Raw genomic sequence first — 144,179 nt, 5'->3', positions numbered from 1 at the left:
ACGTGCAGGGGAGAATAAGGCACCGCGGTGCAGAGATTTTTTATAAACGATTAGTAGGCTCCCAAAGAGCGATGGAGATGCAGCGACATCTCGGCACCAAGCTAGGCATTGTGCAGCGCCGAGTTTCATTTTATGAACAGAAGACGGCAGCACCAAGCCACCCCATTCATTCTGTCTGTGGCGCGTTGTGGTGTGGTTTCGTGGTTTTGTCGGTTTCGAGTAAACCTTGCTCGCAAAGCTCACAACCCACAAGCTCAATTCATGCAGTAGCTTTATCGCTTTCAGGCATGATGGTCAGGTTTGTTGCTTTGTGCTGTTCTGAATCTGCACTTGGGTGACTCCGGGTCAATTGAGGGCGCTTGAGGTTTCCATACGCACAGATACCGCACATCACAATGACATTTTTTTTCTTTTCACCTTCACAGTCTCCTTCGTGCGCGATTCGATCAGGTGACCATTGATGCAGTAAATGACCACTGCCGCTGGGGGTGTATATTCTGCCGAGCACGATACTTATGCTAATAAAAACACTTTTACAGTTCGTTCTGGAGGGGCACTGCATACTTCGCTTCAGGTAGGCTAGCGCAAAACTGTTAGCCCGTAATAAAGGCTTGGAAGTGGGATATCATGAGCGAGTAAAGTATAAAGCAAAAGCTCATTAGGCCGTATTTGTTTATTGTTTTGGTTTCGTTCGAAACTGGTGTGTGCTGATGGGGAGGGGGAGGCGAGGTAATGTAACTTATAATAGATTGTAGCTTGGTACAATCTAGTGTGTTGTTCAAAGCGACGTTTCATAATTACATTTTTCTGCTTATCATTGCCAGTATAGCCCTAGTTTTGAGCAGAACATGGGAATCTATGTTCTTGCCTTTCACGAGTTTCTCGTTTGATTGCTTCTGACAGAAGATCATTATTTATTTTTATTTTTTATTTTTTTTGCTGATACTTTGTTGCGTACCATCGCATCCATGCGTGCAGAACGTCCACGTTGCACTAGGCTATAGTCCAGAGCCAAAGCATTCAATGCCACAACCAAATAACCAAGGCCGCCTTTCACGAGGCCGTGAATAGCGTTAGTAGAGCTCTTATGTGATGGTGTCATACCCAAAAAATACTAAATCTCCCCAAAAATTTCCAAAAATAACCCTTCGCGACATTTGTAATCTCCGAAGGAAATGCTCATTCTAACGGAAAACAGCAAACAGCAGTACGGGTCCGAACAGTCGTGCATTCCATGAACGGTCACAAAACTGCAGCATCTCAGCTCTGGTCCGACGCATTGCGCTCGTTTTTGGTTCTAAAAGCACTAGGTGATTGCGTCGGTCATGTGCACGACATTTCCTGCTTTCCGCACAAAAGTATCGCTATAGTGTTCTCAAAATATGTTGTTTGATGAAATAAAGACAAGTAGCAGACAAATTTACGTAACATTTAATACAATTTTGTGCTACAACATTGGCATACAAGGACGGCCACATCATGCTAATACGGCAGTTTTTCTATACCAATGGTAAATCAGTATAATGCAGGAACACATTTTAGGCTGAAAGTAGTTTGGGACACCCAGGGCAAACATTCTAAAGGCTATAAGTGCGTCTATAGACAAAGGTAAACACATGTAAATAGAAACTTGGTAGAACAAGGCACCGGTATAGTACCGTATCATGGGACGGGAGTATAGGGCAAGCGATTCCACAAAATGGGGCTTTTGCAAGTTGGAACCTCGCACCCGCGTAAATTCTCGCACAAGTCTCAGAGCAAGCATCAGCGTCGTACAATAAAGAAGAGAAATGCTTTCAAATGTGCTAAGAGGATTTAAAATGTTTTTAATCTATCTCTATCTATCTCTATCTATCTCTAATGCGTTGCCGACGAAAAGGCAGGCGGGAAATAAGAGGCTGTGATCATAATTTGCACATTTCCGTCTGTCCTGTGCGCCATCTGACATCGCAGAGAACGCTCAAATATTCATGTTACGTACTTGTAACTGTCATTCGAGTGTTCGTTATCTCGTAACTAAGGGGATAAGAAACGTTCTGCCAGAATCGTTCAGATTCTGCTTAAGTTGTGGGGCCCCCACAACCTTCAAGGTAGGTTGCTTTAGAAAAAAATTTAAATCTCCTTAGAACAATAGAAAGCATTTCTCTTCTTCATTGTACGACGCTGATGCTTGCTCTGAGACTTTAGCGAGTCTTTACGTGGGTGCGAGATTCCAACTTGGAGAAAACCCCATTTCACGAAACTGCGTGCTGTATACTCCCATCCCATGCTATGATGCTATACCGGTGCCTCTCCTGTCTTTTCTCTTGTCTTGCCAAGTTTCCCTTTACATGCATTTGACTTTGTCTATAGGCGCGCTTATAGCCCTTCGAATGTTTGCCCGGGGTGTCCCAATCTACTTTAAGCCTAAACTGTGTTCCTGCATTATAAATGATTCCGTACTACGTGCGATTTGTCTCTGTTGTTCCCCATTCCGAAATGGGGAACGACAGGGTTAAGTCGAGGGAGGACCTGTGACGCGCATCTCGCAGATCACGCGTCGAAGCGGTAAAAATGCAATTGTGCAATCGTTGGCACTGGAGATGAACTGACATGCCTTTGTATTTCAAAGGCATACCAGTTCATCTCCAGTGCCAAGGATTATACAATTGCATTTTGACCGCTGAACTGGTATGCCTTTGTAATTCAGCTCCGCTGGTGTGGTGCAGTGGTAAGACGCCCGACTACTGTGCCGGAGTACCCGGGTTCGAACCCGACTTCGGCGGTTGCGTTTCGGTGGAGGCGAAACGAAAAGGTGTCCGTGTGCTGTGCGATGTCAGCGCTCGTTAAAGAACCCCAGGTGGTCGAAATTTCTGGAGTCCTCCACTACGGCGTCTCTCATAGCCTGAGTCGTTTGGGACGTTAAACCCCACAAACCAACCAACCAACCTTTGTAATTCAAGGCACACGGGCTGTGAAACGGACGAATTGGGGGGAGGGGGGGTGTATCTGGTGTCGCCGACACGGCACACACTAACTACAACTGTGACAGGGTGATAGAGCGGCGGCAAAACAGGTGTAAAGGAGGGATTTGAACGCTTCTTCTGTGGATGACCGAAATGGATGGCGGCCACCAAGAGCATGCTGCAGTTATTCCTTTATTCGGCCATCAGACGCACTGGGACACGCCGGGTGCGCGATAGCAGCCGCCAATTTGCACAAGATCCACTGTCGGAAACGCCGCCCGGAAATGCAATCTCTCGTCGTCTGTAGCAGGGACGTGAAGTTGTAGAAAGGAGCCGCGACGCATTGCCGGTGCGTCAATTCCGATGAGAATGGGGTGAGCTCGAACCTAGGCGCTCATTCACACACGAACCGTGAGTCCGACGAAGCACACGGCAGCCCAAGAATAAGAGCAAGTGCTGAAGTGTTGGAGCTAAGGCACGCGAACAGCCGCAGTCAGCGCAACACGATGCCTAAGAAAACCGCTCTCCAGCGATGAAGTCGGACCAAATGTGTTTACGGGGCGGCCGCCATGCAACACAAATGCAACGCACGGGCCGAGTATCTGACAGCAGGAGCCTATGCTCACACGTGCTGGCGTTGAGGATATGATCGACACTATAGTCCACGAAGGTATACAAGTGCACACCGAGACAGACCTGTGCAGAGAAGGCGGAAAAATAAGCTTACCGGGAGCCGCTGCCTGCTGCAATATGATGAAGGAACACGTGAAATGCCGCACGCCTAGATAGATGGGATGCCAACCGTTCCCTCCGGCTGTTCGAGTGAAACTCTGAACTATACAGTGCAAAGTAAAGCCCCCTAGAACTGCGGCCTGCAGCGCGCATTGCTTTTTCCATTTCTTCTTTAAAGTTACTGGTACTAGGGTTTCCTTTCTGGAAAGAATGGGTTGTTTTGGTTTTCTTAAAGTTTCAATTAACAGAAGTAGTCCGGAAAAATTATTTGTCTCCTTAGTGGTGCCGATTTGTCTAAGCTTGTGTTTTTGCTTCCCGCTTCTACGGCCTAGAATTCCAGTGTTTGAAAAATATTGCACTGGGACTGCGAAACTCAACGCTTTGTGGGTGCACGTGGGAAGTCTCGTTGCTCGATGGTAACAGGGGCGCTTGATTGCGGCTCAGGGTTTAAGGGCTCGAAACAATCTTCAATGGGGAGAAAAAGCTGGTTGAAAGGGTCACCACAAAATACCAGGAGCATAGCTGCCAGTTGACCTTGCACTCTCAATGCGGAAACATTTTTTCGAAGTAGGGCTTTATCTATCAGCAGGTAAGTATCGATAAGCGATTTACTGATTTTTATAAGCTGCATTTAGTACTATACATATTGTGTTTGTGCTCTTTGGCTTCGATGTCCTGCAAGAAGTACAGCGGATGTTATTCTCAAGTTGCTATAGCAAGGAGACCTTGAAGTTATCAATTTCTCTCGAATAGTATACCGGCTCTAGCATTTTATAGCAACATTCATGCCTTAGTGCAGTGTAAATAATTAATATCCCGTCATCTCTCTGGCTATACAAGAATGTACACAATATATAATCAGCTTGTGTAGACGGCCCTCACAGAATATAAATGAATTTGGTTCAGTAGAAACATCACGACGGGTGTTAATGTGCGACCTTCAGACCTGTGTTCCTTCTGCTTTGTCGTCACTTTGCACTTTCTTTGTGGCCTTCTCACATTAGCGCTCAATGACGGGAGCTCCTAATGCGGTCGGCTGGCCGCGAGAAGCAGTCACTGCATCTTCCAGGAACTATTAGTCGCTGTGCCAAAGCGTTGAGCTGCTCTGCCGAAGTGCATGCCGTGGTGATTGGTGCACTAAGGACACCGCGCTTCCGCTCTCTCCACAGAGTGGCGGTTGACCCCAAGCGATCCTTCTGCTCGCAGTTTTTTGTCCATTCTCAGCTTTTGTGCCTTGCGTTGTTTTCTGAAGCGGGAAATTGGGTTCGCGAGGCCGGAAACCTAATTACTCGGACCGCCCTCGAAAAGGAGCTGGCCTACGTGCCGGCATGTACGGTGCGCTGGGCGTGTACCGTTACTTTGTCTGCCTCGTGCACGTGTCAGTGCTCGCGTGCCTCTTGCCCTTTGTCGCATTGTGCGTCAACATGTAGTGAAAAGGCCCGCGCAGGCGGCAGTCGTCGGGAGCAGATGACAGAGCCAGGGCGTCGCTGCACAAGATCGAATGCAGGAAGCATGCATAATGAGGTCCCAGCGGTAGCTGCCGGGCAAGATCAATCAGTAGGAAAGCCTCACCCACCCTCAGCGTGTACGAGTACTGAGAGTATTTATTAGCTGTCATATCTACGCGTGTGCCGTTGCAGCCTTCTCATCGGACCTTTCAGTGCCTCCTCCACTACGGCGACTCTCACAGCTTGAGTCGCTTTGGGACGTTAAACCCCGCAAACCAAACCAAACTTTTCTGTCCTTTGACGGTTCTCTAAAAGCCTCTGTTCGTGCAGCGTTCTAGAACAAAACACGGTTTCTTACTGGGCTCATTTCCGATCCTTCCCTTTACCGCAGTCACTTGTGACCTCCGGCCAGTTTCCACTGGGCTTCCCATCCTTATTCGCACTCTGCTCTGATGCCATATAAACCGAGGATTTACCGCCAATGCCCCCAACGTGACATGTCCATCCTTTCAAATTCTGCCTTCCCCTTGCTCACCTAGCCAAGTCACAGCATATATCGTCATATCTTAGCCTCTTATCTCAGTGCAGGCCCGCAGCGCATTGGGGTATGCTAGGTAGACTGCACTTTGCCACACACTTCGGCAGTGGGGGAAAATAGTTTAATTCTGCAATCCTTGTTGACGGGCTTCGACTCACAAACCCGCGTGATTTTAGTATATATCACAGTCGAAATTTGGGCTTCACTTCTTTAAGGCACTTCCTTCTGTTCTCCCAATGCTAGACTCAGATGGAGTTATATCCGGATCGGTACAGTTACATAGTTTATTAATGTACCTCGATGCAACGGTGCGTCAATGACACCTGTTTTTAACAAGTAAAACCGCTGATCGAATTTTCTTTGAATATTTCTTGGTAGCCGTTTTTTTGCTCGCACAAATTTTCAGCACCGAAACTATTCACCATTTTTCTTTTTTTTTTCTTTTTGCTGCATCTTGTAGTGAGTTTGAGGCAAATAGCCATTTAAACTGCTCCGAGAACAGCCAGGAGGCGAAACCGTGAGTTACATAGCGTCCCTTTGAGAGAACGGAATTTACGCTTGTCCAAGGTCATCAGGAGCTCTGCGCAATTAATGTTGCGGGAAGAAAACATGCAAAAACAGAAATAGACAAATAAATTGGTACAAATTAGTTTAAAATAAATCGATTTATAAGAAAGAGAAAGCGCTGTATCTCTAACACTTCTCGCGGACACCTGCCCGTGCCGTAAGAGAAGGGAGAAAGATGGGAGTGAAAGTGCAAATTCAAAAAGGGGAGCCGTATTGATGGGCTACGGAGTATTTTCGAACACCTGGGGATCTTTAACGTGCACAGACATCGCACAGCACTCGGATGCCGCTCCGTTTCGCCGCCATCAAGACGCAGCCGCCTGCGGTCGGTTTCGAATGCGGGTACTCCGGCGCAGTAGTCCGGTATCTTAGCCCTTGCGCCACCGCCATGGAACACAAAAACAGAACAATTATTTGGATGCAAAAGCTTTACTATGATAGGTAAAGCAGTCGTCGCGCAACCTCTGGGGTTAAAGTGACCTAACAGATACTGTGCCTTCTATTCCTATAAGCCACTTTACAACTGAAGCTAAAGCTTCAATGCGCTAAGTAGAGCGGTCCCCTCTTCACATAGGCCCCGCCGGGGTGGCGCCGTGGTTACGCCGCTCGACTGCTGTTCCCAAGGACGCGGGATCGAACCCCGGCCTCGGCGGCCGCTTTTCGATGGAGGCGAAAAGCAAGGCGTCCGTGTGCTGTGCGATGTCAGTGCACGTTAAAGAACCCCAGGTGGTCGAAATTTTCGGAGTCCTCCACTATGGCGTCTGTCATAGTCTGAGTCGCTTTGGGACGTTAAACTCCACAAACCAAACCTCTTCGCATAGCACTAAATTTGATCTTTAAGTGACGACCTAATTAAGTGGGGATGTCCACGATTCCGTTGTGCCCAACCGAAAGTATACCGTGCCTTCATTTCTCCAAAACCTAACCTAAGCTACGTTTCGATGACGGCGAAGCGGAGAGGCTTCCTTGTGCTTTGTGATGTTAGGGAACCTTAAAGGTCCCCAGGCGGTCAAAATTGCTCCGAAGCCCTCCACTACAAAAAGTGAAAACAATTGAGTGGAAACTCATTCTGTATTTCCGCTTTCACTCCCACTTTCTTTCCTTTCCTTAAGGCGTGGTTCAATTTACAGAAAAAGGGATAAATACTGCACATTTTCGTTCCTGTAAACTAATATATCAGTGTCCTTGTTAACGTGGTGGCCCCTCCTAAATCGCGAAGCCTGGCGCCGCAGACCAAGAAGCGGTAGCAAAAGCCCTCTAGCAACAATAATAATATTTAATAATTGGTTCACAGGAAGCAAAAGGCGCAGTATCTGACACAATTGTTTCTGTGGACACCTGAACCGAGCCGGAAGAGAAGCGAGCAAGATGGGAGTGAAAGCGGAAAGAGAGGAAGAGCTTGGTGTGTTATAAGGAAGGTTCTCCGTTATGGCGTGACTAATTGGTTCACAATTTTGACAGACATTGCGCCTTTCCTTTTCTGTGAATGAGTGATTATTGTTATTGGCTCTAAATTATTAGCTAATTAAACCACAATCACCATTTTACCACTTGCACACATTTCTTTCACGCTCTATCCTATGGTACCATCCTCTTTCTGATATACCGATAATAATAATAATAATAATAATAATAATAATAATAATAATAATAATAATAATAATAATAATAATAATAATAATAATAATAATAATAATAATTGTTTCACAGGAAAGCAAAGGGTTAGTATCTGTCCAACTATAGTTCTTCTTTTATGTTGTTGTTGTTGTTGTTGTGGCTGTAGGAAGTAGGATAAGAAAATGAACGGGCCTGCTACTGGCTCTATAGCTGAGCCACCTCCGCTGCCTCGTGCGGACAGAATAGAAAATAGAGAAGAAAGGAAAAAGAAGAGGGAGAGAAAGACGCGCGCCGCAACAACAGCCGTCGTCCACCACCGAAGCTGTGACGGGTGCAATGACGGCCTACAACAGATAAAATTCGGTGGCTGGCTAGCCCCCGCCGCAAGCGGCGTTGATCTACCGTCCCAGCCCCGTAAGGCCAGGAACTGCCACCCTTCATCACGTCCTCCCTCTTCGCCCTATAGTGCCACTCCTCAGGTAGTCGAAATTCATCCGGAGCCCTCCACTACCGACACCCCTTTCTCTGTTTCCGCTTTCACTCCCAGCTTCCTCCCTTCCCTTACGGCGCGGTTCAGGTGTCCACAGAACAAGTGTGGCAACTAGAGTGACTAAAGTGTGGTCTGACTGCACTTTGTGCAGGTACAATTGTCCATCATACGTGTTCATTGTCGCCAACTGCAATCTAAGATTTGGACTCTAAAGCATTTATTTTGTCGCTCAAGCAGGACTTGTGTCTGCGTAATGAGTGATTTTGGAATATGTTTCGCGTGTCACAAGCGAACTGCCATCGACGGCAGGTTGCTGGCATGTTCAAATCGCAGACTGATTTTCCATGTAGATCAAGGTTGATCGGGCATAGCGCCCAGCACATTTAATTTTATGGGTACCGAGAAGAGAGATTTACGTATGTAAAACATGTCGCTCAGCAAAAACCTGGTTCAGGTTCTTCTGGCATTTACGATAATGAGTCGATTGAAGGTGAATGTGCAGAGTCAGAGCTAATGAAGGAGTTAAAAGAAACCAAGGAAAATCTGACGTGTCTCCGAACTTTAAACGCGAAGGTGGATTCACTTCTTGACCTAAATGCAGACTTGACGAGTCTGGCGAAAACTGTCGGAGATCTAATAGAATGTGTCTGGGCTTCCTCTCAAACAAATACGCTTCGGTTTCTGAGGAGCTCAATGATTGCAAAACAAGTAAAGAGAAGTGTGAAGCTGAGACCACTGCCCTCGTGGACATAGCGCAAGCAAGCTGGAGAATTGGAGCGTCGCAGGGATCTACAAAAATGTGAGCAATTGTGCCGGAGTTCCCGGGATCGAATCCCGGCCTCGGCGGCTGCGTTTCGATGGAGGCGAAACGAAGTGGCGTCCGTGTGCTGTGCGATGTCAGCGCACGTTGAAGATCCCCAGGTGGTCGAAATTACTCCGTAGCCCTCCACTACGGCCCCCCTTTCTCTATATCCACTTTCACTCCCACCTTCATCCCTTCCCTTATGGCGCGGTTCAGGTGTCCACAGAGCAAGTGTGATACTGCGCCTTTCCCTTCCCATGAACCAACCAACCAACAACGGAAGCACGAACATGGAAATTCACGGTATTCCGCAAAACGAAGAGGAATAATTGAAAGTACTTAAACATCTTGCTGTAAAATTGAATCAATGAATACTTCACTAAACTGAATAAGGAACTTCTCTGGTGAACTATGGTGAAGGCCAAAGAAAAAGCCTGGAAGTTCGTATGGGTAAAGGGAGGTTCGTTTGAGTAAAGGGAGGCAAGATATTCGCGAAGAAGAACGAATCTGCATCTCTCATTCGAATCATCAAGCTTGAAGATATTGGTTTGGTTTGTCTAAGGTTATGATAGATGCCGCAGTGGAGGGCTCCGGAAATTCCGGCCACCTGGAGTTCTTTAACGTGCTCTGACATTGCCCAGCACACGGGCGCCAAGCTTTTCGCCTCCAGCGAAAAGCGGCCGCCGAGGCCGGGATTCCATTCCGCGTCCTTGGGATAGTAGTCCAGCGTCTCACCCTGCACCAACTCGCGGTGTGCTTGAAGATATTGAGCAAATAGTGTAGCATTCGGTAAAAGTTTGTTCTGTGCTTCCAGATTTTGATAACGTTAGTCGTTTTGTTGGTTGAAACTGTCACAGAAGCCTGACGATTATGCATGTTAATATCAGAAGTATCCGCAAACACTGGGATGAATTTAAAATGCTTGTCGTTTCTTCGATGATAACTGTTGATGTTTTTATCAGTCCAGGAACTTTTTGTACTTTTGTGGAAAAACTTCTGTTTGTATGTTCTCACGAAAATCAACACACCAGAGGTTTCGATCGGCATGTTTATACTTCCAGGCTACAGTTTGCACATGCTGACGCGACTAGTGCGAAGGGGTGGTGGCATTGCTATTTTTGTGAAATAAAAATATGACGTAAGGACCATTGATATTTATTTCACCTATGCGGAATGCCTATTTATTGAAGTAGGTCCCGAGATGGGCTGTTACTCATGGCTAGCTTCTATCACCCTTCGGTGAACACTGTAAACGGCTTTGAAGAAGTCCCTCAGCGGTTTAATTCTGTCGGTGAGGTATGTCTAGTGGGTGACTTGAACATAACTATTTTATGTCCAGCGAATGGAACAGCTGCAGACCACTTAGTTCTGTTGTCTCCAAACGGCATAGAAAATACGATGTGCTCCAATCAGAGAAGCCATGGAAAGAGGTTGCTTAGTACAATCCTGCATCGATCATATAGCAGTACGGGCTCTTAGGTATTCCTGGCCCTCATGTGTCAATGCACAACGCTTGGCTAACCACTATTTTGTGCCTTGTCGTTTATCATCATGTATTTTATCTCCTGTGCCATCAATTGTGGGAGGTGGTCCAAGAGGAATTCTTCTAAAGGTTACGTTTGCTGACCAAAATGAAGTTGAGTACATTAGTTGATGGTTTTGACTGGTCAGAGCTTTGCCCGTCGACTTCGGCGCAAGAAGCTAATGAGTTGTGCGAAAAAGTAAAATAATTTGAAAACTTGTCAACCAGGATGGTTACCAAACTACGCCAAAAGAACTATAACTGGCTTAATGGCGATACTATATATAAGAGCAATAGCTGCCAGACAGGCACTTTGCAAACGCTGCAAACGCTCGCCGAAAAATATTGCATTACGTGCGCACTATAATAGAGAGCGTCAAGGAAATAGGTTGTCGCTCTAATTAGACTTGCAAAACGACAGGATTCCCAGTATCATTTCAGTCAACGCACGAAAAACACAGGGAAACATGGTTGCTAGTCGACGAGTTTCGGGGTAGAAATGAAGGTAACCCGCCAATCACAGACTTCTTCCCGGAAAGTTCTGCAGCCTTGGCAGATCGCTTTAATCATACTTTTTTTTTGCAAATACCTCAAACAGCACTTCAAAAGGAACCCCAGTTTGTTCGTTGAAAGAAACTGTATCTGCATCCGCTTATCTGCCTAAGTTATCATTGGCCGATCTGAGCAGAATTATCTTTAGCTTCCATCGAAACAAACCACCTGGTATAGATGGCTTACCCCAGTCTTTTTTTCAAAAAAAAAAAAAAAGGAAAAAAACATTGCTGCACTTTTAGGCCTTCTTTTGTTCATAATAAACGTCTTTTTAGATAGCGCTTGTATTCGAGAGAAACTGAAAACTGCAGTTGTGCAACCTTTGCACAATGTACAAAGGGATAGAATGAAAAAGTATGGGTCAATTTCAATGCTGCCGATAATATCTCAAATAATGGAAAAGTTTCTCGCAGAATCTATGAATTCCTTCGTGAAAAAGTTTTCTATTTTATTTTGCAGTCAATATGGTTTTGTTGCGGGCAAGGGTACTATTTTAATTTTGGAAGAATTCGCAGAGGTACGGTACACAGCAATAGATGACACCCTGTTCAGCGTAGCTTTGTTTCTCGGTGCTAGTAAAGCCTTTGATACACTTAACCATGATATTACAATAAATAAACTACATTGTTTATGTTTCCATGGACCCTATTCTGATGTGCGAACAAACCATCTCTCCGACCGATCACAAATAGTGTTCTTAAACAAGGAATAATTGAGTAATGGAGTGCCCATACTAACTGGTGTTCCGCAAGGTTCGGTTTTGTCTCCGCTGATTTTCGACATACTTATAATTGATTTTTCTCGTACTGTATCCAATTGCAGGGCATTCTAATAAGCGGATGACACTGTTCTTCTTTCTAGTCATTTATGCTGTACTGCAGCAATTACAATGCTGCAAAACGACGTCCACAAAGCGATGGAATGGTTTAGAATAAATTCGCTTAAAGTGAACTCTTCAAGGACTAAATTTATCTGCTTTAGAAATCCTGTGAAGACAACGGTGATTAAATGTCTATTTTTTTCTCCATAGCAATCGCTGTTCATCGTATTTTTGCTCTCCAGTAGAATACGTCCCGTCCCATCAATAAAATACATGGGAGTATTCTTTGAATCCAGCATGTCTTGGGCGACTCATTTGGCACATGTTTGTAATCGACTTAGGAGTGTTTCTTGGATGCTTTATCACTGCAAAAGCATAGCCCCCTTCCCAGTGACGAAAATGGTTGTTCATGCACTTAAGTTACGGCATACTTCGTTATGGCATTACAGTATTTACTTTTTGTCTGCGTCTTTGGCGTAACCGTGTTGATTCGCTTTTGATAAGTATTCTTCGCCCTTGGTCCGATCGGATAACATTTTTAAAGAACTTTGATTTTTCTAATTTTCATGAACTTTTCACCCATAAAGTTGTACTAATCCATTTTTGGCATTCTGACTTTAAGACTGAGCATATCCCACAGCGTATGCTTCGTTACGACTCTCGTTTTTCCGTTCCACGATCAAGCACCAGATACGGTGAGGTAAGAATTTTCATCCATGTGCCGAAAATGTTCAATGACTTGTCGGATGAAACTTTTTCTGCTTCATCTATATGTTAGAAAAACCTACTTCATTTTATTTGAACTTTTACGCCGGGTTTTTCATTGACAGGTACGTCTGATAGGAACCGTTTCCACAGGATCTAAATGTCGAGAGTGCCTAATCTTTCAGTTTAATTGTCGGGAGTGTCTTTCACTTTACCTGTCAGAAACAGGGGATCCATTTTATGTTACCTCGCTTTCGCTTATTGTAATCTAAATGCAATAAAAACCTATCTATTGCCGCGCCAATTTGCTGGCAAGTCGAACAAGTAGCTAGTGGCCTAGACAGGCCTGTTGAGTTTTGTAATGAAATACGATGGCAATTAATTATTATTATTATTATTAATACGCCGGTGAACATTGATGCGTTCAACGAAACGCTGGTTGTGTTCGACAAGGGGCTCGCGATGTATCCTGTGCAGCAGCAACGCTCAGGCTTTCGCATTTCTCCTCTGCAGGCTCTGCAGTGCTCTCAGAAATTTTGTGGCGAAAGCTACAAATAAAGTAAAGAAATAAAAACGTTTGATATCACTGCGGCCATCCACTGGAGAAATGCGTAAGCAGATAACTATGAACGTCGACGTTACCCCGCTTGGCTACTTCGATGTCTAATTCCGTAATTTGTATCTAATTAATTAACTACTGACTCAACATGCACCAAATGTTTTCTCTGTCGATTTTATTAATGCCTTTGAGGACTTTCTCATCACTTCTGTTCGTTTATTAGGTTCTTTCACGTTCAAACATGTACATTTCCAGCTTTATGACGTCACACACGCTACACGTCACAGCACGCAACCACTTAGCCACAAAAATGCATTGTTTCTCTCCAAATAAAGATGGACCTATGCATTGCCTATAAGACTGTTAGCTAATGTTTAGGTGCTTCATTACAAGGTAACTAATTACGGAAGTAATAGTTAAGCGAGTAGTAAAGAACATTTCCGCTTTGCTTACCTGAGATGCGTCGCTCGCTGGAATATTCCTTCGATCGTACTGCGCTGCCGCAACGGATGTTGCGAGCCGCCGCTCGGTTCGAAGCCTTATACATCCATCCATCCATCTTTCATCGTCAAAGCATTGGGGTTTAAAGGCTATCGCGTTAAACTTTTAAAAGCGAAGGTTAAGCGTCCTTCAGTGTTTTTCTTTTTTTTTTTTTCACTTTTCGTGTGGCTATTAGTGGATGCTCCTAATTGCTTTTATCCGTAGGCTCCTTTTCTTCTCCCGAACGGCTGCTGTATCCTGATGTCGACAGTCTATTGCTGTGTATGGGCGCCCCTCGCTGGGAGAGGTCGCCCTTCGAATGAAGCATGTGAAAACGCTTCGAGCAATGTTTCCGCGCTTTTCTGAATTTCAGCTGGTCAGACGACATACCTATAGCTCACCAGCTCTATGGTTACAACAGATTCCAAGAAAACACCGCTCTAAGGTTTTACATTCTAGATGAATTGTTGGTCAGACTGCCCTAAATTTGCTCTCGTAAGAGAAGTGTCTGTCCTGGATAGGCTACATGTGCATGGATTAAACATTTATTTATTCATTCACGTATTTCTTTGCAACGTACTGTGGCTTGAAGCCCAAGCAATACGACTGGACTTTGATGCTATTCGTGCAGTTTCCTCTAATGATTAATTGTTTAAACTGTAAAATGTTTAAATTGCGGCGTCTTGGTCTACCATCGGACATGGTTGGATTTCTGCGTATCTCAGAGACAGGCAGCAATTTGTTGCAGTCCAAAGTTATACATTCAGCAGGCTTTGTGTCACCTCTGGAGTTTCCGAGGGAAGTGTGTTGGGTTCATTATTATTTGTTATTTATATAAATGAATTAATTCATGGGTTACCAGACAGTCAGGTTGTTCGCAGACGATTTTTTTTTTTTTTTTCAAAAAGGTATCTTTTGCGGAAGACAATCCTGAGGCAACGGATGGCTGATGTGAAAAGTGGATTATGGAGCTCGACAGAGAAAAAACTGTTCTTGGACGCGTCACAAGTGTCCCAACATATTTACTTATCACCTTGGCAGCAGTGCGATTAGAGAAGTTCAGAGGTATAAACAGGGCTTAAGGGGAGGGGGGGGGGGGGATCTGAGACCCCCCCCCCCCCCTCCCGTTAATATTTTGGAGGGGTCTGAGACCCCCGCTCTTGAAAGTATAAGGATCAACTGTGTACGAATACGAAGCAGGCAAGCATTTTTTATTCTCTTATCAGTAACAACGAAGGTTTCTTCTCTATCGTTTCGACAGTTTTGCAGCCAGCCTGAATAAGAACAACTAACACGTTTTCTAAGACGTCAGACGGGAAAAATTATGATTTCTCGCCTTTGTGTACAATAATTTACAAAACAGGACACCAGCTGCCCTCTTTCCCGCTTTATTTTCCTTTACACCAGTGTTCGAATCACCTCGGACCCGCCTACGATGGAGCCAGACTATAAGCACTGGGTATAAATACTTAGGAGTAACCTCTACGAATAATCTACCGACGTCTACGCACATCTCGAAAATCTCTACCTCTGCCTTTCAAAAGCTATGCTTTATAAAATGAAATTTAAAAAGTTGCTTCCGTGAGTGCAAAGCTTTTAGCGTACAATACATGTATAAGGTCTAAGTTGAAATATTCTTCAGTACTGTGGGATCCTACGCCAAGAAGGACGTGTAAAAAACACGAATGCCTTCAGAGAAAGGCGGCGGTAAGACACAGTCTTTGTCAAAAGTGTAGAGCCCAGAGTGTCTGTTTCAGAGCCGCTTCGTGCGGCTTGTAATGCATTTCAAGCGTTCCGAATCTCTCGATGGTAAGAAGATTTTGTGTCCTACCTTCTCCAATGAAAAGGACCTCTACTAATGATAAATCACCGTCACTATATTGCTCAGAAGCTGACCCCCTGGGCTCTAAACTTTTGACAAAGGCTGTACATATGGCACATGCAGAAAATAAAATTCTCCTTCTCAGCTTATTGAAGAGAATCAGATTCCAACATTAGAAATACGGCAAAAAATAAGTCGACTTTTATTACTTTATTAACTTCTTCCAGGATAAATTCCACTAAACTTTCCTTATTATGTTAATCGAGCTATACTAGTAGCACAAGGCATATTGTACAACACGCGCATGCTAGCTCCAAATTTAGCAAAAACAAACTCTTAAAAGAACAGCTTTTTTCCCTAAAACAGTGAAGGACTAGAGTGAACTGCCACCAATTGTTTTTGAGTTAAGCGACTTCCGAAAAGAACTGAACTGTCTTTTTATCCAGACAAAGCATTCTTGAGCTGCACTGTGTTACCAATTTTGTTATTTTTGTTAAGATGACCAGAGCTGCAATTGCGTACTCCATTTTTCTGCTTTCGTTGTATAGCTGCCTTATACTGTTAATTCGTCTTCTTGTGATTACCCTCTTGCTGGGGTCAAATCAGTACAGTATGGGTAAATAAATAAATAAGTAAATAAATAAATAATATTTAAATTACTTTTTCAATAGCAGTATTTACAATACATCTTCGATTCTGTTTGGCTACAATTTTGGAGCTAAGATCAAATGGCGAAGCTACGTTTGGTAATTTTCGCTTGAATTCTGGGCCATTTTGGTATCTTCCGACTAGCAACCCTGAGAGCAGTAAGAGACGAATCATGCAAGGTAAGCAAGCAGGAAGCAAAACAAATTAAAAAAAAAATACATCAAGATTTCGTATGCGCAAGAAATCACGACTAGTTGAAACTGAAAAAAAAAAAAAAACCTTCAGTTGGGTCCGAATGTATAGAATTATTACTTATATCGAAGAGTGAGAACACCCGCCTGAAAGTTCCATGCAAAGGTATATTCCTATCCGCAGTTTTCAAAACTGATTCATTTGTAGAAAGGGAAAGGCGCGGTAACTGTCTCAATTGTTTTCTGTGGACACCTCAACCGCGCCGTAAGGGTAGGGAGGAAGGTGGGAGTGAAAATGGAAAGAGAGAATGAGGAGCCGTAGTGGAGGGCTACGGAGTAATTTTGACCACCTGGGGATCTTTCACGAGCGCTGACATCGCACAGCAGACAGACGCCTCTTCATTTCGCCTCCATCGAAACGCAGCCGCCGAGGTCGGGTTCGAACCCGGGTACTCAGGCACAGTGGTCGGGCGTCTTACCACTGCACCACCCCAGCGGGGCCCACAGTTCTCAAAGTGGCGTTTAGTGGAACATTTCATGTGTAGAAAGGCATACCTCCCCCTGCTTAGCGGAGGTCTTTGATAAATTGTCGCGAGCTTTGGACAACTCATGGCAAACTTTCTTAGGTGGCCTATGAAGGATCTACTAGTATGCCGCTTTATCACGCCTGGCACAGCGTCACCCAGGTGGACTTGGGGTCTGCTTATCGGTTTCCATCAGTCTCCTGTCAATTTTTACTCCTAATACTTGGCGGGTGGCGAAGTCAACCAAACGAACACGCTTTATCTGGCGTGTTCCTCTGACTAAGGCATCGCCGGAAACAAAGCATAACTTTACTTTTAAGGAGATATTATTCTAGATATACTGTTCTGCTAACAGGAATAAGCATCTGATGGTAGGCTGTGGCTAGTGACAGACCACTATATGCTGCCGCTTAGGTTCGAAGCAGATTTAAGCCTACCAACGCATTGCCAGCGGCTCGCTGCATGCTGGTACGCGGTTGGGCCACACGATGCTTGAAGAAGCTCATCATTTGAGTATGCAGAATGTACCTCACTCCTGGCTTACATATGCGATTCTCTATTGACATTCGTGATGCTCTTCAAGGTCGATACATCAGATTTCATCTCTATCATATCGACACCCTAAATTGAAGACATTGCACGTTTCGCAGCTGAAAATTCCAAAAGAACGAATAGTAATTTGTAGTGAAAACTCAGCTAACATATGCAAGGATATTTTATGTCATCCAGAATGCATGGTAAAATGCATATTGGTTAGGACCATGAAGATATTCTTAAAGGACGTAATAACAAAAATTACAAATAGTAACAAATTAAAAAAAAAACATCATTACCTAAAGAGAGGCGCGAAGCGTATACATTATAATGGCAAATGTTTTATTCGTGAAAAGAAGTCATTGGTGAGGAAATCTGCAGATATGTTAATAACTGAACTTAGTGCGAGAGAAAAGGAAAGGGGTGCTCTACTTTTGTTTAACGTACATTCCTAGGTGGCAAGGCATAGAGTACAACTAATACAAAATAAGCAGGAAGACAGCGCTGGTGTTTTGTCTTCGTTTACCTCTGCGTCTCAATTTTATACTATGAGGTTCAGCCAAGGATTTCCTCAAACTGCCACTTTAGCGTAAATTTTACTGCAGCAAACACCCGGAGCGAACTGCGTGCTGCGCGTCGTGAGTTCAGCAGTCTGATAATGGCTCGTTTTCACAAATGAAATTCTCTATCCGCTGCGCGAAATTTTTGTGCGCTGTGCGTTAAGGCACCAAACTCCGAGGTTTCTAGATGACAGTTTCCGAGAAAGTAATTTCCTAGCCTTCCGGCACTTTGGCGTGGACAATGAATTAAAAAAAAAAAAAGCTCATACAGAGTTGTAGTACCTCCGTAGAGCTCAAGCTTTCTGCTGTCTTATGATTAACTGACAAATCACTAATCACGCTTAGAATACTTTGACGGGCTGATTAAGGCAAGGAGGCATTGGTGAAAGCACCTCATTTAAACCCGACTGGGACCATGACCTATCTGCGTGATAGCCACGCCTCTTATTACCCCCGCGCCGCAGCGCATAATGGCAGCCCCGGCATTCTCTTTCCCCATCCACTTGATGCCTGTATATCGTGCGTCTCCCGTCCCCTAGTTATACGCGTGTGGTCACAGTGCTTATTCGAGGGAAGCAGCGTAATGGTACGAGGCCTAGAAGACTTAAGGGACCGAGACTGTTACAGCGCTGTGTTTGTTCCTGCGCCTCTTCTAAGCCTCGTGCCATTGCCCTGCTTCACTTGATACTATAGATCTGACCAATATGCCCGTCAGTTCATATTGTACCGTGCTTGAACTGAGTAGATACCTCAGATGTTTGCGAGTTTGTTTGAACGAAATGCGTTAAGTGGCGCGGAGCGAAATGCGGGCTGCACAATTTGCTTTAGCACCAGTCAGCACTGATTCAGGTGTCCATAGTGCAAGTGTGACAGATACTGCGCCTTTCCCTTCCTGTGAACCAATTATATATACAGTCAGCACTGACCGCTTTAAAGAAGCGTTGAAGCCCTGTTGATAAACGCACGGCACATGCATTCAGTGGTTTAGGAACATTTCTTCACAACCTTCATTGTTCAAGGATATGAAGATAATTTTCACATAAGGGGAGTAGTCAAGAATTGATGTCTAGCGTTAGGCCTCTTCGCACTCTCATCTCCTTCGTGGCTCCTTGCACAATCAAAGTTAGCCGCCTTTCCACTAACCGCACCAACTGGAAAGTCTGTCCGACGCAATAATGCCTCGTTTTCTACAATATGCGAAAAACAAGAATACTTTCAAAACCTGTTTTCTTCAAATTGAAATTTCTCGATATGGCGTCGCCATGGTGCTGGGCGTGCGGCATTGCAGCGCCGCCAAACACTTTGAAAAAGCTCTTGTACTGACGGGAGAATGGAATCTTTCGAACCCGCAGTGGCTTTGTGCAGAAAGCACCGTTTTGGAACTCAGAACGATACACCTGCAAGTCTGAGCACACTTCTTCGTCGGGGTTATAAAAAAGGCAGGGGCGATCGATTCGACTGGTCCGAATGAAATGCTACAGGAAACGCCGCTTCCATTCTGACTGCGTGGTAATGAGAACTACTTTGAAGACTCTTCCGACAACTAAATTGGACTCTTTCCTACTGCTACCTGCATCATCAAATAGACCAACATTATGTTTACAAACGGAAGGGGCGTTTGCAGATTCTGCTGTAGACTGGATGTTCTCAAAACGTTTTTCAAGTGGTAATTAATTTCACGGTGCGTGAAGAGCAATCATTTGAAAATGGAGTAGTAAGTTTAATAATCCTCGTAAGTATAGTTGGGCCCCAGACCACAGCGCGGCCTATAGAAACACTTGTAAGCAAAACTTCATGAAATATCTTTCTGGCTTCACAGAGCACAAATGCAGGTAGCGCTAAAACTTGGCGAGTGCTTCAAAGAACAGTGTGCCAAAAAAGTATGCTAAACCATTTGGAAGACAATATACTCTTAAAGATTAGGGGGACACTCAAGCACCGCATTCAAATATATGATGCGACAGCGTTTCACGCACACTTACGATGCTTCCAGCTTATTTTTAGTTTTCTTTCTTTTAACTTTCTGTCCTTTTTATACACCGAAACTGAGCATCAGCAAACATTGGATTTGAATTCTGAGAAATTTGACATATTTGAACGCACCTTTAATTTGTCAATCATTTCAAATAAATAAGCGATCAGTTACGAGCTCTATAATTTTTTTATTCGCATTAGTAAACATTACCTTTCGATTCTGAGCATTTTAAGACCTTTGTATATCCTTTTAATTTTTATTTTTCATTTAATTCACTTGAACAACAGACTATTTAAATAATATAACCTTTTAATTAGCATATTCAAGCACATGGCTTTTCATTCTGAGCATTTTGACACCTTCGAACCCCATTTCTCGAATGTAACATATTTTCAGTTATTTCAATCATTTTATTGATCCATGAAGCTCTCTAAAATTTCGTTAATTAGCACCGTCAAGCACTGTCTTTCCATTCTGAGCATTTTTACTCGTTTAAAAACTTCTTCCAGTATTTTTCATTTTATTTTTGTATTTCCTAATCAATTATTTACAATTATTTTATTAGGTCGTCATCATCTATCACACACCAATCAATCATCATTCACTAGAACCACAAATTACCATATTTTTTTACGCAGCCCCGAATTATTTCCAACAGGATTATTTCTGGCGGTGCCGACAACTACTGCTACTACGCCCAGAGCTTTTCGACTGAACGAGCTCTATTGGCTGCCGCTTAAAACGCTCCAATAAATGTACTGCGAAGCCTGATATACTCTTAAAAGGCTCGCTATCCGCTAGGTGCCTCCCAACGAGCAATTTCACTTTATAGCTGTAGCAAGCGTGATGATGATATTAAAATACAAAGATAGAAGCCAAATATGGAGCCACGAAGACAATAAGCGTTCTATGGCGCTGTCAGCGATAACCTCACTGGTGAGTGTGATGCAATATTAATAGAGATGGGCTACAGCAATAAGGGTAAAAGTCACTGCGAGAGGTTTATGCGTTTTATTTTCCTTTTACATCTTCATCCCTGGCAGCTTCCCTCCACGTCATTCCTCTACATCATTCCAGGCCTTTTTTCCTCATCGCCGCGCATCTGCGTTCTCCTACGTTCTTTCCGGGCTGCTTCAATCGGTGAGCTTGGATCGCCTTTATCTAAGACGTCGCAAGGTGTGCTCCGACTCACGCTGCAAAATACTCGCCAGAATGTCCTAAGTCACCAGCTCACCCATTGACACCCGTCCTCTGTCTTTTCTTTCTATCATTCACCCTAAAGGTGGAGAGAACTTTTTCTCCCTTTTCCACCTGCCGACCAGAGAGGTGGAAGGTGGCGAGAGGTGTCAGATACTCGACGGGGCGGATGACCTCTTAGATATTCCTGTCGTCGTCTCCAACCTTCTTTCCCTCTCTTACCTGTCGCGCATTGTCTCTCCGTCCTCATCTCCATAGCCGAGATGGAGATTTCGCTTCTTCAGTTTGCCATCTGCCCACCACACAACGTGCCCACACTGCCTTGTTTACTGTATCAACGGATATTTCTCGTGGCACAAGTAGCAATTTGCTATTCCACAGCATAGGCGATCAATGTGTTTAATGCGCAAGAATATGCGTCGGCAGTGTTCCCCTGAACGGAGCCGCTGCTGCCTCTGACAAGCTCAGAATGTGGGAACTAGTAGCGTCATCCACTCCGTCAATCATCATGCGCCCCGCCGTGCCCGTTCTTTAGTCTCCTCCACAAACTAACCATCTGCTCCAACCCTCTTTTAGCCTTCCCTCACCCACATTGCCCACCTCTTTCCTGTGGAGGGGTAATTCTCCCGACTTTGCCCTTCTCTAGATGTGCCTTGGGAGTTGAAATAGCATAAAGGCTTAAAGGTTGGCAGCCCATTTGGAGTTCGAGAGGAAGTTGGCTGCCACACACTCCGAAGGCGCTTACTCGCAACAGTCCACTGCTTCCCAAACTTACGTTAGGCAACAAGCGGCATCGTTTACAGCCATTCCTTACGCAGAGTGCCTGATTGAGTGCCACCGTGCAGAAGACCGATAGAGGCAAGCCACGATGGGATAGCCAGAGAAATTTGTGCTCCGTTCTCTTGTTTATGTACAGCTTCGCAGAAAGGGTTCCCCGATTGCTTATCTGGGGCTTCCGTCGTGCCGCATGGCTTCTAGAACACTGCGACGTTCTACTCTTTGGTGGTAGCAGCGACGTGCAGGAACTTCCCGGGTTTCGGCGCTGAAGCCGCCAATTACGCGGAGCTCCTGATTCGTACGACACTGTGTACATATAGAGTTGCCAGTAGGACGGTGAACTACCCATCGCCGAGGCATATATAGTGAGGAGCGATGACGCTGTCGCGCTGTCGATTGCGTAATGTTTACAGGGAAACCATGAGAAATTTCAGGCCTCTAAGCTTGCGCTCCTTCTGTTCCGGTTCTAAAAAAAAAAATTATCATGTCTATTTCTTTATTTACGAGCGCTTTACTTATGTGTCTAAGAACAACTAAGTACATCAATATATGTTTTTCGACCGCCTATGTTCGATGGCCAACCATCGTCGAAAAATATCGACGCCGGCTACTTGCATGCTTATCTGTTGCACACTATAATTGAGCAGAAAACAGGTGATATAACAATATTGTTTTTAATCAGTATCGACCACTGGGGGACACCATTATGCTCATCGCCATGCAGTGGGACGGAGGGGTCGAGCTGTCGTTGCTTCTTAATTTTAAATGTATTTGCAGCCTTAAATGTGTAAGGTTATTCGAGAGCTAACAAGTTTAGAGAAAAGAAGCCTTGGTAAAACATCTGCGGGATTTCCCTGTGTTTGGCGACAAAGAATGGGCGCTGCTATGTTGAGACCGCAGCCCTCAGACGGTGCATGTCATGGCTGCAGTGGCCGGTGTCTTTCAGACCACACTCCTCTTGCTATCTTTTTCTTTTAGGCCATTCTTCTCCTTATCTTAGGACAATGTAGCTAACCGGAGCACCCCTCTAGTTAACCCCCAAAACTATCTCTCTCTCTCAAAGCGTGTTAGGTCCGGGGCAATTGCGAAAACAATTCACAGTTATTATAAGGGTGCCAGAACACTTTGCAAGGAAGGAGGACCGGGAAGGGGAGAGGGAAGGGGGGGAAGGGGGGGGGGGCGGAGGCGTCTGGAAATAAGTCGTGCAGCTTGTTTACGGCACCCCACTTGAAGTCTCGTTGGAATTTAGTCGCTTGGAAATGTATACGCTGCTGTCTCATTCTCCTTGAAACTTTTAACTTTTCTCTGGTTGCCACCCAAGAGTGCCGCCCTATCTTTTCTAAGAAAAAAAGAACCTCGGACGTGTTCAATTGTGAGCTTTATTAGACAGTTACGATAAACTTGACATGAGACTAAAATACCTTTCATTGAGCGCATAAACAAAGAATGTAGCTGGAAATACATTTTTGTGTGTCTGAAACGGGAATTCTGGGAGAAAATGTAGTTACAGAAGTACTGGCTGTAAAAAGAAAGATATCAATAATAAAACTGACGGCGATTCGTCGAGTGCAAATTGCCGGTCACGCGTGATGTGAGTGCCTCGTTTTGAGCATTCGTTTCTTTTACGCATCATGCTGTTTGCTTGACAAAAAGAGAAGGCGTTGCACCTTCCGCATAAAATAAAGAAACGCACCTAGCATCGGAGCACTTGCTGGCAGCCAAGAGTCCAGTAAAGAAAATAAAGAAGCAAGTGGCATTGTACGTATGGTGATTCCAGGCCTCAGAACTTCGCTTTCATTGTAGTGGCAGGGGCGAGAGGTCGTGAAAGCGTCCTTTGTTTGAGCAGCATTCACATGTGCTGGCCTGAGGGATTCTCATTAGGCTCGCACATTTGCCTCCAGCTCTTGCTGCGAGTTCGCGTAGCTGGAGCGCAGACAGCAGTGAGCTGACGCTGCTGCTAACGAGGAAAGATCTAGCTCGACTGGAGGCGAACGACAATGGTCATGTGGGCATCATTCCCGCCGGGGACTTGGGTTTGCCTTAGCGAAGCCGATCATCACAGGCATAAATGAGCGCGCCAAGAGCTGACAGGAAGAGAGAAAAAATGGAAGTGAGACTGAAAGAAAAATCCTGTCTGCTTGGGAGATATGTTTGGATCCACGGCTGTTTTCTGCGTAACCTCGATTGGCAGTGATGGGGGAAGCGCAAAAAATATGAGTGCCCAGAATCTTCGCCGTTGAATTGATTGAGCTATTCCGCTGGGAACCACTAGGCTGAATGCCCACTAGTGGTTGTTTTATGGCCGTCGAGTGAGTAAGGCCCACATGATCAGCGACGAACCATGAAACGAGGCTTTCGCAGTTTCTCCTTACAAACAATAATAACTCAAAAAGGGCAGAACAATTAACCTACTTCTCCACTGAGGCTATAGGTGGCCGCGATGTGAGAGGGGCTGTAATAATCACGCGCAGCTGAATAATACCTTACCGCATTTAGAGCAACAGCCACGTAGAAGACATTTAGTGTGCATTTGAGAGTTGGTGCGCAGAGGTTCAAAGCGCATCGTCTCGTTACCAGAAACCGCTAGTACAGTCTGGGCTGAATATTTAGGGCCGATGCTGACCAAATATTGAGGGTCGTTTAGAGGGATACTGAGGACGAGTCCAGCAAATTAGTGTTATCAGTAAAATTCTACGGTTCTTTCCAACTAGGCTGGCGCTTGCCCGTTTCCAAAAGACACACCTATAGTCGAGAAACTTTGGATTTAAAAGTCGTCGGCCATTCCGAAACGGGCAAGTTTCCAGAGTTTAGAAGTGAATTGAGGATGTTGCATGTCCTGTGATAATATCCGAGCCTGAAAATGGGTCTCGGCACATATATATTTTTCTTTAGGAATCACTCAGTGATGGTGGCATGTGTTCACTCCCAAGTTTTAATCTCCAATTTGGTGTAATACCCGGTGTTGGCTTGACAGGAAAACCCCGATTGATCGAGAGGGATCGCAATGTAGTAGTGGGAATTTACGCAGTGATGTCACTTAAAAGGAATATATAGTCGGCATGAACCGGAAGCTCGATGGAGAAAGCGGCTGCATCGCGTTGGCGCCTGCTGCTAAGAGAAAAAAGAAATAGAAATCTGGGAGTGGTCAGTCAGTTCGCCACGTGAACTGAGCGGTGCGGACGCTACGCACCAACAAAGCTTTTCGTGAAGAAGTCATATACCATGAATGGACACACGTTTGCTTAGAAGAGTTTTCCCCCACTTTTCATTTTCCTCGCTGCACCTGTCCTCTCGGGTTGTCGAGTACGATGAGTTTTTAAGAGTCTCCTCAAAACTCATTGTACATTAGAGACAGAACTATAGAATAGTAAATGGAGTTAATTTGAAGCCAAGTTTCCCAACCTGTGTAATTAACTGCATCCCTTGCACATAAAGAGATGTTTATTTGCAGTGTTGTGGACTGAGATTTCTCCAAGGCTTATCACCTTCTGTTTCTTCTTCAGCCCTGCCGAGATGACTCAAAGCATATTGTGACACTTCACCTTAGCAGCCGAAGCCTACAGGGCGAGTTAAGAAGGCCGTCGAGGATGGAGCCTATTGAGCCGAGTAACATGCACCACTTGGGTCTTGCATGTGCGTGGGCCGCTTTCAGTGTGGTTGAGATGTTGTGTATTTCGTCACTCAGGCTCCACAGTACAACAAAAGGGCCGTAATAGTGGGCAGGAGCTTATGGCATTAACCATGCACACCTGTTTAGCGTCTTCCACAATCACGCTAAAAGATCAGGTACATAGCAGGCATGCTGCTGTCGACTGTCATAACGCTCTTTGGAGCGCTCATGTGAGTCCAGAATGCTCTGGCAGGGAAGGAGGCGAGATTCTTCAGCGAGGGAGCTTCAGCACTGGTGCTGTACACAAGTGGCTATATAAGCTTGAATCGTTTACCGCATTTTGGCCCAGTACAATTGTCCTTTTTGGGTGTGAAGGGTTAGAACAACATGCAACTGGTCAGCGCTCCTTTTCACTGGGGCCGCAGTGTTGGCCTTAGACACGGTTTTTTTTCGCTCCCACCTAGCAACATTAATGTTTTGCTTTATTCAAAGGAGTGCTGCAGTAACAAGACAAACCAATGACTTCCACGCGGCTTATGAAGCAGTCGAGGGCTCGAATATTTTACACGTGGTCCAAATTTTAATTTGGTCCGAATTTTTATTGTGGTCCGAAAACTGGTCTGAATTACTCGAGGTGCATATTCTAATGCACTGCATGATAGATTTCTCAACAAAATATTTGATCTCTTGAATGCGCATTTTCTGCATAGTTATAAAAAATTAAAAGAGCAAGAGAGCTTTCGAATTGGTCACACATGGGAAAGAATCAAAAAGGAAATCACTAGCCGCACTCTACGCACTTTCATTTTTCAATTTACTTGGTCGGACGTCGGAATGATGGCTGCATTATACGAAAGCAGCGAGCAGCTGATCAAAAAAATCCCAAGATAGCGTGTTACGCCGTTCGGACAGCTCGCTTGAAAGCAGCTGCTTCGTCAGCAAAATGCAGTGATCAATGCCACAGGATTAAATGGAACCGAAATGGTAAATGGAAACTGAGGGTAAACGAAACCAATTATTTTCTACATTAATTAAATCTAAAATAGCAATAGTGAAGGAATTATTGAGGCCAGATATATATTACTGACACACAGACTCAGTACTTCACAGCGGAATTCATATTTACCGTGTCCACTCACGATGCTTTGCATGCATTAAAATATTTATTATGTACTACTCAGACTTGCCACCCCGCAGCAAAAAATGAAGGGGTACAAATGCTTAAGGCTAAGGCGTTGGTCAATTTTTTACCCCCAATTTTGTGAATCTGATTCAGTATAAGCTATGATTTAGACAATTACGTGCTGATTGCCGTGCCGCATTCAATATATTTCCCTGTCACACTATTCGAAATCGCCGATGTTACAATCTGCTTAAATAACCACTCTCAGGTAGTAAGTATAACGTGGTCCCAAGGCGCCTGTTTTTCGAAAACGACCGGGATAAACTTTTCTGCTCAGCCAAAGAGCGCAATTAGTTGCCTTTCGCGTAAAACAAAACCCTTTATTTCTAATGCACAGAAATGTTTTATCACTTTATGTAGTAATGTAGTGCGTTTATTGTGAGTGTGTGTGTGTGTTCTGGATTAGTTTTTATTTGTTTTTCTGCTGAAGTAGAAGTGTCATAATAAATTTTGTTATTAATTCAAAGGAAACTGATGCACCGTTGCCTGTGTCTCTTGAGTTGTGACATAGGGGCCTAATCATTTACGTCTTTCTTTAACCTCCGTACCATGGCAATATTGGACTGTACTGTCGAAAATCGTAATAAACTCCAAACGAAACTGAAGTGAAATTAATTTATAGAACCTCTAGACGAAGGAGTGGCACGCAGGCATCGCCACCACTGGGCATTTTTGGCACAAAGCTACGATGACAGCGTGGACGTCTGAGTCTAAGTTACACTATTGTTCTCCTCCACGCGATGCTCTCAGTGTACATTTGGTAGTATTGATACTGGAGTGCCTTTAAATAAAACGTTGACGGGAAGGAATCTTTTCTAAATCGACTTTTATATGGTTATAAACGCATCCTTCGCTGTCGAATACCCGTGAGGATAAAAGAGGAGCTGTACAACCGATGTTCGTTAAAGTTAAGTGCAACTTCGGTCACTAATCGAACCCCGTTTACGATAATGACTGCCACAAACTGCTCCACAACTGCAAGGAAAGTTTGCAGCTTTATTTGCTGCCTAAGTAAAAAAGCTAATTGTAAGCGCGAAAATTTTCAGGCACTTGAAAGGATGGTGTGTTGAAAATATCTAGTAGTAATAAGGTAGTAGTTGCTCATTAACATCTACCCAAACGCATGTGATACGGTCCTGGTCGGGGGTGATGAACCCGGGACCACCGCCTTTCAAAGGCAGTCGCTTTATCAACCGAGCTAACCAGGACGGTCCGCAGGTCAGATGGTAGGGCGAGATCGACTTAATAACTCGAAGTGGGAACAGTTTTGGGCTAATATTTTTCCCAGATAGTTCCTTATTACGAATATATATACTCAATCTTTGGGGTATCCCCTGAATATTAGACCAAATATAGGGTATTTTGTAATTGTACACACAATCTCTCAACTAATTTACCTCAGTGTATGGACATGCCTAACACCCAAAAAGCTGCACTAAATTGTCATGTTAACGAATATCGTAATAGTCGATTTTTATTGTGCATGCGTTCCGTACCTTACTATACCGAAGACAAGCTGAGTGTACGTGTCTTCGGTGCTGTTTTTCGTGCACTCGTTCTCAGCCACATGCACGCTAGCCCCTTCGTTTCCCGTGCTAGGCTTAAGGAGGGCATGCTCCCCCTAGTGCCCTTCTCGACAAAGTCCTAACTCCCCTCAAAGTGCACTTCTTGGAAACGGCCTTCGAACCTTTGGTAGCGGCTGCTTTGGAGCGCTTTCTTTTTCTTCTCCGTCTTTCCTATGCCTCCGAAGAATTGGAGCGGCTGGAGTCGGCGCGCCTTACGCATTTTGCCATTTGAAACGTGTCAAATGATTGCTTGTAAAGTTTCCTGCTCTAGCGCCTCTTTCGCGACGACGTCGTTAGCCCGGCAGCTATCCGGCGAGGCTTTCTTTCAGCGCAAGCTCATCTTTTGTGTTTTTTTTTTAACTCTCGGTTCCTGTAGCAACGATCGCTCGAAACAAAAACGCGCAATATGGGGAGGAAGCGCGCCGATCATTTTGCTCTGCTTCTCAGGGCCTTCCACGCAGTCAAAAATGTGGCGATAAAACTCAACCATTGCAGGGATTTCAAAGCGTTGCCCAGGCTTAGGTACCCTGTGAACAAGCACTTTTTTGCGCTTGGAATTGGAATTTCCATCCTTTGGATCCCCAGCCGAGCGCTTTACCAAATGCGCCACGCCACGGATCGTGAAACGTGTTGTGGCTGTAGGAAGAAGGAAAAGGAAATGCACGGGCCTGCTCCTGGCTCTGTAGCTGAGCCACCTCGCGGCTTCGTGCGGACAGCAGAGAAAATGGAGAAGAAAGAAAAAACTGCCCACGATTACGTTACTTCCTAATGCGAAATTTAAGCGCAGCTCGTCAGCTGTTTCACCTTTTTCGATAGATTGAGGCAAAGATTTCGAGATTTTGAGCAAGACGCATATGTACAATTCCTTCAAGAAACACTTCACTAACAGTTCTTGGCTGTCTTGAAAGAAGCTTTGTGGTCGGAGAAATGAAGTGAGCAATTTAGTTATCGGGGGGTTGCGGGAGGCAGCGCGTGGTCCCATAGGAACGTTGCGCGACGAACAGATAGCAGCGACAGACTGATGTCGCTGACGCCGCGAGCGAGTGAAGCGAGTGAGAACGGGATGCACGCACCGTGATCCGGTGATAGCGAGCCGGCGTTTCGGCAACCGGAGAGCACCCTCGCCGCCACGCAGGAAGAGGGGGGGGGGGACCTCTCTTCCTTTTTCTGCATGGCGGTGATGGGGGTGGTGGTGGTAGAAACATTTTATTGCCATTGGAACAAATAGTGGGGGCGAAGCCGCCTGCATGGCTGTTCCCTTACGACATTGGAGACACCCTTATAATGCAAAAGAAAGTCCTTGAAGAGCAATTCTCCTCACAGCAATGGAAATGATCATCCTTTGGTCTTTACTTGAGGTGCTCTTCATGAGAGACTCCCAGTAGGACTCTGCGACGGTCGGTGATGGGGGATGAGGAAAGGTGGGGCATGTCTGAAGGATGAGTAGGAAGCGCCCTGATTTCTCCGGTTGCTGCGCGCACTCCTGCCCCCATCGTTCGCCGCTGAGTGTACCCCCCCCCTCCCTCTTCCTGTGAGGCTCCAGTTGCCGAAGCGCCGGCTCGAACAAGGGGGAAGAAAGGGGGGCGGAGCTGGTTACGAGGCCGGCCGACACTGACGACGACGCGAAACCCAGGAACGGGCGGCAAAGAGATGCGCTCTAAAAGAAGAGGGAGAGAACGACGCGCGCCGCCGCAACAGCCGTCGTCCACCACCGAAGCGGTGGAGGGTGCAATGACGGCCTACAACAGGTGAAAATTCGGTGGCAGACTGGCAGTCCCAGCCCCATAGGGCAGGAACAGTCACCCTTCACCACCTCCTACAATACAGCATTAATCCCACCGCTTATGAGCCGGGCAGTCAAATATTTGTGCCATAGTGCGGACCCAGCAAAGTAAAAGCTATGCCTATTATAATCTGCGTTGATATGTATCAGACAAGGTTTCCTTCAATCGAGAAAATTTTCTTCACTGAATCAGCCGTTCATCGCTTCAACCAGGTGTAGAACAAACTATGGTTTTGCTATGTTAATATATATATATATATATATATATATATATATATATATATATATATATATATATATATATTTACTCCGTAGCCTTTCCTGACGGCACCTGTTTCTCTCTTTCCGCTTCCATTCTTTCTTCCCTTCCCTTACAGCGCGGTTGGTTCAGGTGTCCCCAGAACAAGCGTAAGAAGTGTGACAACCTAATTACTGAACATTTTTCGGAAGGAAGAAAAAGCCATTTTTCTAGGTTGCTATACCGAAAAGTATTCACTTTTACTATATATATATATATATATATATATATATATATATATATATATATATATATATATATATATATATATATATATATAGGTGCTGTCAGGAAAGGCTACGGAGTAATTTCGACCTCCTGGGAATCTTTAAAGTGCACTGAAATTGCACAGCAACCGGACGCCTCTCCGTTTCGCGTCCATCGAAACGCAGCGGCCAACAGTCGGGTTCAAACCCCGCCACAGTAGCCGAGTACCTTAACCACTGCGCCACCATAAAATTTGCTTTTCAGACTAATCCTGCGATCGTAGCGAATAGTTAAATGTGTCATAGAAGATCAACGAGCGGAGTTTTCGAAAATGATTGTAAGGCAGGGGATGAATATTGTATTTTTCTGGATAAATTAACTTTTTGTTTGTTTATTTCTCCTTCGGGCAACATACAGGTATTGCCCACGAGGCAAGACAAAAGGAGGTACTAAACCTCCTGACTGGGTCTTGTCCTCGCCTGGGTTCAGCAGCAGGAGCGGTATTGCATTGTACAACAACAAAAGGCTGTCTTTGCCATCGCTTACAAAACAGACGCATCATAAACAGTTCTTGTAAATATATACAGATAATAAAATAATAATACACACTAAATCATGTACAAAAATGGTACAGTAATGCAATACATTAGGGTTGTTCGAACCGATACAGCATTCCTACGACGCAACAACCCCACAGACCATCCACCACAGAACACCGCACAATCTGCACGACACACCACCCCATCCGCACGGCATATCATACGAATTGTATGGCATATCATACAGACCGCACGATATGCCACACAGACCGCACGACATCCTACTATGAACAATCTATGAGGCCACCGCACCACAGGACCCCCCCCCCCCCCCCCAGCAGGGTTACATCAAACGGAACCAGAAGTAAGCATTTTGTTAGGACACAACGTTAGACAAAAAGAAAGACGAACAGATGCGTTTAAAACCCCTGTGCGTGGAACTATCTTTAGCTGCATCTATTACAAACGGATGAGAATTACACATCAACATGATCTGATGCTCAATTGATTGTGTTCCGTAGTTAGTACGAGGCCTATTTACCACAACAGAAGTTTGACGCAAGCTGTAACCAGTAGATCTGTTTAGGTACGTGTTAAAAAAATTAATGTAATTTGTTTTTATTTCGTTATAAATAAACACACATATTTTGAGTTCATACATGATTTTCACAGGGATCATTCGAGACTGTGTATTTGCCGAGCAACTATTTGTGTTGTTTCCTGCAGGTAAAAGTAACCGAGCTGCACGCGACTGGAGGGCTGATATTTTTTCTAAGTCAGTTTTGTTACAAGTACCCCAGATAAGAAGACAATAACTGATGCGAGAATGGATAAGAGAGAAATACAACTGTCTTTTCAGCGAGCAAGGTATAAGATCTCGAAGCCGGGAAAGCATACCAATAGCTCTCGCTATCTTGACACGGGTGTGGTCTATGTGGTCGCTCCAGCCTAGGTTGTGATGGAATTTAACTCCTAGAAAGGAATGGGAGCTGACACGTTCAAGGCAGCAAGAGCCGTAGCGAAGCTTAAAATCGTAATCTATTGGTTTGTTTTTTGCACAGAAAAGCATAAATTTAGTTTTTTTCTCGTTGAGTTCAAGACTATTTAAGTTTAGCCATACACTAGCCATACACTGGTCTAAACTTCCCAAGGGCAGCAAAATCTTAATATGCAACTGTATTGTCTGCCGTGTTTAACCATAAAAAAAATTGGGCGTTGAAATGCAGGTGTCCTGCAAATGACGTGCCGCTTCTGGCGTGCTCTGAATGCAAGCCAGGCCTCCCGTCGTTATACCATCCTCACGGAGGGAAAAAGTAAGGTCTTCAAAGCTAATGTGCAGTTTCGCGCAGGCGATCTAATCCATGCATAACACTTCAGAACGCTATATATCAAACATAAATTTTACACTAGGACTGGACGTTAGCGAAATAATTCATAGCATTTTCGCCTGCAGAGATAAATCCAAGGTCACTGTGTGCTTCTGATGACCTTCAAACAGCTTTGAGGTCAAGTTGAAACTTAAGCCACAACCACTCTGGGTAGCTAAGTTCCCACGAAATGTCAAGGTCCAAGGTCAACTGACATGGCAAGTAGCTTAACGCGTGAGCAGCTGCGTGTAGTGACACGTGATCGCTGACACCAATCTCGAGTATGACGGTATAGAGGCATAGAGAAATTCAGCAGCCGTGCTCGGTATACGATCATCCGTTGGCTGCATCTGACGATCCAGAGGACATTGCGTTGCGAGCTGAAAGTTTGCGGAGGAGAAGAGAAGGGGTTAAAGACCAAAGAGCGGCGGAAATTCCGAAACAACGTGAGGAATGTTTTGCGAAACGTCGCCGCGACGATGCTCCAAGTCGCGAGCGACGAGCAGCACAGATGGTCGCAGGCGCCGCCGCCGCCGCTTCTGCGTCAACACCAACAGCAACAACAATGACCAAAGAACAACACCGGAGGCAACTTGCATTGATTTTATATGCAACCAGGCTTCAGCTATGACGTTTCACTAGGTTTAACCGAAGTTAAACCACAGCCAATGTTTGCACTCTTTTCCTCTGAGTCGAACAAAGGTTCATGAATGGCCACTGGTTTTGCGAACCAGTGGGACAACCCGCTTTTTGAATTAACCTCAATTATTTTATTTTGTGACGTTTTTAAGGCAAGTACTTGATTTTGCGTCCTATGCACGGGCAAGGAAAATAAGGGAGTCGCCTTCAAAAAAGTGGACGCAAGTGCGCCTGAATTCTGCTCGTCTTAGAACGAGTCCGAGCGTGTAAGCACCTATTTACAGGCATCCACCGATAAATCGCCATTTGTCGGGCGATAAAATAGTCCGGACGAGAAAGGTCCCGGACGGGAGGGCGCCACCCGCAGCAGAAGGTGGAGAACTACTGCTTTCCACCGAGAGGGGACGGGGGCTCGGCGGCGGCAGTATGCAGGACTCCGGAAAGCGCAGTTCGGCCGCCGACCTTGTGCCGGCCTCGTGCGATGTCGACGAAGATCTCCTCCAGGCTGCAGTCGGAGACGAAGGCGTGCTCGAAGGTGTAGCGCCGCTGCAGGTCATTCACGCGAGCGAACACCTCGCTCCAGCGGAGCTTATGCCACAGGTGGAACTTGAACTCGCCCTGCGTACACCAGCGACAGCAGTCGAAAAAGAATTGCTGCTAGGAGAAGTTAGGAGACGTTGCGACTCGTTCCCCAATGCCGCGGACATCAATTTTTTTCTATCCCCCAACTGTAAATTTCCTACCATTTCATGGTCTCCTGCATGCCATATGAGTGAAAATGTCTAGCGTCTGGCAGGACTGGTTTGGTTTGGTCTGTGGGGTTTAACGTCACAAAGCGGCTCAGGCCATTATGAGGGACGTCGTAGTGGAGGACTCCGGAAATTTCGACCACCTGGGTTTCTTTACCGTGCACTGATATCGCAGAGCACAGCACAGGATTACTGGCTATACAGCCTACTTGAAATAGCGAAGCTAAATGTGCTTACCATTTGCAAAGTTGCACTCTTGTCCCTACATTAATGCCTCGTCTTGGGCTAGTGGGGCACACTTGAATTGGTGAGAACATTGCGCCAAACCACGCAGACTAGAAGAAAGCGCCTGTGCCTCCTCTTTCCTTCTTGTGGTCTGCATTGTTCGGCGTAATTTTTTCACCACCTGCTTTTCCTCTTACCTAATCTCCTTATCTGCTATCATTTAACTCTGAAACAATATTCGCATTCGACTGAATCTATAGAATAAAACGGCTTTGTAACACGGCAGCGCCACCAAAGAATTTATACAAACAACATCCCAAAAGGTAGCGTTCTGTTGAACCTAACCTTTTAGGTTTCGTGAGTGGTGTTACTACAGATCTGCTGCCGTGAAGAAAGTTATTCTGTTTATTTTGACTGTGTTAGTGCTTAGTCATACCGATTACTGAATTCTTGAAACACTGTAAAAAAAAAAAAAGCTTGTATTATTCCCATTGCAGCTGCACTGACACTCTCCGGAACAATCCTTTCTGGCAGTGGTGAAAACGCTGCGCAGCCAAAATACGCTTTCTTGTCTTGAGCAGCTCAGTACAGCCTCTACTAGCGGAGTTTTCTTCCGAACACGTAATGTTGTCAGTATATATCGTTATTTAAGGCATGCGTATATATATATATATATATATATATATATATATATATATATATATATATATATATATATATATATATTAGTAATTAAGGTAATTTTCTAATTTACTAAATATTACATTTAGACAATAAAAGGAAGGTTCCAGAAGGGTCTCCTCAACTTTGCAGATCCTTTTATTGTCGAATTGTAACATTTAGTAAATTAGAAAATTACCTTAATTACTAATATATATATATCTCCTCAACTTTGCAGATCCTTTTTATTATATATATATATATATATATATATATATATATATATATATATATATATATATATATATATATATATATATATATATATATATATATATATATATAATAAAAAGGATCTGCAAAGTTGAGGAGAACCTTCTGGAACCCCCTTTCCATTTATTTCTAATAAAGAATCACATGTAACGTTTATCCGAGCTCTAAAGGAAGCACGCGAAATACAAAAAATATCACGTGAGTGGCGCATTCCTTCGCCACGATTGTGCTGCTCTGAACAAGGGTTTCAGTGAACGAAATAGCAGGATGCGTCGAAATGCACCGCTACCTCAGTGCTCTTTCTTTTGTTTCGTCATTTACTAAAAAAAAATACGCCAAATGTGTATTTAGCTGAATATAGATGGCACAGTTTTCAAATAGTTGAAGTTTCTTCCTTAACAGTTGCTCTCTGCATAGACACCCCTACACCTATTAATGCTTTAAAGTGATTGCTGAAAAGCCGCTATATAGAGCTTATTCACGTGACGTCATTTCAGCTCCATTAGCAACCATGGTACGCACAACGCACCATCAGAGAGGGAGAAAGAAAGAGGGAGAGAGGGCCTACGGCGAATCATGACACGGCGTCGGTGAAATCCGAGCTATGGTTGGAAGGCGTTGCAAAGCGTCTCAGTGCCGACAAATGAGCGGAGCGCAGCAGGGAGGAGGCCGGTAGACCAGCGCCGACGCGTCGCAAACATTTTTTTTGTACTCTTTTTGTTTCGAACCGCTCAACGTTATGGCGGCTCCGCAATACAGGGTTGCCGCAACGGCCGCCCGCTAAACTTGATAGTGAATAGGGTCTATAGTGACATGTAAGGACCTCGAGCCTCCAGGAGAGCCGTATGACGAACATGGTAGCGGCCATTCATGCTTACCTCGGTGTAATCCTTGAGGGTTGCCCCAGCAAAGGCGCTGGCGATGGCTTTTTGCACTTCCTTCTCGCGTGGTCTCTCTTTAGGGGCCAGTCTCAGCACGAGCGTGTGGCCTCGGCCGAAGCGATCCTTCAGGCGCTGCAAGCTGCCCAGGCACTGCAGCTGTCCCTCGGACATGATGCCGATGCGGTCGCACACGGACTCGCAGTCATCCATACTGCGGCCCCCGTTAAGTAATGTAATATCTACACTTGCAGTCATTATTCAGAATCAATAAAAAACTGTCTAGTCGGATGCGGCAGAACACCGTCAAAACAAGCTCAGTAGCCGATTTGACAGGCCAGATGGCGCAGCATGTCGAATAAGATGATCCACTCGCTATAACGAAACGTTCCGCCGCAGACGACTGCAGTTGTTCAACGATTCTGAAAAAGGCTGGCAACTTCAGACGTTAATCTGCTCGTTAAAAAACTTAGACCATCACAAACACCACGGTGTTCGGCGTGTGAGCCGCAATAATCCAGTAGTTTGCGCAGAACGTTTCACAACCTGGACAGATAAATACGAAACGCCCTGTACGTGCATCGGCTGCTGCATAATTATCGCGTCTGGCGCTAATAACCTTTTAACGGATTTTTCTTCAGTTGCAAAGCAGCACCAGTGGATTAATTCGGAAATGCCGGCGTCTGCCGGTAGTTATGACATTGGCTTTAGAACATGGTATATTAACCGACTATGTATTTATTGACTTTGCAAAAGTGCTCGATAAACGTTCACATCAGTAACACTCCTTAAAATAAGTTCTCTGTGTCAAAACGTCTGAATATATTTGTCAAACGGACTTAATGTTTTCTGACTAAACACTCTCAGTTTGTGTCAGTCAAAGAATCGCTAGAGAATATATACCATGGACCGGAACGGCTGCTGCACTCTAGAACTCACACCTGTGTTTTGGACCCTTTAAATTTTTGTTTGATATTAATGACCTTCTGATTAGAGCTAACCTTTTCCAGAAACGCTTCGCTGCAAGCATTCACTGCTAAGATAAATATCCAAAGGGAAACGCGAACAGGTGTTCGGTAGAAGCACCGCCCCTGCAGTCACTTTGAAAGTCTTTTTATTCGAAAAATGAGTCAGTGATGAAGGAAGGGTTTAAGAATTTAAGAAGCGGTTATAGGGATTCAGAGGCGGGCCACGCAGCAGCTTTGGCCCTGCCACGTAGGTTGCATGGTGAACAATTCATGTTACGAATACCTGCTTAGATTGCTTCGGAAATATATTGACCAGGGATTCATTAGCATTCTATAATCTTCATGTCCCGAAAACTTTTGTGGGCACTTGTTCACGTGGCGCGATGATGTTTGCTGCTGCGAAGTCATTGTGAATTTTTAAGCAGCTCGATGAAATGGCTTAATCGACGAGGCGGAGAGTAGAACAGCAAGTGATATCGAAAGCGTGATGGACGCCGGTCACTCAACAATATATAGCTGCGTAATGAATGGAAGTGGAGTAACAATGGCAGGCAGTGAAAACTCGGAGCGTGTGCGAATATACAATGCCAGCCTAACAAACGGGATGTTAAAGGTTATGAAAACGGGCCATGCTTGAGCAATCAAGTGGAACCTATAACTCGCCATGTAATTTCCTTCCCAACATTATCCTAAATTATTGAACCGGTTCGGGTTATGCACAATTTCACAACTCATTAACAAATATTTAAGTGGTGCCGATTACTTACATTCGAGCTCTCTTGGGGCACAGATCATGTTATGTAATCGAGAGCATGTGATCATGGTACCCTGATTTGTTTTATGTCTCACGCTAATAGCAGTGACTTGAACAAGGACTGGTCGTTACATCGACATATCTTTGTTGCCCCTGCGAACAAAATTGTTCAAGTGATACTCTTGTTAGAGCGAGTTGGTGCATCTTTCGACATGCGCTCCGTACATGTCGTATGCGTGCCTTTTTGTGTCCCGTCTTCTTCGAGCAAGTATACGTAACCTTTCCAAACAAATTGGGGATTTAATTTCTGCTACACCTAAGTTATTCCACTGCAGGAGTGCGTGTGTGCTGCGCATGTTCTGCTGGCGTAAACAGTCAGGAAACTTAGTTTTAATCACATATGTGTTGCGGTCCTATCGCGCAGGACGGCGAGTAGCGATGTGATAACTGAAGAAGACACATATATTTTATGCTGGTCACAACGACAAAGATACAATCAATACAAGATACACTTCTGATAGCGGCTTGACTTCGGTTTTTAAAAGTTGTGACCCCAAGTAGTGCGCTCATGAAGACTAGCAACCACTGAGTTTTCTTAGTGTCATTAAAGTCGCCGCAGATGATGAGCGGAGCTTCCAGTCTTCCTCCGTAGTTAGCGTTCTGTCCTGTCGGTTCCAAAGGCGGTCGTGTTTTCGTCAGAACATTTCTCGGTGATCGGCAGCAGCACTCGTGGAAGGTTCCTCCGATGACGACGCCATTTTGCGAGCTAATATTGTGCTAGCAAAACAGATAGCAGTTCACGAGTGTGGTACGCAAAAAGCAAAATGGTCGTTCATACACGAATATAGGGTCCTTGCACGAGCGCTGAAAGCGCTATGCATACTGGGTATTCTTGGGTAGTCCGCCATTTCATGTACAGTGCAGCAGTCGACCGTGGAACGAGTCGCGCAACTAGTGCCAAAGCGATGGTTTACTATGCGGTCGTGGGCTGCAACAGCCGAACGCAGACAAAGGCGCAAAAGCTGAAGTCCGGACAAGACAACTGCGCGTTTTTCAAAATACCAAAGGTAAGCTTGAATGATTGCGACAAGTCCAAGGAGCTCTCAGAACGTCGCCGGCAAGAATGGCTTGCACGCATTAATAGACTGGCATTCACAGCAGTCCGGACAAATACCGAGTGTGTGCACATCATTTAGTGTCAGGTACGTAAACGCTAATCGATGTACTGCAGCCCGTACGTCGTACTGGTCTATGTGCATTCACTGGCCTTGCATTCACGTTATCACTAGGTCACGCAGGCACTTTCATACGGCTCAGGCAAACCGGGGCTTTAAGGGTTAGCGAGGCTTATGGGTTATGTGATGCCGTGGAAATCTGTTGAGAAATTCATCTGGCGAGCTGGGAATAATTAGAACTATACTAACATTCTCGGGCTGAGCGAAGCGTGTTGCATATGTAAGAAAGATTGGAAATTGAATAAAAGTAATTACAGTGAAAGGACTGACTACGTCCTATAAAACGACATCGAATTGAAGGGTGAAGGCGGCGTTCCATACCACACAATGTTTCTGTCAGTGCATTCAGCAGGACTTGCTATGCTAATTATGGGTCTGAATCAATGCACAAGTTTCATTTTGCGCCGAAAACTGTGCTCCTTCCTAGAAAAAGTGTGACACTGCTATAGATTTCATAATGCACTCTGATGCAGTCTGCATCTGCTCTCTCAATATATATAGCTGTATACCTGTGCGAGGTGAGCACGACCGCTATCCCGGAGAAGGCCATGATGTCGGCCAGCACGGCAAAGATACGCGCCTTGGCGACCACGTCCACACCGGCCGTCGGCTCGTCCAGGAACACCAGCCTCGGAAGGCCGATCAGGGCGGCGGCGATGGACAGTTTCCGCTTGCCACCGCCGCTGCACAACAGCAAGAGACACTCCGTTCTAAGCTTCAAAACATACCAGAAGAGGCTTTTTCACTGGCGTCAAAGACCTCTCTAGCCAGAGGCCAGAAAAGTGGTCCACGTCAAAACATGGGCAACTGAAAAAAAAAAAAAAAAAAAACAAGAGCTTCCACGCGATAGGGTAAAAGCCTTCGCAAAAAGCATTGCTTCGTCGGCGTCGCCAGCCTACGCGTGGTTGGTGACCGAATAATCCCAAGATGCACACGTTTGAGCGGAGGTCGTTGTGTTGGTGGCGCGGTGTGTGGCGCCACGCGCCACAAGATCTGTGGAAGCTGGCCGCCAGTACGATTCTATAGCTATATTATATTGCGGTGGCGGGCGAGGCGCAGCCCTAAGACTGGCCATTTGAGATTTTCCCTATTCTCGGAAAGGTCATCACTTATGGCAGAGTCCTTCGATGCTTTTTCCGGTCACAAAACTCCGGCAGAAGTTTAACAGAGACTCAGCGCTGGTCACTATAAGCGCTGCTGTGTACTGACGGGTAAAACCCCTCAATAAACTAAACGTAGCGCCATCTCCTCTTTCCTCCTCCGGCGTAGACGCCCCTCCTCTCGCATTTCGACCGTGGCTCCACCTACGCTGTGCGCGGCTATCAGACGCTCTCCGGAGCAAGCGCTGGTAAAGGCGCTGGTGCGGGGTCTCTCCAGAGAATTTCAGCTTGCAGTTTCTCCCAGTGTGTTTACGTTAAAATATTACTCGCTGCTGAAACATCAGTGCAGAATGTCGTCGAAAGGGATTTTGCGTTAAAATAGTTTCAACTGTCAGTGTCGTACACCATACCTACGCGATTTAGACGTCGTTTCAACTCGCCTTCACCTCTGTGCGTCCGTCGTTGGTCACCCGCTGGCCAAACAGCGCGGCATGCTTTGAAAGAATTGTAACTAGGTGGCAGAGGAGAACAATTTAGCAACAACCTGTGTGTGGTTTCTTTGCAGTTTGAGTGACTTGTGAACTGCCGGTAAACATGAGAAGCGTGGCAGCAGTTGTCTTCCATGCGTTTTCGACTTAAACTGCTGATCTATCACCGCTTGCATGCGTGGCGGTCGAGATCGAGAACTAGCACACCAAGCGAAAGCGAAGCACGAAAGAAGTAGCTTTATCCAACCGCCCAGCAGCCGCCGAACGTCGTTAAATGCGGCGACAGAATCAAAACATATAGTTAGCTTACATTCATGACAAAGAAAACGCCAGAAAGTATGGCTGAGTCGCTTAAAAGCAAGGACTTTATTCTATACGTAATCGAGATCTAACGCGAAAACTAAAAGCAAAAAAAAAAAAGGGAAATATGTTGCCCGGGCACGCGGCACCTGGCAGGGAGCAAAAATTAACGAATCCGTACACAGTGTGTAGCGGCATATTAAGTTAGAGATGAGCAATAGCTCACTTAACTCACAAAGCCGCGACCATGGTGTTGAGTATAGAAGTCCGCCTGGCGGATTCGGTGCAGAGTAACCTTCCTCCGCGTGACATCTCGATTCGCGGACAGTATTCTAAACAACCGTTAGCCATCATGCTCACATGTGCTGCACCCGAAAGCGCAGCAACATGACATAATGACATGACGAGCTAGGCAAATAAAAATAAAACTGCGCAGTTGAGGCGCGAACCATAGCAAACCTAACGGCGATATGAGCCGCGCGCGCGTTATCTTGCAACGGGGGAAAGAAGGAAGCCAACGCGACAAGCTATAAAAAAAGCGCGTGGAAGCACGTGACTGCGCTCGGCGCCGGAGAGTGGGCGGGCGGCAATCTTCACATGTTGGCGCTACTTTAATTTTATTGAGGGGTTTTACTGACCGGCAGCGAGCCGCCGCTGGAGCTGCCGACCGGTATCATATTTCGAGATTCTTTGACACCTAAACGCTCTAAGTCTCTGGTTATTGCATATTAGGTGACGCATGTGCCCTGAACGAGAGATAAGGACAACGCTAATGATATAAAAATACTTCACTACAGCAGACGTCAGGCGAAAAACTAATCTAGGAGCATAAAAACTGCTATAAACGAACTTTATAGCGCTGTAGAGCACATCTGGAGCTCACTAGAAGCAGCACAAGCCGTTCTACTTACACCCCGACCGCAAAACTTATAGCTAGAGAGTAGAAACGCCACCGTAGTCCGTGCTCAACACCTGGAGCCTGACCGCCATGCCAGAGGCACGGTAACTAATTTTCGTCGGCCGATATCGTTTGGCAGATCGTCATGAAACGCATTTTTACTATCTTTGCCCTTGTCGCACTTTTGGTGATGGTACGCCACATGCCGATGTGATCGTATGCCGACATCGGTGGCAACAGGTCGTCAAGATCGGAAAAATAGAGCAACGGTCGGCTTGCACGCCTGCACGGTGTCCTGCTGCCGCGTGCCAAACAATAGCCGCTGCCATTTTCTCTCGAGCCAGACAGCCGTAGCGGGTGCCTGCTGCGGCTCCCGTGGCATTAATTTGGATCTCTGCCTAAAGCTTTTTTCTGCCCATTGCATCGCAAACAATTCGTGCGTTCGATAACCTTGTCTTTCTGGATAATTACACGCCATTCAGCACTTCCCGAGTGTGCTGAACGCGCCGACGGAGACGACGGCACCTATAGGAGCTGCAGTATAATTAAGCAGTGCAGAAACAGGTGTCGCTATTTACGTAGCGTAAAGTTCAAGTTGAGCACAGTTATTATTATTATGATACTTCACTCGCTCCGCCGATAGTCGCTTAAGTTACTTTTCATCGCACGATAAATATGCCAGCAGTGATGATGAAATGAGCGCAATTCTGAGAAGCGCACTGGCGCCATGTGTGACTGGTGCTTCCTGGATGCTGAGTGTATCTGTTTTAAGCAATGTGAACAAGAATTAATTTTGATTTGAAGCCGTTCTGAGGAGTCTTTGTGGAGCGAGCTTGTGCGGCGAAAGCTTGCAATAATTAAAAGGGCCACAGTTGTGTTCCGCAAGTCACGTCGTGGAACTGCAGCTGCCGGCCGCTTTCGGCGACTCGGCAGATCGAGTCCCACCGGGGTTTTTGCTAGCTTTATGCCCCTCCTCCGACTTACGCTATATTGTTGACATGGTATCATAATGACCGGCACTGTACTATGCCGCTATCAGCATTCGCTAAAACTTCTTAATTCATTCCTCAATATCGCCGAAATCACACTCGCGAAAACTAAGGACTCTCTTTGTCCACTTTTCGAGGAAGGGGGCCGGCACCAGTTATTTGAGTCAGAAAATATTAAGTGTTCTTCACAAACGCGGACATATTGCAAGGCAGAGGTTAAGCCACCTGTTTCTTGCCCGGCAATGCCCGCTTTGCTTTCCTCTCCAGCTCAGTTTCACTGGAGGCAGGGAACCAGGGAGATTTTTTCCGGTAGGTCCTCTTTAACCAGAACGGCGCGCTGACGCTTAAAACAATGCTCGATATTTTTGTCCCACGCACAAAATATACATTCATCATCATCATCCTCGGCCGGATTATACCCACCGCAGGGCGAAGGCATCTCACATATTACTCTAACTAACCCAGTCCTGTGCTAGGTCTATCCACTTGACTCCTGCGAACTTCTTAACCTCTTCCGCCCACCTAACCTTCTGCCTCACCATGCTACACTTTCCTTCCTTTGGAATCCAATTTCTTATCCTTCGCGACCATTGGTTATCCTCTCTTCACAATACATGTCTTGCCCATGCCCATTTCTTCTTGATTTCCACTAGAATGCCATTAATTCGACCTATTTTTTTGACCCACTCTATACGCTTGTCTCTTAACGTTACAGGTACCATTTTCGGTTCCATAGCTCTCTGCGTTTTCCTCTCTTCAGTAGAACCTTTTTCGTTAGCCTCCACGTTTCAGACCCATAGGGGAGTAAAGGTAAAATACAACTGTTATATATTCTCCTCTTGAGCGATACCTAGTCGTAATCTGCGAATACTTGCCGGAATGCAAAAAATAACATTACTCGAATAAAAAAAAAAACAAAGTACAGCAGACGTTGAATTGGTCGTCAAATGGACGGCTAGTGGCCTTCCTCCTCGGTTGCAACAGCGCCCAGCTCCAAGTGATGCCCTTCACTGCCCAGATCCACCGCGGTAACCGCGAGCGGTATATGATGCTCTCTCACAGCGTTACGGAGGAGTTTCGTGACCAAGAACATTGAATGACTCTGCTTATAGGGAAAGAAAGTTTTTGTATCACTTACATGTTGATGGGAATGGTAGTAGGTTCCGATGCGCAGTAAAAAGAACATACCAACACAAAAAAATATCTAAACCTTTGATACGTAGCAAACACCTTGTTTCTGAAGTTTGTTCTGTGCTCACAACGGGTAATTAAAACTGGCGTAGAAAACAAATGACGTATATTGTTGAAAATATTGCCACACTGCTGTCACTCTTCTGGTGCCACCATGCGGCTGAACCATACATGTCTTGGCGCGTGCCAGCACGTCGTCCTTGTCTTTCGAGCTTCACTTCACAAAAAGATCAGCTGTGCTCTTCCGCTTCTAGTCACGCTTATTGGTGACAATATTTAATCACAGGTACAAACCTAGAGAGCGACGATTATAGGATACATCAAGTACAGCACAGTCAGACAATATGAGAAAATATTACGTTCAAATACTTTTTGCCAGAATTTGCCCGAAACATTATCGTACGCCGTAACCCTTATGAACCTAAGATGTTATTAGATATTTCGTCCATGGACTGCACAGTTACTTTAGCCGTTATTTTTGTGTTTAAGCAGCTCCTTTCGCGAGAAGACATTATGTCGCAGAAAAAAAGCTCGCAGAGGCGTTCGGCAAGCTCTCTTTGAGCTATTTTTCTCCCCCTTGCCTGTAGGTTCCGCAAAGCCTATTGGCGGTCTCCTCGAGATCCACCACGTGAATGAAGGCCTCGACGAGGGGCTTAACATCCTTGGAGGGCACGCCGCGTAGCCGGGCGAACAGCCGCAGGTACTCCCAAGCCGTGAGGCTGTCCAGGAGGCCGCCGTTCTGCATGCAGTAGCCCAGTCTCGCCTGCCACTGCATGCATAAAATAGCGTCGCCGTCGTTAAGACAGATACAGTTAGTTGACTGCTGCGCTGCGTCCGACTGGACATGGTTAAGTATATATGCAAACTTTCGCCGTGCTAATGTGGGCCCATGGATATGCATGCTTTTTTAACCTCAAGTCTCATCATCCCAGTGCAAAGGGTAAAAAGAGCAGTTCCAGTTGAATTTGTATTCTTGTGCCGAAGTTTTTTCCTGTCCTTTCTAGTACCGTGTTCACATCGCAATACTGGCTGGACTTGGAGGACCTCGAGACATGGCAGCGCCTGGAAAAGTTTTCAAACCGCTTTTTCCGCGAAAAGATAGCTACATCTGCATGTAAGATTGCAAAAAACAATGTGCGATAGTTATAGTTTAGCTTGTGTATGTAAGCTTGTATAAGTGAATCAAGTGCATGGTAAATTAACGCAAATATTTTGAAGCTTGGGATCAACAACTTCATGGTTCAACAAATCACGTAGACATTATGAGAGGCCAGTGCAGCCAGCTTATCGGTGGACTCACCACTCCCTGACCTATGCGCTTCATACCTCGACGGAGAGATAAAGGGAGCACCTTTCGTGGCTCCCTGGAAAGCACCAGGTCGTCCATGTAGGCGTCACCACACGTGGGCGGCAGGAGTGCGGTGAGCATTTGGAACGTGCTAGTCTTGCCTGATCCGTTGACGCCCAGCAATCCCAGGCACTCCTGCGGCTGCACGGTGAACGTTAGGCCGCGCACCGCGTGCAGCGAGCCGTACCTGCGAGCGACGTGCGCTTTTCGGATGAAGAACTGTAACAACGAGAACAACCGTCTAAAAGCAAACAATATGGATCAACTTTAAGGACAGGAAAGTGAAAGAAAAAGGTCGCTCCTTGCTACCCGTCCTGAGTGACTGACGCATCTGTTCCGAAAGCACAAAACTAGGTAAATGCTCCGACATCCAAATAATGATCTCCATACCAATACAACTTCTTCCACTTACCTGCCTCAATGACAGGACTGCTCATTCCGTGTTAAGAATGCGCCTGTACTCAAAATGTTGTGTAGATGTGCGTGCATAACATGGAATGAGCAGGTAACGGAACGAAATACTCACTTTCGTGAATATCGGCAAGCAACCGGCCTTATGCGCTTGCTGTTGCTGTAATTGCGACAGTAGAGCACAAAATTACTCTGTGTCATGCCTACAGACGTCGATCGCGTGGTCCAGTAGCGACACATTCACACAATCAACAATCCTGACCTCTCATATAACGTCAGTAAACCGTGCGTTGCCTGCAATGTTAGACTAGTGCATAGATGTCTCTTTTGTATGTTTAAAGGTGCATATAGATTGAAGGGGACTTTGTGTGAATGTCATGCAATCTGAATAATAGCGCTAATCGCACTTTAGGAAACAAGATGAAATGTCGTTCCCTGATCGCTCATTTTAACTGCATTCGCACAAAACGCCTATAAGGTCGAGGTTAGAGTACACTGATTGGCTTGAGGCGTACAGCTTATAGTGTCACAGCCAATTCTGGCCACTTTAGCTTATACACAGGAAGTGGCTGAGACCTAACCAAAATGCTCGTAGATGAGCCTCCAGCTTGTGTCCTTATCACACAATATTTAAGAATCATAAATAAGCATAAGAAATTATTTTGCCCTCATCATACATCTGATCTCGCAATTCAGGACCAGCATCTTAACGTAAATGTTCCTGTATGCGACATTAGCTCATTTTCTATGCTGTTTGTTCTCAAGGCATAATGGGGCCAGAAGTATGCATGCATCGACGTCATGCACTGAAAAAAATAGGAAATTGTTGTTCTCTTGTACTTAAAGAAACTACCATAATTAGTATATACCGCTGTACCACCATTTGATTTGTCACCACTCATGTTATAATAAACCGCTCCTTTTATAAAAACCTGTCCGCCCCGCTTGCGTGTGCAAAATAAATATGCAGGCATCCAAGCGTACTTCCATAACACATACCGTTTGCACGGGTCTGCAACCACTCACGAAAGGGCAACCCAACAAGGTCGCGAGGTTGGGTCGTCTAATTCAAGCTCAGATCTGCACTCCCCATCTTCCTCGGTTACTTAGAGATCCTGTTTCAGAAATTTAGAGCGTGTTTGCCACCTGCTTCAAGGTAATAGCAACAAAGTTCATTTGCACCGTTCTCACATCCGACAAAAGTGCCCGACTCGCTTTCATCTCAGGGGCCTGCTAACCGTAGATATCTATCCTCCCCTAACCACCCCACCGCGGCTACCCTGAATCTCATTCTCTTGGGGCATAGAATAAGATGGGATGAAGCCAGGACTACTAACGAGAACTGAGTGTCGCGTCAAGCCGGTCCCATATTTCGCAGAATAGTTCTCTGGGCGTATAATCGCTCCATACCTCCTAACCCATAGTCACATCAGAGTATCCCTATGACCTCGGCTTGGCTCACACATGTGCATCGCACCTCCAATGGATCAAGTTCTTCCGAATCGAAAATCAACAATGCACCGGCCTTTGTGGTAAGCCCTTCGCATCGAGGATGCTATTGTGCGGGTTGATCACTTTTGGACTTTTAATTTTTGCCATCTTTGAAGCCACATCCCATGTTCCTACTCCGGAGCCGTAATAATTTGACTCGTAACTGGCAAGAGACTACGTGGCCTGCATAACGCTCACAACGTCGCGAGAAGTGCACTGGCAACAGCCATGGCGATTCGTAGTCCCTATCGAGTGGGTTCCGGCTACTGAACCCGACCACTGACATTTCACTTGGAGGCAAAGTGTTAGCGGAAACAATGCTCGGTGCCAGCTTCTGAGAAGGCGGATTCCGAGCATGTTCTAAGTCAAATTTTTAACCCCAGCTGAATAAGCACATTTTTTCACGAATGGTGAAGGGTGAAGGTGAGAGTTTTCCCTTCTACAATGTGCGTCACTGACTGCGTTTGTAAAAACTAAAAGCTGTCGTCTCTACTTTCCACCTTTATGCAGGCTAGAACAGAGAGCGCTTGAATAAGCCTTCAGGTGGAATCGTCCTCTGTCATCGTCAAAGCGAATAATACCCAGAAATGTGGCGCAACAAACACAATCACATGCGAAGAGACACAACACACGTGCACTGCGTGTGTTGTGGAAGCGTTCGCAGCATTAATAGGTTGAGGTAGAAGAGAGCCATCGAAGTCACTTTTGCGCGCCGCAGGAAGACAAAATAGATCGCAAGCCTTTTAAGCAACTCAACATGTCACAGCTTTGCTGCTTATGCGATTTCAAACAAATGCAGAAAAGTGCACTGAGGTAGACATGCCACAGTCTTCTCTTTATGCAGTTCATGACATAGAAAATACTCGAAAAAAAAAAAAAAAAAAGGCTCAGTGGCTCTTTCAGACCGAAAATCTATTCCGAGAGCGCTTGTAGAAATGATTTTCCTCACCACTTGTGTAGGTTCTCGGTGATCAAGGCACGCTCGCGGACCAGCTTCGAGCTGCGCAGGCGCTGCACCTCCTGGCGTTCCCGGCGTACGTCTTCGTCCAGCTTGGAGGATGGGGTGGCAGGGGAGCTGGCCGAAGCCGTCAGTCGCAGACAATGGTAGCCAGAGTCCCAGTAGCTCAGCAGGCAAAAAAGAACCACAGCCTCCATGAGCATGACGAGCAGCTCGTAGCCGACGCCGTTCACGTCCAGGATGATGGGGTGTCGCGGCTGCCAACTGCTTTCGTTCGCATCTGCGCCCCAGTGAGTGCAAATGTCGCAGGGGCTACAGATGACCACCTCAGACATGCAGCTGCGCCGGCTGTCGATGCTGTATAACCGGAACAGTCGCTCTATACTAAATGGCTTGGGAGCTCATGCGTGCTCGAAGATACGAAGCGGATGGCAATAAAAAGGAGTAAAAGGAAACCACGGATCCTTTTTTTGATAACTTTAAAACAATTTGCAAAAAAAGATATGCGTTTCTTTTTGGATAAGGCAATATTTGCTCAAACTGAAAACCCGCTTTTATTGCTGACATCGACGGAGTTAAGACTGAAACAGTTCCTTCAGCAGCTCAAGACGCTAAGACCCGAAAAATGTCGCAGTCTCCAACTGAAAGTGCTGCCCAACCTCCTGGATGTGCGCCAGAATTGTACATATGGTGCGATGCCCGTATTTTAGTTCTTGATATTTTACCTAATTTAAGTCCGTCTACAGTCAGAGTATATTAATTGTGCAAAAGCCACAGAGTATGGCCGGAAATTTGTATAAGTGCTCTGCTCTGGGGAAATGGAATAAAAGAAAGAGGGCCGTGTTAAAACATAACGTGGAGTTAGGAGACAGACTGATAGGAGCAGGAGAGCTGACGCACTGTGGTGCACAGTTAAAATGATTAGAGGAGTACGTAAGCCCGCGCTTGACGCTTCCACGATCTGTGGTCATTTTGGAAAAGATCGAAAGATGAAATACAGGTCTTAACCCTCGTTTTCCCCTGTTTATTAAGCATGCAAACTGCAGGAACTAGAGATATTTTTTGAGTGCAGATCCCTGTGGCAGTACACTACCAACGTTCGCTTTCAAAAAAGGAAAAGACTTTTGCTCTTGAGAGCCAGAAAGACATGAATGGGACCGAAGCTGCTGAACAAATGCCAAGAGCGCGAGCAACATACAATATGTGTTCGCCATGAATGGAAATAGAACTGAGTTGTCCCCCTTGAATCCGACAACAAAACTGCGATTTAAAAGGACACCGTCTCATGTAGCCAAGAAAGAATAATGCCTTCTCATCGTTTTCGAAAATGATGAATACCTTTTGCACAGCGTCTTCTCTGCGCGCTGTATTCACCCTAATCTAAGCCGGCCTCGATTCTAAGCTGACGCCCAAGTGATGAACACTTGCGAAAAAAAAAAAAATTCTCAAATGTAAGGTGTCCACGAAGTATGAACACAGAACGATGACTATTCAATAATAATAATAATAATTGATTCACAGGAAGGGAAAGGCGCAGAATCTGCCGCACTTGTTTTTGTGGACACCTCTACCGCGCCGTAAAGGAAGGAAGAAAGGTGGAAGGTGAAGTGGAAAGAGAGAAAGAGGAGCTGGTAGTAGAGGGCTACGAAGGAATTTCGACCACCTGGGAATTTATAACGTGCGCTGACATCGCACAGCACACGGACGCAACTTCGTTTCGCCTCCATCGAAACGCAGCCGCCGCGGCGAACCCGGGTACTTCGGCACAGTAGTCGGGCGCCTTACCACTGCACCACCCTGGCGGGGTCTGTTCAAAAATGGGATTTATATTTATTTGCTGTGAACCTGCCTCCGCTGACGCTTTACCTTTGTCGCTTATTCCTTAACAAGTGCGCGAAAGAAGCCTCGGCGATGCGATCCCAAACTGCAGCTGTTAAGCGTGATAATGGTAGTAAGCGCACAGGGAACACTGCTAATACTACTAGAGGACGAGAGTGTGCAGTCAGCTCGCGCATTTCAGTATAGCCAGTCTACATGAAACTCTCGCAAGCGATCCTGACAAAGATTATTGAGGCACACATCAAGAGATTGCAGTTGGCCTGTCATGCCATCAGTTATGACCGCGGTGTCTACGCCTGTTTGGTGATCGCAGCTTTCACTCCGTGTATTAGAACGGTGCCACAATGATGGGCATGGTGGCTCGGGAGTGAGGCTTTTAGCGCTCACGCACGCAGGCTGCCAGGTCACATGGCAGGATGAAGTTCCACTACCTGCAAACTCTGATGCTGTCCATTAAAAGTAACACAGCTAAGCTGCCGCAAAGGTTAATGATGTTCGAGTCCTGAAGCAGGCTGTGCTTGGGTTTCATGGTCTAAAGTTTAACATATTGCTGTGATAATTTTAACGACAAACATTTATCAATTTGCACGCAAGTGTTTTTAAAAAACGAAAACTCGGCCGACAATTTTCACATCTTTGTTGGACAAGGAAATAAATATGATGGCGTTAGTTGAATTTAGCTTTTAAAGAACTATCAGTACACACGCATAAATGCCCGGTCGCCATTAAAGACGCCGTCCAGCGCCGCAAAACGAATCTTGCAGAGGATTTGGACATATAGTGGCTAGAGCTGTCAACGTTTCAAAAACATGTGGGTCTTCGGACGGCACTCTACCAAGTAACTAATTTCAGGCTGTTGAAAAGCGAGCACCTAATAAAACAAGGGCAACCAAGTTAGCTAAGCAGCCGGTTATTTCTGGCTATTTAAGCACAAACCTTCGATCAACACCATATATCATGCGAATTACTTAGAGTGTCACCCTGATCCTTTTTTTTTTTCCTATGCAACTCCTAGCCAGGCGCTCTACATAGAACACTGAGCTGGGTATTCAAGCACCGGAGAAAAAGATTTTAGCATAACGCGTGGGGAGAAATGACGCATGCTGCGGCGGCGACAAACTTACGGGCACAGCAGTGTGCGGTCACTGCGCCGAAGCGCGCGTAACCTCCCAGGGTTTCACCGCAGAGTTTTGCCAGGAGGCTGCCTCCGTGGCCTAAGGTCTGGCGGGCACGCAAACACTCCTTGTTATCCAGGTCCATGCGCATCACTTTGATCAGGCTGACGGCCAGGCCGAAGGGCGGCGCCAGCATGAAGAGCACATCGCCGGCAGACGTGGCAAGCAGCACGCCACGGGGCGTCACCTTGCGGGCAAAGTACGCGAACAACAACACCGTGCCTGCGCAGCCGTTGAAGCAACCACGTCAAAGGCTTGCACCTCGCGCCCACTACAGCGCCATATATTGCAACTACTAATAACAGTGCCGCTACCCCAAGCTTTGGCATTGCCTCTTTCATCTTGCGCTGGTCGGCATCTATGACCGGCATCTTCTCGCAATGTGCGGGATGGGGCTTACGAATTTTGACCATTAGGCACAAGAACACAGGCAGCGCCAGCCAGAGCGTACATGGCTGTCTTGCTATAGCGCTGCTTTGACACTACGGTGAATCATCATTTAAACGTAGCTTGAAGGACTATGGAAAGCAGCGCAATCGTCAGCCACAGCGCATTTTGAATTGCAACTGCGTCAGTGCTATCGTTCTCTTTCGAGACAAACGTGTAATACGTGCTATGAGAAGCTTCCATCTAGTGGGTAGCCTTCAGATCATGAAGGTGACCAGGTGCATTCATATGCGCCCCCCAATAGAAATCAGTCTCCGACTTCCGGGTCTCCACCAGCGACCCCGTCCCCTACCTTTGATTTCCGGAATCATCCATCCCGCAGGAGCTTACGGCGAAATAAATTTCAAACGCACTGGGAAAACGATCGCGTAACGGTGACCTACAAAAAAAAAATCATTTTGCAAGCGCTGATTTGTTCTGCCAGATTATATGGTCATAAGCGTTCTGTGTTTTCTTTATTGTCATCGCTTTATCAGCCCTGATGCCGCCTTGAACACAAACAACAAAGCTAATTAATTTTAGAGCGCAGCTTTTTGACACCCATTCGTGGGTTTCGCGTCGTCGTTGTCGGCGGTGGCATTGGCGTCGACCACGTCGGCCTCGTAACCAGCTCCACCCCCTTTCATCCCCCAAGTTGGAGCCGGCGCTTTGGCAACCGGAGCCTCGCAGAGGGGGGGGGGGGGGGGGGGGTTCACTCAGCGGCGAACGATGGGGGCAGGAGCGCGAGCAGCAACCGGAGAACACGATAAAAGGGGGTGGTCGCCGGAGGCAGCGCTAGCAGCGACTGACTGATGCCGCTGCTTCCGCTAGCGAGTCAAGACAACGTGACTGCGTAGAACACCGTCGCCGCCATACAGAAAGAGGAGGAGGGGTCCTCCTTCTTCCTGCGTGGCAGCGAAGGTGTTCTCCGGATTCCGAAACGCCGGCTCGCTGTCAGCGTATCACGATGCGTGCATCTCGTTCTCACTCGCTTCACTCGCTAGCAGCGTCAGCGGCATCGCAACGTTCCTATGGGCCCATGCGCTGCTTCCCGCAACCTTCCGATAACTCAAGTGCTCTCTTCTTTTCTCCGACCACGAAGCTTCTTTCATGACAGCCAAGAACTGTTAGTAGAGTGTTTCTTGATGGAAAACGTGTTAAAAATTTTAAAAAAGTTGTCTGTAATTGCACATACGTGTCTTGCTCGACATCTTTGCCTCAATCCATCGAAAAGGTGAAACAGCTGATCAGCTGCGCTCAAATTTCTCATTAGGAAGTAACGTAATCGTGGGCAATTTTTTACCTCATGAAAAGGGTAAAATAAACTTAGGAAAAAACCATCTTCAGCTCAAGAAATTTCACCGGAGAGGCTAGGATTAGGAAGAAATGGCTGCAAATCCTAGGTAGAGGTTATTTTGCGACGTTACTTTCTTCCAAAAGAGCGGCGACTTACGAACCTCCGACAGCATAGGTGAGCATGAGGAAGGTGAAGCCTCCAGACTGCGTCCTGGCAAACAGCGAGACTGTGTAGCTGAACAATATGCCCGGTCCCGAAAAGGCCACCAGCACAACCAGCAAAGACACTGCGACACGCACAAATGTATTAGTATGTATCTGCAAAATGCAGCGCACAAAGAAAAATGAAAGGGAAACGGCCTCCTCAAAACAGCTTTGTGTGCCGCAATTTTCTCAAAATCGACGTCCCATAGCGCGTACTCGTGAAGTGGTCTAAAAAAAAGGAAAAAGAAACGACAGTACTCAAAACCATTAGCTTTGTCGTTTCAAATGCTTCGTCGGCGCATTAAAGTGTTTTCATGATCTCTCTTCGGATCATTATTTGAAAAAAAAAAAAAAAACAGGATGAGACAAGGCTGGCATTTGTTTCCTATGTCAATTTTAATTTGCGCATGAGCTCAATAATTTTACCCGTCACCCAAGACATGCATTTAAGAACTTTTTATTTGTGCGCTTATTTGGCAAAAAGGCCTTTAGAAAATATCAACATATCTTATTGAGGGGCGCCCACAGCAGACAGACATGAACACTTTGAATAAAAGCAGATAGAGCGGTTTCCGTATAGTCTGTAACTAATATATCATTGCCCTTAGAGTAACAATTTTTAAGAAGCGTGAGTCACTCATGTTTTTTTTTCTGACAAAAGGTATTCTCGGAAAAGGGTAACATAATACTTAATAGGTGACGATCTGAAATGCCGTGCTCAATGTGCTGTGCATAGGATAACTCTTCGTGGGATAGCAGTACACAGACGTACCGCTTTCTCGCTGTCCTTTTGTTGAATGCACGCACGCATCCAGCGGTATACCAGTCTTCCACTTTTTATGTTCGGCCATTTGACGACTGCTCAAACAGTTGTTTGACGTTTGTATACTATGTGTTTTTGCAAGGGCATATTTAAATTTCGACTTGACACAATTTGTCGTGAAACAAACGACTATACCAATAACAGGTGAATTCCTGATGTCTGGTGGGTGCACCCATTCCTTTTTGAAATAGTCCCTAATGATTGGATTCCAGTTAGACAAATTCATGTGGAACTTGAGGGCGTAATATAGTGTCCTCAGCTTAGATTGCATCTGACTGCACCGCCTCGAAACGGCTTGCATGCAGTGTCAGCTTAGTCATTTCAAGTGCTTAAAAGTATAGATGTGTTTATATTTTAAAAATATCGAAATTGCTGCTGGTCATTGGATTACGGCAGTGCCTAAGGGTAAGTGATCATCTTCAGCGATTTAAAGTACGATGCTCCAGATAGACTTCAACGGTACAAAGGTAGACTCGCACGAATGTTATTGCGTGGTGCCAAGTTGCATTTGTGTCGAATGCTTCATGCCATTTGACCAGCAAATTTAGGTCTGGGGATTTTTCAACGCTTGAGGTGGACAGCGCACAAAATACTTTATTATATTTCAAGTGTCCTTTAGAAATGAGAAATTCCTCTCAAAAAGACAATCAAGGAACGAGTATGGAATAATGTCCTTTAAAAACAAGTAGGTTCGTTGATAATTTGAACACGATCATGCGCCAACATACCGAACGCAGTGTTCGCGCTGCCAATATATGGCTTATGTCCCTTGAGACTGTCCCAGTTCAGGCCTGACTAATTTAAGTCACCAACCAGAATTTTTTATCCTTTTAGAGATGGGTATATGACTTTGTGTTTATATGAAGCAGCCAATTAGCACAGTGCTGTATTCATATACAATGTATGGATGGCACAAAATGAGCCCAGATAACTAATGTTTTAAAGAGACTAACAGTCAGCCATGCCATGTGCAAGAACAAACTCGAAGGAACGTTTCAGGGGTACAGTTACATCGCTCGTCGTAAAATCCCTGAAATTCCGACTAACTATACAAAGTGAAACACCATGGCATCGCTGATGTCTATGTATGCCACCCAAGATTCGGCAAGGACTGTTTAATGGAGGCCGCACTGCAGTAATTGCAACAATTACACAGTAATTTTAGGCATTACATTTTTGTTCACAACCATACATGCATAAATATAAGCAATTCCTTGTGTACGTTACGTTAAACTTCACTGTTTCACTATTGCGTTTGAAGCTGCACGTTGCAAGACATACAGAAGCCGAAGTTTTCGTCCGACTGCTGTGCCGGAGTTCCCGGGTTCGAACACGACCGCGGCGGCTGCGTTTCGATGGAGGCGAAACGAAGTGGTGTCCGTGTGCTGTGCGATGTCAGCGCACGTTAAAGATACACAGGTGGTCAAAATTACTCCGTAGCCCTCCACTATGGCTCCCCTTTCTCCCTTTCCACTTTCATTCCCAACTTCCTTCCTTCCTTTAAGGCGTGGTTCAGGTGTCCACAGAGCAAGTGTGACAGATACTGCGCTTTTCCCTTCCCGTGAACCAATTATTATTATTACAAAGGTTGCGCACAATTTAAAAAATCGCTCATGCCAATGCGTCTGGCTTCCAGTCGATGGTGCATCTGTTGTCTAGGCAACGTTTTTAAACAGGCTGTACATAATTTTTTCGCTGTCCTAAACATGACCAATTTTATTGTTGTGTAACTTATGAAATGTCAGACACCTTCTTTGCTCTTAGCGTTCGTTTCCCGCTTGGATACAGTTACAGACGGCATGCGCACTTCAATAAAGGTTCATGTCGATTGAAAATAAAATTGCTTATATCGTTTGAGAGTTTATTGCTACCGAGAATTTCAATGTAATGATCGTGACCTATTTCTGTCTGTCTGCTTGCCAACTCTGTGGATGCGACCATTTATTACGAGATCAAGTTTTAGAACGAATTGAAATATTTCTTAGTTCACGGTGATTTCGAGCGACTACTTGCTTCCTTGTCCGTTACTGGAATGCAATAAAAGATGAGGCAGTGTTTTTCAACAATTCTCTATCACGACTATTTTCGCCTCGGACAGTTTGAAGCGGAGCACTCGCGCGAAATCAGTGTGATATCGGTAAGGTGTGAAGTGGTCGTGCCGCTTCGATAAACCGTCTAATTTGTTTCTTTTGTCCACTAACCACGGCATTTTATATCTGACAACAACGGCAATATTCGCAAGCTCTTTTGAAGCCTGAGCCATATTTGGCATGGTTTGAGGCAATTTCATAAAGATTTCTTTCGAGACAGTTGATCCTAAAGCATGAGAGATGAAAGAGGATATAATCTAGGCGCAACGTATATTAGATGAAGGTAATGCCGCGCAAGATGTCCAAAATTAAAGGTTTCGAAGCCCGTGCCTCTCTTTTAAATATGTGAAGAATCGCTTATGCTTGTCCGTGCGGTGGGACTTACGCTTGGTCTCGATCAGCAGAGGCTCGTACGAGGAAATCAGCGCGAAGATGGTTGCCCAGGAGAAGATGTAGACGAAGAAGTCGAACAGCCAGTTGGCGAACCAGTAGAGTGCGCCTGAGAGTCCCGTCATCATCTGCAGGTCTTTGGCGCCACTGGCACGCTCCGAAATCGGAAGAAGGACCATGGTGGCCATGAGCAGCGCCGCCCCAAGCGGAAGCAAGAATGTGCGCAGAAGGGTGGTAAGGAAGGTGTGCCTGTAAGTGCAATATGCCACTCAAGTCTAGAGCGCGCGGCTAATTCGTCGCGTGTTGGGGCGCTTTTAGCGTGCCATCAGGCCACACTGGTAGCTATCCGATGGAGAACAACTCGTGCTTCACAAATCGTAATCGTGCTGCCCGAACCTATCTTACGATGACTCTACACGGGACATTTGTAGACGTGCGCGTTGCGGCCGCAATATGCGTAGCTGACAGCTCTGTTATAACCGGCATGATCAATCGCAAATGCCACACAGGTGGACAGGTATTGGTCTATTTCCAATATGCGGGCCTGCTCGACACTGGTTTCAAGTAGACGTCCTTATTAACAAAATGGGGGGGGGGGGGGGGCACATAATTAAATTACGCCTTATGGGGACAATGAAAGGGGGCTCAAAATTTCCTGTCAAATGGTTGTACTGTGTAGAGCAGATGCCACTGATTAGTCATGCCGCGCTTAAGTCCTCAGAAGCGGGTAGATAATTTGCGACTGATTCCAAAATGGGCATTCCTGTTCCTCACAGCAACCACTAGCGCCGTTCGTTTGCGCGAAAAATTGTAATGTCACTGAGAAACGGTTGTTACTTTCTCACCAAAGGCCGCGGAGAACACGGGATGCAGGCCAGGCCTGAGACAGAAATGCGTAAGCCCCCTATCCCTCGCTCATCTACGGTCAAGCTGGGGCAGTAGAGCAAGAGGCAATAAAGGGGCCAGATAAGTCAGAAGGGCTCCGTGACGCATGTTTGTGTAAAGTGCGATATCAGTTTGTTTGTTTTGTTTTTCTCCCTCGGCTTGGTGCACGAGTTGAGTGAGAAAATTATGTAGTTTTCAATCGCCGATATCTAGGGGTCTATATTTGCTTCATAGAAACTTTTTCAGGATGCTGACATGCGATTGCATATCAATTAGTATCATTGGCTTTCCTTGCATTCGGCGGACCCATTTCAGTTTTCCTTTAAGAGAACAAAGCGATAACGGCCTGTGAGCTTCTAGGATTTTTCCGTACTAAGAAATGAGACACGCAGTCTGTAGGATGAAGCCCGCCTCCGAATAGAGAATTCTGAATGAAGTAATTTTCGCTGCACTGGGATGCAGGTTCAGCACTCGCACGAAATCTGTTGGGGCACCGGAGTAAAACAGATTGTAGAGCTACCGGTTGCCGCCTCATTCCAGCGTCACTATGCCACGCGAACCATGGAAAGCCAACATGCCCGTTCGTCGTCATCATCATCCCCATCATCATAAGCCGAACTATACCACTGCAGGGTGAAGGACTCTCCCATATTCCTTCAATTAAACTGGACCTGTGCTAGCTGTATTCGCTTGACCTCTGCGAACTTCTTAACTCTATCCGCTCGCCTAACCTTCTACCGCTCCCTGCTACGCTTTCTTTTCCTTGGAATCTATTTTGTTACCCTACGCGATCATCAGTTATCCTCTATTCGCACTACGTTGCTTGCTCGTGCCTATTTCTTCTTCTTAAGTTCCATTAAAATGCAATTTTTTTAGTTATTTCTCTGCCCGAATCTGCACGATTCCTATCTCTTAACGTTACACCTACCATTTTTTGTTCCATCCCCTCTGCGTTGTCAACTTAAGTAGAACCCTCTTGGTTAGCCTCCACGTTTCAGCCCCATAGGTGAGTACATGTAAGATGCAACCGTTGTATACTATACTCTTGAGCGATACCGGTAGCTGCTAGTCATATTCTGCGAATACTTGCCAAATGTGTCCCATCCCAACCTTATTCTCCTAGGTATTTACCTTTCGTGGCCCGAATCTGCGGTTACTACTTGTCCTAAGTAGCCATATTCCCCTACCACTTCCAGCGCTTCGCTACCTATTGTAAACTGTTGTTCCTTCCCAAGGCTGTTGAACGTTAATTTAATCTTCTGCATATTGATTTTCAAGCCTACCTTTCTACTTTTCCTGTCAAGGGCATCAATAATTTTTCGCAGTTGATCCCCCGAGTTACTTAGCAAGGCAAGGTCATCAGGGAATCGCAGATTACTGAGGTATTCTCCATCAACCCTTATCCCTAACTGCTTTCATTTTAAGTCTCTGAGTACTTCCACTAAGCAAGGTGTGAATACTACTCGGGAGATCGTGTCTGCTTGCATATATAACGCCTTTATTAGAATTTTGTCACTTTCTTTATGACGAACTATGGTTGCTCTGCAGCCATTAAGATATCTTCCAGTACATTCACATACGACTCGTCTACACCCTGATTTTGCAATACCTGCATGACTGCTGAAGTTTCTACTTAGCGAAATGCTTTTTCGTAATCAATGAATTCTATGAATATGGGGTGTTATATTCCGAGCATTGTTCTACCACCTGTTTGATGGTGTGGCTATGATCGAGAGTAGAGTACCTTTTCCGAAAACCGGCTTTATATTTTGCTTGATTGAAGTCTAAGGTTGTCCTGATTCTGTTAGCGATACCTTAGTAACCCCTTATAAATAAGAGATAATCAGCTGATTGGCCTGTGATTTTTCAAATCCTGCCCTTTTTTTAGGAAATAAGATAACGTTAGCGCTCTTCCATGAATCCGGTACCGTCGATGACACCAGGTATTGCGTATACAGGGTGGCCAGCTTTGCTAGAATGACTCCCCCCCGCCCCCTTCAATAACTCTGTAGTTACCTTATCCTCTCCAGCCGCTTTCCCCATTCTCATAGTTTCTAAAGCTTGCTTAACCTCGTCCTTCATCACTGCGGAACGTCTGACTGTTTTTCACTACTGCCAATCTCATTACTATCCTAAATACCTCGGCCGGCTATTGTAAGATCAGTATAGAACCCCCGGCTACTTTTACTATCTTGTCCATATTTGTAATGACGTGTCCGCCTTGTCATTTAGCGCATACATCTGATTTTTGCCTATGCTCAATTTCTTTCTTCACCGCTTTAAGGCTCCCCCGTTCTTTACAGCATGCTCAATTTTCTCCACGTTATACTTCCTTATATCGGCCACATTGCGCTTATTGATTAGCTTTGATATCCCTGCCAATTCTGTCTGGTCTGTTGGATCGGAAGCTTTCATACTTTCGCGTTTCGTAATCAAATATTTCGTCTCTTTAGACAGCTTACCGGTATCCTCTCTAACTATCCTACCGCGTACTTCTGCAGCGTACTCCGTATTGATAGCTCTAAAATAACTGTTCATTGCTTCTAAGCTTGGTTAGAGCTGAATATCTATTCGGTAGTGAGGTCGTGAATTCTTCGGCTCTCACCCTCACCGCTAATTTGTTGGTGAACTTTTTTTGTACCAATTTGTTTCGTTCCCGCTTCAGATCTAGATTACTTCGAGACCTAGCCATCCCGTGGTCATTGCATCGCACCTTTCCGATTACCTCTACATCCTTCATAGACTGTCGGGGTTAGAACACAGTATGAAGTCAATTTCATTATTAATCTTCCCGTTAGGGCTTTTCCATGCTCACTTCCGGTTGTACTCATGATTCATAGTGATGATGATGAGCTGAAGGTATTCATGATATTTAAGCTATTGCGCTCCGAAAGCTCAGCTAGTAACTTCCCCCTGCTACTCCTAGAACCAATGCCATTGCCACCCACTGCCTGACTTCCAGCCTGCTTTTTTCCCTACCTTGGCAGTGAAGTGACAGCTTCTTTACTTTCCCCATTGCTAATTTCACATATTCTATAAGCTTGTTTGGTCATCATGACTCCATGTAGGCGCGTAGGCCTCCACAACTTTCAGTTTACCGGTTATTGAGCTTATATACGATACCTACCACCCTCTCATGAATGCTATAGAACTCTATAATACCAGCCACATCCTTATTGACAAGGAGCCCTACTCCTATTTCTCGCCTCTCGTGTAAACCTTGATAGCAGAATACACTCCCACCCTTTAGTACAGTATATGCCTCATTTGGCCTCCTAGCCTCACTAAGTCCTATCACATCCCATTTTACAATCTCCAATTCTACTAACAATACTTCTAAACAAGACTCTCTAGCTAGAGTTCTAGCGTCAAACGTTGCCAGGGTCAGTTTCCTGTGGCGGTCTGTCCGGAACAAGAGATTCTTAGCACCCTTTGCTGTGTCACAGTTCTGAGCGCCGCCGTGGCCAGTTGTTTCACAGCCGCTGGGGACTGAGGGCCAGGGGTTTGTTGGAGTATTCACTGGAGGTGGCGGCCAATTATTGCACCAGGGTGGCCAGATCCTGTTCTGGTGAGAAAGTGTTTTTCCGTAGATGTTCACTGGCGTCAAGTCACACTCCAAACCTATTTATGCCATTCCATCCACATGCGTTTTTTTTTTTCATCTGTATTTTTAATCCGGTGGGGAATTGCGCAGAATAGGGATTCGCACCACGGTCCTCTTGCACGTGAGGCGGATTTTCCTTCTCTACGACACCGCTGCACCTCTGTGTTCCCTTTACTACTCGCTTAATTGTAACTGGTTTGTAATTCTTCAATTGATTCGGTTTTAGGAAGTTACAGCCCAAAAATAACTAAGGCTATGAAAAATGCAGTAGTGGAGGGCTCCGGAAATTTCGACTGCCTAGAGTTCTCGAACGTGCGCTGACATCGCACAATGCACAGGCGCCTTTCTTTTCGCCTCCATCGAAAAGCAGCCATCGTGGCTGGGAGTCAAAATTGCTGAAATTGTCATCTGCCTAATTACATGCTTACGTGTTAGCATACTGTCATAAAATACCACTTCACGTGAGAAGTCGCACGAAATTTCAAACTTTCGGGGTTCAACTTTTCGGGAATGCTTCAAACAGCAGTTTTATTTAGTTAGAAAGTTATAAAACAACCCATCCCGTTTTATAAACACATGTTAGAGTCCGTTATCCTACAGTTTACGCCCGGTTTCCGTGGTTGCCCCCGAATCCGTTCAAGTTACAGTTGACAGTTCACCCACGAGTAGGGAATCTTTGTAACAAAGGGCCGACATTGAGTCAGTTCGATGAGGAGCGCCACACTGTACATGTTGATGAGAGAAAAATTGGTTTACTTTATTAAGCCCATAACAATATTAGTATGTCTATAAAACTGAATATGTTCCAATGCCTTCAGTATAACTATTTCTCCTGTTGCTTTCTTGCCTGCCCCTGAATTATCATGGCGGAAACGGCACTAATACAGGACGGAACGAGAACACAAAACAGGCGCTGACTAGCAGTTTCTAGTCAGCGCCTGCGTTGTGTTCTCGCTCCGTCTTGTGATAGCGCTGCTTCCACCATGATCGTAAACCAACAAACCTAATTTTTGCACTCTTCTATGCCCCTGAATTGTTAAAACAAGGGCTTCACTCTTGCTTTATCTGATTTAGTGGGCACATTTTACAATGTATTCGATGTTCAATATCTTTTTTTTTTTTTATAACGCCATGCATGCCCGTTTATCTGTAATATGAGCTCCTTAACGCAGTCACACTGAAGGAGGGAAGCAAAAAGGGGCAGTTTTACCCGCCCATAGAAGGCGAAGGATCCCGGTGCTCTGCCGCTTTTTGTCCACATGAAAGTAAAATATATATGTGCGTTCCTTTTGCCACAGTGTAGGCACCTTTATGTGCGACGTTTAAGGCATCTCAGTAAAGACTGTTCTTTCGTGATATCCCCTAAATTCGTAGATATTCGCTAGTCAGGACGCGGGTAATACAGACTGGTGAGATGTCCAAGGTCATGTGGGGCGCTTACTTGAGGTATTCAGTAAGTTCCTCGTCAATATCCTTGGTCTGGTAGGAGCGTGCCTCGCTGATGTCGTGGATTACGGTTCGCGCTAAGATACTGGCGCGCTGATCGCCGGTCAGCAGGCGCAGAACTGCCGTCGAAGCCACGCTCAGCGCTAGTTCTCGGCTGATGCTGGCGTAAGGGTTGTGCCACCCTTGTACTCTGTGTTTCGAAGCGGAAATGACGCGGGGCTGAGTAAGCTGGTCTTAGTCACTAATCCATCAAAGAAAAGAGAAGGCCTCTCGGTATAATAATGTTCGCTTTTGGGCCAGTTTGTACATCTTGAAATTGTAACAAAAAGTGGGTACCAGCGGATACAGAAGACGCGTGCATAACAAAGATGTTAGACACGGATATAACGCCTGGTCTAAAGTAGACGAATTATCTGTTCCAGATAAAAATAGCTTGGTTCTGATCATAAATCAGACGAACAAATAGCAGGAACAAAAAGGCACATAAAACTGTATATAATTCATTGAACCAAACCGACAATTTTAAAACAATTAGCAATTGATCAAAATACTTTACGAAAACTTACATTGTCCTGCTTATATTTCCTTTGACTTGCTGGATTGTTCTGAAGGGAAGGAAAAAAGAAAAAGAAGCGACTTTAAATGCAGAGCCAGTGTCATAATGTACAGCTCTCCAACAAGGTTAACGGGATGTAAGTTTCGCAGATAGCGATCCCTTCCTGGAATAAAAATAACTCAGCATGTCATTGAGGTGATAAACGTCGTGATGTTCATAATGTGCTGCTTTCTGGTTGGTGACAAGGTGTCTCTGTTCGCTGCTAAGGAAGGGTATCTTGATGCCTAAAATTCGTTCCACACGCCCTTGTTAAGAACAGGCACCGTCAACATGACGAGAAATATCATGCGACCTCTCTGGCGAAAGGCAGCATTGAGGCGTCATCTCGGCATCTATACTCAGCGCGCCAGCGAAATGACAGCGTCTAGCAGACGATACAATCAATGCCGGTGCACCGCTAAGATGGCAAAAGCGCCCGAGCGCAGGGGCAGCCCTTCTTCTTTTGCGGGGGAAAAGGCTTGCATAAGAGCAACCTCGGCAGGGAGACATAAGAGCGTGACTATCGGGCTAACCACGTCGTTGATGGGACGAATCGCTTTTCTTCTTTAATTGAGTAATGACGGGGGCGATCCCCATTCTTAGGCATTGCTGTTACCCGCGCATTTTGACCTTACCAAAATAGGTGTTCTAGCTGACCTCGTCAGTTAAAGGGCAGGTCAGTCTGTGCTTGCATTCCAAAATACTGCATGCCCATGCCGAATATAAGTGTTGTAAAGCTTTATTACCTCCATAGCTATCGGAAAAGAGTTCCATCGTAAATAGATGATCTGTGAGGGCATTCCAATGACGTCTCTGGCTGTAGGCATTTGAACGATATATATTTGAAGTCCATCCAGTGTACCTGTCGTAATGATTTACACATCCGACTAGGACCCTGGCAACCTCGGACTGTTTGAAATCATGTTGATGGCTTGTTGATCGTGAAAGAGCAGGGAAATACAAGGACTAAGGCAGAGCACCGACACAAGAGCACTTGTCCTTGTTCTTTGTTTCTTTTGCTGTGTAGTCCTTACCTATCTTAGTGATTTCATGATCAACAGGTTAAACAAACTGGCCCAAACGTGGCCATTATCGATGGCATCTGGTGGTCATATGTTTAGTGGCCATGCGTTTTTCAACTTCTGCAGACACGTAGAAAAAACTTTCATAATCGCTTCCCACCTGTTCTCAGCGCCGAGTAACAAGCCCAACGAAACTGCATGTCGATCCGGACCTCTGGCCTGTAAGAATGAGGCACCTCAAAGACCTTCATTCTAAGAACTCTATCATGAGTGCACTTTGATAAGAACTAGGACTTCGCTACTCATGATTGGTCGCCAAATACTGCATTATTTCATTTACACAAAAATGGTTACTCGCAACACGTTTCGTGCGTGATACGTTTATTTGACTCCGATTTTAACTGCTTGTACTGTACACTTCTTCGCCGGCTAGCTACTCATTAAATCAGTTACACTGTAGAACCACGCTCACCTACGGGTGACCGAGATGCCCAACGCATAGGCCTGCGTGTATTCATGGAAGTCGCGCGTAGCCATGTCCTGAAGCTGCCGTCCTGGATCGGCTAACACATCCAGCCTCTCCGCCTGGGCCTCCAGAGTGGGCAAGAAGGCGCCCAGAGCCACTTCCCGGCTCGGGTCATCGGCGTGCACAAAGGCGCCCGCTCCCGGGTATGTGTCGACCAGCGACAGGCGCATGTGGAGGTGCCGCAGCCAGCGCTTGGGCTCCGGCACCAGCCTACCCTCGAGCTGCACCAGCGCCCAGAACACAAGCAGGGGCAGGATCCAGGCGGTGAAAGGTGACACCAGCGAGCGGTAGAAGCAGAGCAGCCGTTTATAGAACAGAGCAGTCAGGATGCTGCCGCAAGAGCCGCCCGCGCCTTCGGTGCTGGCAACCCGGTGGGCGTGGTCCTCTGCGGTTTTATTTCATGCCGTATTCGACCCTAACAGCGTCTACGTTGGTGCAGAAATCCCTCCAGCAAGTAAATAATCGTTAAAATCCACTCTAGCGCAATGCGGCGTCGACAGAGAAAAATAAAGGTTTTCTTACGACGTGGAAGAAAAAAAAACTTGATGGCCTTGAACTATTCGAATTTCTTAATAGGCATTGGTTATTTTGAAGAGGCTATTTAGTTTTTTGATATCATATTTCCGCGCCTTAGAGGATGCTAATAAATAATTGCTACCTTGATTAGCTTCTAAAGTGCCTAACATTAGCATTAGCACCGTAAGAGTCATGCGGAAAAGTTTACGACGAGCCCCAGTCATTCATCGCCTGGACCGACTTCAAAGTAACATTACCAAACCCAAACTTGACCGACGCTCGTATACGTTCAGCAAAATACGCCCAGCTAGAGTTTGGGATTCGCTGAGCAAATTGTGCGGCACCTCAGTTCGCGCCCTGGCTGCACCGCCGTACAGGCCTTCCATCACAGCTACTTTGCAATGTAAGATCTACGCCTTATTCGAAGTTTTATTTTCGTCTGCATTTTACTTACTTGCAGGAATGTTCTACGCGAACCAAAGAACCAAAAATAAGCCGTATTACGAATACCGCTTTGTAGTCGGCAGGAGACAACGCGTACGATGCCATGCCAGAAATCCCAAAAGGCGGAGCGATTGCACAGAAAGTATAGGCGCAATCTTTTACTTCAAGAATAAATCGAAATAGAATTCTAGGCTTGCCGAGTGCAGTTGCTCCGCGGCTTCTTTGAAAGTACCCCCGCTTTTGCAATCAATGCGTTGTCGACAGCATCTTAGAGGAACTTGCTTAAAACAACCTGCTGGGCGTGTTGGTATATCATGTTTACAATCACACAAGGCGAAGATAAGCACTGACCAGAGAGTAGGCAGCAAAAAGCGCGGACCTTACACCGATAGATTTTTCCCTGGAAAATGACAGGGCTCCGGATCTTTTGGCGCCGATCGGTGACCGACACTACCAATCAGCCGTCGTAACAGGATCTGCAGGCTCTTGCGCACAGACTGACAACGACAAGCCTGTCTCTACAAAGAACACCTTCGTCTTTGAGCATGCGTGAGCGGGAGCTGCGCGGATGCTGTTATCCACTGGCGGGAACTTTCCCGGGAAGGGAAATTGACAGCATAGCGGACTTCTTGCGGCATCGAGTTCTGACTTCCGCGTCGCCGAATGCTTCCATCCAAGGTACCGGCCCTTGGGAACACTGCCCAACACCGTCGGTGATGCCCAGCTACCGTCATTTGTGCATCAAGTGCTCAGCTGCGGGCATCATTTCGCGTGGAGGCAAGAAAGACGCCAGCAGAAGAGCCGGCAATGGTGAGGCAGGTGTCAAGACTTGCCCCGGGTTCTGAGAGTGCAAGATGCCTTTCGGGGGCTGCGGACGTGGTCTTTCGGTGTAATGTGCAGAGCTTTGTGTTGTCTCCTCTCTTATCCGTGTTCATATTCGCGCTGTGTGCTTATAGAGGAGACGCCGGCGGTGCCATTGGCGTTGCCCTACAGGCACTTACTCTGAGTAAGCTGAAATAAGCAGTGGAGGCCGTTGTAAAAGCAGTCTGGGTTTACATTCCGCTCTCCTGCCAACGAGATACATTGCGCTCGTTTGTGTAGCTTAGTTGAAATCTTAATGACTACTCATACGCTATTTGCTGAACAGTTGTCCTGTTTACAAACGCAGTACGCTCAACTAAGCGGCCGAGACCAAACCGCTATTACATCTGTGCACAGTGGAATGAGCCGAGCAAGAAAAACCGTAGACCTCTTCATAAATGCTAAGTCGGCTTCAACTCCAGCTCAAATCCCTATTATTGGGGAATCAGCAATGGCCACAATTCGTGCGATCTAAGCTTCAAAACATATTCACGTAGTTCATCTAGCAGCATTACATGTATCTGTAAAGCTGTAACATGCAATTTCAGCTCTATGTATTTGTTTTTCTGGCGGCCTGCGACGCCCTGCTTGGTTAAAGACGCAGTGTGAGAAAGCCTACTTAAAACCTTATGCAAGATGTCTGATCAATTGGGATGCGGAGGATCAATATGTGGGTGATATTCATCATAAGCAAGAGTCAACGCGGACAGAATTATGAAGAGCATAATCGCTGCTACCGGTCTCATCGCGTGCGCCCGCAAGTAGCAGGAGGTCAAACGAGGAGGTATTGGACATTATGTTGGGAACTTACGTTCGGCATGCAGGATGAAGCTTCTGCTCAGCAGATTACTCTCTTCGCGGTTGATCCTGAAATGTTCCAAAATAAATTTTACTTTTCCACGCAGTGGAGTACAACGAGTAACGCACGCTTCACCCTCGCCATACCCTCGCCGAATTGTGCGCGTGACAAAGGGATTAAAGAAAGCGGCTCGTAGCGCCAAGCCCAATTCATGCAATAAGCTCTTCCGCTCCAAGCGAGAAAAAAGGTGCGGCTGCGAGCATGGAAGGATGTACACGCGCACTGCAATGCCTTGGCATCAGAATTGCAACACCAAACGCCGCGGTGACGTATGCTTATGGTATTTTTAAAGCCTATCCCATGCCTCAACTTTTTACAGCCGCCGGTTGTAACTTGCACCTATGTAAATCTGTGCCTTCCCTTACATTTCGCCCTGATCATTCATTCATTCATTCATTCATTCATTCATTCATTCATTCATTCATTCATTCATTCAATGAATGAATCAATCAATCAACTGCACATTCTTCTCTCTTTCGTTCTTACCTTGTATGTCACGAGCAAAATGCAACCAAATATTCACATTAGCATGAGCAAGACACACTCAAATACTGAATCAGAGCTGCATTCGTAAAAAATAATTAGACAAAATACATACTGCGCTTCATCTGCAGTGAGGAGAATGCACGGCCTACTGTTTGCACTTCGTGCAGTGTACTATTGAATGCGTTTTTCGTATGTCTGTATCTTTTTGCGGCAAGGAAGGTGAAATGCTTTTTTGAAAATTTCCCGAGATGAGCGCATTAGAATATAGGAACGTTATACATTACGGTAACGGAATGGTTTCGCGCTACCATGTAAAGTTATGACGTACTCTACGGTTATATTTGCGCTAGTTTTCAGACTACTCCTCACAACACTGCAGCAGTGTCGTGAAACTAGACAATGACGTCGTTATGGGTGACATTTAGAGTTTCAACATATTTCGCCCAATTCTTTCTGCAAGTCACCCGATGCCGCCAAATGACGCCTCGCCACCTATAGACCATTTTATCGTAGGCGCTGTCATTTTGTGTGTGTGGTGCCATCTTGAGGCCAACTTGAGAACAACCGCCATGTTAGTGTGTGCGGTCCCATCCGCGAACAGGCGACAAGTAGCGCACATCGGCATTTCGGAGCTTTTGCATGCTAATTATTGCTTTTGAAAGTATCTGGCTGGCTGAAAAAAAAAAAAAAAAACGTTTTCAGCAGCAGCCAAGCCACTCGGTCAGAAATAACCAAACTTCATGCTCCTGATCGGGTCGGCTGAAGGCTACAAGCGCGATTACAATTAGTGTGTATCTTTTATATGTGGCACAGAGAGGCGGTGACGCACCGCTGGCTTTATCCGTTTTATCCGGCAATGATATCTAGAGACGAGAAACCATAACAGTCTGAGCAATGAAAGCAAACGAATGTGGCCGTTTTATGTCATGTTTAGGAGCAGTGCTAATCGTGCTACATTTGTTGGGTCAGCTGATCATTCATATACTGTTTAGTGCTTGAGCAGCTACTGCAAGAGTTCGCACACCTGCACTGTGATTCTATTCTTAAGGATCCTTTATCCATTTCCGATCCATTTACTCTGCCCTTGGCTACTTTTGTTGGGCGACAAAGTGAAGCGTTCAAGCGTTCACTACTAGACAATCTGGTTTAAGAATTGCCTACCTGACTGATCCACCGGTTTCTGGGTATGTGCGGGGAGGGGCGATTACTGTTGTCGACGGCGGGGGCTACTATCCTGCAATTTCTTTGACTGGCCGCTAGCTGCATTTGTCTGATGCTGCCGTCATGCTGACATCCAGATGAAATAGAAAATGGACAATTAATACTTTTGGAATAGTGACCTTAAATTATGTCCCATAATGACCCCAAGGAATGCTGCTTTTATCAGCAATTATATAGTCAATTTGTAGTCGCAAGATCCGCTGACTTCAAGAAATCACTGCTGTTCCCATGACCATGTTCTAACTTATTATCCGTAGCAAAAGCTTACGAGATTTAATGGTTTCCGTCCGCAGCTACCCTTACACATCCTACCACTAGTCAGAAGGAGCATGCTCCTGATTCTTCGCTCACTATGCTAATAACAACGCCGGGGCTGGCATCTCTGCAGAATGGGACCCTTAACACTGTCTCGTTAAAACCATTCGGTATCTGAACTTCAGAGAGTTTCTGCTTCAATTCTAGCAGCGTTTCGAATTGTCCATCTCACTTGACGAACACGTCTTGAATGGTTGAGACAGTGACACCGATACTGTCGATGCCGAGCGCGTCGCTCTGGGCTTCCAGCTGAGCGAACATGTTGTCGAAACCGGTGCAGTCGAGAACGTGCAGGACGACGGTGACGTCTTTTTTTCGGTGGCGCCGCAACTCGGCCTCAGGAACCGTGCCCTTGATGATGTGCATGATGTCGTACAGCTGGAAAGCTACAGAAGGCTTTCGGCTGATGTGCACCTGATAGCCGGCGCCTGCGCACAGAAAGAGAACCGATGGCATTGGCGCGGGCTCATTACTTTGCGCTGCCCACTTCTACCCACGTTTAAAAGCAAGGCAGGGCGGAGGTTTGCAGAGAAGACCTGTATCGTCAGCGATGGTTATCAGCAACGACAAGACGTATGGAGCGTAACAGATAGGTGATTCCACTGTTCTCCTGTATATCCCACAACTTAGAAAACAGTGTCTGGGATAAGGTGTGGAAGATTTGGTATAAAAAAATATGTGACTTAACAGAATTCAGGGGTGTCATACCATTTCGCTACCCATTTAGCATCCATCTGCTAGTCAAGGTGGAGGTTAGTTTGCGAAAGGGATTCGATCCGCGGACATGTACAGTGCTGCGCAAAAGTGGACTGTCCATATGGTCTGCTGCCATAATAATAATAATTGTTTCACAGGAAGGGAAAGGCGCAGTATCTGTCACACTGGTTTCTGCGGACACCTGAACTGCCGTTTTTCTGTATAAAAATGCGCGCCTGACAAAAGTACTCGGGCAAGCAGACAAACGAATAAAGACGCGTACCTTATATATTCTAATCTTGAGAATAGCCTCTATACCGGCAGAAAACACCGGTATTCAGTTTGTCAAATCGCGTGGTCTCCACTTTTACGCAGATATGTACCTCATAGAGAAACAGTCCGCTCAGAAGTGAGACACTGGGTCTTCTTTCCGCCAAAAGCAACTCCAACAAACAATGATTATGTCTACTCCCCTTTATCCCCATCCATGGCCATGAGCCTTCCTATTCAATAAAGGACATTCAATCAATCAATATGTAACTTGATTTATAAGAAAGGAAAGGCGCCAGTAATCTTTCACAATTCTTAACGGGAACAGAAAGGAAGGTGGAACCAAGAAATTAGAGGGTCTCTACGTCTCTTAAAAGGAGAATGGCGAAAAGCCTACCCTTCCTCTCGTGGTGGCGCAGTGGTTACGGCGCTCGACTACTGTTCCCAAGCCCGGCCTCGGCGGCCACTTTTCGATGGAGGCGAAAAGCAAGGCGCCCGTGTGCTATGCGATGTCAGCGCACGTTAAAGAACCCCAGGTGGTCAAAATTTCCGGCGTCCTCCAATGTGGCTTCTCTCATAGCCTGAGTCGCTTTGGGACGTTAAACACCACAAACCAAACCAAACCAATCATCATTTGCCTCTCATCGTTTGCCTCTTATCGGCGTTCGTTGCAGTGCTACATATAATTATAATTGGTTTACAGGATAGAAAAGGCACTGTATCTTTCTCCGGCAAGTATGAGTTTGGGCGGTACACCATCGCTCCAGTTCCCCTACGGCAAGTGTGAGTTCGCGTCGTTATCGAAGTGTCGCTATCTCACGTGAACTCGAGTCATCTGATTGGTCGAAACGCCGGGACAGGATGTTGCCACTAACTACGGAATCGGAGGAGGTGGCAACATCATGTTGCTTTCGCGCCCAGCTGTAAAAAAAAATGGCTGAATCGCACTGCGCAAAAGCGCTTTTGGCCTCACCTGGAATTTGTGTTCGAAACCTACGACATCCCTTTCAAAAGAAACCGGACCAATGTGTTGCTGAAAATTGATATCAATCAAAAACGCATCAAGAGAAAGGACTTTGCTACGCTACAGGCGCAAACGACTGCGCACTTATACATAGGTTTTTTTTTTTTGCGCCGAGCCGGCTAATCACCCAACCAGGGACACCGCTCGCTTTGTTGTGACGTTGACACTCGGGACGCGCTGAACGAAGCGCTGTAACCGGTCGCGATATGCCTGCTCAATTCCCGCGCGTGGCCGACGTCAGCCGCGTTATAGAAACGAAAAGCAGAGTCATAAACGTCACATGCGCTTTTTGGCCGCTCAGTTTCGGTTTGTAGGTGCGGAGACATGCGAAATTCAGCTCCATGCTGTCTGCACTATTATTTTTTTTATAGTCGTATTGAACAATGTTATTAGGGTATATGGAAGCATCTCCTGCGTATGCAATGGGCCTCCTAAATCAAACAGTTTAGATAATTTTAGCATTTGTCTTATTTAATTTAAAAACTGAGGCTTTTTTCCGATATTATGGTGGCTGCTAACGTCCACAGTCCAACTATGACAAAAGAAGAATCCTAGCTGTAATCAGTGTCAGTTTGTTCTAAAAAATTTGGTTAACTTTCGCTGAAACACCCAGTATATTTATGCCTCCATGACGGGTGCAGATTTGGGCCACTTACAGCCGCCATTTTTGTCAAGCACGTGACCGCCGGACCAACAATTACCCCCTATTATGCCACTCCGCTATTTATATGCCACCCGGATTAGTGCTCAGATTGGGCCACTTAAGCCGCCATTTCAGTCGGAATTGTGACCCGTCCGTTTTGTGCAGAGGGTTTAGAGTGGTGGCAAACGATTCGGTAGAATATAGAGCACATAATAGCTAGTCGAGTAGAGATCCAGCTTGTGTGAGAGATTCGCACCGACGACAATTAATGACTGCTAAAATTATGAGCCAATAAATGGTGGCAAAGAGACTAGCGCGATATCTATGATTAGTTGGATTCGCGTACGCGAGAAATTGCTAATCTAAATCTACTCTCAATTTGATGGAGGAGTTGCTCCAATGGTCTTCGGGGTCGAAAACGGTCAAAATTAGGTTTTGAAGGGGGAGGGGGGATGTGCGTATTAGCGAACCGCTAGTCGCACTTGCGAGTGGTATCAAACGATGTCCGAACCAGGCGTCCGTGCTGCGCCTTTCATTTTTGCGCTTCTTCGAACGCCGCACAACACAGCATACAGATTCCGCGGGATACCGCTGGATTCCACTTGTCAATATTTCTGGTGACCGTCATCAAAAGAATAAAACTCCTCTCTTCACTGGGAATTGCACTTCCATCCCTCGAATCCCCAGCCGAGCACTTTAACCAACTGTGCCATGCCCGGGACCGTTAAACGCGCATCATCATTTTTCTGGTCTACCGTGAGGATGATAGCAGCGGGATTACGCGTGACAAATACTGCTCCTCACCTTTCCAGCAAACCGATTATATAACGCAGGTGAAGGTTCAACGGAACGCTGGTTGTGTTGGATAAAGGAAACGCGATGTATCGTGTGCAGCAGCAACGCTCAGGCTTTCGCATTTCTCCACCGCAGATTATGCAGTGCTCTCGGCTGCTCCTGGCCCTGGTGGGTGCTGGGAATGGTAGGCACGTGCCGTTTGCGGCGAGGGCTAGCCTGCTACTGGTGGTTGTACCCGTTGTAGGTCGTCATTGCACCCGACACCACCTCGGTGGCGGATGACGCCTGTTGCGACTCGCGTCTTTCTTTTTTCCTCTTCTTCTCTTTCTTCCTTTCTTCTCTATTTTCTCCACTGTCCGCGCGAGGCAGCTTGGTGGCTCAGCTACAGAGCCAGTAGCAGGCCTATGCGTTTTCCTTTCCTTCTTCCTACAGTCGCAACAACACCACCTGATCCGCGCTGTACAGGAAGGGAGGGAGTGTAAAGAGGTGCCCTAGTGGATGGTTACGGTGTAATTTCGACTACCTGGGGATCTTTAACACACACTGATATCGCACAGCACACGGACGCCTTTGCGTTTTGCCTTAATGGAAATGCAGCCGCCTGCTGTCGGGGTCGAACCCCAGTACTCCGGCTTTCTAATTTCTCCAATGCAGTCTCTGCAGTATTCTCAAAGTTTTTGCGAAGACTAAGACATTTGGTCGATACATGTTGTGACCCCGAACCTAGCTGTGGTGCAACAGAAGGTAAGGACGCCAGTCAGCCAGGCAAAATGCGAATCTTTTGAAGCGCAATGTTCGAACCCGACCGCGGCGACTGCGTTTCGATGGAGGCGAAACGAAGAGGCGTCCGTGTGCTGTGCGATGTCAGAGCCCGTAAAGATCCTCAGGTGGTCGAAATTACTCCGTAGCCCTCCACTACGGCTCCTCTTTCTCTCTATCCACTTTCACTCTCACCTTCCTCCCTTTCCTTACGGCGCGGTTCAGGTATCCACAGAAATAAATGTGAGAGATACTGCTATTTTCCCTTCCTGTGAACCAACTATTATTGAAGCGCAACCTTCACTGGACCAGCTGCGGCGCATTTCGCGTACGCTCCAGTTTGACCTTGTATCCCCCTTCAGCCGCACAACTAGCGACTTTGCTTCCACTCGCTTTTTTCCGCCATCTTCTTCTGCTGCTGATTCGCTTCTTCTACATAGCACAGCTGCTTCTTCGCACGTGTGGTCCACGGAGCGGGCGGCGCACGATTATTCTTCTGCTGCTTCACTCCTACACCACACACCTGACAAACCTTATTCGTACCGGTACATGTCTCCACAAATATACAACGTTGCGACACAGTGCCACAGCCTTTCAGTCCCCCTCTTACCCTTTACCCCCCCAGTGTAGCCAAGGGGATCCCGCACAATGAGTAAAAACGATAAAAAAACATGTGAAGGCCGAAACGACTAAAAGCGATAAAAACCACGGTGTAAGAAGCCGGGACGGAAAGTAAAACCGATAAAAACAGATATACACGTAGCGAAAAAAGGCAAGTAAAGGCATTAAAATATAACGGTGAAAACACGGGACTAAAATTGCGGCACAAGGTGATTAACAAAAAATAGCAGAGAGGGGCATTTATGAAAAAATTTAAACATTTACCCTGCCTCTCAGAAATTCCAATTCTTTTTGCGACAAGCACAGGGAGGGTGTACTCACACATTGTTCCTTTGCGCTGTGGATTTCGAAAGCTGTGATTTCCCTGGATATCCTATCTCGTCCTCTACCAAGAATTGTGCAGCGATTGAAATCTGGGTAACAGGTTTCATCGGGATCATCATCCTTACGTTTACACTTTTTGCAATGCATGGCGAGGTGCCCGGAAATAGCAATACTATAACATTGTTTCTGTGCTCTTGAAGCCTAATGCTGAGGCACCTGCCTTTCCATTTGTGATTTTCTACGACTTTATCTGAATTGTCTGCATAGGCTCTTGCGTAGCAGCTATTCTAAGCGAACTCTTTCTTGCTAGATACGACAGGATGTTGAATGACAGGATCGCTGATACGAGCGTAGTAAAAACCTTTCGTTACGTGGATGACTATCTCGTCCTTTTGAATTGCAGCCACGAAGCATTTAACCAAACGGTATCCGAAATTCTTTCCATGTAATTGGCCAATGCATTCCTCTGGCTTTGACGCATGAAACGCCGCATGAACACTCAGATTTCTGGGCTTGCAACTGCATTTCTCCAACAAGCATACCTGCTGATTCCATCAGCCCAAGGGTAAAAGATCTCTTCTTATATGTCCGCCCATGCAAAACTCGTTAGCAGAGGGATAGTAAGACTTTGTTTTAAAAATGCGCTTCAGAAGTCCTGTGAACATCATTTCCAGGATAGCTTTAGCAACCCGGTCGAGCGCCTGTCAACCGCCGGATATCCCCTGAATGTACTGGTGTCCGTGGCCAGTTCCGTCGCCAAGAAACAAGGACGACATGACGCGCAGGCTGCGCCTAACAGGGAGCACAGCAGAGTGGTCGTAATGTCCTACATCCATGAGGTCAGCCACCACCCCAAAAAAGTCGCGAAACGTTCAGGGGTTGGCGTTGTCTTTTCAGCGCCAAACAAGCTTTCCGCCCTCTGCCCGAAGGTAAACAAACCTCTGATCGCCATTGGGTGTGGGCAGACATATTCGGAACAACTCGTCCCCTGCAAAACCGGCGTCGTCTACTCTCTGCCCGTATCCTGTGGGAAGAGATACATTGGCCAGAAATCAACACACGTGTCCGTGTTTCTTTCTCTCCGTGTTTTGTCCCATTCCTTGCGCTGTTTTATTTCATTATGCAGTACCAACTACCCCGGCACCTTGCACTTCTGAGCCTTCGACATCTTCATCTCGTCTACACCCGGCTGTGGTGTCCTTGAGGTCCGAGACATCTATGGAGCATTCACGCGCTTTCACTTTGTCTACTTATACTTAGCCATGTTGAACACTTTCTTCATTTTTAGACAGCGCCCTTGAAACAGGAGCAGCTGAGTTTCGAACCGTTCGCCACCTAAGGTTACGCTCTCATTACCAGTTTTTCACTTGACCCGTCATCGACAGGGCTTGATTTAGTCCCAGCGGACGGAGTTTAATCTTCACCGGGAAGGATCAATTTCCCATGTATCTGCACATGCCGAGCACCTTGAGACCATCCTTCCTTTGATGGCGACTCTCGGCATTCCCACCGAGGGGAACATAAGGACAATCTCCGAGAAGGCTTCCCCCTCGAGTCGCGATGCGACATGTCGGGTCTGATGCGTCCACGCGTGGGCTGCGCACGCGACCTCTTCTTTCTCATTCAAGATCTTGCAGGGAGCGTGTCCACGAGAGCACGTATGTGTGAAAGAGCGCGAAAGTATTTCAAGACACTTCCCCCTCGCCTACCGTTCAGGAATTCTATTAGGAACATGAACGCCATAATGAGAAAGCGGACGAGTCAAGTATCATCTTTTCTCCGATTTAAATGTAAAATACATCCAGCCTTCTACTTCCTACAATCTCATTCACTCAGTGACATTCCGTAACTGTCTGGAACTGACGTCTGGGCCGAGAATGGTCCAAGCGGCACCGTCCCATCCACTTCTAAATGTATATTTTGTGGGTCGGAGAAATTAGTATTCCATTTAAGCTTTGCACGCGAATTTCACTTGTTAGTGGTTTGAAACTAAACCGAAGAAAGAATTTATAAGATTTATAGACTATAAGGAATTTATAAATTTATAAGAAACTATTTATATGCTGCCTCAACTGTAGCAATAAACAGTTTGGTTGCTAGTCAGCGAATGTGTTTGTTTTGTCACTTTTCCCTCTTGCCCCGCGCTGTTTTATTCCCTTCTTCAAAATGTACCAACCAGCCCGCATTCGCCCTTTTCTGGAATTTATGAGCACTCGAACCTTAGACAAAAAAAAAAAAAAAATCTATTGCGATTCGTAAGCGTAAACTCTAATAATTTTCTTCGCGCCTTTAACACAACTGTTTATGGAGGTTTCGGTTCAGGCTATGCTTAAAAAAGACTACAGTATAGTCCGGATAAAATTCACTGTAGTCGGATCAGAGTTTTCTCAGTAGAAAAAATCATGAAAGTTAAAGAAATTCGAAAGTGGCCTTTCAACAAAATTGCAACTTTACATTTCCGCAGAGGTTAAAAGGCATCACGAGAATTAACATGTGTTTCTTTATCGGGCTCTTGCCGAAGAGAAATTTTGCAAAGAACACTTGATGTCATGACAACTATTTACAGAACAGAATTTGGTGCTTCCTTCTTACTATAGTACTGAATTCCTCAGTATTTATACTGTAGGAAGTCACAGCGCCACAGCCGGAAACTTTTACGGTGTCGATCTTAAAAAATATTACAAGATAGTGCAGCAGTTCAGTTGTTTCATTTATATATTGCTATTCTGCATTCTGCCAGTCAAGGAAACGCGTACTTACAAGGTCCCATAATAACATCGGAAGCTGTTGCTTTGTTTCATTATAGAACAGCAGTTGTGAGGCTATTTGCGTAAGAATATACCTCAGAATCACGCTTACCGCCGGTATACAGTTTGCTCGCACGAAGATGGCGCTCCCTTATAAGCAGCTACCCCTAATATTTGTCCCGAATGGAAACATTTGCAACTCATACTAACAAATTGCTTACCAACAAATACATTTTGAAACAAAAGGAAATAAACTTGCACAATAAGTAGAAGAAGAAAGAGGCGTGAGGAGCGAACAGAGCGCCTCTCAAGCCTCTTTCTTTTTCTGCTTATTGCGCAGGTTTATTTCCATTTGCTAATATGAACCACCTCGCCCAGAAGAAAGTACTTATTGTAGATTTCGGGGATCTACAAATTTGTTTCCAAGAACTATTACAGACGCGAAAAAAAAAACGAAGCAAAACAGCACATAACAAACGATTGTGTGTGCTCTTTTTGATACAATATTCACGGTATTTGACGACATATTTAAATGGCATGGAGCGCTCTTCCACACTTGCTTTTGCTGAAGTTCGCTCCGCACACTACGCATTATTTTTTAGCAACAAGTCGAAAGTAGATTTTGTGGTCTATTTACCCTATCATACCCACTTAATACTCGGCGGCTGTTCGAATACAGCACCGTCGGCTGTCGTCGACAGACGCCAGCGACATGCGGGGCAGGAAGACGATGCTTTGTACGGTGTGACGGGTGCAATCGTTGTGAAGCTGGTCGACGGTGCGTGGTGGACACACTTGAAATTATAATATAGTGTCACTTACAATTTCGCGTCTTCAAGTCACTCAATTCAAAATGCGATCACCCGCCGTCGTGGTGCAGTGGTTACGGTGCTGGACTGCTGTATCCAAAGATGCGGGATCGAATCCCGGCCGCGGGGCAGTTTTTCGATGGAAGTGTCCAGAAGTTGTGTGGTGCCAGTGCACTGTTAAACAACCCCAGGTGGTCAACATTTTCGGAGCCCTCAACTACGGCTTCGCTCATAGCCTGAGTCGCTTTGGGACGTTAAACCCCATGAACCAAACCAAGTCAACCGGAATGCGGTTATGGGTGGCAAGGTAATCGTCAAGCACTTCGGTGGAGTAAGATCACTCGACACGGTCTACGTGTAATCTAGCACATTTACATCGCTTCTACTTCGTGTCACAACCACACCGGCATAAAGGGAATTTCTCTGCAGGATTCGCTAAATGTTTTCTGCGCTAGAGAGGAGTGCAGGAGATTGCTAACACGGCTTCAGGAAGCCCCAGCTCACCATACGCCTTCTTGAGGAATGCCGGCGAGCCGCAGCACTGTACGGTGCCTTGTGACATGACGGCAACACGGTCGCCCAATGCGTCAGCTTCGGCCATGTCGTGCGTCGCTATTAGCAGCGTGCTCTCGCGCCGCAGCGACAGGAACAACTCCCAGATGTCGCGGCGTGTCTCAGGGTCGAGGCCTGCCGTCGGCTCATCCAGAACCACCACCTACATGCCACCACGGATTGCTGAGGAAGCTTACAACCATGCTTAAAACCGTGAATCGTTATGCAAACATGCTTGCTCACTTAATGCACAGCAACGACCATGGATAGGGCTTGACGAGACATATATTCGAAATCGTGGTTAGCATGCCAAAGACAAAAAACTTCGTACTGCATCAGTCCACATATAAGAACATCAAGTTTGGCGTTTGCTACTTTGAGTAAAAGAATACCGTTACCAGCCTATTCTATAGCCGCACCCGATTGACATGTTTCGTAAAATGTAAAAAGCCCCTTTCGTGGTCAACTATAAAATAACGTCATATCTACTTCAATGTCGTCCTTCGCTGTTTTTTTTTTAATCTCGCTGTCACTGCGGCGATTCAACATAAAGCGACAACGCAACTGCAAGAACAGCGGTTCAAGGTAAATGGAGATAAGTGTCGACAACACAGCACATTTTCCAATTCTCTAGTGCTCCACTGCCTGTGGTACAGGTGAATGCACGAGACCGATCGAAACACCGCAAGCCAGGTGTGATGTGACATCACACTTCCGCGTCGTGAGGTTCGCGCTTAGTAGGCAATATTGCTAAGCCTAGCCTGGGAAAAGATTGTGCGCATGTCTGGTCTACTTATCGCCTTATGCAAAATGAAGGTAAGCAAGTAAAGATGAGCGAATAACCGATGCACGGGGTCTTTCTCAGAATGCGAACCAGGTGCTCCCTTCATGGTGCCAAAGTGGGACATCACGTGACGCCTGGTCAGGGGAATATTGGTTCGTCCTGTGAATGCTGGTTATGTATTCGTACAAAGGACCATTGTCTTGAGGACTGCTACAAACCAGGAGTCAGATGACGTCAAAGTTCTGCTCTGAAAGATTAACGCTTGGCTCCCACGATCGATGGGCAACGTATAATATAGCATGGCGAAAGGCCGTGGTCCTGCCTAATGCGGCGCATGCCTAATCAGCCTTACGCAACCTGTAAAATCAGAGCGAAAGAATGGAAATACGCGGATTACAGAAACGCGCCGCTTTTTCAGAACCCAAGGTAGCCAGGCCCCAAGAAGCGGAGGCGGAGTGTCACGTGACGCTTTGCCCGAGGGTGCAGGGTTTTTATGAATATACCTTAACGAAATGTATGTCTTCCGCTGGCTACGTGCTGCTGAGAGAGCGACCATCAAAGCGAGTGAACGGGGTTGTTAACACGAAATATGCATTTTTGTTGGCGGAACTGATTTCCGTAGGAATTTGGCATTTTGTTTCTCACGGTTCTCCATGTGACATTGCGGCTGCCGGCACGGTCCGGTTACAGCCCTACGGCTAGGTCCCGCGATCGTGGCTGAAATTTTGTATAAAAGATAGGCCAATTATGCACGGCCATATGTCAACCATGCCGACAGCGAGCAAAATGCTTAAACGCCGGACACTGCATGAGATCTTAAGTGGCCGACTTTTGCATTGCGATGAAATCTGGCATTTTTAAGTTGACCAAAACCGCATAGCTTTTTCCACAAGTCTGTGGAAAGCGCTTTCTCCCTTGTTTTTCTCTTGAAATTGTGCACCTGGTGGCTGCGCTTGAAACTACTGCTCATCGGAAATAATGGCGTCACGTGTATTCTTACATCGGGGCCTTGCTCGCACGCCCTTATAAATGCTACGGAGCGCCTGCCGCAGCTGCGTGCGCGGCACACGCTACGCAGGGGACAAACAGATAGTACTGTAGCTTTCTGTAGTCTCTTGTACCTGAAGCCTTCTGAGTTCTCCGACCGATGCAGCTGCCGCACCAGCGATGGAGATGTGTGCAAAGTACTGTTATAACATAGTGCGGTGCGTTTGAGGTACATATCCTGTCATAGATTTTCGAAAAATGCTAGATGCTGTGCTGCAGCCTTAGAAAACATCTAGGTTCACTTCCTCTTTAGCAGCTACGACGAAATCCTAGCTCTTGCTGATCCTCAGCATGTAACTGAAAGCCCCTAAAACCTGACGCTCAGCCGGACGTATGCCTTAGATAGCGCAAGAAGCATAAGAGGCACGACTTAACAAACATTTGATTCTTTATTTTATGAAAACTTAGATGTGGCATATAAAGATCAAGTATATTACAAATAAAACATGCACTCTCTGGCACATGCTGAATGCATGTAATTGCACAGAAGAAATTGTAAAACCGTGGGCACATCTGTAACATCAGCATTTTCCTTCTGAAAGGATAATTCGGGAGTCACGAAGCATAAAATATATTTCACCAGAAGGAAGATAAAAGGAAGTTCGGGCTCCCACAAGAAGACTCTGCTGGTTCGCAAGGCTGCCGTGTGGGAGACTTGCGAACAAGGATCTGGTGTGGAGACCGAATCATCATTTCACCTTTATCCGTGCCTTTTATTTTTTGTCATCAATTATAGCTACCAGAAGGGCTTGCATCAAACCTTTGACTTCAAACAAATTCAAAATTAGTCCCCTTATTTTAAATATTTGTATTAAAATTCATGTAAACAAGGGCAGAAAATTACCTTTAAAGCGGCGAGGAACAGAACCTAGTTAGAAACGCTCATAGATTTGTTACAAATTTGTAGTGAATTGAACTGGCAGAAGGCGGAATATATGCACACTTGATCTGACAGAAAAATAAATGCGTCGCCTACTAGAACTTTCGTGCAAGCACACTGAAATATAGCGGAAATTGGAAAATTGAGAGCAGAGCTTCTTCTTTCATGGCGTAGATAATTAAAATGTAACAACGGCAGTACGTTTGGCACTGAAACAATGACAATTTACTAACAAGGTCCATGCTTCCAGGCGGTTTGTGTAGAAACCGTTCTTGCAGGAGTAGCGCACGCAAGTTTGACATAGTAGTACCAATGCTGCAGTGTACAAAAAATGTTTCATATATTTTACTGGTATTACTCAACTCCTTACTTTTAGATTTCAAGCTGTCACTCAGTTGTTGGCGCATGAATTCGTCATGTAAAAGGTCCAATTTTAAATCCGCCTTATTCTGACGCAGCGCCTGGTTTTTGACGATAAAGCGATTATCGTGACGATGACATTAGAAAGGGAGTTTAATGCCCTATCAGTAAAATTTGTACGAGCATACCAACTTAGAATATTGTGCACAGCTATTACTTTGCTCGGTGCCATACCACGACTCGGAACCCACAAGCGCGTCAGTCGAAGCGTTGCCGCCGCGGAAAGGCGGGGGCAAGTCACTGCAAGATAGCGACTTCAGGCATGCCTCCCGCCGACGCGGTCGGCATCTGGGGCGCGCGTTAAAAGAAAGCGCAGAACATAACGCCACATAACGCGATCCGCTCAAATATAAGCAAAATAAATGCTACAGCTTTAGATGATCTTATATCCTGAACCCAATTTCACCGATTTCACAGGAAGTCGTATTTAATACACACTTAAATGCAATGTTGTGGTGCATGGTAATGACGGTAATGACATGGTAATGAACGTGTAGATTAGAGGCTCATTTTTCGACAAAGAAGTTTGTTAGCATAGGGTAGATATGGTCACTAAGGCCATCACTTATATGCGGTGGGCCGAGAAGGATGTAGAGAGCTCAACGCAGCCGATTTAGCTGGAGTAACCTTTGAGATTGCTGGGTCGCAAAATAGCTTTGTGGATGCGCTTCTACAAGAAGATGGCAAGGGGAACAAACGATCTGCGCCGAATACAAGTTTGGTTTCAGCAGCCAATGTGCAGCATCGAACGTGCCATTTTTTTTTTTTATTATTCGTTCCCTCGAACTGAGAAGAAAAAAAAAACAAAAAAAAATTGAGGGGGAGCCCGGACCAGCAAAAGCTTTGCCAGGCTTAAACCAATTAAAAATAAATGAAAACGAGCAGCAGCTCGTAAGAGCGGTTGCGGCGATTCTAACCGTTTTATTTTGTAATTTACCATCTCGACACATTATGCCTATTAGCGGCCTGTCGCCAATATTTTTTTTTACTATATGTTAAGCTCTTTTGGCAACAGCCTTAAGCATCAAACGAGAGCAAGCTTCGCTTTCGCTTGCCCTCAGAAACTGATCGTCAAGCGGCGAGGTTCACTCTACTTGGGGCACCCACCTTCGGCTTGGATATTGTGGCTATACCGACGCTGAGGCGTTTCTTCATGCCACCTGAGAGGACTGAGGTTGTGCAATTGGCCTTTTCGTCCAGGTGTACATCTTTGAGCGTCTGAATCACGCACGCTTGCAATGCAGTTCTGTCGATGCCTTTCAGCTGAAAAAAAAAAAAACAAAACATGAAAAGAACTTGACTGAGTAACCTTGCACGTGTGTGCACAAGGTGTTGAGAGCAGTTCCGGGAGGGACTAGGTGCAATTTGCGGCACAGGAGTTAATCATAATGTACGCTTATATCGCACTCCCCCAGAAAATTCATATTAGAGCGTTCTGCGCACCGGTGGTAAGCTTTCCCGTGTTCTCGACATCGTGGTCTGCAGTAGCGTGCCCGAGATGACGCAACCATCAATGCAGGTAACCGAAGCAGGAAGAGCTAGGAGCAGCAGAGGAGGCGACGAAATGATCGAAGAACACATATGGTGTGCAGAACAAGAAGGTGTTACGCCTAATAAAGCGGCTAATATAGTAAAACAGATCCGTTTGTTATGTTTCCGCAGTGCCTGTTCTGTTTAATGCGCCCAGGGCTTGATGCGTAAGGAAAGAAAGAAGGAACTGAAAAGTGGTGGGAATGAAGGAAAAACCACCGAGTCAAGTCGAGTGGCACACTGGGTTTGACCGCGGAAGCCTAGCTGCGTTATCGAGGCATGGTGCGCTTGGCCATCCTGACAACCCTTAGAGCATAGCCGCAAGTGCAGCGCTGTCCTAAAAGTATCGCCTCAATGGGCAATAATTTCCACGGTTCTTTAATATTTGGATCATAGATATAGTGTGGCAATCATATCCGCTACACTATGTTACATAGCTGGAAGTTGAAATTTGGCAGCGCCTCCTTAAAATAGGGAAAACATTTCTTGGCCTTGGTACGAGTGATATTCTTAAAATAATGAGTGTATCTTTATCATTTATTAGTACTGACACATGAAAACTTCATGTGGCTGCTTACGTAAGCTACAAAACCATGGTCTCACACGCAGCTCCGCGCATCTGGCGAACATGTTGCTCTGTTTGGCTTGTGTACGGCTACCGTTCAAATTCGCAGCGTCACATTTCTTATCAGCTTCCCGATTCTCCCTAACCGCTTCATTGACGGCAGTGTACACTTGACACTGAATTTCTGTATGGGTACGGAGTGATTATCAACCTCTGGAGGCATACTGCCACCTTTTCGTTTGAGCGACGATCGATCTTAGCGACGATCGACAATGTGGTGATTACCGAGTCACGGTAAATCCGGCAATTGAGGTTGACCAGTATCCGCTCCCTCTACCAGAGGACATTTTTGCAATGTTACAAGGCGGGTCCGTGTTTTCAGTTTTGGATTTGTCTAAGGCGTACTTGCAGCTGGAATTAGACGAGCCAGCGCAAGAACTGCTCGCTGTCAATACACACCTCGGCCTGTACCGGTTCCGACGCTTGCCATACGGCGTAGCCTGCGTGCCAGGAGTGTTTCAAGCTGTGATGGACAAAGTCCTACACGGACTGACTGGCACAGCCTGGTATTTAGATGACATTGTCATCGCGGGCAAAGATCAAAAACAGTGCCATGACCGATTGGAGCAGGTACTCATACGCCTAAGAGAACATGGCATAAGGGTTAACACTGCGAAATGTAAGCTGTTCCAGAAACGAATACGATATCTGGGCCATGAAATTGACAGAGATGGATTACATCCCACAGCTGATAAAGTGGCAGCCATAAAGAATGCACCAAAACCTGGAAATGTGACCCAGCTAAAGGCCTTTCCGGGCTTAATTAATTTTTACTCAAAATTTTTGCCTAATCTGGCTACAGTTCTCGAACCCCTGCATAACTTGTTGCACAAAGACACTGCATGGCACTGGTCGCGTCAGTGTGATACTGCCTTTACGAATTCTAAAGAGATGCTTACTAACGAGCGTGTTCTGGAGTTGTACGATGTCAGAAAAGAAATACAGCTAACATGTGACGCGTCCGAATATGGTCTTGGTGTTGTACTGTCGCACATCGTGAATGGAAAAGATAAACCAATTGCATTTGCATCCCGGTCACTGTCACCTGCAGAACGCAATTATGGCCAAATCGAAAAAGAAGCATTGAGTATTGTTTTTGGTGTGAAAAGGTTTCATAACTACCTCTATGGTAGAACATTTAAGGTGTTGACAGACCATCAACCACTAACCGTACTTTTCGACCCGAAAAGAAACAGCAGTGCTGTGGCAACTGCTAGGGTGCACCGTTGGTTTGTGTTCCTCGCGAACTACAGCTATAAAATAGCGCACAAACCAGGTACGGAAATTGGCCATGCCGATGCCTTATCTAGACTTCCTTTGCCAGAAACGTCAGAGCAGACTGAAGACATTTTTTATTTTTCTACACTTGACGAGCTTCCTTTGACGGCAAAAGACATTGAACGGGACACAACGCGCGACAGGCTGCTAACGGTGGTTCGCGACATAATATGGCATGGTTGGCCAAAATCTGTTTCTCAGGACCTGCAGCCTTTCTGGGTTCGACGTTTCGAACTTTCCATTGAAGCGGGCTGCATTATTTGGACAAACAGAGTAATCGTCCCGGAGTGTTTGCGCAGTGTTGTACTAAACTTGCTGCACGAGCAGCACCTTGGAATCACGAAGATGAAAATGGTCGCAAGGTCAATGGTGTGGTGGCCAGGTATCGACGAAGCGCTGGAACAAACGGTACGAACTTGCCGCATTTGTCAAACTGTTCAACCTGCAGCAGAACCAGCACCCTTGGCTCCCTGGAAAGTGTGCGAACACCCTTGGGAAAGGGTTCATCTCGATTTCGCCGAGAAGGAAGGAAAAATGTTCCTTTTAGCAGTTGATGCATATAGCAAGTGGTTGGAAGTGAAGGTGTGTACAACGACGACGGCCGCTAGGACCGTTGAAGTTGTAAGATCCATGTTTGCTGCCCATGGTCTACCTGTTGAAGTTGTAACTGATAACGCGCCGCAATTCCGTGCTGCTGAGTATGAAAACTTCCTGAAAGCAAATGGAGTAAAGCACACATGCACCCCTCCGTACCACCCACAGTCGAATGGGTCGACGGAGCGGGCAGTACAGACAACAAAGACTGCACTATTCAAGCAGTTGCTGGAGGACAGAGAAAAGGGAACTACAAGAACCTTGCAGCACAGAATAGACAACTTCCTATTTTGTTATAGAACAACGCCGCACAGTACAACTCGAAGCGCTCGATGACGACGTCCACGTTTCCGCTGTCAGGATCAAACTCCGGTAGCTTGCCGACTGTGGATGCCATCCTCAGTTCGTGTCATCCCATCCTCGTCGCCAGTTTGTTGCATCCACAGTAAGTAGGCGTAGGCTTGAACAAACGGCTTTATTCACAGTGCTGCATACTGGCAGCTCGAAATAAACTCCCCCCAGTACCGCACATGACAAACGCATATATACACACACAGCAGCCTGACACATGCGCAGAACAGACATGATGGTGATACCATTATATCTTATCACACAACAGTAAACGCACGTGTCGCACCCCAGATACCGACACAACAGACAACTCCGCACCACTTTTTGAATTTCGGCCGCGACCATTTAGATTGCGTCATATTCCAGTACTTTTGTGAATGTTGACTGTGACGGGTTATGTCATGGGACAAAGTCGAGGATGTCAATCTCTCAGTTTTGTTGACTCACGGCCTCTGCTCAGCGCGAGGCCTCATACGTATCCGAAACAGCCTGTTCCTGGTCACTAGCTTCGCAAACATATCCTGGGATTTTTTCCCTACTACCCTAATGAAGTTCGCCGAACTGCTAACAGAAATTTCTGACTGTTTGGTATTCGAAACCGCGAGACTTGCGAACATGCTTATCATGGTAATGAAATAAGTTCCGACCACTACTATAACGATGTACGGAATCACTACATCCGGTGAGGCTCCTCGCCGTTGTGTGGGCAACAATAAAACGTAGGCCTTAACCTCTAAGGCTGAACCGTGGCATGAAATGCTGACACGCTCTCGTGTGCATCCGTCGATCGGGTTATTCGATGATAGTATTGTGGATGGCTGTCATTTCCTTGGGGTGTAAAGCGACTTATATAGACTTAGACTTAGTCACAGGACATCGAGCTAACGCAGACATTCCACCTGTCGTTGACTACGAAGAGGATTGAGCTGCTGACGTACCCCGACAATTCTCTTTTAACTGCCCGCTTCTGTGTTGGCTATTACAGATTTTTAAAGCCAAGTCTTGCGCCTGTAATAGCACATATCTCCTCGTTGTGCCGACGGTGACCGCATTCTGTTTGTCATGATAAGCCACCTCTGGCCACTTATGCTTCGCACGCGCACTCACTCAAGTGAGCTCAGCGTATTACTGGCCAAACCTATCTGCTGCCGTCAACCGCTACGTCAGATGTTGTCTCGAGTGCCAGCGCCGTATGTCGCCGCCTCTCAAACCCACGGATCTGTTTAATCAATTGCACTACTTCGAACGCCATTTCACCATGTCGACATCGATCTTCTGGACCCACTTTCTCTTACACCTGCCGGTAACCTATGGTTTACAATCGTAATAGGCTAGCGTTGTACGCGGAGACCAAGAGAGTTCAGCATGGCACGCCATCTGATTTTGCCCAGTTTTTATGCACAACATTGTGTGTCGTCATAGCGCACCGTCACATGTGACCGCTGAAGTTTACAGTACAGTTTAAGCACAAAATGATCGAGAATAATCACTGGGGCCACCGCGAAACTACTCCTACAGGCTGATGGACTCACCGAGGGGCTCAGCAAAACGATCGCCGACACGATCGCAAATTACGTGGATTTGCAGTACGGACATAGCTCTTAAAAGCTCTTGAAGCAATGAAACTACTTTCCCATAATAAACATAACACCTCGTTACGATTAAGTTTAGGACTGACCGATCACATTAACAGGTATTATAGCCGGTATTATAGACGCTACCGCGTTAATGGCTCCCATGCAGCTCTCATTGCTTCGCCTATTTGCTCATTATTATACAGTAGGGAGCTATGAATTCCCATCCACGAGCCATAGGCGTATACTGCTGCTTTACTCAAGTCGTACGAAAGTGCCAGCGTGGCATAGGAGTAGCGCGTCTGACTAGGTGTCTAATGGTCTCGGATTCGGTTCCGGTTCCCATCTCAAAGAATCTGTCCACGTTGGCAGCTCCTGCCAGCTCGTTCATGTCGTTTGGTCTTGTGACATGAAAGAGCCCTGAACAAGGGTTGAGGGGGGAGCCTTAGCTCTCAAGTCGATCCGTCACACAAGCCGCCGACTAATTAGTGCTCGATCATGTCACCTGCCAACTCCTACACGGAGGCTCGTAATCTTTTACTCGCTCACAGCGCCATTGACGGCTCCGAATTTTCTGCAGGACGGGGCTTTTAGGGCTGTAGGGTTAAAAAAGTGCTGTGTTAGCTCTGTCATGCAGGCGAGTCCTCGAACTTCTCTATTCAAAATATCTCTCAAAGTTCCCAACTCACCGCGCCGAAGTAAGCCAAGTGCTCCCAGACGGTGAGGTCAGCGAAGAAGACGTCATGTTGCTGGCAGAAGCTCATGTTAGCGCGCGCTTCAGCAGTGTTATCAACCAAGTCATATCCACACACGGTCACTGTGCCACTCGTGGGACTGCACATGCCTGCGAAAACACACACATTGTTATAAGCTGAATGAAAATGCAATTCCAGGCTCCAATGTTAAAAAATGTATAACAAAATGGCCTTGCGTGCAGTTTGAAAGCATAATAAAATTCTGAACCCGGGGGTACCGTTCACTTGTCGGTACATTTAACAATCAGCCACTTTAAATGCGGGCGTGGCTTTGCTGCTTAACAGGGAGCCTCGCTAGATTCAATAATTTAGACATGCAGTAGTTTCATCCATAGAGTTAAGAACTGCATAGTATTATAATGTGTTGGATATTGTTACTCTGCAGGAAGGTACCTAAGAACAGACACAAGAACAAGTGCCGACCAGCCACCGACCAACCGTGCTCCGTCCTCTGTTATCTCTGCACGCTCCACCTTCCACGCGCTAGCACCGTACTTCCTTTTCTTCTCCACCATAACAATATAATGTATTTTATGTTATTGTAGGGCTTAACGTCGTAAAGAAACTTAGACTATGAGAGACGCCGTAGTGGAAAGCTCCGGAAATTTCGACCACCTGGATTCTTCAACTTGCCTTGACATCGCACAGTGCACGGGCGCCTTGCTTTTTGTTACCATTAAAAAGGGGTTCCCACGGCCGGGATCATGTCCTGCGTCCTTGGGTTCAGCAGTCCTGCCAAGAACTGAAAACTCTGGAGTGGCATTGGTTGATTCAAAGCCCCCTGTTAATTTTAAGCGCTGAATGTCAGAGCCGACTTTTGTCGCCTTCATTCACTCCTTAACCTCATTAATGCATCGTAGGCCATCACAGAGAGGAATTGCACCAGTGATGATCCTCCACACACGCTGAGGGGAGAAGAGGGGGGGAAGGGGGGTGACCGGCCAACTTTGGCTCTAATTTTCGCCTAGGATACGAACAGTCTTTTCCACTGAGGACAAGTCTGCTACGTGTTCCAAATATATGGTGAGAACTATAGATATTACAAAACTTTAGCATTTTTGTTTTGTTTTCAAGTGACTGAATCACTGAAACCACACGGCGCCACCGTGAGCGCTGACTAGGCCTTCTCTGTGAAGCAGTACAAAAGCTGCGCATAGATGCAGACCACTCATACATTAACTTGCATGGCCGAAATGCTGAAGACAATGAAAATATCCTTCACCTGTAAGAGTATTCAGAACGGTCGTCTTTCCGGCTCCATTGTGCCCAAGGATGACGGTGATGAGGCCTTCGTATACCTCCAGGTCAACGTTTTCGACGGCGATTACTCCGCCATAGTCCTGCGGAGCGAATATAGTCGTTAGAGCAAATTAGTCAAAAATGAAGAAGCAATAACACGTAGACAGCAGAGCAGTTAGGCTACCACATGTCTGACGTTTCGCTCGCTCCATGACGTAATTTGGCTAGCAGGCTATCTTGTTATAAAACGTTGCAACCGGTACAACTTATACAACTATGGCATAGGTGTTTTCTTGGTTATATCGAGCCAGGCACCTTTTGATTGCTTTTGGGCACCGCTGCATAATAATAAAACCACTCGCTGTTTCAGTACGTTTTGCTCTGAGTTTCAACATCTTCGCCAAGATTAAAGAAGAATCATCCACGCAGAAATATTCGAGGCAATTAGTTATTCATGATGAAGTTTCAGCGGCCGTTGCTTTCAATTAGGAACTGGAACTCCTCAGGGCATATACGAGATGCTTTGTTTTGATTGTCTCTTAGCTATTCCCATACCACGTTGTGTAAATGCATGATATGACCAGAAGAAATGATTGAGCGAAGCATTTGAACATGCAAGACATAGCCTATTAGCTCATTCAGCGCTGCGAATAAACAGCAGGTTGCGTAATCGTAAAACAGGCTTCAGTTTAGGTGTTATGTGAAACATCAAAAATATGAAACACCGTTTAAATGCAGCCACACGGCAGAATAAAGCATACAGAAGTTTACCAAATTCTATTTGGTAGCATCCTCCCGGTGCTGATCTTGAATCTGAGAACTTCATTTCTTTACGGCAGAACATTAAAAAAACTATCAGTTAAGGTTGCCTTGACGCTTTCAAGGCGATACCGAATCGATTAAGCAACTTTTATGCAAAGGCATACGTAAACCGTCTTACACAAGATCAGTAATAAATGTCATTTACAGCAACGTGAACGAACTATTACGTCCAAATTCTGCTTTAAGTATAACTTCAACAGGAACTGCACCGATATGGAGAAGTTTCTTTTTAATTGCTGCAACAAACTCAAAAGGAGGAAATACCAGGGGATTTGTTTTCTCAGGTGCATGGTAGGCGCAGTACTATGGAATTTAAAAGTCTTAACTCGATTTCTCTAAACAATATTTAAGCTCGGTTTCAGTTTCAGTGTGCAAACATAACTCAATGTATGTACCGTCTTTGCCAAAAGTAACCACTGCGGGTTTCGCTTCTAGGTCGGGTAGCAGAGAAGTCGTACGACTTCTGAAGCTGTAAATATGTGCAAAGTAAAGACGAGATCCTGCCCTCACTTATTAACAAGTGTTGATCCTCTGGGAAGCTACGTTGGCTTTGGAATTGAAGCAAGAAGCAAAACATGCAGCCTGGTTACTTTGGGCAAAGACGGTACCTATCTACAATTCAGGGAGGGTGCACACCAAATGTGAGGAAAGAGTCCACATTCCGCAGTTAAACTGAATTCCTTGGAAACGGTAATTTGCATTTCAACAACACCTCACTGCGAAAAAGGTGATACGTGCAAGTGCTATCTTAAAGATTCGTCTTTCTCCCTCGGCGCAACATGTACTAACGAAAATTGAGTGCATATATTTGTCGCGAAATTGCGGACAGTTTATTCGGGATAATTGCCCCCAGAATAAGTGAAGGTATCAATTAATGTTAATTAGTTAATTGTGACTGCGCGTTAAACAACGCAATTAAGTCAGGTATCGATGGATCATCATCATTTTAACTATCGTCATCAGCCGGACTCGCGGGTAAGAGGAGCAGACTGCACAGAGTAGTGCTTTTTGTATTTACTCCGGTGAAGAGTGATTGCCACATTGGCTATAATCTTCGTTTCCTTCTCATGACCTGAGTCGCTTGGGGACGTTAAATCTCATAAGCCCATTATGGTTCTTGCATTGGAGAGGAGTGGAATGGAAAGTTGCATTTAACTTACAGTAGTAGTTATATCCAGATGCTGTCTAAGCAGTGCAGCCAGTGCATCTCCTACTTATCGCATTTCAGCTCAGTTCAGCCGAAGGAGCACGGTTACAATAATTTATATTTAAGATTATGTGCAGCTGAACAAACTGGCTATGAAATTCAAGAAGGTTCACATAGACATAGATTGGGGAGACACGGGCTAAATGTAAATTTGGTTCTCGGCAGATATCTTGTTCTCTGTATGACAGCTTGAGATGCATACTAGGCGGTAATATTTATAAGTAATCTCATGCTTGACTACAGGGTTACTTTGGGAAATGTGCGGTGCCCACCTTTGTGAGGTTATGGACTGTGACCAGGGGCCTGGCGTTCATGGGAGGCAGCTGAAAATGCACCCCCTGCTTGTCTCCTGGAGAAGACGGCGCGTAGGGGCAAGCTCGGGCAACCGGACACCAGTAACTGCACTAAGGGCAGAAAAATAGCTGGTTAACTGAAGTACTTTTCACCACAGAGTTGTATGCTTCCTTCTTTAATTCGGATAAAAAAAACGGCATACAAACCAAGACTAACTAACAGTCGCACAGAACATGTCAGGGAGTTGTTCCATGGCCGGCAAGACAAAATGCGTTAAGCAGACGCCTGACGATGCGTCGTGTCCGAATACATCACGCGTATCAAGGCCAAAGCCGTATTAGGTTCACGAGTGTCCGTCCGTCCGTACGTGCCTGCGTGCGTGCGTGCGTCCGTGAGGAGTATCACACTTCTTCGCAAGATTCCACGGGATATCCTCAGGTTCTATGGGGTTCTGTTTACCCGCACACGCGTCCGTTCTATATACGCTTGAAGCTGTGTGTAAAGAACTTTAGTTAGTGGTAGATAGTGATAGTGGTAGAAGATAGTGAGAGACCGGAAAGCGTAGCGTGACATGGTCCATAGGGTCACGAAGAGTCGGACACGACTGAACGACTGAACTGAACTGTTGCCTTGGTCAGTTTCCAATGGTGGCCTGTTCGGAGACAGAAATTCTTGGCACTCTCCGCTGCGTCACAGGTCTGACCGCCACTGAGGTCAGTTCAGCAGCTGCTGGGGGAGATAGTAACCTATATTGAGAGTTCGTGGTAAATATAGTGATAGTGACAGTTAGTGATGATGATAGCGTTAGTCGATGATAGTCACGTTAGCCCTTATAGCCGACTGTGACATGATCACCTTGAGACGTCATCGGTCATGGGCAGACGTGATGTCATAACGTCGCACCCGGTCGCGCATAACCCGGTCACGCATAAATTGATGTCACCATGACCTCACATCTGGTCATGACATCACTTCCGGTCATGCCTGATGACTTCACCAGGCCCTAGTATGCAAGCGCAGCTGGGAATTCGATATTAAAGTAGAAGGGAAACTAGTTCTTAAAGTAGATCAAATCACAATCTTAGGAGGAGAATGGATATAATGATAGGATAATCAAAAAGCTAGAGGGATTCGCCACGCAAGCCATTGGCATATTTGGAAGGATCGCATTGAAAGGACGACACTGCTTAAACTAACCCAAGCTTACGTAATAAGTCGCGCGAGCTATGCCCCGTTGTTCTTAACTATTAGGTCGGAGGAGAAGAGGAGATTTATTTATGTATTTATTTATTTCAGTTACCCTCCTGGCCCGGTAGACTCTATCATTCGACGGTGCATAAAAAGGGCCCTGGACTTACCAATTATCACATCCACAGAGAAGCTCCTTTCTATGGGAGTGCACAATAGCTGGGACGAAATAGCGAAGGCTGTCAGAGTTTTGCAGCTGGAAAGATTAAGTCGAACGACCACTGGCAGAACTATACTTGAAATGGTAGGCCTGCAGACAGATAGAGGACTTCGAGAAAAATCAAGCATCCCATAGGACTGCCAAGAAAATATAATCATTCTTCCCCTCCTTCGTAACATGCATTCCATATTCATCACAGAGAGGAGGGAGAAGAGAGCAGAAGCACTAATCAGACGCTTCGATTCTATGGACAGCAAGTCGATTGCGTGCGCGGATGCGGCAAGTGACAAAACGGGGGCGGCAGTCGTCTCGGTAGTCGACGGCTGAGGTGCCCCGGTATCAGCCGCCACCATTAGAAGCCGCAACACGGAAACGGCTGAAGTAGTTGCAATAGCGCTCGCTTGCGTCGGAACGTAAGCCAATTTCATAATCAGTGATAACAAAACGGCCATTTGGAATTTGGAAAGGGTAGGGTCTCCGCGGAAGCGGCAATGAGTCTGGCCAGTAGATGACTAAACAGGAAAATTAGCCTAATTTGCACCGCTGCACATGCGTCCGTTCCTGGCAACGAAGCGGCCCACGATTTAGCCCGAGCTCTCTACTTCCGGGTAACAGTAGAGCCGCCCGACTGCCGGAACATGGACGAGCGTCCGCAAAATTATACGGAGATTCTTGAAAATTACAGGTTAAGCAGGAGACTGGTGCCACCACCAGATAAAAGTCTAAATAATAGGGAGGCAGTGGCATGGCGGCCCCTGCAAGCTGGGAACTTTGTAAACACGGTCTGGGCATATTGTCCAGATGGAGGATAGGAAAAGCGATAATGTAAGCACTGTGGGGAGAGAGGGACCCTCGACCATATATTTTGGAGTGCGCTAGCTCCCCAGCAACTGAAGAAAATATAAATTGTAGAGAAGCCTGGGAAACCCTCCTGCGGAGGGAGGTCCCTGCTCCACAGCAACAAGCCATTCGCCTGGCGGAAGAAGCGGCGAAGAACCACGACCTCTTTGCCTGCTTCTGATCGCGGAGGTCTCGGCTCCCGTCTTTTAGGCCTGCGTGCCGGGGGCGGGGATTGGGGGCCTCCTTATCTCGTGGAACAATAAAGTTGTTATAATTGTATTCATGAACTATAACTAGGAGATTCACGCATATGCGAAGCTGAATCCGCCGGGTGTCCGATTCAGGCGTCCGCGCTGTGCCTTTCAATTGGTGCTTCCTAGAACGCCATACCACACAGCATACTGAAGAAGGCATCAGGGCTGTTTCAAACTGGTTTAGAAGAACGAATAGGTGCAATATCTGTGACACCTTCAGTGGACACTTTAACCGCGTTGTAAGGGGAGAGTGAAAGATGATAGAAAGAGGTGCCATAGTGGAGGGCTGTGGACAACTGCGCTATAAAGGCCCCTCAACATTTGTAGAGCACAGCTCTTTGGCACCAGTTACTGCGCGTTTCGCGGTGTCGCCGTTGCCCTTCGTAACCAGCTTCGCAGCGGCGGCGGGTTTCGTATGGGCATGCCTTTGTCGGCGCTGTAAAAGAGGAACTAGTTGGTATATCGGAGAAATATTGGTACTATAGAATAGAGCGTCAAGGAAAGGTGTGCAAGTGATAGAATAGTTGATGTGGTTAAATTACGTAATTAGAGCCAATAACAGTAATAGTTGGTTCACAGAAAATTAAGGCGCAATGTCGATCACACTTGTTCTGCGGACACCTAAACCGCACGGTAAAGGAATGTAAGATGAGAGTGAAAACAAAAAGAGTGAAAGGGGTGCCGTAGTGAAAGTTCCGTGGTAATTTCTAATACCGGGGGAGTGGGGAGAGGGTGGCTGCTGCTGGCCCTACGGGGCAGGGACTGCAGGTCACTACCGCTTGCGGCGGGGTCTAGCCTGCCACCGCATTTTTATCTGTCGTAGGCCGTCATTGCACTCGCTACCGTTTCGGTGGTGGTTGACGGCTCTTGAGACGCGTCTTTCTCTCCCGCTTCTTTTTCTTCGCTATTTTCTCATCTGTCCACACGAAGCAATGGAGGTGGCTCAGCTACAGAGCCAGTAGCAGGCCCGCGCATTTTCTTTTCCTTCTTCTTTCAGTCGCAACAACAACCTGGGGATCTTAAACTTGCACTGACATCGAACAGCACACGGATGCCTCTTCATTTCGCCTCCCTCAAAAGTGAATTAGAGCCAATTAAGTAAAGTCCTCAAAATTTGCATTACGATGTAACGCAATCATCAGCATTATTTTATTCTGGTTACTGGTTGCGGGACAAATCGATCAAACGGTACGGAGAGTGAGCTAGATGCTGCAGCGAGGTGGAATAACGACACATATTCGCAGCAGTGAAGTTTAGACAGACAAGTTTATTAATGCATCAGCATTAAAGAAAACAGTGCGGCGATTTTTTCTCGGTGGCCAATCTCAGACAAATCAAAACTCTTACACTTATTGGCTTAAGCAAGGTTGAACTCGCTGGCCGCCAACAGGCCAGTTTCTCTTGCCTCTGCTTTAGATCGCTCCGTCACCACCGCTGCCTTTGTGCTCGTGTTTTAAAGTAACAGCCTATCACGCTGTGTTCTCTGTAGCTCAAGTTCCAACACGTGGCCGGTTTAATTCGGTCTCTCCTAAATTAAAAGTGAAGCGTGCACATCGATCAAGGGGCAACGAAGCCTCTCAGTAGTTTGGAACAGTTAAGCCATACGAAACAGTGAAAACTTGAACGACCACGGCAGGATAACAAACACGATAAATTTTAGTGCTGTGACAGCGATCACCAAATCGGAGATCAAATACTACTATCTTCCCCTCCTCATCATTCGAGCTGATCGCTCACTGATCTTTACAGCGAAAGCTGCGATAGGATTATTATGCGACACAATGGGAGGCTCGCGAGGTTACATCGATGCTGCAGGCGCCAGCAGCGTGAACGGAGAACGGGACGTGCGGCACGCTATGAAACTTTCAGTCCGCTTAACACACCTTAAGAGGAAAATGCCGTTAATGGCTCCGCTCTCCAGACAATCCAGTGTCGGCGTTGGCGTTCTCAATGTCAGCGTTGTGAGTGAATAATCCCAAGCATACATCTGGAAATTGGCAGTTGGTAACCGACATGGCCAGGCGCAGGTTGGTCGGCGGGTGCGTAACGTCCGAAGAACACACACCCAACTAAGGCTACGCCTGTGAGGTGGGTATCGAACGTGCCAGGACACTTGGATTCCGAGGACGTTAGGAGACACGTTCGCACGGCCTGGTTAATGTGGCACCTTAAAGCTATCTTAGGTGGATTATTTCAGTCTTTCCCGCAATGTGAAATACAGCCTTAGCTTATACAACCATATGCTAATGAATACCTGCGAAATAATAGAGGCACATATTAAGGTATCAATTATTAATCCAGAATTATAGGGCATGTACGAGAATGAGGATCTGCGTGTCGAATCGCGGCCTGGAATCAACGCTGCAGCATTACACCTCAAACATGAAGCTGAAGAGTAATTCAGTTTCTTTATTTTATTTTGGCCTCAACAACAGCCTGCCTACTAACGCCTGCCAGCGGCCAAGGAGCGGAAAAGCATAGCCGATATGGGCAAATGCAGTTTCTAACTATACCAGCCGACGACCAGCTGCAAGCACTGGACTGGCATCAGGGACATCGGTTAAGGAAGATTCTAGTGCTCGGGAATGGAGACATCGGACTTCGTACATGAATCCACATGTTGCTATATTTGTCTTATTTTAAAGCATAGCATTACATGACTCATGGCGAGACCTGCACATAATATTTCCGCATTGGCTGTGTAGCTCATGTCGAGTATATTATTCGCAAGTGTTATATCGTTCGATATCTTATGTCGAAATAGCACAGGACTGATTGTAAGTATTAATTGCTTATTGTTATTAAATTTTTTGGGAATAAACACTGGACGTTTCACTACAGAATCAAGCCATGCCTCGTTCAATGGCACATATCGAGTACGATTACACTATACTAATTGCAGATGATAGTTAATCACCGCAAACTACTTATTTGATGTTACATTTCGAAGGTTAGGCTACAACGGCAACTCTTATATTAAACATCTCGATGAGTGTAGTCCAAAATCGAAAGCTATATCACGCAAACACAACAGAAAACCCAGCTCATGCTCGTCTTTGTCTAATACGATCAAAAAGCATGCAACGACAGAAAAACAACAGCCCTTAATGCCTACGCATTCATAGCCTGTAAAGATATACATGTGAGCATTTATATTGTATGTCAATTCCCCCCTCCTCTTCCCCCCTCAAGCCAAAATCAATACTTGGATTTTGTATAGGGCAGGCCAAAGGCCTCTCTTATAATATCCCCTAGTTCGACCCTCTGCCAGAACACTCCGAGCAACCCTTTCCCATCCAACGCCTAACCCCAGCTTCCCATAGGGATATTTGGTCGGCCAAGAAACTGCCTCAAAATTCATAGCGTTCATGAAAAGTGCTATCTGCTCTCTTCTTCAGCGCTCAGCGCAATAGTATTTGCTGGTGAAAATCCTTCCTGAATGCCTACTCACCGCTGATTGGTGTTTTCATGAACCTACCATCAGAGGAAAGCAGAGTGGCCTCGGAATGCCGGTGACCCAAGGCAGGACTTGAGACAGGTAGGCCACGATGAGGGCGACCATGCAGCAGGTGGCCACCATAGCGAGCCAGATCTCAAGGATGGTCACGTTGTCAAGGTTGAGCACCCTCTGATCGACCAGATCCCACTCGGCGGACCCTATGCGGACCGCGAGGACTTGAAAGTCTTACAGGAATAAATCTGTTTCACTGAAGACACAAAGCTAGCAGTACGAAGTATGGGAGCCAAATGTCAGCAACCATTTTTCTGGCACGTTTTTTTTTATCAATTCTGGGTCAGGGTGACAGCAACGACGACGGCGACGCGATTTCGACCTAGCGTGCTATATATGCTGTCTCGTAGAACTGGGTTGGACATCTTGGCCTATCTCTTCACCATCTTTCTGAACAATTAAAATATGAGTACCTGCTGTACATCTTTTAAAAATCGCGATTATCAGCGACTCTTGCCTTCCTCATCGGAAATCTGAGTGCCCTATTGAAGGAATGAACATCCAGTTCAAGAGGACTAGCCATTGTCCCGTATGGCGATTTTCAATAGGTATCGAATCAGCGGCCATTGAAATTCCAAAGGCCATTGAGAGCAGTTCCGGTGATACTGAGCGCTGGAAAAAGCGATACAGGGACTGAGAACACAACTTTTCGTAACGATACAAACTTTTAATAACACTAGCAAATTAACAAACCACATTGCATTGGTAGTCAAAAAGGACCGCCCTTCTAGCTGAACAAATCGACGCTTTTCTTTGGCGGCCTATCACTACTTTTATTATTCCGTTTTATAGGGCTGTTTTTAATGTCTATTCACGGGTTGAGCGTCGTTGGTAGACGAATGACCGGCAAAGCGCACGAGCGCCGCGGAGTGTGAAAGTACGACGAGAGGGTGGCAGAACGTCGAGAGCGAAACGTAGGTGGATGGCTGGTGGCGGCATAAGGAGGAAAGCAGGGGAAAAAAGTATGGCGAAACTATAAGCAGCAAAGTGGAAAAGGAGGGTACAGCATGAAGTTGTGATCCATGGTAGAGCCAACAAATAAGGGAGCTGTGTCGTCCGTTTGCGATTCAGTAGCGGCTGTTACCAAAAGCAACGGTCAACCAGAGCCTCAGAGGCGAGGGTGGCAAATGCAGATTCCGCTCTTCAGGTGAAGAAGGGAACGAGGAAAAATATGGGAGGGGGGGCTAAACGCAGCCCTTTTCCACCGCTTGTACAGCATGCGATCAGCAATAGTCCAAAACACTTCAATTGTAGAGCTCATGTTTTTTTGTTACCGAGTGTCGTACACGCTCTGTGAATTTTTTAGAGCTTTGTGACACAACCGAGACCAAGAATTTCCCATGGTGCTGCAATGAAAGTAGTTATGAATGCGACAAAGACGGCTTATGTGAAAAATGAATGCTGCTGAAAGGAAGTACACATCGTTGGCCCATCATGATGCCTGTGTTTAGTGTCGAACTATAAGGTATTTGAATAATGTCGTCCGAGTAACTTTATATTGATAAATAACGCTCCAATATTTGCTTTGCTGAACGGCTAGTTCACTTCGTGGGTTTCCCATGGTTGTCACACTTAGTGTCATCTGTCGGAGAGCATGCTCTCTACAATGGTGTTGGCTGTGCAACAGTGGTACAACTAGACGGCCTTCGATTCTTCGACAGACATCGGCTGAATGCGCATATTGAAATTGTCGATGTGCGGGGGATACATCACCAATAACAGGATGAATGTGTTGAGTGTTTCGACATCATAGTAGAATAATAGTGATAGAAGTCAAGAAGGGCTTTGAGCCGTTTAGAACGCGAGAGTTGGACAATAATTATAGCAGTTTTGAACAACAGTTAGGACTCACCTGCGAGATCTTCAGAAATGGTGAGTATTTTGAGAATCCAGTAGGTGCCGATCGTCGGCGTCACAGATGATATCAGCTTGCTTTCCCGACTGGCCAGAAGGTATCCGGCGAGGCTTGGTACGTACTTTTCGATCAGAGCAGTCGGTAGCACATATGTCAGGATCACCCAATAGAGCATAGCGAACGTTACCGCCATGCTTCCTGCATACGGTGGAGATGGTTTCTTTGCATGCATCAAACATTAGAGCGAGTGTATGCGATGAATGCAAAGCAGCAAGAGTCGCCTGCTGCTATTCTCGAGATATTTCCCACAGAACTAAAGAAGCAGGGCGGAAAAGGCATACTGCGCTGCATTACCGCAAGTGCCCTGCCGCCGTGGCGCAGTGGTTAACCAGAGCACTTATAGGTTTAAACTCTACCGCCCGCCGGCGTCTGCGTTTCGATGGAGGCCAAACGGAGATGGATCCGTGTTTGTGTGATGTCAGTGCATGATTAAGATCCCCAGGTGGTTGAAATTGCTCCTAAGCTCTCTACTACGGCATCTCTTTCTCTCTTACCGCTTTCAACCCCAACATTCCTCCCTACCTTTAAGGCACGGTTCAGGTGTTCACATAACAAGTATGGCAAGTGTGTTCCTTTCATGTGAGCCAAGTATTACTATTATTACCGCAAGTGCAATCTTGAGGACTGGTCGCTTTAAGGCACGAAATGTGTAGCTTCAGCAGGTAGCAGCATTCGCATGCAGCCGACGACGCAAAACACAAGAAGGACCAGATAGGTCTATTAGCGCGCCAGCCAACATTCTGACCGCGGAGCCGGTTTTCTGCTGCGCATAGGCTGATTTCAGCTTTAAACTGTTTGCCTGTGAAGGAATCGATTTGGTACGGCATTTTAGTGTCGCGTAAGTTTCCTGGAACGAGAAAAGTACAGCTCCATGTACAAGGTACTTGTAGTTGTCGTACATGCACTATATATTATATTATGGACAAGTTGCTTAGTGCTGGCTGTATTGACTTATGGACCTCTTGTAAATCGACCAATGTTCTAAAATTTGAAATATAAAGAGTTAAGTATACAGCAGTAGCCTCAGCAGAACCGGTGTATGAGCATTAAGCTTTGCCAAATTCGTAAGAAAGGTCAGATACCGCAATATAGCCGCTTGTTAAACAAATTCACAGCTAAAAAAATTATGATTATTTCATTAAAACCGGAATTCTGCAGAGAGCGAATTAATTAGATCCATGCTGGCTTACAATGGCGTAGCCTAAAGGAAGCGGAAAAGGGGAAGGGAGATGATTGCAGAGGTAAAAAAATTTCGGGGGCGGTTCCGACACTGAGGGACACATTACCCCAAAACGCAAAACAGCATGTTTTCAATGGGGACGCTACCATTTGCAGTGCAATCACGAAGAGTACTTTCGACAGCCACGGTCATGTTTCAAACAGCATAATTGGTAATAAAATAATGATCGTTATTAAACGGACTACACCCAATGCAGAGCGAAGCCCTTTGTCATATTCCTTCAATTAACGCGGACCTGTGCTAGCTGCATCCACTTGACCCCTGCGAACTCCTTAATCTCGTCCGCTCACCTAACTTTCTGCCGCCTTCTGCTACGCTTTCCTTCCCTTGGGATCCAATTTGTTACTCTAAGCGACCATCGGTTATTCTCTCTTCGCCCTACATGTCCTGCTCATTCCCATTTCTTCTTGTTTTCAACTAGAGAGTTATTTCTCTGAATCATTCTGCGCGCTTCTTATCTCTTAACGTTACACCTGCCATTTTCTGTTTCATAGCCACCTGTATTGTCCTCAACTTAAGTAGAACCCTTCTCGTTATTCTCCATGTTTCAGCCCCAAAGGTGAGTGCAGATAACATGCAACTATTACATACTTTCCTCTTGAATTATAGCGGTAAGCTGCTAGTCATAATCTGCGAGTACATGCCAAATTCTCTTTATCCCAATGATTCCCATAGTTATTTCCCTGTCATGGTCCTGATCTGCGGTTACTACCTGTCCTAAGTAGACCTATTGTTCTATCATTTCCAGTGCTTCGCTAACTGCATTGTAAACTGTTGTTCCGTCCCGAGGCTGTTGAACAATACCTTAATCTTCTGCATACTAATTTTCGGGCCACGCTTCCCGCTTTCTGTCTAGGTCATCAATCACTATTTGCAATTCATGCCTTGAATTACGTAGCAAGGCAATTTCATCGGCGAATCACAGATTGCTGAGGTATTCCTTATTAATCTTTTCCCTAACTGCGCCCATTCCAAGCCTCTGAATGCTTCCTCTAAGCAGGCTGTGAATATTACTTTGGAGATCGCTATCTCCTTGCCTAACCCATTTCTTTATGGAAATTTTGTTACTTTCTTTATGTAGAACTATGATTGCCCTGCCGCCACTATAGGTATATTCAAGTACTCTATCATACGGCTCACCTGCAACCTGATTTTGGAGTGCCTGCACGACTGCAAGTTTTTACTGAGTAAAATGCGTTTTCGTAATCAATGAATGCTATGTATAAGGGCTGGTTATATATTACAGTACCCTTTCCGAAAACCTGCTTGATCTTTTTCTTGATTGAAGTCAAAGGTTGTCTGAGTTTGTTAGCGATTGCCTGAGTAAATACCTTCTGCGTGACGGATAGTAAGCTGATTGGTCTGTAAATTTTAAAGTCCTTAGAGTACCTTTTGTTATGAACTAAGACAATGTAAGCGTTCTTCCACAACTCCGGTACCGTCGAAGCACCAGGCATTGCGTATACCGGGTGGCAAGCTTTCCTAGCATATATCTCCCCAAGCCCCCGTGCTTCAACAAATCTGTTGTTACCTCATCTTCCCCAGCTGCTTTCCCCCATTTCATAGTTTCTAAAGCTTTCTTAACCTCGTCCTTCGTTACTGGTGGAATCTCTGACTGCTTTTCACTACTGCCAAACCCATTATTCTACTGACTAATTAGGCTACTATATAGATCAGTATAGAACTCCTCAGTTACTTTGACTACTTTATCGATATTGGTGATGACATTGCCCGCCTTGTCCCTTAGCGTATATATCCGATTTTTGCATATATGCCCAATTTTTTCTTCACCGTTTTAAGGTGGTCCTCATTCTTAAGAGCATGCTCAATTTTCTCCATGTTATATACCGGACACTTTGCGCCAATTGATTCCCTTTGAGAGCTCTGCCAGTTTTATCCTGTCTGTTGGGTTGGAAGCTTCATACTTTGGTGTTTTGTAATGAAATATTTCGTTGGCTTAGGTAATTTACCGGTATCCTCTCTGACTATCCTACATCCTACTTCTACCACGAACTAAGTCAAAATATTCTGAAGGTATCATTCATCGCTTCTACACTGTTTTCGTCGTCCTCGGTTGAAGTTGAACATTTATTCTGCAACAAGATTATGAATTACTCTGCCCTCCCCTCACTGCTAATTCTTTGATGGTTTTTTCTTACTAATTTGTTTCATTCCTACTTCAGATCTAGACAAATACGAGACCTTACCATCTTGTGGTAACTGTATCGCATCGTTCCTACTACCTGTACATCCTGCATAATGTCGGGGGTTCGAACACTATATAAAGTCAATCTCATTTTTTAGTCTTCCCATCAGGACTTCTCCATGTCAACTTCCGGTTCTTCCGTTTGCTGAAGAAGGTATTCATTATTCATATATTATTGAGTTGAGCAATTTCAACTAGTGACTCTCCCCTGCTATTTATAAATCCAATGCCATAGTTGCCCACTTTTCTACCTACCTTGGCTTTGAAGTTGCCCATCAGTATAGTATAATGCGTTTATACTTTCCCCATTACCGATTCTATATCTTCATAGAAGCTTTCTACTGCCTGGTCATTATGACTACATGTAGGCGCGTAGGACTGTGCAACCTTCGGTTTGTACATTTATACTACTTATTAAGCTTATTTACGATATCTGCCGCCCTCTCTTAATGATATAGAATTCCTCTGTATTACCAGCTATATTCTTACAGATTTGGAACCGTACTCCTAGCTTTGTCCTTCCGGTAAACCTCTATAATACTATAAATACTCCCCTTCAGTACATTATATGTCTCATTTTGCCTCCTAACGTCGCTAAGCCCTATGATATCCCAGTTCATGCCCGGCAGTTTTTCGAAGACACTGCTAAACTAGCCTCACTAGCTAAGGTTCTAGCGTTAAACGTTGCCACAGTCAGTTTGCAATGGTGGCCTGTCCGGAGCCAGAGATTCTTAGCATCATTTGCTGCGTTACAGATGTGACCGCTGTTGTCAGTTGCTACGCAGCCGTTGGGGACTGAGGGTCAGGGGTTTGTTGGAGTATTCATAGGATATGTTCTGGTCAAGTACTACAACAGGGTGACCAAATCCTGTTCTGGTGAGGGAAAGCGTTTGTGAAGATGTTCATTGGTGTCAGGTAGCAGCCCAAACCTATTTATGCAATTCCATCGACACGCGGATTTTTGTTTAATCAGGTGGGCAAATTTATTTCACCGGGATTCGAGCCACGGCCCTCTTGTACTCGGGGCGGCTGTTCTACCTCTACATCACCTCGCCAGTTCTAAAAATAAACAGATCTATTTCTGGTGGACTTTAGAAAGTCTTCAACCGCTTGACGTTGCAGAAAAATAATAATAGAGACAAATTCTGTGTTAGATAAGAGCCCTGATTCTTAATACTTGAATCAAAGGCTATAAATATCTAAATAGGCCAGAAATCTTTCTCTTGAGCCCGATAGTTCGAATCTGTTCTGTAATTCAAAGTGAGTTGACATGTGCTAGTCAAGCACAAAGTTATTTCCTTTTTTGACTATTCCAATCATAATTCTACCCCATATCTGTCCGAACTGTATTCGGGGGGTTTTCCAGGCCAAAACAAACGTTAATAAAACAAGTGCACGTAATCTCAGGTTCTAGACGGCAGCTAGTTTGACTGCCCTCTCCGTTGAGACTGGAAGTTCAGACCTCGTTGAGCACTTTGAAGTTGTAGAGAGCATTGGAATAGGGCATGCTCTTCAGTCATTTTATAAGGCAACAAGAAAAAGATGTCCCTTTCGATGAAAGATGAGGTAAAGAAGTGCGAAAACAAAATATCTGCAAGTGCCATAAATTTATTCTCAGCTAAGCTTCGGCAATGCACTTTGCTCGTGAACGTATTGCGCTCAATCTATTATTTTATATATGGGGGCTATGACTTCTTTACTGGCAAGATTTGATGTTCTAAACTAAGCAGAGCCATATCTATAATGTGAGAAAGCCCAAGAGACAAAGAAAACATTTTTCAGTTAACAGAATAAATTATTAGATATTTTTTTCACCTTTGGGTGTTTGGCACCCTCCCAGAAAGCAAGATAGCCAAACTATAACGCCTTTTACTTACTGAGGGAGGACCATCTTTTGGAATTGTCACTGACAACTTCTTTTTTGTTTGCACACCCCCCGTTGGAGGCATTAACTGGAGTTCACTTCGCCCACAAGCAGTATCGATTGGCTCATTGTGAGCAGGATTTCTTTTTTTATGCACGGTGTGAAGAGTATTACAACGAAGTGCGTGATATTTTTAAATTGCCTGTTACAGGTCACTACAACATATATTATGGTAAGGCTACCCAAAAATGATATACCATAATATGCATCTGCCCGTGAGGTATGTACAACAAGCGTACGACAGTGGCATAAGACACTTTAATGTTTTAACACAAGCCCCGCCGGGGTGGTGCAGTGGTAAGACGCCCGACTACTGTGCCGGAGTACCCGGGTTCGAACCCGACCTCGGCGGCTGCGTTTCGATGGAGGCGAAACGAAGAGGTTTGGTTTGGTTTGGTTTTGTGGGCTTTAACGTCCCAAAGCGACTCAGGCTGTGAGAGACGCCGTAGTGGAGGACTCCTGAAATTTCGACCACCTGGGGTTCTTTAACGTGCACTGGCATCCGTGTGCTGTGCGATGTCAGCGCACGTTAAAGATCCCCAGGTGGTCGAAATTACTCCGTAGCCCTCCACTACGGCTCCTCTTTCTCTCGTTCCACTTTCATTCCCATCTTCCTCCCTTCCCTTACGACGTGGTTGTGGTGTCCACAGAAAACAAGTGAGACTCCTTTCCAATAAATAAAATGTTTTAACACATGTTGCCACATGGCAGTATAATCGTGATTGGAGGAATTACGGAAGTCTTGGCAGTGCCAAACAAAATGAACAAAATACAGAAGGCTCGGTATCGCAGACCGCTACGCAGCATTTCTACAAGCAGATATGTCTAGCCCACACGCGTAGAAATCATGTTGGCATAATTAATGTCAGTGGTATGAGCGTTCATGTCTCGTACGCTTTCCTCATTTTGCTTGATTATATTTTACTTTCGAGTAACAAGGCTCTCGCTATCCGTCAGCGACGCCAAACTTACCGTTGGTGAAGAAGGAGGCCACCAGTATGGCGTGAAGCGAGAAGAGAACCGAGAAGAGGAAGAAGGTGGTGACGAGAAGCCACAGGTTTGCCCGCTCCAGGAAGGCAGGGTCTCCCGAACCAGGACCTGGCAGCAGAAGCATGCAGAGCACCGCTGCGGCGCTGTGCAACAGCGCCAGGAACAGGTGCGAGCAGAAATGGCCCGACCAGTAGGCGGCATCCGACAGCCCCATAAGACGCTGGAATTCCTGCGCAAGGCGAGGAGATAGAATTTTTCACCCCAAAAAGGAACAAGGTTGACAAGAAAGTATGCGCCTAAAGAGCGCCAGAGCAGATGGGTGAGTGGGGAAGTAGAGCGAAATAGCATACCATCAACCACAAAGCGGCAAAGGCCGCTTGCGATGCTGAAATCGGTAGGCCAAAGAAAGGATGAGGTAAGGCTTTCAACACCGAATGTCGCCATACCCCGAAGTCTAAACGTACGCCTTGTTTAACTTCCATGAAGCGCTTGAATTGGGATTTCGTAATGGTTTTTCCAGCATTTGCGTTTATAATGGCAATGCCTGCCACTTCCAAGCTTTGCTTCAAATGTTTTTATTTTTAATAAAAAGGAAGACTTAATATCAAGGAACACTCCTGACAGCTCTATCTACATATGAACCTGTGTTAAAATTGAGTCGATGGCTGTTGCCGGTACCGAAAGCAGGTATATGGCTAGGAAATTTAATTTTATAAAGTTTCTGAGACTGGAACTGGTACCAGCCACTTTGAAGGGAATCTGAAAAACTATGAGTGTGGCATAGCCTGATAGGTTCGCATTGAAAATTCCACGTCTAAAAACCCATCTGTCAAAATCGCCCAGTGGTGACAAAAGTCAATTGTAGATCGCCATCCTCAGCTACAAAGTTTCGAAAGCTGAAAAATAATTTGCGTAATTTAATTCGGGAGCCTATAGGTTTGGTCATCGACGGAACCCTAAAGAATGGTTCCAATGCCCAGCTCCGGAAGTTCGCGCTGTACTGATTTTCTAAATTTAGAACTGAGCATCGTTAATGTGGGGGTTCAGTTCGCTTATAGTAGCAGTTCTTGCTTTTTTTTTTTTTTTTTGCTTCATTCATTCTTTCAGAATTCAGCAGGGAAGTGAATAAAATAAAAACGGGGATTCAGTCATGCAAGGTCATTGGCTGAAAAATTAGTATCGATGAAAAGTATAGGCGCAGTTACTGTTCCACTTCTACAAGCCAGTGCCCGTCAACTTTGCTGCAATAATTTTTACGAGTGCATCTACTACGGAGAACGAGCTATTCACTTGTCGTGGTGACTTAATGGTTAGGGGGCCTCAATTAAGCAGCCATCGTTTTTCGATCTTTAATGCGCTTTTTTTCACGTTCAGTAGCTCAGCGCAAAGTAACCAGTGTATCATGAATATCAATACAAAAGGAACACTGGTCTGGGTACAGAAGCGCGGCAAATAAAATGTAAGCGAGTTATCTGTAGGGATTTGAAATTGTGACTGCTCTGAAGACATCCAGTCCAGCTGCCAGTACGCAAAGTCTTTATGAACGATGCCGTTAGTGATTTGCTAAAGCTTCTCCCATAGCTCCCGACTATTACGGGAGTCGAAAGCATGGCGGTAGGTGTCACTCCAGTATAAATACTGAAATATACAGTAAATATCTTTGTCGCGCAGTTTCTGTCAATCCATTCAAAAAACCCCCAAAATGCAGGCTAATGAATATTTCATGTCTGGCAAACAGAATTTCCATTTGTATTAAGCACCAACTCACTTGCTACTTGCGAGCGGCGTCTGCATGCGCATTGTATGGGGCCAGAATTTTTACTAATTGAAGAAGCTTACCTTTGATTGATAAAGACGGGTTGGTAATATGTCTGAGTGCAGAGGAACGAAACGATACGACGGAAACGACAGAAGGATGGAAACGATAGGGAAACGATATATGAACGAAACGGACAGGCGTTGGGTTTGTTTAAAACAAAACGGAACAAGTGTACAAGTCAACCAGATCCATGCATGTCAAAACGATGGGTTTTTTTTCACAATTATGTACGCTACCTCACCATCAGTTTCTTCTTGCTTCGCTCATTTCAGCTGCATTTTCGTCGCTTATTATACCACGTAAACCATTTCCTTCAACATTTGATTTGCCAACCTGCGCTGTCCTGCTGCACTTCGTGCCTTCGTTCCAGCATCTTGCGTAAAACTTCAATATATCACCCTCTATATTATGGGTATCTATGTAATTAAAGCTGTGAGAAATTAGGCGACTCCAAACTTGCGTGTGGGGCAGGGACGTCTGAAAAGCTTTCCCATACCGCTGGTACCCGCCTCCTTTCGCATGTACGAGTAATCAACAAATAAACTAAAAAGCTGCTGCAAAATCAGTTTATATACTAAAAAAAGTTGAGACCTTGAAGACGAAATGTACTCGAGGACGCTTTGTCCTGGAGGACATTTCGTCTTCGAGGTCTCTTAACTTTTCGATGTTTCTTTTGTTTTCATGTCACAGAAGTGACCTTTTATTAGATTCTTACTCAGTAACGTTTCCATATACTCCCTTCAGCTTGTAACATGGCGCATTCCGCTAAGAAGGCTCGTTCTCCGCTAGTACCTTCAGCCCGTTGGAGTTCTCCAGCACCATGGCGTGTACCCGGAGGCAGAAGGGCACGAGGAAGCCCAGCATGAGTATCAGTCCGACCACGCCAGCGTAAGTGGGGATGTCTTTCGGCAGCGACGGGTGCGGGAACCGCCTGAACTCGAACTGCGGTGAACGGAATACCAAACGTACTCACGCACTTATGCCTTAGCTGATGGCCAGAGAGAACAAAACATACCACACAGTCAACCACAGTGCAGCTCAATTTATGGCGAGTGCGAGGTATTTTTTCCAAATTGTCGCAAGCCATAATAAACGACAGATTGTCGCTTTAGCATGTATTCTTTACGCCAGAGCTTTCAGTCAACCCCACAGAAACGACTATATGCGCGTTCGTCAAAGAGAAACATGCTGGAATGTCTGCTGGCAGCTAAAAACAATTGGAGCACCGGAACAATGGCAAATCCGTCACCTGTATGTTAGGCAAACAAAACGATAGGCTTTTTTCGTATTTCTTTTTGCGCAAGTTCAGTTTATTGCGTCATAAACACGGAACGCAATGTTAGGGGTAAAAATTATGATGCGACAAATCTGCACTACAAAAATCTACTATACGTGTCACTTTTACATTGGTCGCCGTCTAATTGCGTCTTTGTATTTTAGTTCAGGTCAGTTTCTGGTGAGTGTGTTGCTGAAGAGGGCTTCCAGGAAGTATAGATGACGTTAGAAGGTACATTTGTAATAATGGGCGTCAGCAGATGTGTCCATCAGAGAGCGCCACGAGGAGGTACTTTGCTGGCCTGAAAGGTGGCGAGAGGTGTCACGAACCGCTTCTATCTCTAGCAGCGCTAAACATGGAGTCTTTGGACGCACACGTGGACACACAAAAACAGCAGTTGCTGGTCTAGGTTTGCTTTAGAAGCTCCACGTCACACATCGCTCAAAACGAACACTGACGGAAAAAACAACGCCAAAAGCTAATTTCAACCATTTTATTGCTGCGTGCAGCACCTGGTGATAAAATGGAACGTTAGATTGCGGTGATTCTTTCCTTCTCAGCCTGTTTGCTTTTGTGCGCGGTGGTAGAATGAGAAAACACAGATCATAGGTATTTCGTGAAAAAAGGACCATAGAGAGTCCATCTTGGTACGTACGCGCCTGCTCGGATGCTATACTTCTACAGGTAATGTTTGTGTGAACCAAGCAAACAAGCCAGTGATAGCACATTTCTTGCTTCTCTAAACTGTATCCTTTATTTCCGTAAGTTATCTTTAACTCTCGTGTTCTAGTGCTGTGTATAGTGCGATGGCATCGAGGTACCCTTGTACGGTGAACGAAATGGTCCCTCCCCACCGCGAACGGCTGCAGCTAAATCTCGTTTGGCCCAGGGGCGGTAACCGGCGGTTATTTTTTCCGCCGCTTACTCATCGCTTCAATGCAGCAGATGATTTCAATATTGTATTTCAGCAACGGTGCGCAGATTTTCACTGATAATCGATATTAACAGTGATGGACACAAAACAATCCTCAATTATCTCCCAGAAAGTCAAGAAGGTCCCCAAGGATAAGATGTGTACGCGTCTGAAAGCAGCTACCATGAAATAGCAATTCACATGTATCTATTTTGTCCTTGTCCTCCACATAGACGTATTTGCTGCAATGTAACTTGAATACCATAGGCGGCAGTCTAGCATGACTAGTGCTCTTTCGGAGTTGACTGCAATTGAATCATCAATAAAATACACTTACCTGTAGAGGTGGGACACCGACTTCAGCTGTTGATTTGTTGCTCTGATACTGAAGGTGAGCAATGTTCACTCGCGCAATCGTGGAGAATATATGGGCTGTCGAAAGAGAGACAAAATTAACATTGCCACGGATGGGTCCTTGAGGATGTGTCCGGTAAACTTAATTGCATGATGAGTTCAAACCAGTTTAGACATTTTGTCAGTAGACATCGCATTATCACTTAACTCTTCAGAATTCGCCCGTTTGATCACTTTACAGAGGGAAACGTGTTTTTTTCATACAACGTCGAATATCATGGTGGGGCAGAAAATCATTACTTCAAACGCAGTCTCTATGCATAGGAAATGTAGAACGCGATATGAAGAGCGAATTGGCCCAGCGTTTTTCTTTTTTTAATTGAAACAGTAGAGCGACGCAAGACTCTAGAAGAAGGGACGAATTACAGCGCTGTTTCGTTCCTTTTTCTCTTGCCCTCGTGCCTCAACGCTGCTTTGCAAATTGGAATAGCTGTTCTGCGGTTTATCTTATTATTGCGCTATAGGAATAGTTCCCAAAGTCCATATGTTTAAGGCGCTGGAGAATGCCGACCTTTTACCACGTGCCATGATTCGACATTTAAACGTGTGCTTTATTATTCGCGCCGTATATCTGTTTGTAATGGTGTTGACCAGTAGAACCTGGTTTCCTTATTGATTATTAGCCGCACGCCACGTCTCCTTATTCTGCAAAATAATACTTGAATACTCTCTTTTGCTTTGCTTCTGCACCTCGTTTTCTCCGCTAAAAGCATCAACAAGCTGATTCACAAAAAGTTACGAATGGCGCTGAAAAATGCGGTAGGTGCTAAGGCGAAAGCATAAATTCATGCTCATGAGTTTATATGCCATCGATTGGAAACTCTTTTTTGAGGTAGCCTGCAACTTTCCTACCGACTGTGTGGTAGTGCAACTAGAGGCTGTTTGACTGCGCCCGTATCGCTCTATGACGAACGGTTGCGTTACTATTTTGATGCGTTACTTGCTGCGCTGGCTGGTGGTTAGGGCACTCGGCTACTAATCAGGAGTTTCCGGATTGCAACCCGGCCATAGCGGCCGCGGCATAGTAGGATAGGGTATGTTCACAGCGTTTAGAATGTAGGAATGAAAAACACTGCGTTGCGGATTACTGGTTAGAAAGTGAAATGAGCGTCTACTGATTTAAGAGATTTACACGACAGAGCTAAGTATTGCGTCACATTTCTTTAAAGCCAATCCTGGATACGCTCTTAACGAAAACCGTTTCCATGTGCAACAAGTGAGTTCTCACCTAATAGCTTGCTGGGGTCTTGCGGCGGCTCGAATACGTCGGGCTTCCGCTGGACCAGCTGGTCTTCGGCAATGTGTTCGTCTGTGTATACGTACACACTGTAGTTGAGCGACGCTTGGTCTCCGCTGGCCCCGTAGAAGCGCACGCAGGGAACCGTGTCGGCCGGGTGCTGCTGGCTGGCCTGTTTGCAGAGGGCCAGCACATCAGCGCCCGCTTTGGCCGCCACGTGTTCGAAGACTTCCGACGAGTCCGCCCAAATTCCGCCATCATCGATCGCTGCGGAAGAACCATCTACTTCAGCCCCGCACAACGCGGCCATGCCCACCATATTAGGACTTTACTTTGCAGGGGAGAGTATTAAAGTAGGGACAGCGCAGCGAGATACAACATGAGCTACCGATATTCTCGTCGAAAGGAACAAAAAGAATGGATATGCGAAAGCCAGGTTACGAGGAGGGAAGATTACCCATGGTCGCTTAATAGAACAGCATGGATTCGAATTAAAGGCAGAGGTTTCGGGAGGAACGGGAGCAGTGTCAAGGAAAAAGTGGGGGAGGGTGGGGGGGGGCGGTGATGATGTATAACAGAGGATAATTTTAATAATATAATTTTATAGTGACAACTTTTTTATCTTCACCATGCTACATGCTTCTAAACATGTGGGATCGTATCCAAGCTCGCGTCACAAAATAAAATCAAATAAACTTTTCGAACATTGTGATATGTGTAGAGGTATAAATAAAAGGAAATAAAAACAGGCCGCTGTTCTAACGCCTTAAAATACGGTGAAAAGCGTAGGATAGTGCATTGTGCAATGCACTTACAGTGTGCACGCTAAGGAAAATAAAGTAGGAAAAGTTACAAGAGTGCATTTAAATCCTCTTGCGTTTATGTTATTTTCTGTATTTTCTTTCTCATTGGTGAGGACGCATCCCTGCCACACCACACATGGGGCAGCAAATGGTTTTGCATTGAATTCCAAATGCATATAACACAGGCAAGCGATTTCAGCGTGTGAATCGCGAACGATGTGTTACAGTAAATATAAGTGACATTAGTTAAAAAATGGGGGTAGGGCGCTCAGACTGAATACAAGGGTCGCGACACACCACGTGAGCTATGTTGACCAACCGGCGGAGGAGGAAATGGATCGCTATGCTCTGAAATATCATCGAATGACTCCAAAGTACTCTGGAAACGGCACCTTTCGACCAAGCAGTAATACTTGGCACATAATATAGCCTTATAGATGCTTGGTCCTCACCTGTTCGTTTTTTCGCTCGAACTTCCTGTTGTCCAGCGCATCCAAACTCACCCTATAATAGCTCGATATCTTATTTTAGTGTATATTTGTCACCGACAGTGTGTAATCCCTTCTCTTGTTTGAAACAGTGCCTCGCTCTGAGAGAGCTTCCTGACTTCATACTACTGTTACAACATATTTATGCAACGAACAAAATTTCAATAATCTTCATGTTCGCATGTCCTTTGCTGTCCTTTGCATCGATGTTTGTTAAAACTGCTTGATACAGGCTTGTCACAAGCAAAAATTTCAAGGTGCCATCTAGATGTAAATTGTTTTTTTCCCTCACCTCCTACAAGGGGACGCTGAAGCTGCGGACCGGATGGGTAGGCGGACTGCATGATCTGCTTTGTGTAGCCACTGTCCGGCCCGTAGCACACAGTGCGGCCGGACACTGCGGTGCCCTGAGCCACGACTTCGGCCAGAGTGCGCGGCGGGTAGGCGATGGCCGGATTGAAGCCTGTCCGCTGTTTTCCATCGTGTGGGGGCGAGCCCGGCGGTGCGGTCACCCTGGGGCTTGTGTGGTGTCGCAGCTGCCCGAAGCAGAGCACCACGAGTAACAGTTCGAGCAGTGCAATGAAGTAGTGCCGCCGCAACTGTTGCACATACAGCGTCCGCCACAGCACAAGGCCCGTCTGCCGCATAAACATGGCGACGCCTGCAAGCAACGTCGACGGGTTAGCCAAAAAATAGTCTCTCTACGCGAGGCAATGTTTGGGACAGCTTTTCTTAAATGAGCATGAGTCAACAAGATTCAAACTTCGTAACAACGAACTAATATTTTTCCATGCAACGGTATATAATAAACAGTTTCAGCGCAAAAGCACTCACACTGACACCAAAGCCGAGCAACATCACGAAAATTGTCGTTGTGCATGCCTTCTTGTTGGCTAGTCAAATCGCGGCGTCCCAGTCCGCTTGTCCTAGCGAACTTAATTTAAACAGTTCTTTCTCACGGTATCATCGGTCTAAACAGATAGAACCCCGAAAAATATTTGCGCGAAAGTTCTACTTCGCACGGTCAGACCCAACCATGAATCTTGCGGCTTGCATTTCCTGATCTCGGACTTTAAAAATACCCTCAGATCGGAGCGGAATGGAAGGAATTTCTACTTGCAAGCGAATACGGAAAGCTTTGCCTATCGCAACAGCCGACCGCCCCGCGCGCAGATAGAAACACGCTGTCACGCTGCGCACTACTCTTGGTCGTCTCCATCAACTTCCATCTTTGCGCAAAACCTTTCGCGCGTCCTGCTTGGCTTAACTACTTTAAAACATTAGCACTTTTACTGTCATAGTGAATGTACAGTCTTTGTCAAAAGTGTAGAGCCGAGGGAGTCCGCTTCTGAGCCACTTCGTATGGCTTGTAATGCATTTCCAGTATTCCGAATTTCTTGATAGTAAGAAGATTTTTTGCCCTACTTTCTCCATTAGAAAGGACTTCTACTAATGCGAAATCAGCGCCACTATACACGGCTCAGAAGCAGACTCCCCGTGTTCTACACTTAAAAGCTGTACATGCTCAAAGGACCAAAGTGGACGGACGTCTTTGAATTCGGTCAGAACTATCATCCGCTCTGACTTGCTGCGCTTTAGGTGTCACTTGCTAATTGCAACAACCACTTTATACCTCTGCAGAAAGAATACCCTGTTTAAAGCAACCGAAAAGCATCCGAAACATTTCGTTTTGTGCAGGCGCCGTCACTTACTCTTGAGTAATTGATACGGAAAGCGTGTCCATGCACTGTAAGCGTGTTCACTGCAAGCGTAGTAATATGCAGCTGATCGTACAGGGAAAGCCACATGGCTGAGAGCGCGGCTAATGGTCACCTGCCTTCTGCTGACCACGCTTTCTACGTGGACAGCACGTATAAATCCGTCAAACAACACTGGAGGTATAGCGTTCGTCTGGAAAGTGAGACAATTTCTTTCAGACGTCCTCACCTTAGCGGAATGTAGAGGACCTCCTCAGGCTTAGTCACACCTGTCTAAAATCTTCGGATGCGCAGATATGGCTGCCCACAGAATGCGGCTTTGTTCCTCGAGCTGCGCGCTGGCCGTGGCTCGGACACTCCTCGTTTTCTTCTATTCTTAAAAAGCATAGTGCGGAATATGAGGACAGGAAGGAAAGAGAAGCAATGGCTTGCCGCACAGCTCCAAAGCCTTGACCCAATCGAACTGGCCTCTTATTTCGTGCTTGGGAGAAAAGCTGCTGCTGTGGTACTAAATTCACTGTGATAAGATTGGGATCTATTGAGCAGTCACTAAATACATGTGATCGCGTGGGACAGGAACTAAAGGTAATAATTAGAATCGCCTTTATTTTCAATTTGGCCCCTTGCTTTACAGCAATAATTTCCATAAACTGCACATAGGCAAGGTATATACTCACCCTGTTTTTCCTCCCTGTCGCTCACCTATGTAATTTGCTCTCTCAGTCCTTCACTATCCCTTTCTTTCCATCTCCCCTGTTCAGATTCTTTATTTTTTTAGATAGCAGATACAAGGGCTGGCAGATGTTTTTTTTGCATCCGTTTTTGTTTTATTTAAGAATAAAGAACCACATACGACCAGTACTACTTAGACAATGCATCCACTGAGCATATGAAATTCGAAGCGTCTCTGAGTCCTTTTCTCTTCGGTTCAACACATGCGTTGTTAAAACGAAGACATATATGAGATAAATGATCCTGACGACCGCTAACTTCAAATAAGCTTTAATTCCTCAGCAGAAGTTGAAAAAAAAAAAGAAATATATGAAGAATTCCACTTGCGCATACGTTTTCTTTTTGAATAGCAGTCGTCCTACTAAAAATTAACTTTGCTTGTAAGCGTCTGCCTTTGTCATTTTCCTGACTTCCGATAGACCCCATGCCGTGGCACGTAGAAGTGGCGGGCGGCATGTGTTGATGCTCATTGTGCACGAGGCACCATTGCGTTTCGGGTGCTGCACTGAGGCAGATAGAAACAAAACAAGTAGAGTCATCCATCAAGGACCAGGCCCATTACGAGCGTTTTATTTATCGATGCTTATTAAAACAGCGTGTCCCGCACCCATCTGATTCCGAAGAGACTGACCACTGGGTCCTCTGTGAAAACTTGGTGCTTCCTGGCACAGTTCTGAAATGTCACCAGAGAGCGACAGCGTCAGTTAGGCGTACGACAAGGGATAACATCGTCCTAGGTGTGTAGATCCGATTACGTTAATGGTATTTTTATTCAGAAAACCAGAGCATGAGATACAGCACGAAATATTATAACTTTTTAACGTTCGAAACATGGTCAGAAAAGCTGTATGATTAAAACAAAAATTAACACGTGCCTCGACAATATAAATAATTGCGGGAAAAGACGTTGCAATAACAGCACAATTTATAGGTTCGAACCAATGCTTAGAATTTATAGATTACTCCGACAGTGTGTAGAAGTTCGACGATACAGGAAATCAAGGATACAGGGAATCCAGCATCCTTGCACCTTTGACCCAAATAAGGTAACGTCAATCGTTTGTCCATCCATTTTTATGACTGAAGGGATAAAAGTGGAGGCGACAAAATTAGAAATAGAGAGACGATAGCGGAGGGCTAACTTTGACTCCTTGGATTTCTAAACTTGTTGGCGTCATCATCCGACTTTGCGTTTCACCTTCAGTGAAATCTGCGGACAGGTTTCAATACCGCGCTTAATTCCCAACAGCTCACAGCGTATCGTATCTTCCGCAAAGGCCGTGCAAGTGGTTTTGATTGTTTTAGTGGGACAATAGATTCCAAAGGAGCACTGTTATCGAAATAGTGGCTATACAAACATGTTCACCCGTTTTCAAATTGCGAATATCGGCAGCCAGATAGCGGCACCGTAGGGACTGGCGCGACCATGTATGGGAAGAAAGTAGTTCTCGCATTTCATTTCGACTATTCGATAAGAAATTAATTTAACGTGGCATCTACTAGTCGCTGAGACAGCGTTGCCTCGGCATGCTACAATGTCCACATGTGCAGCGGTTAGAGGAGGCAAGTACGTGAGACTACTTGGCGCTCCAGTTCCAACTGCTGCTGGCTTTGCATTCGTCGACGCTTCTCTACTTACCGCGGCTGCTGAAAACGCTGCGCGCAGGTTCTACTAGTTGCAGCTTTCACACATCACGCTTACTAAAGATTGCCAAGAGCCGAGAGAACACCCGTGTATTGCCGCCTAGCTCTATCGGGCGCCCGCTTCATCAAAATGGGAGGGCAGGCACAGTGACTTAAAATGAGAAGAATCGGTATTCCGCAAACATGCATTTCTCCCAGGAAAGAATGAAGCACACGTGTCACATCTCACGTGCGTGCATCCTGGTAGCTGCGCATGATGCGGTTTTTTGTTTTATTCATATTGCCGCGAAACCTTCAAAACAGTATTTGTTGTTTTTTTAACAGCCGCCGGCATACAGGCTTATCACTCTGATTCTGGACCGCGTATCAGTTCCGTAATCTTTGTTTGTTACTGCTCGATGTCGCGAGTCACACCTTTATCAGTTTTGTTGTAGCGCAAGACGCACCGAGATCTGTCTCGAAGGTTCCGGCCACTCGCTTGTCTTTCCACAATGTTCCAGCCCGTGCTGGTAGCTGTTTGCAACGTTATCTAGATTGTTCTGTGCAGCCTTTAAATTGAGCGTTGCCGAGTGTGACGGGCATTCTTTGTTCGACGGTCGACGAGCATGTTTGTTTCTATCGCCGCCGCCAAGTTGCTTAGTTCTTTTGCGGGCGCAAGTCAGCCCAAATAAACAGTTTCTTTAGTGCAATCATCGACCCTTCAATTGTGTCGTCGACCTCGTCACCACTACGTGACATCTGGTGGAGGTGCTGCCTTTGATCCTTCAAGCGAAGACCCAAGCCGTGTTCCTGGCGCCCTGGAAGACCAGCCTACAGGTCACCGAGCCAGCCGCCGACTCCAAGGCCTACAACCCGAACACGGTCTGCTGCCTGACCCCATTCGATCTCGGAAGGCATCGACGCTGACAATGGCCCAGCCTACAGCACCGGTTGTTTTCGTCCAACCCCGTGAGCCCCCCTGCTTCCATGCACTACCGGATGAAGATGCGGGAGATTGGATGGACCTTTTCGACCGTGTGGCAGATTTCAACGGCTGGAACGACGCTGCGAAACTCAGGCAGGTCTACTTTGTTCTTCAAGGACATGCCCGAATTTGGTTTGAAAATCACGAGACTTCTTTCAAGGATTGGGAGACATTCAAAGCACAGTTCTTGACGGCCTTTACAAGTTCTGTCCGAAAAGAAAGAGCTCAGACCCTCCTCCAATCAAGAATTCAACTACCAAACGAGCCCGTCCTGGTCTACGTAGAGGAGATGAAACGCCTGTTTCGCCGCGCCGTCCCTAACATGACCGAAGGTGAGAGAGAGAAATTCCTAATGCGAGGAGTTAGAGCCGCTTTTTGCGGGGCTTGTCCGGAACCCGCCCAAAACTGTGCAAGAATTTGAAAGTGAAGCATCGACCATCGAGAAGATGTTGGACACCCGGATGCGCCCCTTCGAGCGACCACTTCAACCAGACTACTCATGCCACTACCCCAGCGTATCTGCAAGCGGAGAGAACCTTCGGGACATAATCCGGGAGATCGTGCGAGAGGAGCTCCGCCGAATGCTGCCATCATCGCAACAATCCCAGGTGGCGACGCTCGCGGACGTCGTCCGTGAAGAAGTTCAGCAGGCGCTGGGCGTTCCTCAAGCGACGGCTGCGACTGTTCCAGCTCAAGAGGCAACAACAATGAACTACGCTGGTGCATTACGTCGCCCTACGCCCTGACGTGATGACTTTCCGAGCCCTCGCCGCTACCGTCCTGTTACTGAAAGCCGCCCCTTGGCCCCCGCCCACCAAACCTACCAACGACCCCCAAGCCCCAGGAAGTGCGACGCCTGGAGGACTGCAAACAACCGGCCATTATGCTTCCACTGCGGTGAGGCCGGCCACATTCTGCGCCACTGCCCTTACCGACGAATCGGTCTCCGCGGATTTGCAGTCGACGCTCCACGACCACGTCCAGGTGAACTACCGCAAGAAATTGACAACTATCTGCGTAGCGGTGAGATTGCGCCACCAAGCCGTCGGTTCCGATCTCCATCGCCGTACAGGGCCCGCTTTGCGTCGCCAGGCCGTACCTATGATGAGAGTATGCGCGGAAGGTCCCCAAGCCCGCGCAGGGGAAACTGAACGGAGCAACCTTTGGAGGCAAGGTTGCTCAACGGCGAAAAGACGAACATCCTCCGCCGCCGACGACCACTAACGACGACGCAGCCATTTCACCGCCGCTCCACACCACGTCATCGACGACATCACGACCATACTGCAAGCAGACAACGCCGCCCAGCGCAGTAACTACGGTATGCCCCGGCCATGACCTGAAGACACGACGGAGCCGAGATCGGACACTAAGGCCCACGTGCAATGCGAGGACGCGAACAAGTGACCTTGAAGTTGATATCGACGGTCGCAGAGTGACTGCCCTAGTAGACACCGGAGCTGACAATTCAGTCATTAGTGGACCGTTAGCCTCTCAGCTCAGAAAAGTTACCACCGCTTGGGATGGCCCGCTGATTCGCACCGCAGGTGGCAACCTGATTACTCCATCGGGACGATGCACTGCAAGAACAACCGTAAATGGGCGTACTTACCCCACCAGCTTTGTGGTCTTGCAGCAGTGCTCCCGCGACGTGATTTTAGGCATGGGCTTCCTAAATGAACATAGGGCTATCATCGACCTGCGATCCAAGCTCATCAAGCTCTCTGCAGACAAAGCCATTCCTGCTACGACGACGTCGATGCAACACATCACTCTAAACGTCCTCGATGAAGAATTGGCCGTCCCGCCCCGATCAAGCATCGCAGTCTGCGTAGGTAGCGCGAACATCGAAACCGCTGAAGGAATCGTCGAAGGAAATATCCAATTGCTCTTAGAACGAGTTGTCGGCATCGCAAGAGGCATCGCGAAATTCCGGAGAGGTCAAGCTCAGGTGCTGGTAACAAACTTCACCGAAGAATACCGGCATCTCAACAAGGGCCCGACGATCGCTTTTCTCGACGAATTAGCCGACCTCAAAGATGTATTCGCCCTCCACGACCCAACGCTGGAAGAGGCACCGGACCAATTCCGTCAGCCCACATTTGACATCAACCCGGCATTGACCCACAGCAGGAAAGACCAGATTCTCAGTCTTCTTCGAAGCTACGGGGAGTGCTTCTCGTCATCATCGAAGGTACGACAAACACCACTGGCCAAGCACCGCATTATAACGGACGAACACGCCCGACCCTTGCGCCAAAGCCCTTATCGTGTATCGCCGCGAGAACGCCAGGCCATTCGCGATCAAGTTGAGGAAATGCTGCGTGATGACGTAATCCAGCCCTCGAACAGCCCCTGGGCGGCACCAGTCGTTTTGGTCAAGAAGAAAGACAGCACACTTCGCTTCTGCGTTGATTACCGCCGCTTGAATAGCATAACGAAGAAGGATGTCTACCCGCTTCCCCGCATCGACGACACTCTCGACCGGCTCTGCAATGCAAGGTAATTCTCATCGATGGAGCTGAAGAGCGGATATTGGCAAATTGAGGTCGACGAAAGAGATCGCGAGAAGACCGCATTCATCACACCGGACGGCCTTTATGAGTTCAAGGTGATGCCATTTGGCCTCTGCTCCGCACCAGCCACGTTTCAACGAGTAATGGACACAGTCCTGGCAGGCTTGAAGTGGCAAATTTGTTTGGTATATTTGGACGACGTTGTTGTCTTCTCGTCAAACTTTGAAGACCACCTAAAACGACTACAGACAGTGCTGGAAGCCATCAAGTCATCGGGGCTAACGCTAAAAGCAGAGAAGTGTCACTTCGCCTACGAAGAACTCCGATTCCTAGGTCACATCGTTAGCAAGGACGGTATTCGCCCAGACCCGGAGAAAACAGCTGCAATCGCACAATTCCCACCACCTGCCGACAAGAAAGCTGTGCGCCGATTCCTTGGGCTGTGCGCTTATTATCGACGATTTGTCAGAAACTTTTCGCGGATCGCCGAACCGTTGGCGCAGCTTACAAAGGCTGACGTACCTTTTAAATGGGAAGCGCCGCAAGGAGAAGCCTTCGACGAACTTAAGCGCCGCCTGCAATGCCCTCCTGTACTTGGCCACTTTGATGAAAACGCCGAGACCGAAATTCACACCGACGCAAGCAGTGTGGGCCTAGGAGCCATTCTTGTCCAGAAGAGTGCCGGACAAAAAAAAGTAATCGCCTACGCTAGCAGATCCCTCACAAAAGCCGAAGTCAATTACTCGACGACCGAGAAGGAGCGCCTTGCAATCATCTGGGCTACTTCTAAGTTTCGTCCATACCTATACGGCCGACCATTCAAGGTGGTAAGCGACCATCACGCGCTCTGCTGGCTGGCTAATTTGAAAGATCCTTCCGGCCGCCTTGCCAGATGGAGCCTACGACTTCAAGAATTTGACATGACTGTAGTCTATAAGTCGGGCCGGAAGCATTCCGACGCAGACTGCTTATCCCGCGCTCCGGTCGATGCTCCTCCGAAGGACGATGACGACGACGCCTTTTTGGGACCGGTAAGCGCTAGCAGTTTCGCAGAACAACAGCGATCAGACCCTGAGCTGAAAGCGCTAGCCGATTACTTGGAGGGAAAGACCGCTTCCCCTCCTGGTGTGTTCAGGCGACATTTATCATCCTTCACGTTAAGCAATGGCCTCCTCGTGAAGAAGAACTTCGCACCCAACAAGACCGCGCAGCTTCTCGTAGTGCCTAAACCCTTCGGCAAGAAATTCTGCAGGCGTTGCACGATGAGCCCACAGCAGGCCACCTCGGATTTGCGCGCACGTTGCGTCGAATCCAGGAGAAGTATTACTGGCCGCGACTGCCTGCCGAAGTTGCCCACTACGTGAAGACGTGTCGTGAGTGCCAACGACGCAAGACGCCGCCGAACAGACCAGCAGGACTACTAAACCCGATTCCGCCCCCAATCCTGCCCTTTCAACAAATTGGGATGGATCTCCTCGGCCCCTTTCCATCTTCGTCTATGGGTAACAAGTGGACCATCGTGGCCACTGACGACGTTACCCGTTACGCCGAAGCAAGAGCACTACCAAATGGTACCGCGGCAGAAGTCGCCAAATTTTTTGTCGAACAAATTCTCTTGCGACACGGCGCCCCAGAAGTGCTCATCACGGACAGGGGAACGGCGTTTACGGCAGAGTTGACGCAAGCCATCCTGGAATACAGTCACACAAGCCATCGACGAACAACTGCGTACAATCCCCAGACCAATGGCCTTACGGAGCGCCTGAACAAAACGATCGCGGACATGATCGCTATGTACGTCGACGCTGAACACAAGACCTGGGACGCCATCTTGCCGTACGTGATCTTCGCGTATAACACGGCAGTCCAGGAGACGACCAGAGCGACCCCGTTTAAGCTTGTGTACGGCAGGGAGCCCACGACGACGCTCGACGCAATGCTGCCGCGCGTAACCAGCGAAGACAACCTTGACGTCGCCGCCTACCTGCAGCGTGCAGAGGAAGCCCGACGACTCGCACGGCTGCGTATGAAAGACCAACAGCGCACCGACAGCCGACGATACAATTTACGACGACGCCACGCAGAGTACAATCCAGGAGACCAAGTGTGGGTTTGGACACCAATTCGCCGTCGCGGATTAAGTGAAAAGTTGTTGCGTCGATACTTTGGGCCATACAAAATCCTTCGCCGCGTCGGACCACTGGACTATGAAGTCATTCCCGACGGAACGTCAGCATCACAACGGCGACGCGCAAGCCCAGAAATTGTACATGTTTTACGACTGAAGCCATATTACGCGCGTTAAAGAATCTCTGGTGTTTAAACTTTGCAGTCTTTATGTTTAAGTTTCTTTGTTTTGAAACATCGAGGCGATGTTTTTTTTTTAAGAGGGCAGTAATGCCGCGAAACCTTCAAAACAGTATTTGTTGTTTTTTTTAACAGCCGCTGGCATACAGGCTTATCACTCTGATTCTGGACCGCGTATCAGTTCCGTAATCTTTGTTTGTTACTGCTCGATGTCGCGAGTCACACCTTTATCAGTTTTGTTGTAGCGCAAGACGCACCGAGATCTGTCTCGAAGGTTCCGGCCACTCGCGTGTCTTTCCACAATGTTCCAGCCCGTGCTGGTAGCTGTTTGCAACGTTATCTAGATTGTTCTGTGCAGCCTTTAAATTGAGCGTTGCCGAGTGTGACGGGCATTCTTTGTTCGACGATCGACGAGCACGTTTGTTTCTATCGCCGCCGCCAAGTTGCTTAGTTCTTTTGCGGGCGCAAGTCAGCCCAAATAAAGAGTTTCTTTAGTGCAATCATCGACCCCTTCATTTGTGTCGTCGACCTCGTCACCACTACGTGACAATATAAACAATAAACGAGAGGCTGGTGCCGCATAGCGGCTCATGGCTACTCCTTTTCACCAAATTTAGCAGAAACACCTTGTCTCACGATGAACAAATTTACATAATATATGCTCAAATAAATAACATAATACAAACACAAACAGTGCGCAGCATATAAAACAATGTAGCCTTTTCCAAAAGTAACCAGGCTGCATGTTGTGCTTCTCGCTTGTATTCTAAAGCCAACATGGATTCTCAGAGGATCGCAACTTGTTAAGAAATGAGGAGAGGAGTTCGCCTTCACTTTGCACAGCTTTGCAGCTTCAGACGTGGTACGAATTCTCTGCTACCCGACTGAGAAGCGGAAGACGCTGCCTGGTTACTTTTGGCAAAGTCTGTACAAGCGTCAGGAGAAGTAACACAAACGGACGATATATACACCTCAAATGTGTATAGATGTGTGTAAATGTGGAACTCACAGAATAGTACCTACCATAATATACATAACAGATATAAATAAACGAAATTAATAGCAAAGCTTTTGAGACACTAACAGTAAAACAAAAAGCCATAATAACATTGCAGGCGCAAACACAGAATAAGCAAATAAAAATTACATTAATACATTAACTCACACAAAGGAAGGACCTCTAACATTGACTGGGCCACATGTGCTAAATCAGTAGTTCCCAAAAATGCCACTGCCCTACAGGAATATTTAAAATGAAACAGGTGCTCGCTTCTGCAGTGCACACGTCGGCCACGGGCGCAATAGCTTTTGTAGACCTAAATTTGTGTCTTGTGTCAAGAGTATTCGTCTCGCTTCAATTGCGATCTGAAGTTGTCATGCACATGGCAGTCAAATAACAGATAAGCCACATCCTCAAATTCATGGCCACACACACACACGCCGGCAGCTCTCTGCGCGGCCAATTCTTTGAAGAAAGTGGTTCGTGTAAGCCGTTCCCAAGCGCAAGCGGTGAAGAAGCGTTTCTAAACTTCTGCCGGTAGAAATCGGCATAATTAACCGCAACAAAAAAACGATGAAATGTAGATATGAATTTTTATGCTTTGGTTCAAACCAGATCCTTTCATTCATTTCGTTACGCATGGACTTCAAAAAGCGGCGCAATGCGCTTCTCAATAAGGGAGGGTCAGAAGGGAGGGCATTAGAGTGCGCTTGCCTTTGCCGCCGTATCCTCCTCTGTGTTTCCAAGAATAAGACAATATCCGGCAATCCATTGGAAAATTATAATGTGCTTCTTTATTGGTAGCCTCGGAAAATTCTTTAAGAACTTAGTATCCCACTCTAGCCTTCCATGGTATGAAACTAGCGCTGTCAAGAGATTTCAGTGCAGGCTTAGAGTAGCTAAACATTACCCATATACGCTAGAGTGCACTAATGAGATGAACTGGAGAGCCGAATAAACAGCGCAAATATCCGCAGTCATTGATTCTGCCGTGTGTAATAGTTTACATGACCGTCACTCGACCAGGTGCGGAATAACAGATGCAAATGTTGATGCATTTTGAAGACTGGAACCGCCAGTATACACATGACTATAACCGGGATGCCGCATATGCATCTGGTAAAGTGCTAATTGCTGAGCAGCAAATAGCAATAAATATCATCTCTGTAGCCTCGATCATCCCGTTTCAACTACAAGCAGCTCTGGAATGAAAACAAGTACTTTTATGTGTCATTTATGCTAGTATTAGCATGCGCTGGTGATGCCGCGATAATAAATTAGACTATATTTCTTAAGATGAATGGAGCTCTGTTCGTATTGCGCTTGTAGAAAGAAGGTGTATTTCTGACACGAAAACACTTCTTTCTAACACCGTTTGACCATCACGATTTATTCTGCTGTACTCCACTGCAGATGTGTAATCAAGATGTGCATTATTGTCAACTTACCACACCATCGTAGTACAGCCCCTTGGGATCTTCCAAATTCTTCAATTCTATCCATTCCTGGATTTAGAAAGATTTTGCATTCAGTTCCACCAGTACTTTAGCCAATGAGCAAAAAATGTAAGCGGAATTGTGCGTGACGGCAAAACTGGCGGGCGGTCTTTGATTATGGTTTGGTTTGATTTGTGAGATTAATCGTCCCAAAGCGACTCGGGCCATGAGAGAAGCTGAAGTGGAGGACTCCGGAAATTTCGACCACTTGGGATTCTTTACGTGCACTCACATCGCATAGTCCACGGGCGCCTTGCTTTTCGCCTCCATCGAAAAGTGACCACCGAGGCCGGCATCTTTCATTAAGGACGAGGAAGAAGACATTTTCATTGGTACTCTAATATTTAGATGCTAAGATACCAACCGTCAGTCGGGTGACAGCTTTGTGTAGGTCCTACCTTTGGTCGGCCTACCAGGTGATTCCGGGATAGGAAGAGAGGGTAGGTGGGGGTTAGGTAACAGTGTGCTCGTGTTGTACAGCTTTACAGCCATCTTGATGACCATCGACTGATTACCAGAGAATCCCTAGCGCCCAGTGAGGAATTTCGCCGGCAGACTAATGTGGCAGCTTATTTTATTACCAGTGATCACGATATGGCTCGGAATCCACCGAAGGGTTTGAGAGTGTGGCTGAGAGTGCAGAATATACATAAGCCAAGCAGTGGGCTAGAGAAAGAAAAGGTTGAATAGATTGGATAAAGTCAAGGCGTTCTTAGAGGGAGTTGAATGCCAGCTGGGTCTAAGAACGAGCCACTAGTGCGACTGAGAGGATTGAATGATGATGAATGCTTGAGGATTGCTGCCGCAGATTTTTCTGTTTTGTAAAATGCATTAGTAAAGGCCACCGTTGCTGCGCCCAGCACCGGCGCCCCTATGAAAGGTTGGCGACACCTTCCGTGGAATCGGAGCGCTTTTCAGGAAGGATATATGCGTGGAGGAGGGGGGGACCTGCACGGGAATACAGGTGAATATGCCTACAGTGGGGACATTTATCGGTTGAGTGCCATTGTCAATGTGTATGTGTGTGGTGGGAAGCCGAGTTATATGCCGGTACGTACTAAGGTTTATAAGTGCCTCTTAAAGAACGACAATTACAGCTCTCAGGGAGAGCTTGCGTATATGCTTGTGGAGGGAAGTAAAGGGCGGCTTTATATACGTATGCAGAGCAGAGCTGTGTTCGTGGTGTTATATTTGGATGCGTGATATGTTAGGAAGGTAGTATAGAAACGTATTTACGTCGAGAGCCTGAACGAGTTATTCTGTGTTTTTGAGGCCTAATTATTAGGAAACTACTTTGAAGTCTAGCCGGATTACTGAGTGGCAGGTTTACATTGGATAAGGAACGGCAAGTGCTGATGAAGCGGAACTGCGGGGCATAGCGGAGAATCTGTAGGAGGTGGTTGTGGGCATGCAAAGGTAGTTCAGAGTGAAATCAACATAACCATTTTGAAAACATGTTGTGGGTTTCTGGCTAGCATTGGAAGTTCCGACTCATCTGGTGCCGTCGAGTGCTGCTTTTCGAAGATGTCTGTCGACTTCATTCGTGACTTCCTGATGACGTACAGTTACCTCTGGGTTCTCGTCGCAGCCTACAGAACAACACTGTCTGCGTATATGTTTTAATGAAGCTTAGGCATTAAATGGAATGGGGTCGCTCTCATAGTAAACAGAAGAATGGGCAAAGCAGTGCTAGGGTACAACCCCAAAAAACGACCGAATGATTTCACTTCGGATCCAAGGTCACCCTTTCAACATAACAGTTATCCAAGTCTATGCACCGACCACTACTGCTGAAGAAGCTGACGTTGAGAGATTTTATGCGGACCTACAATGCCTTTTAGACCGTACCCCTTCATCAGACGTCGTTTTTCTCATAGGAGATTGGAATGCTAAGGTAGGGAGTGAAGAAATATCCGGAATTACAGGCAAGTTCGGTCTTGGTGAGCCAATTGAAGCTGGGCAGAGGCTAGTAGAGTTTTGTCAAGAAAACAACCTGACCATAGCGAATACTCATTTTCAACAGCACAAGAGGCGCCTGTACACATGGACTTCACCGGACGGTCTGTACAGGAATCAGATCGATTATATTATTTGCCGGCAGAGATGGAGAAGCGCTATACAAGCAGTAAAAACAAGGCCTGGGGCCGATTGTGGCACCGATCATCAGCTTCTTGTTGCCAAGATTAAGCTTCGATTGAGGAAAACGCAGAAAACTAGAAGGCCTTTCAGGTGTAATCTGGATCAAGTTTCATTAGAATATGCTGTGGAAGTGAGGATTCGATTTCAAGAATTAGATCTAGAAGACAAAGAGCCCGAAGAGATGTGGACTGATGTTCGTGATATAATACAAGAAGTTGCTACTAAGGTAGTTCCAAAGCAAAAGAAATGCAAGAAAGCACACTGGTTATCTGAAGAGGCTTTGCAAATAGCTGAGGAAAGGACGATGGCAAAAGGTATGGGGGAAAAAGAAAGATACAAGATTCTCAATGCGGATTTTCAGAAAATAGCAAGGAGAGATAAGAATGCCTTCCTGAACATACAGTGCCAAGCAGTTGAGGACAACAGCCAATTAAGGAACACAAGAGCTCTGTATAAGACAATCAAAGATATCAAAGGAAGCTTCTGTGCTAAGATGGGCGTGATAAAGGACAAACGAGGCAAGGACCTCACTGAAGCCGCAGAGATAAAGAAGAGGTGGCAGGAATACACAGAAGAACTGTACAAGAAGGACCTGAATGTGCAAACCCAACATAAGACGGTTGTGATAACTGATCTCGAGCCGGGCATCCTGAAGAGTGAAGTTGAATGGGCCTTAGCCAGCCTTGCTAAGAACAAAGCTAGCGGAATTGATAGCATTCCAGCTGAGTTGCTTCAAAACCTCAACCATGACGCTGTTAACATTCTGCATACATTATGTCAGAAGATTTGGACAACCTTGCAGTGGCCACAGGATTGGAGGAGGTCAGTTTACATCCCCATTCCAAAGAAAGGCAGTGCCAAGGATTGTTCCAACTACCGCACGATCGCGCTTATTTCGCATGCTAGCAAGGTGATGTTGAAAATCCTCCAAGGTAGGCTGCAGCAGTATGTGGATCGGGAGCTTCTGGACGTGCAAGCTGGGTTTCGCAAGGGCAGAGGAACTAGAGACCAAGTTGCCAACCTTCGCTGGATCATGGAAAAAGCAAGAGAGTTCCAGAAACCCATCTACTTCTGCTTTATTGATTATGCGAAAGCGTTTGACTGCGTAGATCACAGCAGATTGTGGCAAGCTCTCCAAGAGATGGGAGTTCCAATTCACCTCATCTGTCTCCTCAGGAACCTGTATGAAGGGCAAGAGGCCACAGTCAGAACTGGGCATGGTCTTACTGATTGGTTTCCGACTGAGAAAGGAGTGAGGCAAGGCTGCATACTGTCGCCCTGCCTATTATACCTATATGCAGAGTGCATCATGAGGAAAGCCGGTCTGGACGAGTGTTCAGCTGGAGTGAAGATTGCTGGAAAACGTATCAACAACCTTAGATATGCGGATGATACCACTTTAATTGCAGAAAGTGAAGCGGAACTCAAGATACTTCTGATGCGCGTACAAGAAGAGAGTGAGAAGTTTGGGCTTAAACTGAACATTAAAAAGACAAAGATCATGGCGTCTTGCCCTATCAAGTCCTGGAGCATCAAGGGACAAGAAGTGGAAGCTGTGACAGATTTTCTCTTCTTGGGCTCCAAGATTACCTCGGAAGGAGACTGCAGCCATGAAATTAGGAGACGCCTGCTTCTGGGAAAGAGAGCAATGGTTAGTCTTGATCGCCTAGTAAAGAGCAGAGACATTAGTCTGCCAACGAAGATCCGTATAACTTGTGCTATGGTCTTTCCAGTTGTGATGTATGGATGCGAGAGTTGGACTGTGAAAAAGGCTGACCGCCGAAGAATTGACGCGTTTGAATTGTGGTGCTGGCGAAGACTCTTGAGAGTTCCTTGGACTGCCAGAAGATCAAATCAGTCAATATTGTCGACCATAAACCCTGACTGCTCATTGGAGGGTCAAATTCTAAAGTTAAAGCTCAGCTACTTTGGTCATCTGATGAGAAGAGAGGAGTCGCTGGAGAAAGATTTGATGTTGGGAAAGGTTGAGGGTTGCCGGAGAAGGGGTAGGCAGCGAACGCGATGGTTAGATGGCATCCTCGAGGCACTGCATTTGAAGTTATGTGATGTTAGGAAGATAGTGAGAGACCGGAAAGCGTGGCGTGACATGGTCAATAGGGTCACGAAGAGTCGGACACGACTGAACGACTGAACTGAACTGAGGCATTAAATATCGTTGTACTAAACGGACCGTACCCGAACTGAAGCTAAGGAAACAGCGCGATTGAGAATCCCACGAATGATGCAAGTGCGGTGAATAGGACTTGAAATTTAGCTTTATTGCCGTGAATGATATCCAGTAGACCATGAATATAGTAGCTGTGCAGTTTGCAGCATAAAGCGAGGCAAAGATGGGGTTGAAAAAGATTGTGGAATGTTTTCTTGGCGTCTATTTTGACTAAAGCATGTACGTTCGATTGGGCGAAGCAAAATGCGTGCTGCAGGAGCGTGAAAACATATAACGGTGGATACCTGAAGTAAATTGGACGGAAGTTCTAGGTGTTTGTTTTGTTGCCGTGAGGGAAAATTTAATAATGGAACATTTACAGTCGTCCGGCACAGTGCCTGATTGCCAGCTGTCCCTGACCATGTTGAATCGAGACCGCTTTCGTGTACCCGGAAGATTAGAACGTGCAACATTGTGCAGTGCAGATTATAATATCTTCCAATTAGGCCAAAGTATATTGGACGTGCTAAGATCGAATAAGAGTGACAATGTATTCTGTCTATTGAGAAACAAGGGGTAGGTAGGAGCATAAATTTTTGAGTGAAGGATATATCCGGAGAGGACTCTGCAGCTAATTTCTGGATAGCGGGAACCGCAGTAGTTTGACAGCGAGTCCGGAATGCAAGAGAGGCCAGATAAGATGGCCTCCCAGTTAATGCGATATTATTAGTGGCAAATAGTATGTTATATTATGCAGACGAAGCCGATCTACTTTGGAGCGTAGCTACTGATTGATTGGATTTAACGCGAGATATTTGGTCCGTTTTCTGCATTTCCATAGGTGTGAGAGGGGGAAGTTAGGTATCTTTTGGGGAGTTATTTGAACTGAGAAACAAAATTACGTGATCGCGTTAGAGGCCCTGTTCTCTACATCCAGCGTGGTGTTGGATTTGTGGGCGCAAAGTCGTGAGGATGCCTCTGGCTGGTGGTAGTTAATAGGTGACATAGCCGCGGGCTTTGACTGATGTCTGTATTGGTTGACTCCGCGGGACTGACTGACTTGGCAAAGGTTTTCGAGAAATTGTCAACTTCGGAAGATTCTTTGCAATGGAGATAAGGTGAGATTCGAACCCTCCAGGGCCCTTGAAGCAGGACGTATACACGCTACATCTAGATCAAGCAGTCACTTTCGCAAGGTTGGCTAAAACAGGGTTTTATATCAGTGTCGGGCCACCTTGCACAACACATGGTAGCCGACGGCTATATGCTGATGGTGATGTCTGAAATACCAGAGGAATAGATTAAGGGATTAATGGTTGAGTAGCAAAGTGCATGTTCAAATACGATGACCCGCAGAGGGAGCTCGACTATTGTGTCCAAAGATGCGGGATCGAACCCCGGTCTCTGCGGCCACCCTATTTCTAACCCTTCCCGGGAGGACTGGGAGGCAACCCTGCTCGGCTGCTGCGACCTATAGGCCCAGAGGGCATTGACGCAGCGCGCGCACGGTGGCAATCGCCAATGGGGTCTTTGACTAGGGACTCCACCCAGTATTGTAAGGCCGAGGCCCTTAAGGCTCCGCGCAAAACAAACCTCCTTCAAAATGTACAGTAAATGTTTTTACCACCACCACCACCACCACCACCACCACCGCCGCTTTTCGATGGAGGCGAAAAGCAAGGCGCCCGTGTTCTGTGCGATGTCAGTGCACGTTAAAGAACCCCTGGTGATCGAAATTTCCCGAGTCCTCTACTACGGCATCTCTCATGGTCTTGGTCGCCTTGAGACGTTAAACCCCATGAACATAAACATAAAGGGAGCCCAGAAGAGGGCAAATACGGGCTGGTTGGTACATGCTTAAGAATCGAGTAAAACAGCGCTAGGGGAGACGAAACACGTGAACGACAGACACAAGCGCTGTTCACGTGTTTCGTCTCCCCTAGCACTGTTTTACTCGATTCTTAAGCATGTACCAACCAGCCCTTATTTGCCCTCTTCTGGAATTTATTTCTTTTACATCGGGCACTATTCTGTCCTACTCGTGTCTCCGCTCCTCTGTTATATGTACGAACCTTTTGGCTGCAGCCACATGCCGGGCCCGTCTACTCACGTTTCCGATAAAGCAGCGCATGTGTCTGTCGTTCACGTGTTTCGTCTCCCCTAGCGCTGTTTTACTCGATTTTTAATAAAGGGGGCCACATATGGTAGCTAGCCATTAACGCTGTGGTGCAATACCCTCAAAGGCGAAGCTTAAATGTCCCCTAGAATGTTTAGGCTTCTTTTTGAAGGTAAGCAATGAAGTCACGATGGGAAGAATTATGGGGGTTTAAGCATGGCTTGAATCGAGTGAGAGAGTGAACGTTGTGAGTGTTGCAGCGATAGCCTCTGTAACACCGCCTTGTCAATCGGCTTTTCTTTTCACACATTTTCGCTAATAATTATTGGTTCACAGGAAGGGTGAGGCGCGGTATCTGTCAGACGTGTTTCTGTGAACACCTGAACCGCACCGTAAGGTACAGGAAGAAGGAGGGAGTGAAAGTGGAAAGACAGGAAGGGGGAGCCGTAGTGGTCTACGGAGTAATTTTGATCAACTGGGGAAGTCCCATTTCTTTGACGGAAATCGCACAGCACACGAATGCCTCTGTTTCGCTTCCATCAGAACGCCGCCGTTTTAAATAATAATTGGCTCATAGGAAAGAAAATGTCCAGTATCTGTCACAATTTTTTCTGTGGACCCCTGAGCCGCGCTGCAAGATACCGAGAGGATGGTTTGAGTGAAAGCAGAGAAAGAGATGCCGTAGTGGAGGGCTAAGGAGTGATTTCGACCACCTGGGTATCTTTAATGTGCACTGACAACGCACAGCACACGGACGGATCGCCGTTTCGCCTCCATCAAAACGCAGCCGCCGGCAGTCGGGATCGAAGCCGGGAACTCCGGCACTGTAGTCGAGCATATTAACCACTGCACCACCGGGGCGGGGGTGCAGTAGCTTTAAGTTAAGTTTTGGGAAGGGACGGCACCTTATACTTTTGTGTGGACAGCATGGAAAGGTGGACACCTACACTTAACCTGGTCCAGGTCATGTTTTATATTTTTATGAGAAGAAAAAGACAGTATCTATCAGACATAAGAAGGGATAAATTTTGGTTGGAGGGAGGGCGGAAGAAAGTGAAAAAGGTGCCATATAGTAGAGGGCTGCGGAGCAATTTCAGTCACCTTCTAAACATTAACGCGCGTTGACATCGCACAGCATAGGGGCGTCTTTTGCGTTTGGCTTTGGGGAAAGGAAGGCGCAGTATACTGTTAGGTAGACAGCAGGGAATTGTGGACACCTACACTTTATTCGGTCAACGCCACTTGTAGGTCAAATTTGGTGCCATGCTAAGACCGGCTGTACCTAGCGCAGTGCAGCTTTCGCTTATACTGTTGTTGTTGTTGTGGCTGTAAGATGGGGGGGGGGGGGGAAGGAAACGAAAATGCACGGGCCTGCTACTGGCTCTGTAGCTGAGCCACCTCCGCTGCCTCGTGCGAACAGAAAAAGTTTTTTTTTTTAAAGTGATTTAAATAGAGAAGAAAGAAAAAGAAGAGGGAGAGAAAGACGTGTGCCGCAGCAGCCGTCGTCCACCACCGAAGCAGTGGCGGGTGCAATGACTGCCTACAACAGATAAAATTTGGTGGCAGGCTAGCCACCGCCGCAAGGGGTGGTAACCTACCTGTCCCAGCCCCATCAGGGCCAGGATCAGCCCCCCAAAGATAAGAAAAGAGTATCGGTCAAGGTCACTTAAAGGTCCAATTAGACACTCGAAGCGCGGTTGTACCTAGCGTAGTGAATATTTCGCTTCAAAATGGGTCGCTTCAAGGGCACAAACAAAGACAACGGGAAGATCACGTGCTCTAAACACGTGGTGCACATGTTGTACACTTTGTTTCTATGTGTGTCTTTGAGGCGGTGCGTTCTCGATCATGAATAATCAATTCATCCAATAGTCACGATAATTAAGTCATGCTTCTAGATGAAAGGCAAGGGGTCTCAGCCTCACTGGATTCAGAACTACCGTGAGGAGGGATGCTATGTTGCCGACGCATGTGTACACTGCCTCACGGTAAGCATCAGAACCCTGCGGAGAGAGAGAGAGAGAGAATGAATTATAGAACACGTTGGGTTCGAGGTATTCACGTCCGAGATTGTAGGACCTCACGTGAGGGTAAGCACAAATTGATTAGCCATTTAGGCAATAACAACGGTCATTTAAAATGTGGATGAAGCTACTTTGAACCCTCTATAGGTGATGGCTTGATTACAGAAAAATGCCTAAATGTTACTAACATCATAGCTGCTAACATAAAAAGCTCATAACTTAACCCCAATTCTGTGTATTTACTCTGGTATAGGCTAAATTCTGAGGTGAATCAAAAGGTGAATGCATAGCGCTAATACCAGAAAATTATGTCACGTCAGACAATAGAAACCACCATAACAGACACACACTGCGCTATATTCTTCAGATCAATTGTGCACGCACTCTTGTTAGTTGGCTCCGATATCTACCGACCGACACGACGGTAAGGATGCTGGCGTAAGAAAGTAATGAGAAATGTATTACTTGTCGTTCTCCAAGAAAACATGTGTTTATTCACGCAGTTGTTTAATGTTCGGAATTCCGAGACAATAAGACCTACAGAAAACTGAATATCATATAGTTTTGAACAGATACATACTTAAGCTCATTAAACGATGAACAAAGCAGATTTTACACTTCGTCGGTTCTCATGTACATACTAGACGCAGACAACGATTTTCCACCGCCACTCAGCTAGTACTAACTAAACATGATTTCGCGCAGGCAATAAACAAAGGAAAGCAGACTGACGCTATATTTATGGATTTAAAAAAATCATTTCATAAATTTTCGCTTAACACGTTTTCTTTAAAGCTAGCTGATGTACAAAAAATAACAGAACACTCTCGTGGATTGCAGCTTAATTACGAAACCGCAATCAGTACGTTCTTCTTCCGCTCCAGTTATTCAATCTGGCGCTCCCCAGGAACCTGCCCTTTAGCAACTTCTTTTCTTGATTTTATCCGTTATATTACCACCAACATCTCAGTTTCTATTAGACTGTACGCTGACGATTGTATGTTGTATGAAAAGTATAACACTACTGAGGATCAAGTCGGCTTACATAACGAATTCAGTAAAGTAATTGCCTGGAGTGATTAATGGCAATTGTGAATTAATTATGATAAATGTTTTCATGCGTATAAATTCTGTTTAACTAAGGTGCTAAAAATAGCGTTCTCGCTGAGGTGACCACTTACAAATACCTTGGCCTTGACGTCTGCAATAAGCCCGTCTTGGACAGAGCACGTTGACAACGTTACAGCTAATGCCCTACATAAATTATTTTTCCTTCAACGTACTCTGACGCTCAACTCTTCAATTGTTCAGTCACTTTCATATAGCACCATTACTCAGCGCAAGTTTGAGTATGATGCCATAATTTGGGACCCTTTCACCAAATCTATATATTGCTAAATTAGAGTTGAAAAGAAAGCAGCACGATTTATCTACAACTGATATAGGCCCACATCTGTCGCTGCTCTTCCTAATCAAAGTAGTTTGCTCCCTGTATCCAAAAGAAACTGCATCTATCGGCTAACTTCATTTTTAAATGAATCAAATCTCATTACAATATTGACGCAATAGGTATTGTATCGTTCTCCTCTGGGTACAACACAAGACAACGGCGTTGCTTCACAATAACACCATTACAAGCATGAATTATAACTATAAATACTCATTTCCCCCAAATCGATTAGAGATTAGAGATTAGAAGAATAAGAAAGTGGTACAATAAATAAAACTTCACTGAAAACGTTCGAAGACCACCTTTACATTACCTTATACATTTTGTACCGCTGCATCCCTGTATTGCATTTTTACTTTAGCAATTGTGATATTTGTATTTTTCATTCTGTTATTTCCAATATTATTGTACTTGTGTGTTGTGTGTACACCCTGCTAAAGCTTTGTAAAAGATCGCAATAGTGACAACCAAATAAATTAGAATGTGGAAGAAAACAATTGCTGAGATATTCCGTTGCTTTAAATTATTGCTACAGTAACGTTGACTTACCTTAGCCTTTTTCAATGGTATATATTTGTGAAAGCAGAAGCGAAAAACAGCGCACATCTTGTACGCTGCCTGTATGAAAGTATCAAAGGCAAGGGGTTAGTTTTTCTCATAGGCCGCAAGGAAGTTTCAATTTGAGATAGTGTAGTCTAGCAGTAGGAAAATTCTGGAGAGCACACAAATCTTCTTACGTGCGATAATGCGAAAGCATTTGTACATGCGTTTGATTGTTAATTAACATTGATTAATTAGTTAAATAACTTGTGATGAATAATTATTTCGACATCTGTAATTACCATGTTCGTCATTACACATGAAAGAATGATTACATCTCTCGAATATAAGTGCGAAGATAAGTTCGAAGATAAGTTACATGTCTCGAAGATACCATAATTGCATTCAGCTCCAAACGTCGTGGCGGAGTACCATGTAGCCATCTCATCCTCTGGTAGCCAGAGTTGGATTCGCACGTGGACCGCAATTTTCTTAATTATTTTCTAGAACAATTTCGATGGACACTTTCTGTTCACGCGTCCAGGTCACTGGTCACAGGCGGGTGGAATGAGGCGGTCGCGGACGCGGAGTGGCAATACCGAGGCCGTTCGGGGGATGAGAGGAATGGTACCCAAGTGTACGTCTACGCTAGCCCGTCTCCACTTTGCTAGAAGCCTTTAATAGTGACCCTTTTTTTATATGCTTTTCAAAACTGTATTGTTTATTTTCTCGCGTATAATACCTAACACAGAGAATAACGAGCCCCCGCCGGGGTTGCGCAGTGGTTAAAGCGCACGACTACTGTTCCCAAGGATGCGGGATCGAATCCTGGCCTCGGCGGCCGCTTTTCGGTGGAGGCGAAAAGCAAGGCGCCCGTGTGCTGTGCTATGTCAGTGCACATTAAAGAACCCCAGGTGTCGAAATTTCCGAAGTACTCCACTACGGCGTCTCTCATAGCCTGAGTTGCTTTGGGGCGTTAAACCCCACAAACCAACCAACCAGAGAATAACATAGAAGAGTATATAACGTATAGATTCTACGTTTCGGGATTTTCGCTTTTATTGATCCTCGATGCTCCAAAATCGGGGCTTGCCATTCGAAAATCTTTACCAAGGCCTAAATAAATAATTCTCAGGGCATTTACCAAAACAAGTTTTGTTTTCAGTTTCTCCGAGCGCGAGCACGGGATGACATTATAGATGCGGCAGAAAGCCGCACGCGTGACTCCTGACGGCAAGACTGAGGATCAGCCAGGTTGACGACTGAGATAGTTGTATCGGTTCACCGTAAAACCAGCCAAAAAACACAACACAAAGAAGAATGCTCCGCAAAGACTATGGTCGTGGGTTCGGCCCTCAAATCCAGCTTCGATCGCCTTGTGTTCATCTCTTCTTTGTGTTGTGTCTTTTGGCTGGTTTTAAGATGAACGGATCGTCACCTGAATGCAGAATCAACTGAAAGAAAATGTCGTCGTCGAGCAGCGCTTCGTAATCTGACACCGACATTACTAGAGCGGAGCTATTATATAAACCTGTTCGGTGGCTGAGTCGCGGAGAGCATGTTTCTGATTGGTGGCGCACACACGTTGGGCCAAAGCCCGACGCAGTTTGGCAGATCCCACGAATCACCACATCGAGGTACATCTCGTGCGTCACTGTGCACTGATTCGAGGCCGGGTTAAATACACACTGGTGCTCCGCAGCTCCGGGGCCACGTGGAGTCTTGTTCCATCTTAGTGCAATTCACACTGAACACTAAGCTAAGCAGCGCTCAAGCATTGCCACGTGGTGATAAGAGATGTGGGTGCAAATTGGAGGAATCCGCTAAGCGGGAATTTGCGATCCGAAGATCTCTGCTTGCAGTGGGCCGGCAGTTTGAAAGTGACGACCGCTAAATGCGGCGCGCAGGTCAAGTTTTAGTACATGGCCTCTGCTTACTGATGGCGTAAAGAATATTCAGCATGGCGCCCGGCTTCAATCATGGCTGTTTAGGTGGCAGCCCGAGCTGTACCATGTACACCGTGTTCACCTCATACGAGTCCGGCACCAAATAGAGAATTCTCCTCCACTATTTGGGTTCAATACGAGCGTCCAGCCGGGTGCAAAAAGTCTGCTGAAGCCTTGCGCAGCGCTTCATCTCGGGGAAAGACAAGAAACACACCCCTTTGGCATGCATTGCTTTGAAAGTAGTTGACAACGCATTGATGCGCCATATCGAGCTTCAATTCACGTCGATAGCGGAATCCACGTCAAATTAAGTAATGGTATCACTCGCCAGCGCAGGCAGTCTGAAAGGTGATCGAGCTATAAGAGAGCAGAGCGACAGAAATTCCCGTCGGCGCACAGTTTATGCAGACACGGTTAGGTATCCTGTGCTTTCCTTGCTCTTTGCTCTGACCGTACATCGCAGCTGTTTGGTACCGTCATGTTGTCTACTTTCGTACGCGTTCACGTCACAAAGATGTAACCGCCGATGTATTTTGAAGAGCAGGGTCTTTCCCGGGCTTGTAATTCAAATCAAATTACAATATTTCACGAAAAATTAGGATTGCTTGTGGACCACCTCTGTATAACAAGGAGAGCGATCGTATTCTTTCCAACGCTTCGTAAATCAGTGTCTATGCTCTTTTAAACAGTTGTGCTTGAGACAGACATGGCAGTGAAAAAGTAATTCACTAGGCTTTATTTTTCTGCAGGCCGAAACGATCAAACAGTAATATTTTCCTCGAACCGTTTTACACAGCAGCTTTCTTCTCGCCGCCCAATTGTTCGGTCCTGAAATGAATACAAGTTCTTGAAAAAGGACTGATCCTGTGCCGCGCTGTGCTTCGTTGGATGGTCGTGCGGCCTTGTGAAGTATCTTTATTTTCGTGCTCACCTGCTAGTGCTCCGTGCCGGCGATTTTGCATGTGTGTTTTGTTGACAGAGCACGTTGAGGTTAATCAATACACTCCACAACTTCCTCTACTCCGCGTTTATCTCACAGCTCTGAATAAGTACACCAGAGCCAGCGCATAGCTACGTAACAACACATTTGGCGTTACATAAAAATACTTGTCTGTCTTTAAAACTGGCTCTGAGCAATATTTTCCTGCTAGCAAAGGTTGCCTTACCTAATGACTAACTTAAGGCAGCTTGACTTCGAATGCTACAACTGGGCAACACTGTCATATAGCAAAACTGAAAAGCAAGCAAGCACTGACACGGAAAGTTGAGCTAGTTGGTACATATGTTTTAAGGAATAACAGCGCAGGTGTTCTCTTCTTCCTTGTCCTTCGTCTCCGCGCTGTTATTCCTTAAAAAAAAAAAAAAAAAAGCAAGCACTGCGCGAACCAGGCTTTTTTTCGAGCGCTGGACACCCAGAGCTAAAGAGAAACAATCCTCGAATTTCTGCACTTTTGAACTAGATTATACGCGGACAATTACAAATCGCAACGCCAACGTACCCTCTGGATCATCTTGGCAGTGAACTTGTACTTGCTGGCTATGGGCAGGAAGCACTTGTCCATGAGCTTCGCAGCGATCTGCGTTGCTTTCGCCTTCTGCACAATGCCTAGGAATCAAGGACACGTATGGCTCGTAGAAATTTCTGTTCTCACTACAGGTTCATTGTCAAAACCCGCACGGAGGTCCGGTTGTGAAAGCATAAAATCGTCTGCAGTTTTTTTTTTTTTTTTTTTTTTTACTGGGATACCACCTTACAGACTGAGTGGCCGCCCACCATTCTTGGGCGCGAATAACAGTGCCTGCAGGATAGCCATAAACATGATCCTACCGGGCCGTCGCGCAGTCGCGTGCTATCTGTGCGCTCTCAGCAACTCGCAATAAGCGCTTCGAGTGAGTAAGCTTGAAGAACCCACCGCTTATTACATGCTTAAAAAGAAACGAGGGATACCTTTAAGATCCGACTTTTATAGTTTATCTTGCGACACTAATAATGACGCCCTTCTACGGCTACTCTTGCGTATCTTTGTTCACGTATTTTCATGCACTTTGCTACTCACTGAACATTATCCCTAACTAATTTGTGATTCTCTGTTTCGCACGCACTCATTAGCAAACAGTCGTATCCTGCCACGTTATGTGAAAGATCCCCCGACATATATATGAAGCCTGGATTCTTAGGTGTTTTATGTCTGCACTAGGGATGCACGATCTCGGGGGTGTTCGATTCCCATCTCAGTGCCCCATTTAAAAGCATTCTCCCGAGTTGGCCGCGCCTGCCACTGAGGCTATGTCTCGTGGTCTTATGACGTCCCACAAACCGACGACCAATCAGTGCAGGCCACTCTACCGGCTAAGGGCATGCCCGTGATTTTCCGCTCATAACGCCGACTCCGAATTTTCCGGGTGATGGGTCCCTAAATTTATCGTTCCAGTAAGAACGCACGGGTACTATAAAAATAGGTTGCCCTTACCGCATTCAGAATGTTAATGAAAAGCGGTATTTGCATGATTGCGTGGTGAAATAAAAAAATTGTAGACAGGAATAAAGTAAGAGAAAGGTTAAATGAGATCACATGTCAGTCAACCGTGTGCGTGTACACCACAGGATAATATAAGACAAACATGACATCGCGTATAAGCAGACTACATAACAAGCATCCCATATGCACTTAAAAAGGTAGCAAATATTAAAATATGTCGTAACTCCATGTAAAGGCCGAGGCGCCAAAATAAAATTCACTGAGAAATGACTGGGTGGTTTTTTTTTTTTTTTTTACAATGTTTGCGCTGAACCGGCTCTATTCTCGGATAGTTAACGGGAAAAATTAATACTGAAGTAGTCAAGTCTGCACGCATATTTTGTAGTTCTTTTTTCTCATGTGCATGCGTGAAACGCAGATTTACCTCTGCAATTCATAAATTCCTTTAACTAGGTTATTCACCAGATATATCCAATACATAGGTTTCAACCTATTACTTTGATGTCTTATTTTGAAGTTAGCTCTCGCTACAGCCTCGCCATTTCGCCGTGATCGTTCGTGCCTATCTGTGAGAAAGAAGAAGAAGAAGAAGAAGAAGAAGAAGAAGAAGAAGAAGAAGAAGAAGAAGAAGAAGAAGAAGAAGAAGAAGAAGAAGAAGAAGAAGAAGAAGAAGAAGAAGAAGAAGAAGAAGAAGAAGAAGAAGAAGAAGAAGAAGAAGAAGAAGAAGAAGAAGAAGAAGAAGAAGAAGAAGAAGAAGAAGAAGAAGAAGAAGAAGAAGAAGAAGAAGAAGAAGAAGAAGAAGAAGAAGAAGAAGAAGTAGAAGAAGAAGGAAAAAAAGAAGAAGTAGAAGAAGAAGGAAAAAAAGAAGAAGTAGAAGAAGAAGGAAAAAAAGAAGAAGTAGAAGAAGCAAAAGAGAAAAAAAGAAGAAGTAGAAGAAGCAAAAGAGAAAAAAAGAAGAAGAAGAAAAAGAGAAAAAAAGAAGAAGAAAGGAGAAGAAGAAGAAGAACGCAGAAGAAGAAGGCAGAAGAAGAAGAAAAAGGCAGATAACTCGGTAGTTGTTAGCGAGCGACAACAGCGATTTGCAAGGTTTGTTCGAACGATATGACGATAGTGTGCCTAGGAGTTCGACGTAGGGACGACGTCATATCACTAGAAGTCTTCTACATCCGAGTGAGAAAGGTCGATGAAGAGAGGCAATGGGTGCTCATATGTGAAGTGATTCCCCTATGGCATAAATAAAGCCGAAACATACACTAAACTACTATGTACAAAAGCAATGTCTTTACTTCCAAGCCGACCCTAAGCGTAGCCATGCAGACTGCTCTCATGTAACTCCAGGTTTAACCACAAGACGGTTCGACATGTTCTCCAACTATATGAATTAAAGGCAAATATTTCTGACTTAGTTTGGCCAGTTCCAGTTTAGTTCGTATTTAAGGCAGTAAATGGGTACCACACGCCAGAAGTATATTAGAGGAACTGTCTAATTAAAATTTTGTACACTAGTAATTTTATTTATTCACTTCACTGTCGCAAGAATCGTTCAGTATAATTCAAACCTTTCGAATCAGGTTCATGCTATCAAAGTTATCATACTCTGCCAAATCACGCATCCATTGAAAATAAAAAGGAAATAAGAGCAAGTGGTCGATGCTGCGTTGCTTCTAAGATTATTAATTTGACCAACGATGCTTCCCAGAATTATGTACAGCGTGTATCGACTGTGACTTTGAGTGTTAAGACCTTGCGCTAAACACCTCATGCGTTAAATAATACGTTGCCGTAGCGGTATGCTGATTGCGTATTCATTGAAAATGAGTGGCTTTCCATGACAGCAGAAATTGTTGTCATACCCACCTGTTTTTTCTTCACACACGTCAAATTTATCCGCTGCCGACGTACTTACGACGTAAATGCAAAGAACGATCAAAAGGCTCCACTTTAAGGGTGCTTGTGCCATAACGATTGCTTGAGCTTCGTTATGAACGACAGCCCTTAATAAGATATCTCTCCTATTTCCTTTTTGCTGTGGCGCGCAGACTTTTCGCGACGCCCAGTGTGCACACTGCTCTTCGAAGCGTATTTCTTGTTAATTCTGGCCTGTCACTGCAACACGGCGTGCATCGTGCCAAAGCCGCTCGGAATGAGTGAACGATAGAGTAACAGTACACACACGGGCCGAGCTGTGGTGGCAGCCGCCTCTAAGAAAAGCATGGCGCGCATATGAGTTATTAATGGTATCAAGATAAACAGAGGAAGTATTGAACACTAATACAGGAGAGCGCTGGGGAGGCGTTTCTTTGAGGAACATTTTTCATTCCATAAATATGATATCTCGGCCGTAACCTTGACACCGAGGGGCCATTCCTAATACGCATCAAAGAAGTAAAAGCACAATTCAAGCGTCACTTCAGCACAGCGTCCACATAAGGGAAGAGCAACCTTGTGGCCATGAATCCGCCACGCTTACAGTATAACGGATGAGACACGTGGATGGATGAGAGCGCACGAGAATTTTCTCCGCAACTGCTGTTTTATTTATTTATTAATGCGGAAGCATTAGTAGGCTATGTTGGCACCGGAAGTTTCTGCAAAAGTGTCGCCGGAAGCTGTTCTACTTGTGACGCTATCACCAAGTGACGTCATCAATCAATGACCGGATGAGAGTTGTGAGTCATGACATATATCAGAGCTGCATCATCAATTAATTGGTCATTGGTCACGTGAAGTGGAAGTGTCGAGTCATGTGAGTCATGTGAGTCATGAGAGTCATGCATCATGAGACAAAAAGTGCTAAGCCATGTCATGGGGGTAAGTAGATGTAGAAAGACGTCGACTAGGAGCTCCCAACATCGTACCAACGCTAATGCTTTCACACTGTCCTGATACAGTTTCCGCGGTAATCTTTAAGTTTTTTTTATTTATTTAAACTAGACACCTAAAGCCCTCGCTACGAGGGTATTACATGAGGGGTGTAAAAAGTTCAAACATAAAAATACAAGAGAAAACATCTAACATGACAAGCACATAATGGAAAGCACTAATATATAGGCAGGGATAGCGAGAGTACCACGCCCCACCTCCCGCCAAACGCGGAGGAGGAAGGGCAATTTGTCTTGCGGAGGCTAGATGACCGGGCAGGAGAGTGAAAACCCTTTGCGAGGGAATGGGGGAGGTAAAAAGCACAACAGACTCGGGTGATTGCGGGGGTTGTAACTGCGTTATTAATTACTCTTTTCAAGAACATTTTGCGGTCTTGCGTTCTTGGTGGCGAAGCCTCACAGTCTCCGGGGGGAAAATATTTCCGACCGGAGGGCGGATAGTGGACCTTCAAACCTGGAGTTACGCGAGAGAAATCTGCATGGCTATGCTTAGGTTCCGATTGAAAGTAAAGACATGACTTTTGCACATAGAAGTTTACTCTATGGTTTCAGCTTTATTTATGCGATAGGGGAATAACTTCACATGTGAGCACCCCTTGCCTCTTGTCATCGACCTTTCTCACTCGGATGTAGAAGACTTCTAGTGGTATGACGTCGTCCCTACGTCAAATCAAATTCCGGGGCACACCGCCGTTACAACGTTCGAACGAAGCTTCTGTCCTAGCAACTCGCTGTGGTCGTCCGCCTCTAACAACTACCGAGTTAAAAGCCTTCTGCTTCTTCTTTCTCTTCCTTTCCTTCTTTGTTTCTTCTCTTTCTTCTTTTTCTTCTTTCTTTTTCGCTCTTCGGACAGGCACGGACCGGCACGGCGAAATGGCGGGACTGTGGCCGATGTACCTCTGGCTACAAAAAAAATAAAAAAAAAAAAACACTGCCACGCCACGTGAGCCCTTCTCCCACTGCATGGCACCAACTTCTCTCTTGGTGATGCTGTGCACTGCGAAGAGACACTGCTTAGAAGGTTACGCATTAGTGTCGTCCTCAT

At 45.9% G+C, this 144,179-nt stretch overlaps 4 protein-coding genes across 4 annotated transcripts; all 4 read right to left on the bottom strand.

The window, feature by feature from the left end:
- Positions 1 to 33,577: 33,577 nt before the first annotated feature.
- On the bottom strand, positions 33,578 to 47,384 carry LOC146198280 (phospholipid-transporting ATPase ABCA3-like). The gene is made up of 6 exons (XM_084591876.1): positions 47,353 to 47,384; positions 45,256 to 45,439; positions 44,486 to 44,673; positions 39,448 to 39,621; positions 35,982 to 36,195; positions 33,578 to 33,814 (listed from the first exon to the last, which is right to left on the bottom strand). Exons 1-6 carry the CDS (start codon positions 47,382 to 47,384, stop codon positions 33,578 to 33,580), a joined length of 1,029 nt encoding a protein of 342 aa, XP_084448002.1.
- A 715-nt stretch (positions 47,385 to 48,099) lies between these two features.
- LOC146198279 (ATP-binding cassette sub-family A member 17-like) lies at positions 48,100 to 88,300 on the bottom strand. Its single transcript, XM_084591875.1, has 11 exons — positions 88,148 to 88,300; positions 82,614 to 82,769; positions 78,328 to 78,538; positions 69,308 to 69,563; positions 67,066 to 67,121; positions 64,380 to 64,818; positions 62,286 to 62,480; positions 56,351 to 56,604; positions 53,010 to 53,135; positions 51,076 to 51,348; positions 48,100 to 48,392 (listed from the first exon to the last, which is right to left on the bottom strand). The coding sequence occupies exons 1-11, from the start codon at positions 88,298 to 88,300 to the stop codon at positions 48,100 to 48,102; spliced, it is 2,412 nt and encodes an 803-aa protein (XP_084448001.1).
- A 995-nt stretch (positions 88,301 to 89,295) lies between these two features.
- Positions 89,296 to 99,818, bottom strand: LOC146198278 (phospholipid-transporting ATPase ABCA7-like). The gene is made up of 5 exons (XM_084591874.1): positions 99,641 to 99,818; positions 97,756 to 97,934; positions 91,754 to 91,885; positions 89,436 to 89,553; positions 89,296 to 89,360 (listed from the first exon to the last, which is right to left on the bottom strand). Exons 1-5 carry the CDS (start codon positions 99,816 to 99,818, stop codon positions 89,296 to 89,298), a joined length of 672 nt encoding a protein of 223 aa, XP_084448000.1.
- Positions 99,819 to 116,049: 16,231 nt separating this feature from the next.
- Positions 116,050 to 142,212, bottom strand: LOC146198277 (uncharacterized). Its single transcript, XM_084591873.1, has 6 exons — positions 142,110 to 142,212; positions 139,272 to 139,378; positions 135,836 to 135,904; positions 133,738 to 133,815; positions 125,343 to 125,399; positions 116,050 to 116,136 (listed from the first exon to the last, which is right to left on the bottom strand). The coding sequence occupies exons 1-6, from the start codon at positions 142,210 to 142,212 to the stop codon at positions 116,050 to 116,052; spliced, it is 501 nt and encodes a 166-aa protein (XP_084447999.1).
- Between the last annotated feature and the right edge of the window lie 1,967 nt (positions 142,213 to 144,179).

This window comes from Amblyomma maculatum, chromosome 2, assembly GCF_055883805.1.
Source record: "Amblyomma maculatum isolate TAMU_Amacu chromosome 2, ASM5588380v1, whole genome shotgun sequence".
Classification (NCBI taxonomy): Eukaryota; Metazoa; Arthropoda; class Arachnida; order Ixodida; family Ixodidae; genus Amblyomma; species Amblyomma maculatum.
This window is presented reverse-complemented; position numbering and strand designations above follow the sequence as displayed.

Excerpts from the sequence above, each read along its gene's own strand:
- LOC146198277 (XM_084591873.1), bottom strand. The coding sequence starts at position 142,212 with ATGGCACAAGCACCCTTAAAGTGGAGCCTTTTGATCGTTCTTTGCATT. Across the intron at positions 135,905-139,271 it reads CTGCCAAGATGATCCAGAGG|GCAGCGTACAAGATGTGCGC; the intron begins GTACGTTGGCGT and ends ACTTTCATACAG. Across the intron at positions 133,816-135,835 it reads TACCATTGAAAAAGGCTAAG|GGTTCTGATGCTTACCGTGA; the intron begins GTAAGTCAACGT and ends CTCTCTCCGCAG.
- LOC146198279 (XM_084591875.1), bottom strand. The coding sequence starts at position 88,300 with ATGTGCAGTCCCACGAGTGGCACAGTGACCGTGTGTGGATATGACTTG. Across the intron at positions 56,605-62,285 it reads GAACTTACTGAATACCTCAA|GCACACCTTCCTTACCACCC; the intron begins GTAAGCGCCCCA and ends TTGCACTTACAG. Across the intron at positions 48,393-51,075 it reads GACCGCACACTGCTGTGCCC|ATGCGAACGAAAGCAGTTGG; the intron begins GTAAGTTTGTCG and ends ACTGGGGCGCAG.
- LOC146198278 (XM_084591874.1), bottom strand. The coding sequence starts at position 99,818 with ATGCTCTATTGGGTGATCCTGACATATGTGCTACCGACTGCTCTGATC. Across the intron at positions 97,935-99,640 it reads CATTTCTGAAGATCTCGCAG|GGTCCGCCGAGTGGGATCTG; the intron begins GTGAGTCCTAAC and ends CGGTCCGCATAG. Across the intron at positions 89,361-89,435 it reads CGTTCTGAATACTCTTACAG|CTTTTGTACTGCTTCACAGA; the intron begins GTGAAGGATATT and ends ATCTATGCGCAG.
- LOC146198280 (XM_084591876.1), bottom strand. The coding sequence starts at position 47,384 with ATGGCTGTTGCCAGTGCACTTCTCGCGACGTT. Across the intron at positions 45,440-47,352 it reads AGTGCACTTCTCGCGACGTT|GTACGGCTCGCTGCACGCGG; the intron begins GTGAGCGTTATG and ends CGTCGCTCGCAG. Across the intron at positions 33,815-35,981 it reads CCCTCAAGGATTACACCGAG|GGCGAGTTCAAGTTCCACCT; the intron begins GTAAGCATGAAT and ends TGGTGTACGCAG.